Source organism: Anabrus simplex, chromosome 4, assembly GCF_040414725.1.
Source record: "Anabrus simplex isolate iqAnaSimp1 chromosome 4, ASM4041472v1, whole genome shotgun sequence".
Lineage (NCBI taxonomy): Eukaryota > Metazoa > Arthropoda > Insecta > Orthoptera > Tettigoniidae > Anabrus > Anabrus simplex.
Genome location: NC_090268.1, coordinates 201,669,744 through 201,796,194, shown reverse-complemented (window position 1 = coordinate 201,796,194; position 126,451 = coordinate 201,669,744). Strand labels below are relative to the sequence as shown.

At 41.6% G+C, this 126,451-nt stretch overlaps 1 protein-coding gene across 6 annotated transcripts; it reads left to right on the top strand.

Moving 5' to 3' along the window:
- The first annotated feature begins 41,199 nt into the window (after window positions 1–41,199).
- On the top strand, window positions 41,200–126,212 carry mEFTs (elongation factor Ts, mitochondrial). Of its 6 annotated transcripts, none has more exons than XM_067145314.2 (5): window positions 41,200–41,332; window positions 67,075–67,230; window positions 78,397–78,645; window positions 120,017–120,305; window positions 125,932–126,212. In XM_067145314.2, the coding sequence occupies exons 2-5, from the start codon at window positions 67,075–67,077 to the stop codon at window positions 126,165–126,167; spliced, it is 930 nt and encodes a 309-aa protein (XP_067001415.2). In that variant the 5' UTR covers window positions 41,200–41,332; the 3' UTR covers window positions 126,168–126,212. The 6 variants fall into 6 exon arrangements, with proteins under 6 accessions (XP_067001415.2, XP_067001416.2, XP_067001413.2 ...); XM_067145315.2 differs by lacking the exon at window positions 41,200–41,332 and adding an exon at window positions 42,887–42,973; XM_067145312.2 differs by lacking the exon at window positions 41,200–41,332 and adding an exon at window positions 43,459–43,602.
- The last annotated feature ends 239 nt before the right edge of the window (window positions 126,213–126,451 follow it).

The window sequence follows — 126,451 nt, the reverse complement described above, 5'->3', positions numbered from 1 at the left end:
ACTTGTATTTAAGTAATAACCCTCAATAAATGGAAACAATCGATTTAAGGCCTAGCCTAAAACTATTCTCTTCGCAAATGTTGTATGCGAAGTCGTCAAAAGTAAAAAAAAAAAAAATAACTATGATACATTGTGTAATTATACAACTGTGCATGTGTGAATTGATGAGTTCAGGATACCATGATTGATTGTCATTCGGGCTAACCTGTATACGTATTACTCAATTATGATCTTATATTTTCCTTTTCCAATTAATTCTCTAATTAAAGTTGAGTTTTAATAAACTATAATTTATCACTTATTTGGATTCTGACTCAAAGTAGTGTTAGTTTAAGCTTGTACTGATTTAGGTGAATAACATTTTCAGTTCAGGGCAGAGTTATTCGCCCTTCCTGGTCGCGGTTCACGTGTAGTATCCTCTTCTATCCTCGTCGTTGTCTACGTATTTATGTCAGATTGAGGGTGGGTGTGGCTCAAGCTTCAAAATGAACAAGAAATACGGGTTTGGTTGGAAATTAATTACCAGAATTTATGATTGGCCAGATTCAAAACTGACGGAAAGAAAAAGAATTGTCAACCCAAAAATAAATGAACATAGATTCAGTTATGGAAAACCTAGAAATACGAAACTTCTTTAAGTTATAAGCTCTTCCAACTTACACCAGAGTGCATGATCATAGTTTTTGGTAGTGTCATCTGTGGAAAAATGTCCAAACTTCTTGATGTATAGCAAAACAAAACAAGAAGAAATTCAATCAGTTTAGAAAGCTTCACCATAACACAATTACTTAATATTTCAGTAGTGACATCTTCTGATTATAGTTCTAAGTCCATGTAGTATCAGCTCACCTTTTGATCGATAGAGGAGTTTATTAAGGCGCTTATTTTGAATTTGCGGCGTAGAGGTGTACCTCCCGGTACACTTACTATCGAGCATTTTTCAGAATATCTCGATCATCGACAACTTCCGTTTCAATCTGATAATCAGGCCCTATCCTGGTTACTGAATAATACCCCTAAAATAGGCAGAACCGGACGATGGGTGCTCCGCCTCTCTCGTTTTAAGTTTTCTATTAAATTTGTCTCTGGTTATCAAAACTCAATTGCTGATGCTCCTTCTCGTCTTTCTGACTAACTCTCGTCTTTAACCTTGGATCAACTTCCCTCTTATGAAGTGAAAACTATTTCCTCTCATTGATTTTCCATTATCATTTGATTCCTGTTATCAACATCAACCTACTGATTCTTATTGTAAAGACATTAAGACTTCTCTTTCTGCCGCTAACTATGATGGACCTTTTCGTATCCATAATGATTTGCTGGTTTATAAGCCAACTCCTCAATCTATCCCTGTAGTTGTCGTTCCTTCCCTTTTACGCTATATGCGGTTCCAGTATTATCACGGGTCTCCTGCTGGGGGCACTTTGGGCGTGTCAAAAATTATTCTCGGTTGGCATCTCAATATTTTTGGTCCAATATGCGCAGGGATGTCTTTGATTGGGTCAAATCTTGTGCATTATGCCAGAAGCACAAACCACCAAACACATTGTGTTTTGGTTCTCATTCTTCCACCCCTTCTACTAATCCTGCGGAGAGATATTACTAGACCTGGATTTTAAGGCAAATGCCTATTCCTAACGAAATAACATGATTTTTTTTAAATACGTTGACGTTTCATGATAAATCTCTTACATTAATAGAGTTTTCTAGTGCCCTAAAATGCCTATTTGGACCTTTAGAGCCTATTTTACTATTTTAGTGCCTAATGTGGCGTTACAATTAATAAATGAAATCTGTCGGTGTACGTCTTCGTATTCCTGTATAATATATCTGGACCTTTGGTATATGTTGTTGGGCCACTGGCACGGCACATTTGACACTCCTAGGTTGGTAACATAGTGCATTCAACTGCCTGATAAGTGTACGTTAACGCTATCTATCCGCGCGCTGTGGAACTTGTGGAGAGTTTGAACGCTGTTAGACAGATAGCGCCTGACTCTCTGCTTGCTGATGCTTATGGGCTGTGTCTACGACATTTCACCCAGTCAATACTCGCTAACTCATGTAAACACAGTAGTATAAATGAAAAACGTCAGTTCAATAATTGATGCTTGAGCTTGCAAGTAGAAAAAACAAAACACTGATCTACACTATATCACATAATAACCCTAGTTTGCTAGAGCAGACTGTTCTCATACGGGAAACTTCCAATCTTGCAATCACACTTCTTCTAAAGCTTCACCCACACGAATAATCCAAAATAGCACTCTCAAGTAATACACTAATGATATGAGGAATCACTCAAATGGAACCTTCAAAAGCATGAGCAATTCTCACCCTATATTACAGACAGAATTATAACACGATATTGGCTTCATCTACAAACAAATTTAGCACTCTAATAATCTCGACTGTAGGATTACAGAGCAAACAAGAAACACTGGTTGGAAAAACCTGCTTGAGTCGCTTGAGATTAGTCATAAGGTTTTTACGGGGGTTAGTATATAAAGAACATTCAAATAAAATGTGGTTGGAGTCGCCATTACTAATATTTGTACCACACAAACAGTTTGTATCCTGCGTTAAATGGAAACGTGATCTATATTGTGGTGTAAGGGCATGATTAAACCGTAACCGAATGATGTTAATAATATGTCGTCTAGAATATGATCCTCGGATAAACCAAGGTTTAACTAAAAGTGTTGGTTGTAAATGATAATAGAAGTTACCTTTGACTTGTGCAGTCTGTCTCCAGTAATTCTGCCATTCTTGACGCCCATCCTGTCGGATAACAACTACATAATCAGAAGCAGGAACAATATTGTTAGTATTCGGAACAGGAAGACGAGAAGCTTGTTTTGCAAGACAATCTACTTTTTCATTGCCCTCGATACCCACATGACCTGGTACCCATACTAAAGTTATGTAAATACCGACGTTGTCAAGCATATAAAGGAGACTCTTGACATTGTACACTGACTAACAGAGCAAATGCAACACCAAGAAGGAGTGGTCAGAACATTATGCCAACTGCAGGGTAGACTGACATCACTGAGGTATGCTCATGATGTGAAATGCGCCGCTGTGCTGCGCACGTAGCGAACGATAAATGGGACACGGCGTTGGCGAATGGCCCACTTCGTACCGTGATTTCTCAGCCGACAGTCATTGTAGAACGTGTTGTCGTGTGCCACAGGACACGTGTACAGCTAAGAATGCCAGGCCGCCGTCAACGGAGGCATTTCCAGCAGACAGACGACTTTACGAGGGGTATGGTGATCGGGCTGAGAAGGGCAGGTTGGTCGCTTCGACATATCGCAGCCGATACCCATAGGGATGTGTCCACGGTACAGCGCCTGTGGCGAAGATGGTTGGCGCAGGGACATGTGGCACGTGCGAGGGGTCCAGGCGCAGCCCGAGTGACGTCAGCACGCGAGGATCGGCGCATCCGCCACCAAGCGGTGGCAGCCCCGCACGCCACGTCAACCGCCATTCTTCAGCATGTGCAAGACACCCTGGCTGTTCCAATATCGACCAGAACAATTTCCCGTCGATTGGTTGAAGGAGGCCTGCACTCCCGGCGTCCGCTCAGAAGACTACCATTGACTCCACAGCATAGACGTGCACGCCTGGCATGGTGCCGGGCTAGAGCGACTTGGATGAGGGAATGGCGGAACGTCGTGTTCTCCGATGAGTCACGCTTCTGTTCTGTCAGTGATAGTCACCGCAGACGCGTGTGGCGTCGGCGTGGAGAAAGGTCAAATCCGGCCGTAACTGTGACGCCCTACCGCTAGACAACGCGGCATCATGGTTTGGGGCGCTATTGCGTATGATTCCACGTCACCTCTAGTGCGTATTCAAGGCACGTTAAATGCCCACCGCTACGTGCAGCATGTGCTGCGGCCGGTGGCACTCCCGTACCTTCAGGGGCTGCCCAATGCTCTGTTTCAGCAGGATAATGCCCGCCCATACACTGCTCGCATCTCCCAACAGGCTCTACGAGGTGTACAGATGCTTCCGTGGCCAGCGTACTCTCCGGATCTCTCACCAATCGAACACGTGTGGGATCTCATTGGACGCCGTTTGCAAAGTCTGCCCCAGCCTCGTACGGACGACCAACTGTGGCAAATGGTTGACAGAGAATGGAGAACCATCCCCCAGGACACCATCCGCACTCTTATTGACTCTGTACCTCGACGTGTTTCTGCGTGCATCGCCGCTCGCGGTGGTCCTACATCCTACTGAATCGATGCCGTGCGCATTGTGTAACCTGCATATCGGTTTGAAATAAACATCAATTATTCGTCCGTGCCGTCTCTGTTTTTTCCCCAACTTTCATCCCTTTCGAATCACTCCTCCTTGGTGTTGCATTTGCTCTGTCAGTCAGTGTATACATACCAATTATAGGATAACTCATACGAAACCAAAGATTGTAATGCACTCAGCGAATCCGTATAGATTGCAACTCGCGTATATCCCTGTCGCTGAACAAAAAATAAAGCTTGCTGTATAGCGAATAACTCCGCCGTAAAAATCGAACAGTCACTAGGCAAACCATATTGTTCTTTAACATTTAGAGAAGGTATATAATAAGCGGACCCAACTCCATTAATGTTCTTTGCCCCATCTGTAAAAATGTTGATTGATTGATGATTGTTGATTAAAGGGGCCTAACATCTAGGTCATCGGCCCCTAATGGTACGAAATGAGACGAAATGGAATTACATATTAAAAAACTAAAATTCTCCACTGACCAGAATTCAAAAACGTGAGAACGAAGAATGAATGGATGGACATGAATTTAAAACAATCAGTGGTTGCGACCCGCAATGTCTCACATTCACATAAACAGACGTGACAATATCGTATTACTGACCAAGGGACTACTGCTATAGCATAACATGGAATCGATTATGCGTGCAGTCAAAAGGAGGTCCTAAATCGCAGTTATCCGCCCCTCATTACGGTACTGATCGCTATCAAAATAGAACCATGGTATTTGTTCTGTTGCGGTACTAATCAAAAGTACCAGAGACTTGCGGCATTCCACACATTATTGTACTACTCAGAGCTTATGAAATTCGACATAATACAGACCTATGCTTTTCTCACTTTGCGGCGCCATTTACAGGCAACGCAAACCTATGGTGTTCATCACATAAGAGTACTAACCACAGGGACCTCTCCCTATCCCGTGGTGTTCCTCATATAGTGGGTACTAATCATAGGCAAGGCAGAACCATGGTAGCTATCATCCCATAGTCCTGCTCATATGGTGGTACTAATCACAGGTACTGCAAAAGCCGACCGCGCGGTGCTCCTGTGTGCTACTGATCACAAACCAATTTCGTACCTAATGTAGTGGTATTACGCACAAGTAAAAGCAACCCTTGGTGTTCTCCGCGTGGTGGTACTAATCACAAGTAATTTCATGGTTCTAATACAATCAACCCTTGGTCGCCCCTTTTAGTCGCCTCTCACGACAGGCAGGGGATACCGTGGGTGTATTATTCGTCAGCCTCCCCCACCCACAGGGGGGTGTGTTTGGTCCGCGAGAGGTATTTTATTTCCCTCAAGTCCGCCGGCAAGCCGGTTAGGACCCCGCTATCCGCCACCTGGGACACACCACGTGGGAGTATCACCTCTCCCCCTGCTACGCCTGCGTAGCAGGTTCGTGGGATATGCTATGTGACTGATATTTTTCGTCAGGGATGTCTTTGTGATTGATTCGGGCGACGCGTTTTGCATTTATCATTTTCTGCTATGCCTTCGGTGTTGTGAACCTTCCACTAATAATGGTCCTCAGAAAATTAATTTATTTTAAATGTAGATATCAGGTAAAATGATATATTTAGGTTTATTTAAGGAGCTTCTTTATCAGTTAGGTCGCGTGGGTTAGTATTTCATTCTAGAATATTTTAATGTTTTCGTAGATTTGAAACTATTTGATGATGATGATGCTTGTTGGTTAAAGGGGCCTAACATCGCAGGTCATCGGCCCCTAATAGAACGAGATAAACGACATGAGAGATGTTAAAAGTTTAAAAACATATCCACTGACTAGAGTTTAAAAAAATTATGATGGAGAAAAATGAGGGTGAGATTAAAACAATCAGTGGATCTAATACGCAATACCTTATTTTATAATAAAAGAAGAGAATATACAGGAAAACTAACGAATAAGGCATTGCCTGGTAGTACACAATTTACGTGAGACGTTAAAATGACACATTAAAATACGCAACACAAACTAAAATGAAGTCAATGGGATAAAAGCGCAAGTGACACAAAACACACTAGGACAAAGGACAGCATCACACACGATAAAACAGTCCACTATCCCTCATAAAGCGGACGACGAGGTCTGCTGACTGCTCGTCATCACGCAAGATAAGGGAGATTGTGCTGATGATGATGCTTGTTGTTTTAAGGGGCCTAACATCGAAGGTCATCGGCCCCTAATGGTACGAAATGAAAGAACAAAAAATTCAAAGGCATCCACTGACCAAAATAAAAATAAAATGTCATGAAGAATGAATGAATGGATGGACAGGAACCCAACAAAACACAAAATAAACAAACAAAACCCAGTGGAGCGGACTCAATGCAAATAGAAAATAACATTAATTCCGACCAAGGAACCACTTACAAAGCACAATGATGCTTGGTGTCTAAAGGGGGTGCAAAATCCACGTCTAAGGCCCCACAGAATGGTACATGTCGCGAGTAAAATAGAACCATGGTATGTGTCATGTTGGGGTAGTAATCAGAAGTAGCGAAGACTCACGATGTTCCACAAAAGATGGTACTACTCACAAGTATTGCAATACGTACAAGCAACGCAGACCTATGGTGTTTCGCACACAATGGCACCACTTACAGCCAACGCAAACCGATGAGTTTCCTCACCTAGGGTACTAGTCACGGGTGCCGGTCCCAAGGGCCCCGTGGTGTTCCGCACATAGTGAGTACTAATCACAGGCAACGCAGACCCACGGTGTCGCTCATATAGTGGTACAACTCACAGGCTACGCCCAGACCCGCGGTGTCGCCCACATGGGTACAACGCACGGGTACTGGAATCCACCAGGCCAGGCTTTTTACTGCAACGAACCACAAACATATTTAGTACCATATTAGTGATACTACTCGCAAGTACATGCAACCCATGGTGTTCCCCGCATGATGGTACGAATCAAAAGTAGTTTCATGGTTCTAATTCATTCATCCCTTGGTCGCCCCTTTTAGTCGCCTCGCACGACAGGAAGGGGATACCGTGGGTGTATTATTCGTCAGCCTCCCCCACCCACAGGGGGTGTGCGTTTGGTCCGCGAGAGGTATTTTATTTCCCTCAAGTCCGCCGGCAAGCCGGTTAGGACCCCCCTATCCGCCACCTGGGACGCGCCACGTGGGAGTATCACCTCTCCCCCTGCTACGCCTGCGTAGCAGGTTCGTGGAAGGGAGATTGTACTCGGAAAGTTAAGACTACGGCGCAGATCGACCAGGTCCACACACTCCGTAAGGATGTGCACCACGGTAAGATGGTCGCCGCAGGTACACACCGGAGGGGGTTCTCCTTTCAAAAGATGCGAGTGAGTCAAGATACCGTGGCCGATCCGAAGACGACATAATACCACGGCTTCCCTCCGCGAAGCCCGAAGGGAAGTCCTCCATACCTTCGTTGTTCCTTTTATCGCTCTCAGCTTATTGGGAAGTGCAATGGACTGCCACTCCATCTCCCAATGGGACATAACAAGATGTCGCAGCTGGGAGCGAATATCACTTGCTGGAACCTTGAAAGGCAACGGGGTCAGTGTAACTGCCTCCTTTGCAGCCTGATCTACTAACTCGTTTCCCTCTGTGCCCATGTGGCTTGGGAGCCACAGAAACGTGATTCTGGTGATAGCATCCCAACACCCGGCCAGCAGGTCCTGGATCCGCTGCACCAGAGGGTGCCGAGGGAAACAGGTATCTATAGACTGGAGTGAACTCAAGGAGTCAGTACACAGAAGGAAGTGTCGGCGCTCATTGTACAGTGGGTACCGCAGAGCTTCACAGATAGCAAAGAGCTCTGCTGTGTACACACTACAGGTTGCCGGAAGAGCAAAAAGGAACCTACCATTGTCAACAACGAACGCACAGCCCACCTTCGTATCTGTCCTTGAACCATCCGTGTAGACGACGACTGAACCTGGATAGCGGCCCACAACGGACCGAAAGAGACTCCGATTAATCGAAGGGCACGTGTTTTCCTTTGGGCCAGTGTGCAGATCCAGGATTATTTCAGGTCGTCGTACGTCCCACGGAGGTACCCCACTTGGTTGTCTGACAAGGCAAGGAACCGAAGGTACGTCAAACAATGCGAAAATGCTATCCAAGCGCATCCCAACCGGCCGCGTCGCTCGAGGACGAGCAGCGTACAGCAAACGGTTGCCATTGTTGAACACGCAAGGATAGCTTGGATGAAGTGGCATCTGTCGCAATTTTGCAGCATACGAGAAAAGCATCTGCTGGCGCCTCAGGTGTAAAGGCGGCACACCAGACTCAGCGAGCAGGATAGCGATGGGGCTTGTACGAAAATCTCCCGTCGCCAACCTAACCCCGCTGTGGTGGATACTGTTCAGCTTCGCAAGAACGCTTGGTCTTGCGGAGCCATATGCTGCACTGCCGTAGTCTAACCGGGATAAAATGTGTGCCCGATAGAATCGCAGGAGCACCGTGCGGTCACCCCCCCCCCAAGAAGTGCTGCTAAGAAACTTCAGGATATTAAGCTTCCTAGTGCATTGCACTTTTAACTGCCGCACGTGTGGCTCCCACGATGATGGGGGTGAAGGGTACGTTGACGACAAAAGTGGTCAACGGAAGTCTTTGCGGCAGAAAACCGAAAGCCATGTTCTAAGGTCCACTGCTCCACCATCCTAATAGCTTGTTGTAATTGCGACAGCCATATTACGCGAGCTATAGTGCAGAACAAAATCGTCCACATATAGCGACGGTATAACTGCTGGACCAGCAGCAGCAACAATACCATTGATGGCAATCGCGAACAGAGTGACATTAAGGACCGATCCCTGTGGGACTCCATATTCTTGTACGTGGTATTGCGAATATGTCCTCCCTACTCGGACACGGAATAGACGGAGAGACAAGAAATTCGCAATAAACGCCAGCAAGTTACCTCGGAATCTCCATTGATGCAGGGCTGAAAGGAAACCATATCGCCATGTGGTGTCATAAGCCTCCTCTAAGTCAAAGAAAACAGCTACCAAGTGCTGTTTGCGGAGAAACGCATGCTGGATAGAGCTCTCCAGGCGTACCAAGTGGTCAGTGGTGGATCGAGCGGCTCGAAATCCACATTGGTACTCGGACAAGAGTCCTTGTTTCTCCAGACACCAGACGAGTCGGCGATTTAACATCCTCTCAAACAACTTACACAGGCAGTTTGTAAGGCAAATCGGTCTGTAACTTCCTGCATACTTAGGATCTTTGTCAGGCTTGAGGACAGGAATGACTATGCACTCTCGCCACTGAGACGGAAAATCACCCTCCATCCAGATTCGGTTGAACACACGAAGGAGATATAGTAAACTATCATCACTAAGGTGTTTCAACATCTGGTTATGGATGCTGTCCGGTCCAGGAGATGTGTCCTTGCAAAGCGCTAGGACGCTGCGGAGTTCCCACTCCGTAAAGGGCACGTTGTAGTCCTCTGAAGCTTGAGAGGCAAAACTAAGGTGAGAACGTTCCGCCTCCAGCTTCAGAGCGAGGAAATGAGGTTGGTAATTCCCGGAGCCTGATACATCCGCGAAATGAATAGCGAGATGGTCAGCAGTCAGGAGGGGTTCAGTGACGATGTTGTCTGCAATGGAAATTCCCGGTACAGAAGACGATCCTTGGATACCCGAAATACGTCGAAGCTTAGTCCACACTTGAGATGATGGAGTATGTGACGTCATAGACGACACATATCTCTTCCACGAAGCCTTCTTACTTTGGCGAATAAGAACTCGCGCCTTGATGATGATGATGCTTGTTGTTTTAAGGGGCCTAACATCGAAGGTCATCGGCCCCTAATGGAACGTGATGGACGACATGATACATGATATTTAAAATTTTAAAACGTATCCACTAACCAGAGTTAAAAATATGGTGATGAAAAAATGAGTATGAGATTGATGATGATGATTATGCTTGTTGTTTAAAGGGGCCTAACATCGAAGGTCATCGGCCCCTAATGGAACGAGATGGACGAAATGACATATGATAGTTAAAATTTAAAACGTAGCCACTAATTAGAGTTTAAAAAAATGCGATGAAGAATGAGTATGAGTTTAAAACAGCAGTGGATCTAATTCGCAATGCCTTATTTCTAATAAAATACGAGAAAATACAGAGAGAAAAGGAATAAGGCATTGCCTGGTGGTGCACATATAGATACTTCATTTACGTTAGACGTTAAAATAAGACATTAAAATGCGCAACACAAACTAAAATGAAGTCAATGAGATAAAAGCGCAACTGACATAAACAACACAAGGACAAAGGACATCATCACACACGATAAAACAGACCGCTATCCCTCATAAAGCGGATGACGAGGTCTGCTGACTGCTCGTCATCTCGCAAGATAAGGGAGATTGTACTCGGAAGGTTAAGACTACGGCGCAGATCGACCAGGTCCATACACTCCGTAAGGATGTGTACCACGGTAAGATGGTCGCCGCAGGTACACACCGGAGGGGGTTCTCCTTTCAGTAGATGGGAGTGTGTCAAGATACCGTGGACGATCCGAAGGCGACATAATATCACGGCTTCCCTCCGCGAAGCCCGAAGGGAAGTCCTCCATACCTTCGTTGTTCCTTTTATCGCTCTCAGCTTATTGGGAAGTGGAATGGCCTGCCACTCCATCTCCCAATGAGACATGACCAGATGTCTCAGCTGAGAGCGAATATCACTTGCTGGAACCTTGAAAGGCAACGGGGGCAGTGTAATTGCCTCCTTGGCAGCCCGATCTGCTAACTCGTTTCCCTCGATGCCCATGAGGCTTGGGAGCCACAGAAAAGTAATTCTGGTGCCGGCATCCGAACACCCGGCCAGCAGGTCCTGGATCCGCTGCACCAGAGTGTGCCGAGGGAAACAGGGATCAATAGACTAGAGTGAACTCAAGGAGTCAGTATACACAAGAAAGTGGCGGCGTTCATTGTACAGTGCGTACCGCAAAGCTCTACAGCGAGCATAGAGCTCTGCTGTGTACACACTACAGGTTTTCGGGAGAGCGAAAAGAAACCTATTATTGTCGACAAAGAACGCACAGCCCACCCTCGTGTCCGTCCTTGAACCATCCGTGTAGACGACGACTCAGCCTGGATAGCGGCCAACGACGGACAAGAAGAGCCTCCGATAATTCGAAGGGTCCGTGTTCTCCTTCGGGCCAGTGTGTAGGTCCAGAATTATTTCAGGTCACCGTACTACCCACGGAGGTACCCCACTTGGTTGTCTGAAAAGGCAAGGAACCGAAGGTACGTCAAACAATCTGTAACTGCTATCTAAACGTATTCCAACCGGCCGCGTTGCTCGGGGACGAGCGGCGTACAGCAAACGGGTGCCATTGTTGAACACGCAGGGATAGCTCGGATGAAGTGGCATCTGTCGCAAATTAGCAGCATAGGTAAGAAACAGTTGCTGTCGGCTCAGGTGTAAAGGCGGCACACCAGACTCAGCGAGCAGGCTAGCTATGGGGCTCGTACGAAAGACTCCCGTCGCCAACCGAACCTCGCTGTGGTGAATGCTGTTTAGCTTCGCAAGAACGCTTGGTCTTGCTGAGCCATATGCTGCACTGCCGTAGTCTAGGCGAGATAAAATATGTGCCCTATAGAATCGTAGGAGCACCGCGCGGTCAGCCCCCCAAGAAGTGCTGCTAAGAAACTTCAGGATATTAAGCTTCTTAGCACATTGCACTTTCAACTGCCGCACATGTGGCTCCCACGATAATTTATTATCGAAATGGAGCCCAAGGAATCGGTAAGTGTCAACTACAGGTATAGCTACATTTCCTAAATAAAGTTCAAGAGGAGGGTGAAGAGAACGTTGGCGACAAAAGTGGACAACACAGGCCTTTGTGGTGGAAAAACGAAAGCCAAGTTCTAAGGTCCACTGCTCTACCCTCCTAATAGCTTGCTGTAACTGTCGCTCTGCGACTGCTATAGTGCAGAGCAAAATCATCCACATATAGGGACGGTATTACGGCTGGACCAGCAGCAGCGACAATACCGTTTATGGCAATCGCGAACAGAGTGACACTAAGAACCGATCCCTGTGGGACTCCATTTTCTTGAACGTGGTATTGCGAATATGTCCTCCCTACTCGGACACGAAATAGACGGAGGGACAAAAAATTCGCAATAAATACCGGCAAGTTACCTCGGAATCTCCATTGATGCAGGACTGAAAGGATGTCTTATCGCCAGGTGGTGTCGTAGGCCTTCTCCAAGTCAAAGAAGACAGCTACCAAGTGCTGTTTGTGGAGAAACGCATCCTGGATAGAGCTCCCCAGGCGTACCAAGTGGTCTGTGGTGGATCGGGCGGCTCGAAATCCACATTGGTACTCTGACAAGAGTCCTTGTTTCTCCAGACACCACACGAGTCTGCGATTTACCATCCTCTCAAATAGCTTACACAGACAATTTGTAAGACAAACAGATCTGTAACTTCCTGCATACTTAGGATCTTTGTCAGGCTTGAGGACAGGGATGACTATGCCCTCTCGCCACTGAGACGGAAAATCACCCTCCGTCCAGATCCGGTTGACACACGAAGGTGATATAGTAAACTATCATCACTAAGGTGTCTCAACATCTGGTTATGGATGTTGTCCGGTCCAGGAGACGTGTCCTTGCAAAGCGCTAAGGCGCTGCGGAATTCCCACTCCGTAAAGGGCACGTTGTAGTCCTCTGAAGCTTGGGTGGCAAAACTAAGGTGATGACGGTCTGCCTCCCGCTTCAGAGGGAGGAAATCAGGATAGTAATTCCCGGAGCCAGAGACATCCGCTAAATGACTAGCGAGATGGTTAGCAATCGCGAGGGGATCAGTGGCGACACTGAGTGCAATGGAAATTCCCGGTACAGCAGATGATCCTTGAATACCCGAAATTCGATGGTGATGATGATGATGCTTGTTGTTTTAAGGGCCTAACATCGAAGGTCATCGGCCCCTAATGGAAGGAAATGAATGACATGAAACATGAAGTTAAAATTTTAAAAGGTATCCACTGACTAGAGTTAAAACAGGTTGGTGATGAAGAAAAATGAGGGTGAGATTAAAACAGTCAGTGGATCTAATACGCAATGCCTTATGTTCTATTAAAATAAGAGAAAGTACAGGAAATCGAAGGAATAAGGCATTGCCCAGTAGTACAGATATTAACACATAATTTACGTTAGGGGTTAAAATAACACATTAAAATGCGCAACACAAACTAAAATGAAGTCAATGAGATAAAAGCGCAACTAACATAAATAACACTAGGACAAAGGACAACATCACACACGATAAAACAGACCGCTATCCCTCATAAAGCGGATGACGAGGTCTGCTGACTGCTCGTCATCGCGCAAGATAAGGGAGATTGTACTCGGACGGTTAAGGCTACGGCGCAGATCGACCACGTCCACACAGTCCGTAAGGATGCGTACCACGGTAAGATGGTCGCCGCAGGTACACACCGGAGGGGGTTCTCCTTTCAGTAGATGGGAGTGCGTCAAGATACCGTGGCCGATCCGAAGGCGACATAATACCACGGCTTCCCTCCGCGAAGCCCGAAGGGAAGTCCTCCATACCTTCGTTGTTCCTTTTATCGCTCTCAGCTTATTGGGAAGTGGGATTGCCTGCCACTCCATCTCCCAATGAGACATAAACAGATGTCTCAGCTGAGAGCGAATATCACTTGCTGGAACCTTGAAAGGCAACGGGGGCAGTGTAACTGCCTCCTTGGCAGCCTGATCTGCTAACTCGTTTCCCTCTATACCCATGTGGCTGGGGAGCCACAGAAACGTAATTCTGGTGCCGGCATCCGAACACCCGGCCAGCAGATCCTGGATCCGCTGCACCAGAGGGTGCTAGGGAAAAAGGTATCAATAGACTGGAGCGAGCTCAAGGAGTCAGTACACACGAGAAAGTGTCGGCGTTCATTGTACAGTGCGTACCGCAGAGCTGCACATATAGCATAAAGCTCCGCTGTGTACACACTACAGGTTTCCGGGAGAATAAAAAGAAACCGATCATTTCCGACAACGAACGCACAGCCCACCTTCGTATCTGTCCTTGAACCATCCGTGTAAACGACGACTGAACCTGGATAGCGGCCAACAACGGACCGGAAGAGCCTCCGATAAATCGAAGGGTCCGTGTTTTCCTTTGGGCCAGTGTGCAGATCCAGGATTATTTCAGGTCGTCGTACGACCCACGGAGGTACCCCACTTGGTTGTCTGACAAGGCAAGGAATCGAAGGTACGTCAAACAATTCATAACTGCTATCCAAGCGTATCCAAACCGGCCGCGTCGCACGAGGATGAGCAACGTACAACAAACGGTTGCCATTGTTGAACACGCAGGGATAGCTCGGATGAAGTGGCATCTGTCGCAAATTTGCAGCATACGTAAGTAAGAGTTGCTGGCGCCTCAGGAGTAAAGGCGGCACACCAGACTCAGCGAGCAGGCTAGCGATGGGGCTAGTACGAAAAGCTCCCGTCGCCAACCTAACCCCGCTGTGGTGGATACTGTTCAGCTTCGCAAGAACGCTTGGTCTTGCGGAGCCATATGCTGCACTGCCGTAGTCTAACCGGGATAAAATGTGTGCCCGATAGAATCGCAGGAGCACCACGCGGTCAGCTCCCCAATTAGTGCTGCTAAGAAACTTCAAGACGTTAAGCCTCTTGGTGCATTGCACTTTTAGCTCCCGCACGTGTGGCTCCCACGATAATTTACTGTCAAAAAAGAGCCCAAGAAATCGGTAGGTGTCAACAACTGGAAGAACGACATTTTTTCCTAGATAAAGCTCAGGATGAGGGTGAAGAGTACGTTGACGAAAAAAGTGTACAACGGAGGTCTTTGCGGCAGAAAACCGAAAGCCATGTCCTAAGGTCCACTTCTCCAGCCTCCTAATAACTTGCTGTAATTGTCGCTCTGCGACTGCCATACTGCACGACCTATAGTGCAGAGCAAAATCGTCCACATATAGGGACGGTATTACTGCTGGACCAGCAGCAGCGACAATACCGTTGATGGCAATCGCGAACAGAGTGACACTATGGACCGATCCCTGTGGGACTCCATTTTCCTGAACGTGATATTGCGAATATGTCCTCCCTACTCGGACACGGAATAGACGGAGGGACAAAAAATTCGCAACAAATACCGGCAAGTTACCTCGGAATCTCCATTGATGCAGGACTGAAAGGATACCATATCGCCATGTGGTGTCGCAGGCCTTCTCTAAATCAAAGAAAACAGCTACCAAGTGCTGTTTACGGAGAAACGCATCCTGGATAGAGCTCTTCAGGCGGACCAAGTGGTCAGTGTTGGATCGAGCGGCTCGAAAACCACACTGGTATTCGGATAAGAGTCCTTGTTTCTCCAGACACCACACAAGTCGGCGATTTACCATCCTCTAAAATAGCTTACACAGGCAGTTGGTAAGACAAATCGGCCTGTAACTTCCTGCATACTTAGGATCTTTGTCAGGCTTGAGGACAGGAAGGACTATGCCCTCTCGCCACTGAGACGGAAAAACACCCTCCAACCAGATACGGTTGAACACACGAAGGAGAATGAGTAGACTATCATCACTAAGGTGTTTCAACATCTGGTTGTGGATGTTGTCCGGTCCAGGAGACGTGTCCTTGCAAAGGGCACGTTATAGTCCTCTGAAGCTTGAGAGGCAAAACTACGGTGATGACGTTCTGCCTCTCGCTTCACAGCGAGGAATTCAGGATGGTAATTCCCGGAGCCAGATACATCCGCGAAATGACTGGCTAGATGGTCAGCAATCAGGAGGGATTCAGTGACAATATTGCCTGCAATGGAAATTCCCGGTACAGAAGATGATCCATGGATACCCGAAATACGTCGAAGCTTAGTCCACAAGTGAGATGATGTAGTATGTGACGTCATAGACAACACATATCTCTCCCATGAAGCCTTCTTACTTTGACGAATAAGAACTCCCGCCTTAGCGCGGAGTTTCTTGAATGTTATCAAGTTGGCCGCAGTAGGCTGTCGACGGCAACGTTTGTGAGCGCGACGGCGTTCTTTGATAGCTGCTGCTAATTCTTCGTTCCACCAAGGAACGAGCTTTCGGCGAGGAGTCCCCGAGTAGAACGGAATGGACTCCGCAGCAGCAGCAAGAATAACTCGGGTGATATAAGTTATTTCCTCGCCGACGGTCTGCCTGATATCATCGTTAAAGGCAGCTAACGATGAGTACTTTGGCCAATCAGCATGTTTCAAAATCCATCGAGGGGGAGCCTCGACGGATTTGTGGTTCATCAAAGTAAGAATAATGGGAAAATGGTCACTGTCACAGAGATCATCGTGTGTATGCCACCGAAACAGTGGAACCAACGTTCGGCTGCATAGACTTAGGTCGATGCGAGAATACGTGCCATAACGTTCACTAAAGTGAGTTGGTTCCCCTGTGTTCAAAATACATAAATCCAGCTCTGTTGCTAATGTTTCCAGCTCTCTTCCCCGGGGGCAAGGCGCCTCAGAGCCCCACATGGGGTGATGGGCGTTATAATCCCCCAATAAAAGGAAGGGAGGTGGAAGCTGATCTATGAGATAAACGACATCAGTTATATTAAGATGCTGGCCTGGTGGAAAATAAACATTACACACTGTTGCTATGACAGGTAGTGAAACGCGAACAGCTACAGCCTCGAGCGGGGTTCTTAATGGAACCTCTTCGCTGTAGATATCAGAACGGACAAAAATGCCAACACCACCGGCAGCCCGGTGAGCATAGTATCGTTCTGTAGAGTATAGCCTAAAATTTCTCAAGACCGTACGATGACCAGGTCTCCTGAATACAGACTATACTCGCTGCGTACTCACTAATGAGCTGACGTAACTCAGCAAGATGCCTGTCATAACCATTACAATTCCACTGTAACAGTGCCATAGTGTGGACGATATAAATAGTGTTAGGTTATGAGCGATAAAATGCTCACAAACCCAAAGACTATCAACATCTACATCCGTAGATGTAGTGGACAGCGCGACATCCATCTCGTCGTCAACAGACGGCGGGGATGCCGCCCAGAACTTCGACGTTTTTCGGGGGCGAAGGGGTCCCCTACGAGAGCGCGCAGGTTTGTGAGCAGGAGTACCTCCCGGCGCAGACTCATACCCCTCAGGTGGGGGGCCTGACATCTCCATCGCAGGGGAAGTCCGAGAGCGCTCAGGACGGGCACTCTTCTTCCCCTTCTTTTTTCTAGTTTAGACGGGCTGGGAGATGGTTTCTCAGCCCTGGTCGGCGACGCCGCCTCCGCCGGCTGGGGCACGACTTTCGTCGACCTCCCAGGGTGGGGAGACTTAGTCTTCCCCCCGTGCTGTGCCTGCTGGGAACTGCCAGCCTGCACAGACTTCTGGTTGGTCGAAGGTGGGGTGGTCCCCCCATTCGAGCTTTTACTCTTTGCGACGTCGCTGGGAGCAGCAACAGTCGCCTTGGGCGCAGCGATCAGCACAGGTGACGATGTTGAAAATGACGAATATGGAAGACTCTGAGCTATCATGCTGTAGTCGAGTGTACGGGCAGGTGTATTCGTGGAATTAAACTTACGGCGCGCTTCCTGGTAGGAAAGACCATCCACGGTCTTGATCTCCTGGATCTTCTTCTCACTCAGGTATGTCGCACAGTTCCGATCCCGAGGAGAATGAAAACCGGAGCAGTTAGTGCACTTGTACGGAGTTGTGCACTCCTCTGCGCCGTGAGCTACTCGTCCACATGTACGACATACAGCCTGATTCGAACAGCGAGAGACCTTATGTCCGAATCGCTGGCATTGATAGCATCGCATAGGAGGCGGGATGTACGGCCTCACATCGCAACGATAAGTTGTTACCTTGACTATCTCTGGTAACACTGACAACTTGAAAGAGACAATGAAGGCACCAGTGGCAACGTCTTCACCGTTGACCTTGCGCGTAATGCGCCAGACGTGTGTCACGCCACGGTTCTTCATGTCTTCCATCAACTCGTCGTCAGTGTTCAAAATAAGGTCGCGGTGAGAGATAACTCCGCGAACCAGGTTCAAGGACTTATGCTCCTCCACTTTGACGGGGATTTCGTCAAAGTGGTCGCACTTAAGCAGCTGATCGGCTTGCAGTGCTGTACGTGTCTTCATAAGCAAACTACCGTACCGTTGCGCATTTTCTTAAGGTCCTCAAGTTCGCCGTAAACGCCTTCGATGTGTCGGCTAAAAAGGATCGACTTCACCAGCTTAAAATCGTGCCCATCGGTTCTGGTAGTGGCCAGAAACCTAGGGAAGCTCGATCCCATTCCTTCACGCTGCTAATGTGTCCAGGGAGTTGAATCTCTCAGGGAAGCAAAAGTTAAAGACTTAGGTAGGGGACCATCTTGAGAGAGCCGCCGTTGTTTGGAAGCCATGCCGGAAAAACTTCCTCCCCGAATGCCATCCACTCCGATCAGGGGTCTCTCTAGCCGAACAAAGCAGCGAAGGCAATACCCACCTGGTCATAGCAGGTACTGCCCTGGGTCCGATGTTGGACGATGCCTAATACGGGATGACTGTGGCAAAGAGCACTAGGACTCCCTTCCTCCAGTCACCGGCAATAGCATGTACCGCAGAGCGTGTACAGAGCACTAAATTTAGAGAAAAAAGAAAAAATAATTAATAATGTACCGGGTGGTACACCTCCACGCCGCTAATTCAAACTTTGCGCCAGTTGAAACTCCTCTACTGGAGGAAGTCTGAACTTTATCTACTCTGTTAATTCTCAAGTTTCTCAGAAGATGTCCCTACTTGTAAATTTTGAAGTTTCTGAACTGGGTCGTTTTCGATGTATTTTTGTTTTGCCTGTAGTAAGAAGTGTGGACATTCTCTTCCAGATGGCACTACTGAAGGACTACAATTATGCACCCTAGTGCGAAGTGAAAGAACTGTGTTTTTGGAGAAATTTTGAATTCATAAGTTTGTTTTTTGTTAAATTTCTTTCAGTTATTGTTTAAGTTGGCAATATTAACCCTTTCTTTCCGCCAGTTTTGAATTCGACCAATAAGGAATTTCTGTAATTAATTTTCCACCAATAATGTGTTTCTTCTTCATCTAGTGTAGGGGTTTTCGTTGTTAGCCAATAAAATGTTGTGGGCGGGTGTTCTCATTCCTGAAACGCCTCGAACTTTCCACGAGGGTATATAAACTGCTGATTTTCGGGTCTCCGCGCCACTTCAGTAACATCTATCAGTGTGTAAAGTACGTAGCAGGGGGCAAGAAGCGCCTCTTTCTTCGGGCAGCAGTTCAACCACCAGGTAATGGCCGTTTAATAACTTCTTTTCTTGCTAGCTCAGCAGTTTAACTCTCGGGGCAGGTCCGAAGCCTTTTACCATGTAACTTTCCTCTAAAATGTAAAGACACTTGGTATCAATTCTATCCTTTTAAACTACATATTGGGATAGAGAGTGCTTAACCCTCTCGAGCTCCCACTCATATTGCGTTGAGGTGAACTTATTTTCACAACCGTTTCTTCCTTAACGTAATGTAAATTGTCTCCTTCTATAAGTCACCTCTTTAGTATGGGATTAGCCCTTGCATTAGAGGCCTAGCGCCAAGTAGGTTTTAAATAAAGTGTAGTAGGAGTGCAAGAACGCCTCCTCTCAAGTTGGTATTTTAGAGGCCATGTAATTGACCTGTTTCTTTACTTAATAGGCCTCAGTAGGTTGGGTATTTTTACCCCTGTTTTCATGTACTTGGAGGACAGCTTGAAAGTGGAGTTTGGTGTGGCCTTTGATAGGCTTTAACTTAAGAGCGGGTTGCTCTTTCTTTAAATTTGTTTCTGCGTGCCTCGAGGAGGCTTTACTGTGTAGTTGGGAGCAAGTGCTCCTGGGTATGATTAGGGTTTTCTGCCCCTTTGTCGAACCTTGTATTTGGGTAAAGTTGGGCTAATTGCTCAAGAATTGTGAGTCCGGGGCTCGAAGCCCAAATTCTGTAAAAACTGTAATTGTACATTCTTAAATTGTTGATATTCCACTGTTTCTTTTATCCTTCTTATTTCTTGATCTTGATAAGTAAATATAACCTTGTTAAATTTTATCTTAACTTTAATTTCGTATTTTGAGACCTGTTCACCCCCGCACCTTCTTTCACCTCTGCACATCCACAAAACTCGGTAACAAGTGGTAGCAGAGCGTGGATGAATGGGTCTCCATTTAGCCCATTTTGACGGCTAAGCATTGCTTTGCTTTCGAACTCTAACAATTTTCTCAGTTGCTGGAATTTTCTATTTTTCCTTTTTCAAAATTGTTCTATCATCATGTCCGGCCCTCGCGATTTTCTTCATCCTTTCTATTTGCGTAAAGAGGAATTAATTTATGAATTATCTCTCAGAAACGTTCAATCTGGAGGCACGGTTGCAGTCGACTCCAATAAGCTAAAAGATTCCCTTGATTTACCTATTACCATCCCGACTTTGGGAGAAAAAGTGATTGACGATGCTCTCTCCACGATCAATGACAATACTACTGAGCTAGCATCTGTAGTTAGTTTTTTTGAAGTAAGGGATCCATTTCCTAATCAACTCAAAAGAGTACAGGCTAGGTTGTACCACATTTATAATAGGGTATGTGATCTATTGTCTCTGAAGTTAAATGACGTTCAGGGTAAGGAAGCTAGCGCCCTTGCCGAAAACTTGTCCCAAATGTCTAGTAAAGTTAGTCAGTTGTTATCTGGACCTGCCATCCCTAAAGTCGAGCAACCTATGGTAGTAAATATTGTTAGTGGGGAGGATTCCTCGAAAGAGGAAGGAAGTAGTACTGAGGCGAAACCCAACGTACATCTGCCCCATCAGAAAATATGTCAGATCGTCGCAAGTCCATTCCACCCTTTGTGTTAAATAATGCTCCTTCCGAATCTGCTTCTCCGCCACTTAGGCCCCTTCCTACTACGTCTCCGGGTTTCAGCAGTTTGCCGCATCCATTAGCAATGTTGCTTAGAGATATCTCTAAGTTTTCGGTTAACTCTACCAGTGACGTAATTGCATTTTTACGGTTTTTAGTTGAGTTTCAGGACCATGCTCTTGTTTTTCTCTTTCTCCGTGTCAAATTTTACAGATAATTTATCCCTATGCAATTGGTGTTCTCTCGGACAAAATTGTTAGAGCAATAGCGGAACAGTCATCCATTGAAGACTTTCATACTCACCTTCTTGCAAATTTCATTCCTGCTCGTGCGAGGTCATCCCTGATTCAGAAGTACTATTATCGTGTACAACGGTTGGATGAAAATTTGGCAGATTTCATCCAAGATATTAAGTTCTATACCAGGGTGTTTGCTCTTCATTTTCCTGAAGATCAGATTGTACAGGCTATTGTAGAAGGTATTTCACCACCTTACCGATCATACTTGTGTTTTGCGTCGCGTCCGCAAACTTTCGCTAAGCTAGAAGCTATGGCTGTATCGGCTGAAGGAGTTAGATACGCCGATTCCTTGCGTGCTGCGAAAGAACCCCCTCCTTCTTGTAGTAATCCTCGGCCTCCACCTCGCCGACCAGTCACACCCCGTAAATGTTATGCTTGCGGGTCGCCTGAACATCTTCGGAACAAGTGCCCATCAATCAAGTCTTGTGGGACAAGGAATGGAGCAGGGTCATCTCAAGGCTGTTTTAAATGCGGCGCGTTCTCCCATATTGCTAAGAACTGCCCTAATACCAACAGCACCCCCTCTTGCTCAACTTCGGGTGCAACTTCCAACAACAATCAAAAGTGACTAGTGGCTTCGGCTGAGTCGACTAATCCATCTTCCCAAGGCTCAGCCCCTGGTAAACAGGTCGAAAATTCAGGGAAAATTCAGTCTTCAAATTTATCTTTTCAATGCCCCAAAGAATGTCTTAGGATTGCGGCAGACTCCCCCGCACCCGTACCTTTTCTCAAAATTGAGTTAAATAATGAACCTGTAACAGCTCTTTTAGATTCAGGCAGTGTTTGTTCAATTATTTCGACTCAATGGTATTCGAAATTGAAATCTATTTGTAAACTTCCTGACTATTGCTCATCTCCTGTTCAATATGTTTCGGCTAATTCTTCTCCATTAGAAATTTTAGGTTCCTTAAAAGCCAAAATTCGTATTTTTAAATTTACTTGGAAAGTTAAATTGTTTGTGGCCAAGCACTTGTCTTGCCCCATAATATTGGGAGCTGACTTCATTTCTCACACCGGTCTAGTGCTCGACCATCTGAGTAAGTCATGCTCATTCAAATTTGCTTCCAATTGTATAATCCCCTTATTGAAATGTAATTCTGCATCATGTTCATCTATTTCGCCTACCCAGGATGAGATGTTGTTAGACCTTAGACATCTACCTGAGGAGCAGGCTGATAGTATTCGTAAGTTGTGTCAGTCGTTTCCAGAGGTGTTCTCTGATACTCTTGGTGTTACTGACCTTATTGAATACAAAATTGAGGTCACGGATTCGATTCCTGTCCGTTTTCCACCATATAGGCTATCTCCACCTAAAATGAAGGCTCTGAAAGAAATCATTGATCAAATGTTAAAGGATGGTATTATTCGGCCCTCTAAGTCAGCGTATTCTTCACCTATTTTTCTAGTCCCGAAACCCCAAGGTGGCTTCAAGCCTGTCATTGATTATAGGACTCTCAATCGGAAGGTTGTGTTACAATCTGTGCCCCTTCCTGACCTTCATTCTTGTTTTTCATGGTTTCGTAAAGCTAAATTCTTCACCATCTTGGATTTGAATCAGGCCTATAATCAAATTCCCCTAGCTGAAGAGTCTAAACACCTTACAGCGTTTGCCACGGATTGGAATTTGTATGAATACAACCGCGTGACTTTCGTGCTCCCAACGGGAGCAGTTGTACTCACTAGACTGCTAGATAGGGTCTTCTCCAACATCAAATTCGAGTTCTTGTATCACTATCTTGATGATATCGTCGTATTTTCGGAGACTTTTGAAGAACATCTAGATCATCTGCGAGAAGTTCTCAATCGCCTTCGTAAGGCTGGGTTAACTGTGAACTTGTCCAAGGTCGCCTTCGCTAAACCTTCAACGTCATTCCTAGGGCATATTGTCTCGCCCGATGGTGTTGCGGTTGATCATTCTAGAACACAGGCCATCCGTGATTTTAAACCTCCCAAGGACATCAAAGGGATCGCCAGGTTCATTGGTATGGTGAATTTCCTCAGGAAGTTTATCCCTAAGTTCGCTAATAGAGCGGCGCCCTTGAACCTTCTCCGTAGGAAAGGCATCAAATTTGAGTGCGGACCGTCTCAACAAGCCGCTTTTGAAGATCTTAAATTAGCTCTGTGTAATGCCCCTGTTCTGGCTATGCCCGATTTCTCCAAAAAATTCATCGTCCAAACCGACGCGTCGTCGTCGGCGGTAGCTGCAGTCCTTCTTCAAGAGACTGAACTAGGGAGGCGACCCATCGCCTATGCCTCTAAGACTCTATCGGCTCAAGAAGCCAAGTATTCCATCTATGAGCTCGAAGGTTTGGCAGTCTTATTTGCCTTAGAAAAGTTCCGTCTCTATCTGGAACATGTCAAATTCGACTTGGAGACGGATAATCAAGCCCTAAGCTGGGTCTTAGGTAGGCCGCGTCGTACTGGTCGTATAGCCCGGTGGGCTATCCGAATTTCGGCATTCCAATTTGACGTTAGGCATATCAGAGGTACTGAAAATGTTGTTTCAGACGGACTCAGCCGTATGTTTTCCAACGACGTCGCGACCCAGGAACCGGTCGATAGTTCATCACCTCCCGCGTCCATACTATCTGAGGTAAATGCCATCTTAACAGATGCTCCCATGCTCTTTAGGGATATTGAGAAATACCAACGTGAAGATCCGACGCTGGCTCCGATAATGGAAACCCTTTCTTCTGGTGAACACGTCGTCCCTTATGTACTGAGGAATGGAGTTTTATATTGCCCTTCGAGGCATGATAAGATGATGAAAGTTGTCGTTCTAGCTGTTCTTGTACCTATGATCTTCAAGTACTATCATGAGACCCCATTAGGGGGGCATCTAGGCATCTTTAAAACTCGTGAAAATATTCGTGAAAGGTTCATCTGGAAGGGTATGGACGGTGAAATTCGTGAACTAGTAAAGGCTTGTAAATCCTGCTTGCTTAGTAAACCCACCATGTCTACCAAGGTAGGCCTTTTGTCATTCTCATCAAGCGTCGCGCCCAATGGAACGCCTGTATATTGATTATGTAGGACCCTTCCTCCAGTCAAAGGGAAATGCCAACAAGTTCATCTTTGTATGTGTAGATGGTTTTACAAGATTTTCCTGGTTATTTCCAACTAAGCTGGCTACCGCTCAGTCCACCATTACTTGTTTACATTCAATCTTTGCTTCTTTTGGTCCGTGTCAATATATTGTGTCTGACAATGGCAAGGCTTTCACATCTTATCTATTTCGTAAATTCTGTTTTGATCTGTCCATATCTCATGTGACTACTTCTGCTTATTATCCCCAACCATCTCTTGCTGAAAGAGTTAATCGTAATCTCAGGTCGGCCCTTATTGCCTATCATCATGAAGATCATTCTAGGTGGGACACGTCCCTGCATTGGTTAGCTTTTGCTTTGAACTCGGCTGTTCATGAATCACATAAATTTACTCCAACTTCGCTGATGTTCAAGTTTGTTCCCAACACGCCGCTCTCTAACCTCTGGTCTCTGAGTGACATTCTACCTGAGACAATAGATCCAGATAACATTAAAGATCTTTGGAAGAAGGCTAAAGCCAATCTAAAAGTGTCTCATGGAAAGGTTAGGGAAAGATATGATTGTGGACGGAGACCCACCAATTTGAAGGTAGGCGACCAGGTGATGGTCAAGAATTTTGTTCCCGCGGGCAAGCTTGCCCCCAGATTTAATGGGCCGTGTACTATTCTCGATTTCATTACACCCGTTACTTTATTGCTAAGCAATCCAGCCACCGAGAGGTGAAACCGGCGTAATTTCTGTGCTAACTTGCTTCATATAATTTTGAAAGAAATATGAAGGTTATATTTTTGTTTGAGGGGTTTCACTTTTAAGGCCTTCTGCACTTGGAATCTGTTTCCCTGTATGTAAGCATTTTTGTAAACCTTCCCCGATCAGTTAAACTGCCATCCTGTCCTTCCCATGGCCATTACCACGCTCCCGTCTCCTGCTCAACAACACACAGTGGCTTTTAAATGAAATAAATATTTCTACGCCGCTGGCCCCTCAGTTCCACCACAATGAATGTACCCTAAAATCATTCTGGTCCAACAAAATTCTGCCGCCGAGCTTTAATGTTTCAGTGCTCCCGCAGCAGCGCGGCGCCGTACCGCCACTGAGGTGGGGTAAGGGCCCGCCCCTCTCCAGTGAGGCCAACCAGTGTACGGCGAGCCGGAGTCGTCCTCCCGGCCAAGGCTGATGTGCGGCGCACAACCTGCAACTCGCCCGCGACCTGTATGTTCGCCCCGGGCGCGGCGTGCTTCAACTCCACTACTCCTCTCATAGTGCGGGCGAGCGGTATCTCAGGGTACTTGAGGGGTCCGAGCGGCCTCCTCTGGACACAAGCAGCAGCGGCCGGTCTGGCCGTCTAACTTAATCAACCTTGAATATATGTTTAATCAGCTACATGGACATTTAATATCAACATTACTACTATTTTTGAATTCAACGACAATATCTGGTGGACTTAGAAAATTTTTCTCGACTTTCAAGAATTAAAGGTTTTTCCTTCTGAATTCAACTTCTACAAGCACAAAGACATTACATCAATAGTAACCAAAGAATTTTGAAACTGGACCCAGTCATTTTAAGAAAACTTGTTGGTAAATACTTCCGCAATTAACTTCTATATCAACATCATAACTAAGACCTTATTTTGAAACAAAAGTATATGTTCTTCTGTGTTACCCCTTGGAGCAACTTTGGGGGGGGGGGGGGGCTGAACCGGGTGGTACACCTCCACGCCGCTAATTCAAACTTTGCGCCAGTTGAAACTCCTCTACTGGAGGAAGTCTGAACTTTATCTACTGTGTTAATTCTCAAGTTTCTCAGAAGATGTCCCTACTTGTAAATTTTGAAGTTTCTGAACTGGGTCGTTTTCGATGTATTTTTGTTTTGCCTGTAGTAAGAAGTGTGGACATTCTCTTCCAGATGGCACTACTGAAGGACTACAATTATGCACCCTAGTGCGAAGTGAAAGAACTGTGTTTTTGGAGAAATTTTGAATTCACAAGTTTGTTCTGTGTTAAATTTCTTTCAGTTATTGTTTAAGTTGGCAATATTAACCCTTTCTTTCCGCCAGTTTTGAATTCGACCAATAAGGAATTTCTGTAATTAATTTTCCACCAATAATGTGTTTCTTCTTCATCTAGTGTAGGGGTTTTCGTTGTTAGCCAATAAAATGATTGTGGGCGGATGTTCTCATTCCTGAAACGCCTCGAACTTTCCACGAGGGTATATAAACTGCTGATTTTCGGGTCTCCGCGCCACTTCAGTAACATCTATCAGTGTGTAAAGTACGTAGCAGGGGGCGGGAAGCGCCTCTTTCTTCGGGCAGCAGTTCAACCACCAGGTAATGGCCGTTTGATAACTTCTTTTCTTGCTAGCTCAGCAGTTTAACTCTCGGGGCAGGTCCGAAGCCTTTTACCATGTAACTTTCCTCTAAAATGTAAAGACACTTGGTATCAATTCTATCCTTTTAAACTACATATTGGGATAGAGAGTGCTTAACCCTCTCGAGCTCCCACTCATATTGCGTTGAGGTGAACTTTTCACAACCGTTTCTTCCTTAACGTAATGTAAATTGTCTCCTTCTATAAGTCACCTCTTTAGTATGGGATTAGCCCTTGCATTAGAGGCCTAGCGCCAAGTAGGTTTTAAATAAAGTGTAGTAGGAGTGCAAGAACGCCTCCTCTCAAGTTGGTATTTTAGAGGCCATGTAATTGACCTGTTTCTTAATAGGCCTCAGTAGGTTGGGTATTTTTACCCCTGTTTTCATGTACTTGGAGGACAGCTTGAAAGTGGAGTTTGGTGTGGCCTTTGATAGGCTTTAACTTAAGAGCGGGTTGCTCTTTCTTTAAATTTGTTTCTGCGTGCCTCGAGGAGGCTTTACTGTGTAGTTGGGAGCAAGTGCTCCTGGGCATGATTAGGGTTTTCTGCCCCTTTGTCGAACCTTGTATTTGGGTAAAGTTGGGCTAATTGCTCAAGAATTGTGAGTCCGGGGCTCGAAGCCCAAATTCTGTAAAAACTGTAATTGTACATTCTTAAATTGTTGATATTCCACTGTTTCTTTTATCCTTCTTATTTCTTGATCTTGATAAGTAAATATAACCTTGTTAAATTTTATCTTAACTTTAATTTCGTATTTTGAGACCTGTTCACCCCCGCACCTTCTTTCACCTCTGCACATCCACAAAACTCGGTAACAAATAATAATATGTCCTGGCATTCGGCAGCGCGGACACCTGTGTTGTCAGGCGGATACTACTGCCAAGGTACATGGCGCTCCCACCCGCAAGAGTCCTGGGTTGTTAATTGCGGGCTTTTGGGCGTAATCACACACGTAAGAGGCCCATCTCCGGGCAGCACGCACACCAAAATTTTGAAATGGTCTACATCTGACCCTCGGAAAAATAATAAATAAAGAGGGGACCATGGCCATATGACCCTATAAGTCGCCTTCTACGGCAGGCAGGGATTACCTGTGAATGTATTCAAGCCCTCCCATCCTCAGTAGGTGGTGGTGGTGATTATTGTTTTATGAAGAAGTACAACTAGGCAACCATCCTCTATATAACACTAATCAGACGGAACAATGGAAGGGATCCGACACTTCGAAAAATGAAGATATCGGCCAAAGGAAGACACGGGCCACGAAGGGCGTGAAAATGAAAGACTCCCTAGCCCTCGCAAACCTAATAGCGTCGGGGTCGGAAAAGAACAAGAGTTGACCAAGAGAGGTCGGATAGCACAGATGAAAGTGAGGAGCCTGGCACAAGTAAGTGGAAGTAATGCCAGGACTCAGCTAAGGGTCCCGTGGTTGCCAACCCACGCTCCGAAGTTCAGAGTCCATGGGGCCCCTGGTAGTCGCCTCTCACGACAGGCAGGGGATACCGTGGGTGTTATTCTACCGCCCCCACCCACAGGGGGACGCAAAACCTAATAGCGTCGGGATCGGAAAAGAGCAAGAGTTGACCAAGTGAGGTCGGATAGGAAAATTGAAAGTGAGGAGCTTGGCACAAGTTGAAGCAATGCCAGGACTCAACTAAGGGCCCCGTGATCGCCAACCCACTCTCCAATGCTCAGAGACCCTGGGGCCCCTTTTGGTCGCCTCTTACGACAGGCAGGGGATACCGTGTGTGTTATTCTACCTTCCTACTCACAGGGGGCCATCCACAGGAGGTCCAACACGTTATACTAAATTGCAATCCTTATCCGCGCCTAGGTCGCCCCTTTTAGTTGACTCATACGACAGGCAGGGGATACCGCAGGTGTATTCTACATGTGCGTCCCCCACCCGCAGGGGGTAGTATGTTTGGTCCGCGGGAGGTATTTTAGATGATGATGATGATGATTGTTGTTTAAAGGGGCCTAACATCGAGGTCATCGGCCCCTCATGGTACGAAATAAGAAGAGGTATTTTATTTCCGGTGGTGGTGGTGATTATTGTTTTAAGAGGAAGTACAACTAGGCAACCATCCTCTATATAACACTAATCAGAGAGAAAATATGGAAGGGGTCCGACACTTCGAAAAATGGAGATATCGGCCAAAGGAAGACAAGGGCCACGAAGGGCATGAAAATGAAAGACTCCCTAGCCCTCGCAAACCTAATAGCGTCGGGGTCGGAAAAGAACAAGTTGACCAAGATAGGTCGGAAAGGATAGATGAAAGTGAGGAGCCTGGCACTAACTAGTAAGTGGAAGCAATGTCAGGACTCAGCTAAGGGCCCCGTGGTCGCCAACCCACGCTCCAAAGTTCAGAGCCCCTGGGGCCCCTTTTAGTCGCCTCTTACGACAGGCAGGGGATACCGTGGGTGTTATTCTACCGCCCCCACCCACAGGGGGGAGGCAGGGGATACCACAGGTGTATTCTACATATGCGTCCCCCACCCGCAGGGGGTTGTAATGATGGTGAGGAGTGACATTTTAACAGCAGTAAACTGCTATTTCAGATATGATGTATCAGCTGAAGGTGATATATATAGATAGATTAAAACTAGTCTTGTGATACATTTGTAGAACATAAACACATATATTTATCATTATACACAGTACTGAATAAGTGGAAACATCCAACCTTTATATTTGTGAATAAGTAGAAGACCATCTATAAACGTAGAGTGCCCTTCTATAGAAACATGTACAACCTTGAATGTATGACTGGGTGCTCGTGGAACGATACCAAGCCTTTTTGCAAAGACATGCAGATGCTAGGCATCCCTAATAATACCATAAAAGACATTGCAATCTCAGCAGTTAAGGGATGTCGCAATTTTACAAAATTGCTTATTTGGTACAACCAATGTGTTTTTGTCCTTAATCTCTTCTACTATTTTCCTATCTTTCATCGGCAATTGTGGAACGATATTTTGTGCCTTTGCTACACTTTGTCCCTGTGGCAGCATTGATAATTTTCACTAAGGTAATAGGAAAAAATACTTTGAACTGCTCTCCTGTAAATTTGAATTTTTTTAGAATACTTATTTTATTATCTCTGCACACATTATTGATAGACATGAAATTTTGCACACTGTTTAATGTGCCATTATCTTAAAAACAGACTACAATCATAAATGTAACTCTCTATTTGTAAAAAAAAAAAAAAAAAGAATAGGCCATGAAATACTCCAACAAAATCTATGAAAATTTTATTAACAATACCATAACTTTTATTATCATTTAGACTTTCACGGCCCGTGTAACTATTCATGAGTTCTATTTTTGGGCTTATGCCGTGTAAATAAGTGTGTTGAGTGTGTTTTATAATTATTTACACGGCATAAGCCCAAAAATAGAACTCATGAATACCATAACTTTTCCTACAAAAGGTTTTTTTAAATTTTTTTAATGTCGCAACGACACAGATATGTCTTATGGAGCCGATGGGATAGGAAAGGGCTAGAAGTAGGAAGGAAATGACCATGGCCTTAATTAGGGTACAGAATGGTGTGAAAATGAGAAACCACGGAAAACCATCTTCAGGGTTGCCGACAGTGGGGTTCGAACCCACTAACTTAAGACTGCAAGCTGATAGCTGTGTGACCCAAGCCGCGTGACCACTTCTCGGTACAATTATTTTTACCGGATATTGTGATTGTAGTCTACTTTGCAGCTAGGTGACATCGAAACACACATTTTATATCACTAATTTTGAGAGACAAATTTCCAGATGACACCCAGTCAGAAGGCATGTTTACGTCAAAATTAACCAAATTAACCTCATATAGTGGGTACTAATCACAGGCAAGCCAGAACCATGGTGTTGCTCACCCATGATGTCGCTCCTAAAGTGGTACTAATCACAGGTACTGTAAAAGCCGGCAATGCACTCTTACTACTAATCACAAACCTATTTGGTACCGAACATAGCGGTACTACGCGCAAGTAAAAGCGACCCATGGTGTTCCTCGCGTGGTAGTAATAATCACTAGTTTCATGGATCTAATACAATCAACCCAAGGTCGCCCCTTTTAGTCCCCTCTTACAACAGGCAGGCGATACCTTGGGAGTATTCTTCGTCTGCGTCCCCCACCCACAGGGTGTTGTGTGTTTGGTCCGCGAGAGGTATTTTATTTCCCTCAAGTCTACCGGCAAGCCGGTTAGGACCCTCCTATTCACCACCTGGGACGCGCCACGTGGGAGTATCACCTCTCCCCCTGCTACGCCAGCATAGTAGGTTCGTGGTGATTAGTGCTGGCACCTAGTAAACATCGTTGTAAGCCTCTGGTATGCAAGTCCTCACTGTGAGGAGGAGGAGGATAATGAAGCTGTAAGATGGAACATTCAGACTCTAAAAGGGAAGAACGGATAAGTTTGGAGTACTGTTCCTTAAAAATGAATTGGGAGAGCCTCTGCTCGAGACCTGGTCAAACGCTTCCCTGGACCTGCAGGACAAGCAAAAACAGCTTACTCTACTAGAATCAGGTCTCTTCTTGCACCGCTTTCAGTTTATGGTACTGTGTCTTCGGTCTGATGACAGGAGAACTCCAACGAAAGACGAGAATCTGATAAGTATGCACCAATCAAGAGATATCTGGGAGATTTTTATTAGTAATTCAAAAGCACCGTATACTCCCTTTGAATACTGTACCATAGACGAGCAGCAGCTCACCTTCAGAGGAAACTGCCCATTCCATGTTTGTACTGCATGAAAGCCAGGGAAATATGGAATAAAATAGACATGAAGGAATGATTCAAAAACTTTTGGTATGGTCAATGCAATTCCATATGTAGGGTAAGTACCAATAGAGAGAAAAGAAAGTGTTCCTTCTTACTATGTGAGGAAACTGTCTGAACCAAATCACAGAATGGGAAGGATTGATTGATTGATGATTGTTGTTTAAAGGGGCCTAACATCTAGGTCATCGGCCGCTAATGGTACGAAATGAGACGAAATGAAATGACATATTAAAAGTCTAAAATTCTCCACTGACCAGAATTCAAAAATGTGACAACGAAGAATGAATGGATGGACATGAATTTAAAACAATCAGTGGTTGCGACCCGCAATGTCGCACAGGCACATAAACGGACGTGACAATATCGTATTACTGACCAAGGGATTACTGCTATAGCATAACACTGAATCGATTATGCGTGCAGTCAAAAGGGGGTCCTAAATCGAAGTTATCGGCCCCTCATAACGGTACTGATCGCTATCAAAATAGAACCATGGTAGCTGTCCTGTTACGGTACTAATCAAAAGTAGCAGAGACTTGCGGCATTCCACACATTATTGTACTACTCAAAGCTTATGAAATTCGACATTTAATACAGACCTATGTTTTCCCACTTTGCGACGCCATTTACAGGCAACGCAAACCTATGGTGTTCATCACAGAAGAGTACTAACCACAGGGACCTCTCCCTATCCCGTGGTGTTCCTCATATAGTGGGTACTAATCATAGGCAAGGCAGAACCATGGTAGCTATCATCCCAAGGTCCTGCTCATATGGTGGTACTATTCACAGGTACTGCAAAAGCCGACCGCGCGGTGCTCCTGTGTGCTACTAATCACAAACCAATTTCGTACTTAATGTAGTGGTACTACGCACAAGTAAAAGCAACCCTTGGTGTTCCCCGCGTGATGGCACGATTCAAAAGCAGTTTCATGGTTCCAATTTAAACATCCCTTGGTCGCCCCTTTTAGTCGCCTCTCACGACAGGCAGGGGATACCGTGGGTGTATTATTCGTCAGCCTCCCCCACCCACAGGGGGTGTGTGTTTAGTCCGCGAGAGGTATTTTATTTCCCTCAAGTCCGCCGGCAAGCCGGTTAGGACCCCCCTATCCGCCACCTGGGACGCGCCACGTGGGAGTATCACCTCTCCCCCTGCTACGCCTGCGTAGCAGGTTCGTGGAGAATGGGAAGGAATATAAGCATGGATAATTGGTTTCCATCCATTGTTTTGTGGTAGAAACACAGGGTGAACACGCTCCATTGATTAGAACATTCGACATTTCGACAATCTAAATGTGCTGATTTCAATGTGAATCCCTGTTTATGTATGACAACTAAACTGACCTGTAGTATCCTTTACACCAAAAAAGGAAGATCTTGTCTCGTCAACAATCCACAATTCGGACACCCTTGACAGTGTCATGGAAAAACCTTAAATGATAATGGACTACAACAATACAAAAGGAGGAACAGATACATTCAACTGCTGGTAGAAATTCCAGTACAGCCCGAGAGACAAGATGATGGCCTCTGAGAGTACTATTTGGGATGCTTCATCAGACAAGTATGATTGGTATGGTACTCCTTATTCTTGCAAACCTACAATTGAAAATGCCTCAACAAAACTTCACATACGAACTAGCATGGGGTCTCATCGAGCCCCACCTCCAAACTGGACTGAAAAATGCAGCATTTAGAAGAACTTTAACAGTCGCACTCCAAAGGCTTACTAGGAATTGAACCCGAGATCACAACCACAGAAAAGGCTTTTCAGGAAACAGAGATGTTCATTCTGCAAGAGAAGTAAAGAGAGAAAAACTAAATTGACCTGCCATTCCTGCAAGAGACCAATGTGTGATAAACACCGTGCACAGGTCTATGACGAATGTGCAACACTGCCCCGTGCAGGAATGTGTGTGTGAAAAAGGGACAAGATCAAAGTGCTGTGTAATTAATTTACAATAATCACACACAGTGCAGTGATGAATTTTATTTACCAGGTGTATGCATAGGTTTTTCTGGTTTCACAAAAAGATAACACCAGCGAACAGGACGCAGTGTATGAATTTGACACATAGGTCAGTTTGCTCGCCTGACATGGAGCGACCAACACGCACAAGTTGAATCCGCCAAACACTAGCGTCTGTGTTGTATCGTTCAGTGATCATGTCGATGTTTGTCCCTGAAAAAGAACATTTGCGACACGCATTGCTTTTCTTATTTAAGCATAAGAAAAAGGCTGTGGAATGTCATTGTTTGTTGGTAGAAACATATGATGAACATGCTCCATCGAACTGAACATGTGAGACATGGTTTCGACAATTTAAACGTGGCAATTTCAATGTGAAAGACAGTGCGCGCTCTGGTAGACCACGAAAGTGCGAAGACAAGCAATTGCAGGCGTTACTGGATGATCACCCAACTCAAACTCAACTGCAATTGGCACAAGCATCAAATGTGTCGCAAGAAACAATCAGCAGACGTTTACGAACAATGGGGAAGATCAGCAAACTCGATAAGTGGGTCATGCACAATTTTAATGAATGGCAAATAGAAAATCGCAAAGCCCCTTGTGAAATGCTGCTTGAACGCCACAAAAGAAAATAATTTCTGTATCGAATTGTGACGGGTGACGAAAAATGGATTTATTTTGAAAACCCAAAGCGGAGAAAATTGTGGCTGTCACCTGGCAGAGCCGGTCCTTCAACACCAAGGCCAAATTGCTTTGGGAAGAAGACCATGCTTTGTGTCTGGTGGGAACAGAGCGGTATAGTGTATTATGAACTCTTGAAACCCGGCAAAACCATTAATGCACAACGTTAGCGCCAACAAATGATTAATTTAAATCATGCATTGATTGAAAGATGACAGGAATGGGCCAGAAGACATGGCAAAATGATTTTGTTACACAACAATGCGCCGTCTCACACAGCAAAACCAGTGGGACATCTTAAAATCTCTTGAATGGGACATCCTTCCACACCCGCCATACTCCCCCGACCTGGTGCCATCTATCACCTCTTCGCATCGATGGGGCAGGCGCTCGCAGAGCAGCACTTCTGCAATTTCGAGGAAGTTGGAAAATTGCTTGACGGATGGTTTGCCGGAAGAAACAAGCAGTTTTTCTGGCATGGTATCCATAAGTTACCTGAAAGATGGGCAAAGTGTGTAGAAAGTCAATGGCCAATATTTTGAATAAACAAAAAATGAATTTCCCTTGAAAATTATGTGTTTTCTTTACCACAAAAACTGGCAAAAACTTATAAGCATATACCTGGAACCACAGGCAACAAACACCAAAGAAGCTGCACTGAAGGCCATAGCTTCTGGGACTTCCATACGGAAGGCTTCATTACCATTTAGTATGATCAAGGACAGGCTCAACACTGGGCACTGTAATGTACTTTGAATGGGCACCATGAGCATTTTCACAAAAGAACAAGAAGCTAATATTGAAAATAATGTTCTTCTGGTGAAATATTTTGGAATGACATTCAACTTGAAAGGAAACTACACTGGTCAAAACAAAAAGGGGATCAGTTGAGATGGTTTTGAGGTATTGTCATTGGCAGAATGAACTGAAATGGTTCGACGTCTTTCTGTTGGTTTTACGGAGTGGAGACAACAACAATACGGTAACCGAGATAGTGGTAATAACAGAAAGTTGCTGCAGAGGGGGTTGGTGTTGACATGTGTTTACCAAATGAAATACACAAGCAGTTGGGTTCAGATAGTGTACTGAGCAGGTAGTGCAATGCAACAACGTGGCTTACCCGAAGCTATGGCATGGAGAGCCATAGGAAGGTTGGAAGTGGGGCAGACACAGATGGGAGGTGACTGCAGCTACTGTAGTGTCCCAAAGTGTAATTTCCAAGACCTGGATGCAATTTCAGACAACAGGAACTGTTAAAAGAAGGCAAGGCCAAAGCCATCCACAGGTAACAACAGCAAGAGATGACCGTTATCTCCAGTTAACAGCCCGTCGAGTCAGGAGGCTGAATGCAACTTAGCTGCAACGCACCCTCCAGTCAACAACAGGACTCGCAACATCAACAAAAACAGTCCGAAATCGCCTTCGGGAATGTGGCCCCTATACACGGAGGCCTATGGTATGTGTCCCATTAAAACCACAACACCGTTTAGCCCGCAGAAACTGGGCAGAGGAACATCAGGATTGGAGTTGTAACAAATGGCGCCGGGTTCTGTTCACAGATAAGTCAAGATTTTGTGTTCAGCCAGACAATCGTCATTCCCTCATCTGGAGAGAACGTGGAACTCGGAACAATCGTGCTTATGTGCAGGAAACATCACCATATTATGGTGGTGGACAAAAGGTGTGGGCAGACTCAGTACTGGCGGACGTAAGGACCTTTATGTCGTTCAGAATGGCGCTTTGACTGCTCAGAGGTATAAAGACGAGATCCTTCAACCTTTCGTTGTGACCTATGCTTGTGCCATAGAAGATGGTTTCCTTCTGGTAGACGATAACACTCATCCCCATAAAGCTGCACAACATGCTTGAAGCTGAGGGAATTGAACGAATGATGATGATGCTTGTTGTTTAAAGGAGCCTAACATCGAGGTCATCGGCCCCTAATGATATGAAATGACATGACAACAAAAAGTTCAAAAAATCCACTGACCAAATTAAAAAAAGGTAGGCCTAATGGAAAATGAATGGATGGACATGAACCAAAAAAAAAACAGTGGATCCGACTCAAAAAAGGTCATAAATAATAGTATTATTGACCAAAGGACCACTTATAAAGCACAGTCCTTAATCAAGGATGCTTGATTTCTAAAGGGGTCCAAATTCCAGGTCTAAGGCCCCACAGAATGGTACATGTCACGAAGAAGTAGAAACATGGTATTTGTCATGTTGGGGTACTAATCAAAAGTAGCGAAGACTCACGGTGTTCCACACAAGACGGTACTACTCACAAGTATTATACTTCGTATAGGTAACGCAAACCTATGGTGTTTCTCACACAATGGTGCCACTCATAGCCAACGCAAACCATTCACGTTCCTCACCTAGGTGTACTTACCACAGGGAATCGCACTATCCCGTGGTGTTCCTCTCATAGTGGATACTAATCACAGGCAACGCAGACCCACGGTGTCGCTCATATAGTGGTACAACTCACAGGCAATGCCCAGACATGCGGTGTTGCTCACATGGATATGACGCACAGGTACTGGAAATCCACAGGAGAACCCCCTCTTGTTGCTACTAATCACAAACCTATTTCGTACCTAATATAGTGATACTACTCGCAAGAACAGGCAACCCATGGTGTTCCCCACGTGATGGTAACGAAACAAAAGTAGTTCCATGGTTCTAATTCAATCATTCCTTGGTCGCCCCTTTTAGTCGCCTCTCATGACTGGCAGGGGATACCGTGGGTGTATTTTTCATCTGCGTCCCCCACCCACAGGGGGTAAAGAGAGAGAAAAAAGAAGAAAGAAGGGATCCCTCACTTCGAAAAATGAAGTAACAGATGAAGAAAGGCAAGGGCCACTAAGGGCATGAAAATGAAAGACTCCCTAGGCCTCGAATGCTCTAATACCGTCGGGGTCGGAAAAGAACAATGAGTTGACCAAAGAGGTCGGATAGGATAGTTGAAAGTGAGGAGCCTGGCACAAGTAAGTGGAAGCAATGCCAATACTCAGCTAAGGGCCCCGTGGTCGCCAATCCACACTCCCAAGTTGAGAGCCCCTTGGGCCCCTGTTAGTCGCCTCTTACGACAGGTAGGGGATACCGCGGGTGTATTCTACATATGCGTCCCCCACCCGCAGGGGGTAGTGTGTATGGTCCGCGAGAGGTATTTTATTTCCTTCAAGTCCGCTGGCAAGCCGGTTAGGACCCCCCTATCCGCCACCTGGGACGCGCCACGTGGGAGTATCACCTCTCCCCCTGCTACGCCAGCGCAGTAGGTTCGTGGTTGAACGAATGAAATGGCCAGCTTGTTCACTGGACTTAAACCCAATTGAGCATGTCTGGGATGCACTTGGTAGAAGCATTGCAGCCAGACCAGCACCTCCCACAATGGTTGCAGAGCTGGATATTGCACTTATGGAAGAATGGCCAAATATACCTCAAGAGCTGATTGATAACCTCATACCGTCCATGACATGCAGGTGTGCAACTGTACTGCCCATCCGAGGCGATCACGCACCATATTAGAGGGCAACGAGAATGACTTTTTCACTATTATGGTAGCCCCCATGGTGCCTCGCTCTCAGTAAACGCCATGTAAACCTCGAGTAAAGAGTTGAGACGGCAAAATATTGTACTGTATCACACACAAATTACAACTGCAACCAATATCTGAATAAAATACGTTATCATATGCATATTGTGTGATATCTCACCTGATTCCCGTAATTGTTTTGAGCAGTTTATAATTTGAGGTGGTGGTGGTGGTGATTATTGTTTTAAGAGGAAGTACAACTAGGCAACCATCCTCTATATAACACTAATCAGAGGGAAAAAATGGAAGGTGCCCGACACTTCGAAAAATGAAGGTATCGGCCAAAGGAAGACAAGGGCCGCGAAGGGCATGAAAATGAAAGACTCCCTAGCCCTCACAAACCTAATAGCGTCGGGGTCAGAAAAGAACAAGAGTTGACTAAGAGAGGTCGGATAGGATAGATGAAAGTGAGGAGCCTGGCACAAGTAAGTGGAAGCAATGCCAGGACTCAGCTAAGGGCCCCGTGGTCGCCAACCCACGCCTCAAACTTTAGAGCCCCTGAGGCCCCTTTTAGTCAGGCAGGCAGGGGATACTGTGGGTGTTATTCTACCGCCCCCACCCACAGGGGGGTTTATAATTTGAATATGTTGAAAGAAATTCCATCGTAAACAATTTTTCACGAGACAAAAGACAAGCTAGAAAAGTCTGGCTACAACTAGCCTTAAGTTATGCAAACCAGAAGCAACAAGCTTGAATAGGTTGTTGGCCTTCTAAAAGGAAGTAAACTTAGTGCAACTTTTCTATTCAACTTTTAAAATGTTGATGATTGAATTCAACTTCCTTGCCACTAAAATATACAATGTGGATGCAACAGGAATTTCTACTGTGCAAAGCCCTTCTTGAATAATTGCCCCAAATGGAATGAAACAGGTCAGAGCTCGTAATCAGTGAAAAATGCCTGGACCTTCAAGTGTAACATAAGAATAAACGTCAGCAGTTATTTCACCTGTTCCTGGACCTTCAAACTAGTCTAAATGACAGAAATTGAGTGGAGTAATGAAACAATACTCGTAGGTTTCTAACAGCTACTCCAAGAAAGGAAAATTGGAGTAGTTACAGAAGTGAAAATCTGAAAATGCCTTGAAAATTCAGAGGAAAAGTAATGGGCCTATTGTGTTAAGAAATCACGTTAAACTTGAAGGGGGAGTTGTCTGATAGCAGCAGAGCTGCTGTGTGAGGATGACGACAATACGATCCAATGGCGGATGAAAGACGACCTGGAATACAAAATTTGCTCTGTTTGTGGAGAATTTTGTAGAAATGAGATGTGGTTCCGCTGGGTTACATGTGGAAAGCGGTCCCATAAAGAATGCAGTGGTGTAGACACCCCAAAAAACTAGAGATTTCACCAGTCTTCCTAAAATTTATTTTAAGTTTGAACGGAACTGCCATACCATGGTGCGTATTACCACTCAATCCGCAAAATTATACTTGTGACATATTTGTTTAAGTAAAAATACTTTTTCAAAATACAATGTAACTATGTTAGTTCCAACATCAATGGAACGCAATTTGGACAGCAAACAGAAAGGGACAAAGAGAAAGGGGAACTTCTCCATTTAACTGAATGAACTTACAAGCACTAATTCAAGCACCAATGTTTCCGCATTGACAGTTAATAATCAGAAGCTGCCCACACGAGTTTCAAGGTCAATTTCACGGAATACGAGAAGTTCTTAGAAAAACAAGTAAATTTTTTGTATTATCAAGAACAGCTCCACAAATACATGTGAATTTTAATGATGTGGTGGTGGTAGTGATTATTGTTCTAAGAGGAAGTACAACTAGGCAACCATCCTCTATATAACACTGATCAGAAAGAAAAAATGGACAGGATCCGACACTTCGAAAAATGAAGGTATCGGCCAAAGGAAGACAAGGGCCACGAAGGGCATGAAAATGAAAGAATCCCTAGGTCTCCATACGTAATACCGCCGGGGTCTGAAAAGAACAAGAGTTGACCAAGGGAGGTCGGATAGAATAGATGAAAGTGAGGAGCCTGGCATAAGTGGAAGCAATGTCAGGACTCAGCTCAGGGCCACGTGGTCGCCAACCCACGCTGAGAGCCCCTGGGGCCCCTATTTGTCGCCTCTTACGACGGCAGGGGGTACTCTGGGTGTTGTTATACTGCCCCACCCACAGAGGGAAGGTTTGATACATACCCACACTCCCAAATCTAGAGCCCTTTAGTTGCTTCTCGCGACAGGCCAAGAATACCATGGATGTATTCTACTAACAACACCCACGAGAGAAGAGGACTTGACCCAGACTACTGCTTTCAAATGTCCAGGACCTGCTTACAAGTAGATGGTGACGACTGGTGAAGTGCAATCACTACTAGATGCACAAGAAAGCTGTCACTTGGGTGGTCTGCAATTGGAAAATTCCTCTTTACTATAAGAGAAAATGTAATGAACCGGAACCAGTAATCCAGTCAAACACCTCCATAGCCGAGTACCAGCTAAGTATTAAAAACACCAAGCACCAGCTACATCTTAAGTAGATTTGAATGATTCGCTGGTCATATAGCTTCATTTTCCTTAATCAAATCAACAATGATGTTGTCTGGCGCCCGTTTGAAAAATCGCATGAAACTTGTCTTTGATTTGGATGCTACAAACACGTCTCGCAAGCTCTGCAACTGTATTATACCTGTACAGTATATTATACATAACAATCTCTACTTCTCCTTCTTGATCGTTTTAGGATATTAATAACAATGCCTACAACTACTGTTTGTCACTATTCCTTCTTCTTTAAAATAATATAATAAATGAATTCATATCGGTAAACAGAAATATTTCGCACCCATCTCGTGAAAGATAGATTAGAGAGCCAACATGGCGGCTCGAACTTCACCACGGCCTACGTGATACATCGCTCACTGGTGCGCAGCGTAATCTAGTTAGCCGTGGACCAAAGAGGATAGAATAGGACCTAACAATTTACTTCATTCTATTCTGATCATGTATTTTATATATGACCGGATACGATTCTCCCCGATAGCGAATATCTTTAACGTCAGAAGAAACTTACCGTACCTTAGCTGAGTTTCTCTCTCCTTAATTAAAAAAAAATCAGATACATGCATGTAAAGGACCAGGTTTAGGTCCTGGGGACATGCAGATCTATATGTGAAACTATATGTCAACGAAGGCGCCAACTGAAATATACGACCTTTGAAGTGGTCCGGTGGGATTATAACACGGCTGATTTCAAGCGGCGCACGACATTAAGCTGACGACACACGGAGCGGTTTTTGCCGAGTCAGCGCATGTCTCTATTGTATCAGATGGGATAAAACGGACACAGCGGTGCTCGTCGACAGGCGGCAGATTTGCCGATTCGGCCTGTCGTTTGCTAGCGGCGCAGCGAGCGTTTGGAAGACTGCGCGATCTAGCGCCATAGATTGAACGCATACATTCAGCTAAATTTACGCGGCATCTTTGGTAAATATCAATTCATACTTTATTATTAGGTTGCTTCTCGCTATGTCAGTTTTTGGCGCGGTACGTCAGCTATGTTTTTTTCTGTATTGTGGTCTGAAAATTGTTGTTTGCCTTGGCTCATCTAACGTCGCGCTCGTGTGTTTTCTCACTGTCGACACAAACTGCCCTGTGTATCAGTCAAAGGCGGTGGCCGACTCGGCAAAAACCGCTCCGGCGCTCCGTGTGTCATCACTCATAAGCCTTAGCCCCTGACGGGCGTACTACGGCTTCATCGCCGAACACTTACGGAGCAAGCCGAAGATTTCCGAACGGCGTAATCTGGCTTTGAATTGAGATACAAACCACTGCCGAAGAGGATCGAGACGGCGGTGGATAGAATAGTTCAATTCAGATCTGTTAGTTCGTTCTCAATCTCAACTACCGGTACCCAAAGAATGAAGCCAGTGAACCAGAGTATTAATACGCTGTTCGGTAATCTTCGGCGTGCTTCGTAGTACGCCCGTCAGGGGCTTAACGTCGAGTGTGTCGCAGTAGCTAGCCCCATTACGTCAAACAAAGCTACTACTACATTAACCCCCCCCCCCCAACACACACACACACACACACCACAAATATATACTTCGCGGTTTTCTTGTTATCACCGAATGTGGTAGCCCTATGGCCACACATGATGCGAGCTCTATTGGAGACAATATGATCACAGCCGTCCAATAACAAACAAACAAGAACAATGGCGGCCGCATTTCCCAGCTTTACTTCGTGGGTCCATGGCAACGTTGAATGAATGATCACTCCTCTCTGCCATACTTGTGTGCCAGGCCCCTAATTTTCTATCCTATCTGAGCCCCGTTGGTCAACTCTTGTTCTGGGCAGTCTTTCATTTTCACGCTCTTCGTGGCCCTTATCTTTCTTTTGCCGATACCTTCATTTTCGAAGTGTCGGACCTCTTCCATTTTCCCCCTGATAGGTGCTGATAAAGGATGGTTGCCCATTTGTACTTTCTCTTAACACAATAATCATCGCCACCATTCTCCTCTCTTTACTTCAAGTACGGTACCGGTATCGTAAAATGTATTTTTTGCAAATAATTTCAGACGTGCGGGTGGGTACCTAGCAAAGCGCCACAGAAAAATCAATCAATGTTTAGGATACTCTCGATACGGGACGAAAGAAAAAATAAAGTAAAAAATGGGAAGTTATTGGCCTTGTGATTGGCGCGAGGGGGACTATACCTAAGGAGACGCTGAACTTCCTGAAAATAAACAAAATCTCAGACACTATTATCCAGACCATAGCGAATTCAGCGTTAAAAAATTAATTGGCGATTGTAAGACACCACTTGTAGGTACTCCCTAACTTGAAGATGCATGTATTGGATTTTCTTTCTCAAATAAAATCTGAAATAGACAATCTGCCTGATGGTGACAATAGTAAGCTCTGCTTAATCCAAACATCGTATATATATATATATATAAAGAAAGTTCATATGAATTGATTAGGAGGCCGATCTTTTGATTCTCTAATTGGGGCGGCTATCAGGTAGATTATATCTCTCCGGGAATGCTCCAACTGACAGACCTGAAATTTCAGCAGGCGAATAACTTCAGCGCATAAAGCCATTATGCTGGTTTTATTATTTAAGTACGTAAAGGTACAGAATGGGAACTGTAGCCCAGATTCTGAATGATATTTCTACTATTAACTTGAAACAAGCGAGTGTATACAACTCAATCAGAAGTATAATCTTTCACTTTAACGTCCAAACCGTTTTATGTACTAGTTCTACGATTAACATGTTAAACATTTGCCGAAATTCATATGAAAGTACATACCGCATGAAAATTATTTCCTGCTCGAGATCTCTTCGCAGTTCTTTGTTAGCAATATAACCAATGAAATATCCAACATTGTTTACACTGGTGTCCATGGCAATTGATTCTGGGAACAAATCTTACCTATTTGCTCACGGGCCCTCTTTGATAATAAATATTGTGAGATTCATTTTTTCCACTTACTTTGGAAAGTTTCTAAATACGATGATGATCAATTAACCCAATAGCCGGCAATGCTGACCCCTTGCTTGATTTCTATTAGAAATCAAAATATCTGCAGGAATAGCACGGGAGCCCTTTGTTTTATTACGTGAAGGGAATTTTACGCTGTTCGCGCTTCAACTGAAGTGATCAGCTGTTCTTTCAGGTTGATCAGTTGTAGGTCGTAATACATTGAGTTCAATAATTTATTCCTCGAAGAAGTAAAATACAATTTCGGTGAGTGGTTAGCTGTTAATGAAGTACTGTAATTCCTGACCCGTCATTTTCTAAGGTTTAGGAGATTGCTTTCCGAAATAGGAGGTTATGTTTGTGATTTTTAATTCTTTATGCACGCAAAGAATAGGACGTGGTGATCAGTCCTTAACAATAATGTCGCTTCAATATAGTAACATAGTAGAGTATGCTTTAAAAAAAAGAGAGAGAGATAGGGTAAGTGATTACCGGTACTGATTATGATTCAATGTCAGTAATAATTCCGTGTAGCTATTTGTAGCCGAGTGCAACCGTTGTAAGGCAGACCCTCTGATGAGGGTGGGGGGCATCTGCCATGTGTAGGTAACTGCGTGTTATTGTGGTGGAGGATATTGTTATGTGTGGTATGCGAGTTGCAGGGATGTTGGGGACAGCACAAACACCCAGCCCCTGAGCCTTTGGAATTAACCAATGAAGGTTATAATCCCCGAACGCGGGGAGCGGCGCACCAAAGGTCAGCATGCTAACCACTTAGCCATGGAGCTGGATTTAATGTCAATGATAGGTGGTGACATGCCAGTTTTATTCATTCCTATGTTGGAAGTTGGGAGTAAATCAGTCTTATTAGATTAAGGAAACTAATAGTGAACCTAAATCGTTAGGCTTGCGTGAATTACGGTACGGGATTTGTTTAGATTCACATATTTATTTACTGAATTGCTTACAGCGGAGAGTTGGCGTGGAATGACATTAGTAGACGAATAAGTTTGAATGGTGTTTATAAAAGTAGGAAAGATCACAATATGAAGATAAAGTTGGAATTCAACTGTACTCTTTGGAAATGCTGTTTTTACTTTTTTTCACAACCTTTACGTTGCTTGTTGTTAGGTTTTACAAAATAAATTTAATGTCGTATGTTATTACTGGAGCTATTTTGGCTCTAAATTGCTTTAGCACTGTTTTAATAGAGAAAATTTTGTAAACATTTCATGTAACTTGTGGCTCTTACCATTGCTTACTCTTTCTTTGATGTGTGCTGTGAAACTAAATGCTTGTTCCTCCAATGTGATCCCCAGGTATTTAAATTTAACTCTGTTGGATGTCCATCCAAGTATATGACACACCTTGCTGCCTGTCTACCTCCTCTCTTAAAGGTCATTATCACTCGTTTGTTCCCAGTGACGTGCGGCGAACACATTCGTTTTCCCAGCTCTGCCAAAAAAAAAATTTACAGCCCCACCACTCTCTCTAAAGCTAAAATTACTATTTTATAAACTCGCTCGTTATCTAAACGGAAATATGACACGCAAACAGATCAGCCAATGAACTGAAGAAATGAAATTATAACTCACTTGAATAAGAATATTTTCCACCACATACTCGCATATATTCCCAAATTGGTTTTCACAGCAGTGACGGCACCACCATAACTTAAGCTACAGCAAATTTTTTTAAAAAAATTTACTTACAGATTCACCCACTGACGCTACGTAATAGTAACTTACAGTCGTGGTTTTCACAGAAATGAGCAAAATTTAGCAGGTATTTTACTGTTGCCGGAGTTTTATAGTTTCAATCGCTTACTGTGTGTGGGTACAGTTACGACAAATGAGAGAAAATGTTCCTCACGATGTATACTGCTGTTATATACATGAAGAATGCCACAGAACTTGTGAAAACTTCACCTATAATCCGAGAGGAATGCAACAAAAATTCACAATATACCACCATTACAGGAAAACCCACTCGTAGAGAGCAACCAAATACAAAATTGTTTATACTTCGCGCTTGGCTCTATGTTCATGCTTGGCAAACTAATTATTTTTCCACGTCTATCAAAAAACTTCCTCTACACGTGCCATCAATGAATTGCTTCTGAAAACTTCATAACTCTTGAAATCTAAAAATGAAATAAATACTTCTATTACAATTGATTTCATTAGCAAGACTAGGTGCAAGTGACTATACTATTTTTTTCTTGTAGCCTCTGGGGTGTGGCGCTGAACACTTCGAGTGTTAGTTATTATAACTAACGTGTACCCAAGCTAGCTGCTTCCCTGCCGTAAGATGCTGTGAATCTCAAGCGAGGCCAACAGCTGTCACCCCGCCACTCGAAGAAAAGGAGGCTTAAAGCGCATATGTCAACCAAGTGACTTGAATTTTGCTGGAGTAGCTCACTTTCACGCAGGCAAAGGAACCCAGCTCGCTGGAGAGACCTGGACTGGTTTTGCGCCGGCAAAGAAACTGCGGTAGAGCGAATGGGTTATCGAGACAGCTTTACTTGCCTTGACTTAGCTGTTTGCAGTTTTTTAAACTTGGTACCCGAGAAACGTCTTTTGTGGCTAACCTTCATTTTTCAAAGTGATGGACCCCTTCAATTTTTTCTCTCTGATTAGATTTAATAGAGGATTGTTGCCCAGTAGTACTTCCTCTGGAAACAATCACCACCACCACCACGTATCAGAATTAATATTGTTAATGTGAATGGGGTCGTATGCCAATAACTGTCTGAAATGGGCTATCCAAGTGCCATGAGAATATTTTGTGGGAATGTTGACTTGTTTGGCTTTAGCACCTTACATAGCTTCTCCCTAGTTCCATGGTACATCACTGCAGTAATGGTAGCGTTGCATATTTTCCTTATGATGTGGAAGGTTACAGTATAGGTGTATGAACATACACAGTAGCCTACTTGTCATGATTTTTAATTTCATATGACTTCATGATTCTGAGTTCGTAATGCTAGTTGTTATTTGAATTGTTTATTTTTAGCTTAGAAAGGCTGCTTTTTGGATGTACTACCACAAAAGACCAATCCATACTGGGAATCTGCATGACCCTTTCTATTTTATTCCTCTGATTTGTGTTAAATAGAGGACGGTTGCCCAGTTTTATTTTCTTTTAAAACAATAATCACCACCTGAAGTACCAATTTTATCAGACCTGATGCACGATTTAATTTACATATTAAAAACGCTATCCTTGATCATTTTATACAAATGCTATTAATATATACTTCTTGGTTCAGTACCCTATTTTGCTCTTGCTGTACTTCTTTGATGTTACAATGCAGTTTGATACTGTGTTATTAGGCAAGGATTTATGGACTGTTTATTTTAGTTTTCACCGGGGAGTTGGCTGTGCGGTTAGGGGCGCGCACCTGTGAGCTCGCATCCGGGAGATAATGGGTTTGAACCCCAGCCTCGGCAGCCCTGAAGATGGTTTTCCGTGTTTCCCATTCCTGTACCTTATTTAACGCCATGGCCGCTTCCTTCAAACTTCTAGGCCTTTCCTCTCCAATCATCGCCATAAGACCAATCTCTATCGGTGCGACATAAAGCCAATTGTTAAAAAAAAAATTAGTTTTTTGAGGCACCCCCCTGTGGGTGGGGGAGGTAGAACAACACCCACGGTATCCCCTGCCTGTCGTAAGAGGTGACTAAAAGGGACCCCAAGGGCCCTCAACTTAGGAGTGTGAGTTGGCGACCATGAGTCCCCTAGCTGAGTCTTGGCATTGCTTCCACTTACTTGTGCCAGGGTCCTCACCTTCATCTATCCTATCCGACCTCCTTTGGTCAAATCTTGTTCTTTTCCCGACTCCAAGGCCTAGGGAGTCTTTCATTTTCACACATTTTATGGCCCTTGCCTTCCTTTGGCCAATACCTTCATATTTTGAAGTGTCCGATTCCTTCCATTTTACTCTCTGATTAGTGTTATATAGAGGATGATTTGCCTAGTTGTACTTCCTCTTAAAACAATAATCACCAGGCGAGTTGGCCGTGCGGTTAGAGGCGCGCGGCTGTGAGCTTGCATCCGGGAGATAGTGGATTTGAATCCCACTGTTGGCAGCCCTGATTTGGTTTTCCATGGTTTCCCATTTTCACACGTGGCAAATGCTGGGGCTGTACCTTGATTAAGGCCATGGCCGTTTCCTTCCAACTCCTAGGCCTTTCCTACCCCATCGTCGCCATAAGACCTATCTGTATCTGTGTGATGTAAAGCCACTAGCAAAAAAAGAATAAATAATCACCACAGTTACGGGATTTCCGTGGTTTATAGTGTGTAAGAAGAGGCTGGAGTGAATGAACAGACAAGGAATTAACTAGAGCATAACTTAACACAACAAATTTTTAAATATCATTTCTTTCCTTTTTTTTTTTTTTTTTTTTTTCTAATTTAAAATTGACAAATAGAAAGTCTGAAAGAACCATAACAATTTGAGCTCGTCAGCTCCAACAATAATGACTTAAAGTCCTAAAAATCAGGTAAAAATCTTGAGAGAATTACAAATAGTAATTTCCTCAGAAAAGAGCTGGATTGCTCTTGGCAGGTACAAAATTTTATAAGAGCCGGAAAGGTCCAGGAAAATACCCTTTGTAGGAGTCTGCACTCCAACTATATATCATCGTCGAGCCTCTCAGAGGCATCATTTTATAATTGCGCACTTCCAACCTATCGGTTGCTCTTAATTAAAGCATTTACAAAACGTAACCTCGAGGTGGGCTTGTCTTTTGCTCAACAGTTTATAACTTTCTATCCCTCAAGGGAACTCACACCAGACTCAATTCTACACACCACAATAGATTTACAGTGGCATTTTTGCCCATACTAAATGGCCTTAATGACAAAAGTAAAGGTTGGTTGTAACTGGCCGTAGACAATATGCAAAGGGGGCGACCACGAACCTAGTACGCTGGCGTAGCGGGGGAGAGGTGATACTCCCACGTGGCGCGTCCCAGGTGACGGATAGAGGGTCCTAACCGGCTTGCTGGCGGACTTGAGGGAAATAAAATACCTCTCGCGGACCAAACACACCACCTCCTGTGGGTGGGGAACGCACATGTAGAATATACCCGCGGTATCCCCTGCCTGTTGTAAGAGGCGACTAAAAGGGGCCAAAGGGGTTCTCAGCTTGGGAGGGTAGATTGGCGACCACGGGGCCCTTAGCTGATTCTTGGCATTGCTACCACTTACTTGTGCCAGGCTCCTCAATTTAGTCTATCCTATCCGACCTCTCTTGGTCGACTCTTGTTCTTTCCAACCCCAACGGTATTAGAGCATTCAAGGCCTAGGGGGTCATGCCCTTCGTGGCCCTTGCCTTTCTTCGTCTGTTACTTCGTTTTTCGAAGTGACGGACCCCTTCTTTCTTCTTCTTTTTTCTCTCTCTTTACCCCCTGTGGGTGGGGGACGCAGACAAAAAATACACCCTCGGAATCCTCTGCCCGTCGTGAGAGGCGACGAAAGGGGCGACCAAGGGATGATTGAATTAGAACCATGAAACTATTTTTGATTCGTACCATCACATGGGGAACACCATAGGTTGCCTGTACTTGCGTGTAGTACCACTATATTAGGTACTAAATAGGTTTGTGATTAGTAGCAGCAAGAGGGGGTTCTCCTGTGGGTTTACAGTACCCGTGCGTCGTACCCATGTGAGCAACACCGCAGGTCTGGGCGTTGCCTGTGAGTTGTATCACTATATGAGCGACACCGTGGGTCTGTGTTACCTGTGATCAGTACCCCCTATGTGAGGAACACCATGGCATAGTATGAGTCCCTGTGGTTAGTACACCTAGGTGAGGAAACTTATCGGTTTACGTTGGCTATGAGTGGCGCCATTGTGTGAGAAACACCATAGGTTTGCGTTACCTGTACGAAGTACAATACTTGTGAGTAGTACCATTTTGTGTGGAACACCATGAGTCTTCGCTACTTTTGATTAGTACCCCATCATGACAAATACCATGGTTCTACTTTACTCGCGACATGTACCATTCTGTGGGGCCTTAGACATGGATTTTGCACCCCTTTAGATATCAAGCATCATTGTGCTTTATGAGTGGTCCCTTGGTCAGTAATCAATTATGTATGATCTTTGTTTGAGTCTGATCCACTGTATTTTGTTTGTTTGTTTCCTTTATTTTTTATTTTTATTTTTGTTCGGTTCATGTCAATCATTCATTCTTCGTGACATTATTATTATTATTTTTTTTTTGGTGTAGATGAATTTGACATTTTTGTTCTTTCATTTCGTACCATTAGGGGCCGATGACCTCGATGTTAGACCCCTTTAAACAACAAGCATCATCATCATCAAACTTTAGTCACCCCCATATGAAGTTGAATGGGAATCAACAGAGGGTAATCACTCTTTGTTCTCTTACATTACAGAATTCCCAGTAGGGAATAGAACAGAGTCCTCAGACTGGCCGAAAATACTACATTTAAACCACCTGATTTATTGCATGTAATAAATTTCATATTAGAGCCCGTATTGTCCAAGTATCAATTTGTGAAAATTTAATTTTATAATTCCACCTTTACAACACTGTAATTGTCTTTATTGAAAAGACTACATTAGACTATATTCATGATACATGTTTCGTCCTCGTATGGGACATCTTCAGTCACATACACAAACATTGAAAATAAGGTGAAGACACGTTAAAATAAGATAATGAAAAGTCTTTAAATCTTGTGATGCGGTGTGTTGGTATCTTGTCAATCTTGAATCTTAAAATGGTGCAGCATGAACATGATATGAACCATGAAGGCCAGTTAAAACACAGATTAAAATGTTGTTATATGCGTAGAATTGCCCAATTATAAAACATGAGTGGCTATACAAATAAAATTATATGCACACTGTACGTAAAATAGTGTGATGATAATGCCACATTAAAATGGCTTCCGTGATTAGACGAAGAAGGTGGAGTTATGTTGATGACGCAAGTTGAACTTGATTATGTGTTGACAGTATGGGCCTAAAAAAAGAAAAAATTTGAGTGAACTGAAGAAAAATTCAATTGAAATGTAAACTGAATGCCCATCTGGTCACTCACCTCCTTGCCCGTCCTGCATTGACCACTCTACACTAAAAGTGTTAAAGCAAACTGAGTGACGTCCTTGAAGGCTGTTCAGGACTGACTAGGAGGGGTGGTTGAGGGAAGTTCGATGTAAGGGGAGAGGTGTAAGGTCATGCATTACTCATGCGCCTTCATGTAAAGAATTTAATGGTTATCTCCTCGAAAAGTATATTTCCTCCGATATTTCATTCAGATTATAAATTGGGTTGCTTTTTTTATCAATATTTATAAAAGTGTTCTCCAAAATATTCAGTAGATTCCCTTTCCTACTTAATTGGAGAATTTGAAGGTCTTGTTATATATCTGTGAATGTATGATTGGTATTGACCGTATGAGAACCGAATGCCATGAATCGGGTGACATATTAACATGTTCCTTATACCTTATGTTATAATTGTGGCCTGTCTCTCCGATATAACTGGTGGAACATTGCTGGCCCTTTCATTTGTAAACTCCTGATATCTGAAATTTGCTATTGCCGTTATTGATAGTGTGCTGATTATAGAAAAGATGAGCGTTGTTGTTGGTTGTCTTGAAAGAAACTTTTGTGTTCTCCAAAATATTCAATAGATTCCCTTTCCTACTTAATTGGAGAATTTGAAGGTCTTGTTTTATATCTGTGAATGTATGATTGGTATTGACCGTATGAGAACCGAATGCCATGAATCGGCCGTAGTTTGACATATTAACATGTTCCTTATACCTTATGTTATAATTGTGGCCTGTCTCTCCGATATAACTGGTGGAACATTGCTGGCCCTTTCATTTGTAAACTCCTGATATCTGAAATTTCCTATTACCGTTATTGATAGTGTGCTGATTATAGAAAAGATGAGCGTTGTTGTTGGTTGTCTTGAAAGAAACTTTCATATTAAGTTTCTTGAAAACATTCATGATTTCGTAGATTTTACTGTGACTGTAGGTGAAAAGGGAGAAACTTTCTTCTTTCTTTTTAGTATCCTTGGTTAATGTCGAAAATGATTTCTTCTTGATTTTGCTAATAATTTTGTCCACAAATTGCCTGTTCAACCCGTTACCTTTAGTTATAATATAAATAGTACCCAATTCATTTTTACGATCTACTTCTGACATGGGTATGTTATGAGCCTTGTAAATCATACTGTAAAACTTTGAACCTACTGCGCTGGCGTAGCAGGGGGGAGAAGAGATACTCCCACGTGACACGTCCCAGGTGGCGGATAGGAGGGTCCTAACCGGCTTGCAGGCGGACTTGAGTTAAATAAAATACCTCTCACGGACCAAACACACTAACCCCTGCGGGTGGGGGACGCACATGTAGAATACACCCGTGGTACCCCTGCCTGTCATATGAGTTGACTAAAAGGGGCGACTTAGGCGCGGACATGGATTGCGGTTTGGTATAATGTGTTGGACCTCCTGCGGATGGGAGGGGTTGAATACATTCACAGGTAATCCCTGCCTGTCGTAGAAGGCGACTTAAAGGGTCATGTGGCCATGGTCCCCTCTTTATTTTATTATTATTATTCCCAGGGTCAGATGTAGACCATTTCAAAATTGATGAAGTGCGTGCTGCTGGGAGATGGGCCTCTTCCGTGTGTGATTACGCTCAAAAGCTCGCAAATGACCACCCAGGAATCTTGCAGGTGGGAGCGCCATGTACCTGGGCAGTAGTATCCGCCTGACAACACAGGTTTCCACACAGCCGAATGCCAGAAGGACATATTATTATTAATTATTTATTCTTTTTTTCTCTATATTTAGTGCTCTGTACACATTATGGGGTACATGCCATCGCGGGTGACTGGAGGAAGGGAGTCCTAGTGCTCATTGCCTCAGTCATCCCGAATTAGGCATCGTCCAACATCGGACCCCGGGAAGTACCTGCTATGACCGGATGGGTATTGCCTTGGCTGCTTGGTTTGCCTACAGAGACTCCTGATCGAAGTGGGTGGCATTCGGGGAGGAAGTTTTCGGGCATGGCTTCCAAACGAAGTCGCCCCTCTCAAGGTGGTCCCCCACCGAAGTCCTTAACTTTTGGTTCCCTGAGAAGTTCAACTCCCTGGGAACATACACAGCGTGAAGGAATGGGATCCTGCTTCTCTAGGTTTCTGATCGCTACCAGAACCGATGGGCATATTTTTAAGCTGGTAAAGTCGATCCTTTTTAATAGACACATTGAAGGCGTCTATGTCGAACTTGAGGACCTCAAGAAAATTAGCAACGGTAGTTTGCTTTTGAAGACTGGTGCAGCACTGCAAGCTGATCAGTTGCTTAAGTGCGACCACTTTGGTGACATTCCTGTCAAAGTGGAGGAGCATAACTGGTTGAATCTGGTTCGAGGAGTCATCTTTCACCTCGACCTTATTTTGAACACTGATGACGAGTTGATGGAAGATATGAAGAACCATGGTGTGACACTTGTCCGGCGCATTATGTACAAGGTCAACGATGAAGACGTTGCCACTGGTGCCTTCATTGTCTCTTTCAAGTTGTCAGGGTTACCAGAGAAAGTCAAGGTAACAACTTATCATTGCGATGTGAGACTGTACAAACTGCCTCCTCTGCGATGCTATCAATGCCAGCGATTCGGACATATGATATCTCGTTGTTCGAATCAGTCTGTATGTGGTACGTGTGGATGAGTAGCTCATGGCGCGGAGGAGTGCACAACTCTGTACAAGTGCACTAACTGCTCCGGTTTTCATTCTCCTCGGGATCGGAACTGTCCGACATATCTGAGTGAGAAGAAGATCCAGGAGATCAAGACCCTGTATGGTCCTTCCTACCAGGAAGTGTGCCGTAAGTTTAATTCCATGAATACATCTACCCGTACACTTGACTATAGCATGATAGTTCAGAGTATTCCAGGTTCGTCATTTACAACATCATCGGCTGCACTGATCGCTGCGCCCAAGGCAACTCTTGCTCCTCAGAGCAACGTCGCAAAGAGTAAAAGCTTGAAGGTTGGGACAAGTTGATGGAAGACATGAAGAACCGTGGCGTGACACACGTCCGGCGCATTACGCGCAACGTCAACGATGAAGACGTTGCCACTGGTGCTTTCATTGTCTCTTTCAAGTTGTCAATGTTACCAGAGAAAGTCAAAGTAACAACTTATCGTTGCAATGTGATGCCGTACATCCCGCAGCCAGCACAGCAAGGGAGGAATGCTAAGTCTCTCCCCCCTTAAGATGTCGGTGAAAGCCGTGCCCCATCCGTCGGAGGTGGGATCGTGGATCAGGGCTTTGAATCCATCTCCGAGCCTGTCTAAACCATAAAAGAAGGCAGCAAAGAAGAGCGCCCTTGCTGAGCGCTCTCGCACTTCCCCTATGAAGGAGAAGTCATGCCCCCCAACTAGAGGGTATGAGCCTGCGCCAGGAGGTACTCCTGCTCCAAAACCTGCGCGCTCTCCTCGTAGGGGAACTGCCTGCCCCCGAAAAGCGTCAAAGTTCTGGGCGGCATCCCCGCCGTCTGTTGATGATGGGATGTATGTCGCGCTGTCATCTACATCTACGGATGTTGATAGAGTTTAGGCTTGCGAGCATTTTGTCACTCATACAATAACCCTCCTTTTATAGACCACACTATGGCACTGTTACAGAGGAATTGTAACGGTTATGACAGGCACCTTTCCGAGTTATGTCAGCTCATTAGTGAGTACGCAGCGAGTATAGTCTGTATTCAGGAGACCAACTTCAAACCTGTTCATCATACGGTCTTGAGAAATTTCAGACTATACTCGACAGAACAATATTATGCCCACCGGGCGTCTGGTGGCGAGGGCATTTTTGTCCGTTCTGATACTTGTAGCGAAGAGGTTCCTCTAAGGACCCCACTGGAAGCAGTTGCGGTGCGGGTACCTCTGCCTGTCATAGCAACAGTGTGTAATGTTTATTTTCCACCAGGCCAGCCTCTTAACATAAATGATGTCACTGATCTTATAGATCAGCTTCCACCTCCTTTCATCTTGTTGGGCGATTTTAATGCCCATCACCCCACGTGGGGCTCTGAGATGCCTTGCCCCAGGACACGAGAGCTGGAAAGATTAGTAACAGAGCTGGATTTATGTATTTTAAACACGGGGGAACTAACTCACTTAAGTGTACATTACGGCGATATTCTCGCATAGACGTAAGTCTATGCAGCTGAACGTTGGTTCCGCTGTTTCGGTGGAATACACACGATGATCTCTGTGGCAGTGACCATTTTCCCATCATCCTTACTTTGTTGAAACGTAAATCCGTCAAGGCTCCCCCTCGATGGATTCTTAAACATGTTGATTGGCCAAAGTACACATCACTAGCTGTCTTTAACGACGATAACAGTCGGACCATCGGCGAGAAAATAACTTACATCACCCAAGTCATTCTTAAGCTGCTGAGGAGTCCATTCCCTGCTCCTTAGGGACTCCTTGTCTAAAACTAATTCCTTGGTGGAACGAGGCAATAGCAGCAGCTATCAAAGACCGCCGTCGAGCTCATAAATGTTACCATAGGCAGCCTACTGTGCCCAACCTGATAACATTAAAACAACTCCACGCTAAGGCGCGAGTCCTTATCCGCCAAAGTAAGAAAGCTTCGTGGGAGAGATATGTATCGTCTATGACATCACAAACGCCATCATCTCAAGTGTGGACTAAACTTCGGCGTATTTCAGGTATCCATGGATCATCTTCGGTACCGGGAATTTCCATTGCAGGCAATATCGTCACTGAACCACTCTTGATTTCTAACCACCTAGCTCGCCATTTCGCGGAGGCAGAACGTCATCACCTCAGTTTTGCCACTCAGGCTTCAGAGGACTATAACGTACCCTGTGGGAATTCCACACCGCATTAGCGTTTTGCAAGGACACGTCTCCAGTACCAGACAACATCCATAACCAGATGTTGAAGCACTTTAGTGAGGACAGCCTTCTATATCTCCTTCGTGTGTTAAACCGAATCTGGATGGACAGTGATTTTCCGTCTCAGTGGCGAGAGGACATCGTCATTCCTGTCCTCAAGCCTGACAAAGATCCTAAATATGCAGGAAGTTAAGAACCTATTTGTCTTACAAGCTGCCTGTGAAAGCTATTTGAGACGATGGTAAATCGTCGACTTGTGTGGTGTCTGGAGAAACAAGGACTCTTGTGGTTTTGGAGCTGCTTGATCCACCACTGACCACTTGGTATGCCTGGAGAGCTCTATCCAGGATGCGTTTCTCCGCAAACAGCATTTGGTAGCTGTTTTCTTTGACTTAATAAAAGCCTACGAAACCACATGGCGATATGGTATCGTTTCAGTCCTGCATCAGTGGAGATTCCGAGGTAACTTGCTGGTATTGATTGCAAAATTTTTGTCCCTTCGTCTATTCCGTGTCCGAATAGGGAGGACATATTCGCAATACCACATTCAAGAAAATGGAGTGCCACAGGGATCGGTTCTTAGTGTCACTCTGTTCGCGATTGCCATATATCGTATTGTTGCTGCTGCTGGTTCAGCAGTAATACCGTCGCTATATGTGGACAATTGTGCTCTGCACTATAGCTCGCGCAGCATGGTTGTCACAGAGTGACAATTCCAGCAAGCTATTAGGAGAGTGGAGCAGTGGACCTTGCTGTACGCTGCTTGTCCTCGAGCAACACGGCCGGTTGGAATATGCTTGGGTAGCAGTTACAGATTGTTTCACTACCTTCGGTTTCTTGCCTTGTCAGTATGGTGACCTGAAATAATCCCGGTGCTGCACACTGGCCCGAAGGAAAATACAGACCCTTCGATTTATCGGATGCTCTTCCTGTCCGTTGTTTGCCTATATCCAGGTTCACTCGTCATCTACATGGATGATTCAGGGACAGAAACAAAGGTGGTCTGTGCTTTCGTTTCAACAATGATAGGTTTCTTTTTGCTCTCCTGGAAACCTGTAGTTTGTACACAGCAGAGCTCTATACTATCTGTGAAGCTCTGCGGTACTCGGTGTCCAATGAGCGCCGAAACTTTCTTCTGTGTACTGACTCCTTGAGTTTGCTGCAGTCTATTGATACTTGTTTTCCTCGGCACCCTCTGATGCAGCGGGTCCAGGACCTGCTGGCCAGTTTTTCTTATGCCGGCAACAGAATCACGTTTATGTGGCTCCCAAGCCATGTGGGTGTAGAGGGAAATCAATTAGCAGATCAGGATGGCAAGGAGGCAGTTACACTGCCCCCGTTGCCTTTTAAGGTTCCAGCAAGTGATATTCGCACTCAGCTGAGACATCTGATTATGGCTTTGGTTTTGCCATAGTCTTTACCTGCCGGGTACCATCTCCGTTATCCTGTGAAATGACGAGCAGTCAGCAGACCTTGTCATCCGCTTTATGAATGATAGTGGTCTGTTTTATCATGTCTAATGATGTCCTTTGTCCTAGTGTATTTGTGTCAATTGTGCTTTTATCCCATTTAGTTTGTGTTGCGTATTTTAATGTGTTATTTTAACTTGTATTGTAAATTATGTATATATATTTGCACTACCAGGCAGTGCCTTATTCCTTCTTTTTCTTTTTGTATTTTCTCTTATTTTATTAGAAAATAAGGCATTGCAAATTAGATTCACTGATTGTTTTAATCTCATACTCATTTTCTCATCACCATTTCTTTTAACTCTTGTCAGTGGATGCCTTTTATAATTTTAAATATCATATATTATGTCGTCCATCTCGTTCCATTATGTACAATGTACCTTCGATGTAAGGCCCCTTAAAACAATCATCATCATCATCATACTGTAAAAGGAAGCCCTCTTATGTGTTATCGGGTGTATGGAATTTTGTCTAATTACGTTCACTGTTTGAGTGGGTTTCCTGAATATTTTATACCTAAGTTTATTAGAGTCATTAATAATTGTAATATCAAGATAATTTAACGCTTTATTATTTTCACTTTTGAAAGAAAATTTAATCTGTGAATCCATTATTTAATTGTTCTATTACCTCCTCTCCATTAGTAATGCTGTGATCAGTTATTGTAATCTTGTCATCTATGTATCTCAACCCGCATGTTATTCCTTTAATGTTGTTGATTTTATTATTTTCAAGAAACTCCATGTAAATTTCCACCATAATTCCCTATGGGAAGACCTTCCTGTTATATATCTGACCATTAAAGGTGAAGTATTTATTAGCGGTGACGAACTCCAAGATATTAATAAAATCGGCTACCTCTTGCCTACTTAAATTAAGTTAATGTATTTGAGTAGGTTGTTCTTTACAAGATTTGTCGTTTTAGATACTGAAATATTTGGGAACATATTTTTGACATCAAATGAATACATCTTCTGGTCCGATTGCATGTTTAAATCTTTAGTATGATAACAAAATTCTTTGAAATTCTTAATAGACTTGTTATCCTCAAATCTATAATGTTTATTTTTTTAAATTGTGCATACATCTAGACGTCTTGTATGTAGGGCTATTTTTGAAATTGATGATGGGTCTTATAGGTATATTCTCTTTATGCACCTTCGGTAGTGCCTTGGCCATCAGGATACCCAGGTTCATATCAATAAATTTTTGAGATTCCCTTTTATTGAGGATGAAAGAAGACCGTTTTCCTAGTCAGTTCTCAACGGCCTTCGAGGACGTCGCTCAGTTAGCATTAATACTTGAGGTAGAGTGGTCGACGCAGGACGGGCAAGGAGTTGAGTAACCATTTCATTTTAATTTTTTCTTTGTTAGGCCCAATATTGTCAACAAACAATCAAGTTAACTTGCGTCATCAACATAACTCCACCTTCTTCGTCTAATCAAGGAAGCCATTTTAATGTGGCATTATCATCACACTATTTTACGTACAGTGTGCATATAATTTTATTTGTATAGCCACTCGTGTTTTATAATTGGGCAATTCTACGCATATAACAACAATTTAATCTGTGTTTTAACTGGACTTCATGGTTCATATCATGTTCATGCTGCGCCATTTTAAGATTCAAGATTGACAAGGCGCCAACACGCCGCGTCACAAGTTTTAAAGACTTTTCATTATTTTAATGTGTCCTCACCTTATTTTCAATGTTTGTATATGTTTGTATATGTGACTGAGGATGTCCCATAAGAGGACAAAACATGTATCACGAATATAGTCTAATGTAGTCTTTTCAATAAAGACAATTACAGTATTGTAAAAGTGGAATTATAAATTTAAATTTTCACACCAGATTTAAAAATGACTGGAAACAGGCTGTGGATTTTCATTTAGAAGTTTACTTGAAGTAAAGAGGTTGAAACCTTCACCTCAAGCTATCTGCAGGAGCTATCACATGTTTATGTAAATTCTGCCATTACCTTGAGTTGCTGGGTCTTCCGAACGTCGCCCGCGTCCCCTGCCCCTTTAGTACACACCGCACTTAAATAGCTGGAGCAGTGAAGAAGACAGTATTGCCCTAAAGTGCCCAGCTTTTATAGTTTAACTGGCCGGACAAGGTGTACCCCCGGTACAACCACCACCACCACCACCACCACCACTTTCAGAGGCATACAACAGTTTAAATGAATAAAGCTTGTTCTCAATATGATTTGTATTTATTGGTTGGATTGACAGGAGAATTGTGAATGTTGTGTAAGTTACATGTGGAGGATAGAAGGCTTAGAGGAAGAGGTCATTGTTTACAATATATCTGTGATTAGGTCCACAAAGTATTGAAAAAGGAAAACGCAAAGCAAATAATTCAGAAGTAATGAGTCCTTGTCATGACCATTCAGTTTGTATAGCAACTTCAGTTTCGTAGGGCAGAACAGCTGCTCTTAAGTAATTTAAAGATATATGGAACAAAAATACACAAATCATATATGTACAGAAACATGTTACCATAGCAAAAAGTACATGGAAGAAAAGATTCTGGTGTGACTTTGAAGTCTCTATCATAAATTGGCATCTAGTGACTGCAGCCCAGTTAGAACTGAGGGAGTCTCATCATTGAGATTTTGGAAAGATCCATGGTAGACCTTCTTCCTCTGTGGGTAGTCCTTCACAAGGTGTTCAACAGTCTGTTCCTAAGCTCCATAGTATTTACCCCCTGTGGGTGGATATAGTAGAATAATATCCACGGTATTCCCTGTCTATCCTGAGAAGCGAATGAAAGGGACCTCAGGGGCGTGAGTTAGTGATATCCGGGCCCTTAGCTGAGTCCTGGCTTTGCTTCCTCTTTCTTGTTCCAGGCTCTTCACTTTCATCTATCCTATCTGACCCTGGAGGCATTAGGTTTCAGAATCCTATGGAGTCTCATTTCCGTGCCTATTGTAGCTCTTGTCTTTCTTTGGATGATACCTTCATTCTTTGAAGTTTTTGGACCCCTTCCCTCTTTTCTCCTCTTATTAGCATTATAAGAGGATGGTTGCCCAATCAAAAATCACCACCACAACCTTAAAACAACAATCACTACTACCACTATCAGAAGTCATCTGCCTTCTTACATCTTGAAACAACCTCTCTCTGTTAAAATCCCCCTGTGGGTGGGGGCGGTAGAGTAACACCCATGGTAGCCCTTGTTGGTGGGGGATGTAGATGAATATGCCCACGGTATCTCCTGCTTGAGATAAGAGGTGACTAAAAGGAGCCCCAGGGGCTCTGAACTTTGGAGTATGGCTTGGCAACCATGGGGCTCTTAGCTGGGTCCTGACATTGCTTCCACTTACTTGTGCCTGGCTGCTCTCTTTCATCCATCCTATCCAACCTCCCTTGGTCAACTCTTGTTCTTGTTCTTTTCCGACCCTGGCTGTATTAGAGCTTTCGAGGCTAGGGAGTCTTTCATTTTCATGCCCTTCATGGCTCTTGTCTTCCTTTTGCCTGCATTTTTCGAAGTGACAGATCCTTTTTTTTTTTTTCTTTACTCCTTTGGGTAGGGGGGCGCTGAAGAATATACCCACGGTATCCCCTGCCTGTTGTAAGAGGCAACGAAAAGGGGCTCCAGGTGTTGTTAACTTCGGAGCATGGGTTGGCGACCATAGGGCCCTTCGCTGAGTCCTGGCATTGCTTCCACGTATGCCCCTCACTTTCATATATCCTATCCAACATCTTGTGGTGAATTCTTGTTCTTTCCGACCTCGACAGTATTAGGTTAGTGAGACCTTGGGAGTCTTTCATTTTCACGCTTTCCATGGTCCTAGACTTTCTTTGGCCGATAATTTCATGTTTTCGAAGTGTTGGATCCCTTCTATTTTTTTGTCTCTGTTTAGTGTTTTATAGAGAATGAGTGCCTAGTTGTGCTCCTCTACATACAATAATCACCACCACTTAGACTACGGCAGTGCAGCATATGAATCAGCAAGGCAAAGCTTTCTTACGGGACTGAATAGCATCTACCACATTGGAGTTTGGTTGCCAGTGGGAGCATTCCATACAAGCTTGATTGGCCTGCTTGCCTCTACACCTGAGGCGACAACAAATATTATTGTCCTATGCTGCACATTTACAATAGATTCACTTTACCCAAGCTCTCCATGCATATTCGAAATGCAAACCATCGCCTGTATGCTGCTTATCCACAAGCAACGCAGCCGGTTGGTAGCATTTACAGATCGTTTGTATGTACCTTCAGTTCCTTGTCTTGTTAGACGATCAAGGAATGTACCTTTGTGGTTAATATGGCGACCTGAAATAATCCTGGACCTGCACACCACCCCAAAGGAGAACACTGACCCTTCCATTTTTCGGAGACTCTTCCTGTCTGTTGTTAGCCTGTATTCAGATTCTGTAGTTATTTACACAGATGGTTCGAGGGCAAAAGCGAAAGTAGGCTGTCCGTTCATTGTCAATAATAACAGGTTTCTTTTTCTCTGTACCGGAAATCCATAGTGTGTACACAACAGAGTTCTGTGCTATCTTTGAAGCTCTGCGGTACGTGCTCTCCAACGAATGCCAGCATTTTTTGCTTTGTACGGACTCTTTGAGCTCACTACAATCTATTGATGTATGTTTCCCTCAGCATCCTCCGGTGCAGTAAATCCAGAACCTGCTGGCTGCGTTTTGGAGTGCTAGCACCAGAATCACGTTTTTGGGACTTCCAAGCCACATGGGTGTAGCAGGGAACAGGTTAGCTATTAGGGCTGCCAAGGAGGCGGTCACATTTCCCTCATTGCCTTACAAGGTTCCAGTCAGTGATATTCATTCTTATCTGAGATATTTGGTTATATCGTATTGGGAGATGGAGTGGCAGTTCACCCTTGTTCCAAATGAGTTGAGAACAATAACAAGAAGAGCAGAGTATGGAAGACTTCCCTTCGGGTTTCTCGGAGAGAAGTAGTGGTATTATGTCGTCTTTGGATCCGGCATTTTCTTGCAGCAGTCATCTGACCGTGGTACACATCCTTACAGAGTGCGTTGACCTGGCCAATCTGCGTCGTAGTCTAAACTTTCCGAGTACCATCTCCCTCATCCTGTGAGATGACGAGCAGTCAGCAGACCTCATCATGCGGTTTAGGGGGGATAGTGCCTTGTTATATCATGGATAAAAGTGAGTTTTCTATTATCTCAGTGTTCTCCCCAGAAATTTTCGTCAGCTGGGTGGCAGGAAGCAGAAGCCGGGCGGGGAATACTTCGTTAAAAAAATGTGATAAAATTTCAATTTATTCCTCTCAGGGCAATAACAATAATATTAGTAGGTAAACATTAACTGCAAAACTGAACTATTTTAGCGTTATTATCACAAACAAGACATAACAGAGTATTCTGAATTTTTAGTGTTCTACTGCTCTTTCATAATCATATAACACCAGGGCTTACCACTCTGTTGCTATGGAGTGCCATACGGGTTTGTGATGTCATGCACATTCGAGTGCTCGCATGCGATTCCAAGCTAATCCAGACACCGCTTGCGCACGACATAACGTGATAGTCAAGGTAAACATTTAAACTCTGATGTAATTGATGCAATTATGCCAACAGTAATGAAAATTTATCATTTAAATGAACAGTTTTATGGTATTTGCTTTTTAATTTGGAACACCTAATGATTCAAATATGCATTGAAAATGAAAACCTACAACCTGTTTTCCAGTCCTTGACCGGGTGAGGGATGTAATGAATGAACCAGATATAGACTATTATTACAATGGGGTCGCCACTCCCAAGGTGATTATTAATGACTGATAGATGATAATGGAGAGTATTGCTGGAATGAAAGATGACGGGGAAAACCAGAGTACCCAGAGAAAAACCTGTCCCGCCTCTGCTTTGTCCAGCACAAATGTCACATGGAGTGACCAGGATTTGAACCACGGTATCCAACAGTGAGAGGCCAATGCGCTGCCGTCTGAGCCTCGGAGGCTCTTCAAATATGTATTAATATTATGTAATTAGCACATATCTAGGCTATGTTAGCCGGGCAGTCTGTAAACACGGCAGGGCAGTACACCCATTAAAAAGTTCCTAGAGAGAACACTGTATCTGTTTTTAATTTTAACTATGTTCTACTCTTTTTTGTTTTTATGTGTTTTTTAACTTTAAATTTGAATGAATTATATTTCACTTCAAGGTAGTGCCCTGTTCTGTATTAATCAAACAACCGTTGATGGCAAGCAGCCAGTATGGTAAGACAGTCTGGAGAGAGAATGGGTATGTACCATTCGTAACGGAAATAGACCTATTCTATAAAGCGAAGCCAGCCGAGGAACTTGCCCCTTGTAGTTGACAGGCCAGTGTGGAGTACGAATCGCTTGCGTAAAACCTTGAGACAAAGTGCCTATAATACAGTGTCTTAAACAAAGTGATAATAGACTTTTTATTAGGATATATACTAGCTCGCACGAGCGTGTACTGTGGGTAGATGATAGCTGAACTAGATCAAGTTCATCATGTTAGTGTGGTTCATGGAAAATTATCTGCCTAATGAACTTGTGACTGGTTTTCATACCGTAATAGGCTCTACTTGTGACAGGACTAATATCATAAGTAGGTGATTAGCTAAACGATCTCGCCTAGGTAGCAACACTGTGCACATATACGTACAAGGCAGTTCAACGTCCGCAGTTCTACAACAAGCCCCGGATGGTGGCCTGAGGCAATGGCGGAGAATATTAGATGATTTAAACTGCAATTTTTAAGCATGATGTATAGTTGTAGACTCGTTTCAGGCCCTTTTTCCTTTTTAATCATCTAAATATTTAATTGTGTAAGTTCAATGCCTTAAGCATGTTCATTTCAAGTGTATTTTAATTAATTTTGACGATACACTCCAGCCGTGTGTTTTATTAGATTTGCTTAAGGTGGTATGAGGTTAACATTACTTTAGTGGTTGTTATGTGTTTCTTATGTAGTTCCTTTAAGCGCCATTTTGGGTGCTAGGGTTATGGATGTCATTGTCTTCAGTTAGATCCGGAGGTAAGGTCACATCTAGAGTTTCGAACGGGGAACCCTGTATCAAATACCATCTAGTTAATGTCAGGATGTGCATGAGTTGCATGGAGCATGTTTTTCAGCTTGGAGCGAGACCATTGAGATATTTCCGCCGTTGTGATGAAGAAGAAACTTTTAGAATTATATGCAACAGGCTGATCCGTAGCCGAGGGTGAGATGCGAATCGAGAGAGGGTAGATGCAAGACCAGAATGGGCCCAGATATATATGTGTGTGTACTACCACCATGAGGTACTAGTGGAATTAGCTGTTTGAAGGCTTAGTTGACAGGCCGAGAGTGAGCCGAGATATTAATGAAATTTGCCAAGATAAGGCTTAGATAATGGGCCAAGAGCGAGCCAAGATTCAAACCTGTATATTCGAGACGCGAGAAGCGCTAATGAGTGTAGTGTGAAGTACGGGTTACTCTGAGCTCTGACGTGGCGTTTCATGTGACGGAAATTTTGGAAGTCAAAGAGGGCTTATTTGTGTTGCTTTATTGTCAATGTGGTAGATGAATCTAGTTCTGTAAGCCATAAGGATAAATGTTGCAAGGAAATCAGGTAGTTTCATGATGGCGGCCCGAGGCGTGGTAAATGAATGGGCATATGCACAGTACCATTATGTTTTTGACCGAGGCAAGGGAAGTTTGTCTGCATTTAAAGTTCCATTTCATTGCTCACCCATTTTCACTGCTCAGGTGATACTGCCAAGCCTAGTCAGCCAACACCTGCCATATGTGCAGGTTACAGCTGGTGATGTCCCGAGTTCAAGGCCACTATATCAGACGACGACATGGGATTACGGCACGAGCTGGATTTTTGGTTGTGAGGCTCCATCCTCTCCAGTTTATCTGGGCGGATCCCATGATATTAAATTCAGTGTTCTTTTGGGGGATATGTTCCAGTCCCAAGACAGTTTTTGATATATATTTACCAACTAGATTGGATTTGTTAAACTAGGCCAAGATGTGCAAGTCTATAATTGTATGTCAGTTGCAATAATGATGTAATTTGAGGTTTCATGCTGTACCGGCAATTTACCCAGTAGCTATTTGGAAAGAAGTGGTGGGCCTTAGGAGCTGGAGTGGAAGGCACAATAAGTTAAAAATGCCCAAAATTCTTTTGATGAAAGGGACCTCTTGCTTTACTTCGTAACAATATTCGTTAATAAGAACAAGAAAGATACGACAAGCGTTTGCATGGTAATACAATTTGACAAGTTCTCTTAGATAACCAACCGACTAACATAGTAATACATAACAGAAGGGTCCAGCCCTCATAAATTAAAGCCTTCATAATTCACAATATTCAACTCGAAGGGTTTCCTAACTGCTCGATAACAAGATCGAACCCAATAATTCTAGAAAAATCTGGCATTAACCATCCAGTCTAAACCACTTCATATTACAAGAAGGTAAGAATAAGCCCCGGGCTAAACACAGCAAATGTAATAAGGAAAAGCTAAGGCTTCCCAAGACACTCTAACACCATTCATACTTTGACAGAATAATCATATAAGAAGCGTATAGTCTTCTACCAAGGTTAATTATAAGCTTTCGGAAGTTAATATACAAGTACAATATGAGATCATTTTAACCATGTTTACTTTAATTTGTCCTGCGGTTCAATAAGGACGAATGAAATATAAGTCCAAGCAGGCAAAGATACATAAAGCTTGAACTAAACAAGGCTTGGCTTACATCGAACCCGGGCCTCAGCCCTTAAAATCTTTACCCTCAGAGGGACTTCACTTGTACAAGGAATATTTACACATAGTGAATTAAAATATTTGAACTACCTCAAGCCCTTCTTAACAAGTGCTTTGCACAGGGGAAACGTAAGGGTCTCGCTTTCTTACCCCCACACCCGAGATTGCCTAGTTCGAGCCGCTGTGGGAGCAGCCCGCAATGTGCAGTGTTCTGCTCGTGACCACAAAGTGACAGCGAGCACAATAGCTGTCCTGCTGCCCGAGAGGGGACAGGGTGACGTGTTAAACAACTCCTCTTTGATTGGACAGCCACAAGGGGCGAGGGGCTAGGCAGACGGGCATGGAGGCAAGAGAGGGAGGGCAAGGCGAACACTCCAGAGCTGGGAGATATTCCCAATTACTCTGGAGCCATGCGGGACAAGAAAAAAATAATTACTTTATTATGGTAAGGGAAGATTAGAAGTCAGTTAAAACATACATTGAAATACATACAATTCAGATAGATAGTAGACAAACACAGCTTGCAAGCATAAAAGGAAATCGGCCAGGCCACATAAACAGAAAACGGGGGAGGAGAAGTTTTCCGCCGGCACACATGCCACCCATAGATTTAACTCGTGTGTACACTCCGCAAAAATACAATGATACCACCGTATCTCCAGTCATGACGATTTTATTTTTGGGTTCGAGACACGTGTTTCGACTCACACTTGTGACGTCGAATTTTTGTGTATAATTTTCTAAATATGATGTCATATTTTGTTATCTTGCACAGTTATCACGCTATCTCATGCGATATTGACAATAAATTGGTTCCACCCTTTATTTCCATGACTTCCTATTTGGAAAATATGTATTCTAGAACCTGTCCTATTGATTAGTTAATTTTAGATAGACTTTGCGACCCATTTTCACCCAAACACATCTCGCAGCTTCTCTGCTGAGCTAGGCCAAAATTTAAGAGGACAGGGTAAGGTATAGTAGATACATACATACAGACAGACAGACAGACAGAAATGATGGAAAATTAAAAAGTGCATTTCCTTATTACTGTGGACACGACCGATACAGAAATGCCATTCTTTTTAAATTCTGAGCAATGTACAGACAAAAATCTTATTGTGTATAAGTATATATATATATCAATTGCCTACTTGTACTTCCTCTTAAAAACCACCACCACAACCACCACCACCACCTGTTACGTTCCCTTTTGATGCGTTTGTGACATTTTTGGCTTAATAAAATAATTTTTGTAATTTTTTTCAATTTTTTCAAATGTCCTCATGGAATAAATATTTATTTTAATTTTCATCTCCATGTAATTGTACAGAGAGGATGATTACCCAGGTGTACTTCCTCTTAAAACAAAAATCACCATCACCCACCACCACATCACTTGAGCTCTATTGGTGTCATATGTACTTCTCTTGCCACATCAAAGACTTCCTTTGAGGCAAAAACTTCAACTTCTCATGAGACTATTTGCAGTTGAAATGCAAATCATTGAATTATTGTTTATTGAAATGTTATTTTCTAACTTGAACTTTACAACAGATTAATTTCAATGAAAAATATGTTTTTATTCTTTGTAGATGCTGTGCCATCAGATACTACGGCATTTCCATGCTGCATATCCATGCTGGAATTCGTCTAGCAAGACACTCTTAGCTAAATTAAGGAAGAAGACTGGATATACATTTGCTAATTGCAAGAAAGCATTAGAACTTCATGAATACAATTTGGAAAAGGTATGGAAATAAATGTTCTAGAGTGATGCTTCTAAAAGACTGTTCATGTTGAAAATGTTTGATTTTAAAATAGGAATTTTAAAATTTATACCTTACCTTCACAGCATTAAATGCTGGAATGATAGTCTTTTGGAATTATAGTGTGAGGAACAAAAGAAACTACTAGATAAATGTGACAGTTTTGAGAAGACCATGCTTCACTTTCTGAGGAGAAACCACTTGCACCTGTTCTAATAACATCATATTATAAACTCATCTATTATTTGCATTACCCATGGTTCCACCTGCATTGAAGTTATAATTTAGATTTTCATATTCTAAGTAACAGTTGTGAACAATCCAAACCTCCAAACAACCTCCCTGTACTGTTTCATCTCTGCCCCGGTCACTATATCAATTAGCGTGTCCAGGTCTATAGTCAGGGAACATTACTTTTTACAGAATCTGCACTTTCAGCAGATGGGGCAGCGTGTTCTCTTTTAACGGTTTCAAGTCCACATTTCCCTTCACCTTCTGCTTCAAACTTTCTCTTACAAAGTGAAAAATATAATGGTTATTGGACTTGGACAGTTAACCCTTTCAGACCGTGTACGCACAATTGTGCAGGTTCGTATTTTATTTATGTCCGAGCTTATTTGACGTTTTCATGGCACTAGACCGGACTTCAGTGCTTGTGAGGGACACGTAGCATGTACTTCAGTTGTTTTTATTTAGCACCTGACCCCCATGGGGCAGGAAGAAGAGTTTAACAATACAGTTCATCGGCAAGATAGCGGGAAGCAGTAATGCCTAAAGTAAGTATTTATTTTTTGCATTCATATTAATCTAGAAGCTTTACAGAATATCAGAATATAATCAGTGAAGTGTGTGTAAATTGTTTAGCAAATGTAAATTGTGAACTTACAACATCGTACGTAATACCATGAGGTTTTGAATGTCGATACGCACAATTGTGCGGGCTAGGTTTCCCTACAGGCAATGCTTGCAGGAGTGCTGGGTGCTGCCACCAAAAGGACTGTGAAATCAGAACTCAGAAATGTAATGTATAAGATTTTAATTGTTTAAAATCGTTCCACACTGTAAAATAGAACATTTGATCATGTACATGTGTATATTCACACGTACTGAACTAAATTTTTTTATTTTTTGTAAGTAGTGAATTAAGTCCTGACACGCACAATTGTGTGGGTTCTGTTTTTCAGATGATAGTTCATATTTTGTAAAATAAACTGTAGAAACATGTACAGTTGAAGTCCGTTATAGCGAGAATTCATAACGGCGATAAATTCACTCGCTGTAGCAGATTGTCGTTATATTAGATTTTTTGTAAAAATTGGGAATTTATGGCAATCCGTTTATTAAAAACTTGCATTTTCGTGGATAATATCCACACTACGGCTTACTTGTGTGTTGTTTTTTCGAAATCCGATACTGCGTGAAAGTGTGTGTTTAATTTCATTCTGAAAAAGAAATATATATCACCGTATTTCTCCGAAACCAAGAATTGTCCAATTTCTTTGCAATAATTTAAGAAAAGGCTAGGAAAACAACAGATAGGGCATCTGCCACCTGGGCAACTGCCCTAAATGCAGATCAGTAGTGATTGATGATTGTGATTGACCACCACTTTTTCCTATAAAAAATTTAAATAGGCTTAAAAAGTTCTTTGTAAAACCATATGAATGTCTTTCTTACACGTATGCATTTTTAGACTATTTGTAGACGTCGAACATTGGCTTTAGTTATGCCGTATTTTTTTGCGGCTTTATTTCAGCGGGTTTAATAACTATTAACTTAAAATTGGCATCATAATATCGAAGGGAAGTCGAAAATTTGCCGACAAACACATTCCACGTGTGTCTACAATACGACAGTCCATCACGAAAATATTCTTGCTTACTATAAAACTGTTACTTTCACTCAGCGTCAGATATAACTGGCTGCTGCTACATGCACATCTTGCTTGCCAGATTCGGCCCACTTCAGCGGCTAGCGATGTATAGGTCTTAATCGCGGACTTTGAAAGTCAACGAATGAGTTTATTGCACCGTGGTATGGCAATTCCACCCTTGTATTTTTGTGCACATGCCTCACAATTTCATCTTCGACTTCTTTAAAGCATCCTCGTTGCGGGCCACTGAATGCATTTTTTTGTGCAGAATGCATTTTAAAGCTATCCTTGTCTTCACGGTAACGCCGAATATTGACTTCAGTTAGGCCTACGCCGTATTTTCTTGTGGCTGCACAATTATTACACATTTCGGAGTGTTTAATAGCCATTAACTTAAAATTGGCATCATAACATCGATGAGAACCCGTTGAATATTTGCCGGCAATACCTGTTCCACGTATCTTTACGACGATCCATCATGAAAATATTCCTGCTGTCTATAAAACTTAATTTTACTAAGCATCAGGTACAGCAGACGCGTAATAACTCTGCTATTGAGTAGCCGTGGCCTTTCTAAGAATTCGAAGGCTCGCATGTTTTGATGCCATTCTGCAGATTTGAGAAACGTTTTTGTAGAGGACAATAGAATGTCATTCTCTTCTCACTATTTCCCGAGATTTAGTGACGTTACACATAGGCACTGTACAACGAGTTATGTGTGCGTGCGTGCGCGTGTGCGCGTGGGGGTGAAAAGAAATCGCGTGGTTACTGCGGTAGTTGCCAGTGGTGTTCATTACTATCAGGCCGCGAATGCTGAACGACGCTTGATTTTTCGCATGAGATTCTGAGAGAAAAAAAAAAACGTAGTCTTGGATTCGGAGAAATACGGTATCACTCCAGAGGCTTCTGTGGCAGACATTCAGTTTTCTTCTTCAAACGGCGTCACCTAACCTAACCCTATATGTATCGTGAAAACATATTTGAAACACATGTAGAGAAATGATAACCTCCTCGCTAAAAGTTGACATGGGAATAGCTTTCCGAAATTTAACTAGACGCGAGAAAATATAAACTATCCTCTGAAATCAGTGATGACCGGGCGAGTTGGCCGTGCGCGTAGAGGCGCGCGGCTGTGAGCTTGCATCCGGGAGATAGTAGGTTCGAATCCCACTATCGGCAGCCCTGAAGATGGTTTTCCGTGGTTTCCCATTTTCACACCAGGCAAATGCTGGGGCTGTACCTTAATTAAGGCGACGGCCGCTTCCTTCCAACTCCTAGGCCTTTCCTATCCCATCGTCGCCATAAGACCTATCTGTGTCGATGCGACGTAAAGCCCCTAGCAAAAAAAAAAAAAAAAAAAAAGAAATCAGTGATGTACCCTGCCATATCTTGAGGTGTATCACATTCTTACTTAATTTCAGTATACAGTATGCCATTAAAAAATTAAGAGATCGTTTACTTCAGCCTTTATTTTTAACGAGTTAACAACTGCTTGATTTATTAGTTTCATTATTTCCCATATTGATAGTTATCATATATCATAGAAGAGAAAAGAAAGGATCCACCTAATCAATACAAGTTTATTGTAAGTTCCTATATTACAGTACCAGTTTCAACTCCTTTTATAAAGTCATCTTCAGCTGTACATTACCTTTACATTAGTCAAAATTGGTATTGTGCCTTGCTAAGTAAAAAGAGGGATGTAACAAGCGTTATAGGCATATTTCAAAGTAAAAGTAAAAGCCGGCTATGTTTATATCTAATATAAAGTGTGTCTGAGGGCCTAAAAACCATGTTGATCAACTCATTTTAAAAGATACAGATACATAAACACATTAAAATATTCACAGTACATATTAAAATACACATTTCATGCTAAAGTCCATGTGATGAATAGGAACACATTCTTGAAATGAATGTTCCATACTAACACAAGCACGGACATTTCCTCTCATGTTGGATAATTAAGTAAACAAACAAACGCAAGATGTCAAATTCTTTGTTTGTTAATGTCATAATCTTAGTCCGTTGTCTAGACTTCTGATATATCTGTCTGGCTTAATGTTCCAGTTAATGGATACAAATAATAATTTTCACTCTAAACCACCCTAGCTCTACTGCGTTGACATGAAAGCACCCAGGTCCACATGCTTGAAATGTTCCTAGAACATTAAAAAGTGCAATATTCTGCCAAATTGTTAGAGAATATCGGAATATTTGAATCATCATCACGTAATTTATTGCATTCAACACGCCTTTAAAACCGAAGGCACTGACATGCCAAAAGTCAAGTGATAGCAGTATTTAAAGGTGCCACTGTACTGTGATGTCTTGGAAGTGCCCAGACCTGCGCCTGTAGTGAATCTACTAAAAGCAGATTCAATACTTGGATCCCTTTCCGAAAGGAAAACATAGATCCCTTTCTGAAAGGAAAACATTGTTTATTAAAGGATTAATGACCGAGCTCGATAGCTGCAGTCGCTTAAGTGCGGCCAGTATCCAGTATTCGGGAGATAGTAGGTTCGAACCCCACTGTCGGCAACCCTGAAAATGGTTTTCTGTGGTTTCCTATTTTCACTCCAGGCAAATGCTGGGGCTGTACCTTAATTAAGGCCACGGCCGCTTCCTTCCCACTCCTAGCCCTTTCATGTCCCATCGTCACCATAAGACCTGTCTCTGTGTCGGTGCGACATAAAGCAACTAGCAAAAAAAAGGGGATTAATGGGTTACCTGTATACTTTTGGATTGTTTCCTTGTGTGTATGAGAATTACTTTAGTGTTTTTATGGAAAAACTATTTAAGCATAAATTTTCCACCATCCTTGAGCATCATTTGAAGAAACATCTGATTTTCCTACCAGTTTGTCCCATTGCACTAAGCAAAAACCCGAAAGACTATCTTACAAGTTTATACTGTACTGATGGATTCTGATTATTTTTTAAAAATTGCTGCTCATAATTTCAAGAAGGCCTTTGGTGTGGTGGTGGTGGTGGTGGTGGTGGTGGTGGTGGTGGTGGTGGTGGCGGTGGTTGTATATACATGTATATACATCAGTTCATTCCTCATCATCACGTTTTGAATTCTGGTCAGTGGATGAATTTTGTACTTTTAAATTGTCATCGCATTTCGTCTCATTTCATACCATGATGACTTCGATGTTAGGCCCCTCTAAACAACAAGCATCATCATCATCATCATCAGTACTCTCTTATCATCATGGATTGCACATTTCGGTGTCCCTAAATTCATCAACACCGACAGAGGATGACAGTTCGATTGCCAGCTGTTCACTCACCTTACAAGAGCTTTGAGAATACATCGCTTAAAAACTGCTGCTTACCATCCTGCTTCCAATGGGAAAGTCGAACGCTGGCATCACAGTCTCAGGGCTGCCTTAAGAGCTAGCCCCTAAGCAACTTATCTACCCCACAAACCTACTTCGCTGGCGTAGCAGGGGGAGAGGTGATACTCCCACGTGGCGCGTCCCAGGTGGCAGATAGGGGGGGTCCTAACCAACTTGCCGGCGGACTTGAGGGAGGTTAAATACATCTCGTGGACCAAACACACAACCCCCTGTGGATGGAGGATGCAGACGAAGAATACACCCACGGTATCCGCTGCCTGTCGTGAGAGACAACTAAAAGGGGTGACCAAGGGATGATTGAATTAGAAGCATGAAACTACTTGTGATTAGTACCACCACGCGGGGGACATCATGAGTCGCTTTTATTTGCACGTAGTACCACTATGTTAGGTACGAAATAGGTTTGTGATTAGTAGCCGGCTTGTACAGTACCTGTGATTGGTACCACTATATGAGCGACACCGGGGTTCTGGCTTGCCTATGATTAGTACCCACTATATCAATCAATCAATCAATCAATCAATCAGTCACTACTGATCTGCATTTAGGGCAGTCACCCAGGTGGCAGATTCCCTATCTGATGTTTTCCTAGCCTTTTCTTAAATGATTGCAAAGAAATTGGAAATTTATTGAACATCTCCCTTGGTAAGTTATTTCAATCCCCTTCCTATAAACGAATATTTGCCCCAATTTGTCCTCTTGAATTCCAACTTTATCTTCATATTGTGATCTTTCCTACTTTAAAAGACACCATCCGAACTTATTCGTCTACTGATGTCCTCCCACGCCATCTCTCCACCGACAGTACGGAACATACCACTTATTAAATAACACTTGTATGTTTTAATATTCATCCACCTATTCAATACAATACATTTTTAAAACATCTTTTGGACATTGTTCTTATTAAAATTGTTGACATGAAATTAGTATATTAAATGGTACTTATTTTGCCCATCAGTAGTGGGCATCATCAGCCATATTTTCCACCTTAGAATAGATCAGGTACCTGATTGGAAATAATCTATGAATGTTGTTTAAAACTATGTCGTATAAAATATATTGGAGATTGTTAAGCAACTATTACAATATAAAATGTAGTATGTTGTTATTTGACAATATTTGTGATAATATTGGAGTCTAAAACATGGCAGTTGTTTGAGGATTATGACATAATAAAAGATATTACAATGAAGATAAAAAAATCAGAAAATACATTCCATTTAGTTGTCAAATGGCGTACTGTTAAAAAAATTTATGGAAAGTTAAGGAATGGTAATGGTCGTTGGTTCTTGCAGTTAATAAATGTTGATTTTCATTTATTTGCTTATAGATTTTGAAGAGTTGTTTTAAGGCCTGGTTCCTTTTGAGATGATATTAGTTGGAAATGTTGGTGCCGTAGGCTATATTGAAGTCTTTGTAGGCGTCATTAGACTATCTTCTTTGATGTGGTAAGAGTTTGTGATGTTGTTGTTGAGCGTGTTGTGCTAAGCGTGTTAGTTAGAAGGGAGCGTTGTTGTCATTCGGTGATTAGGCCAAGGTATGATGAGTTCTGTAATTAAAGAGTTAGTTTGAAAATTTAATGAATTACCATAATTGGAATTAAGGGGCCGAATAGTGGAAGTTAAATGAAAAGTGTTGACACTTACCCCTTCGACCGTTGAGAGTTTTAGAGTAACTGGCAGTCGCCGAGCTCTTACTACGCGTGTTGTATTTGTGAAGTCTTGGTGGAGGGGGTTAAACTTGAGAAGGCGTGGCTGAGGGTCCATTCGCTGTGCGTGGGCAGGAGTTGTCGGCAGTGGAAGGAGGGGAGGGGGCTGGTGTGATAAGGGCAATACAACAGTTTTAATGAATAAACAAGACTACATAAAAAAAACAGAAGAGTTTTTCTCCGATAAAACCTACACATTAATCAATAAAGATCCCATAGTATAAACACAACGCAATCTAAAAACACTCCTCAAAAATTCAACATTCCTACTGAATGAACAAGACTACCAGGGTCTGTTTAGCCCTCTGAGGAACTCTCTCGTCCCATACTATGTTCTGTACTTGGTGGAAGAAGTTAGATCATTTTTGCACCCTGTTCAACACTTTGTTCTTGGCACTTACGTCATTTGATATTGTACTCCCTAGATATTTAAAGGTATTTACACATTCAGTCTTTGCTGCCGTAAGGGTGAGGTTACAAGGTGTATTTGTCCTGCTAACTTTCATTACTACTGTTTTGCTCTTGCTCACAGTTAACTTTTATTCTTTAAACTTTAAACTATATTCTTTAAACTATATCCTCAGTTTAAAGAATATATGCAACAAATACATCTTAAATAAATAGAACTAATTTCCTAAAATAATTACCAATTTTAAACTAAACCTAGAGATGTTTATGTACACCTACTGTATTTACAACACCTTAAATAAATAAAAACGAATCCCCTTAAATAATTGCCTTAATTAAACTAAATCTAGAGACATTTAGATACACATGTATTTATATATTTTTCAGGAAGGACCTCATATTCTTGAGGTCATTAGGACATGTCTAATTTTAGGTGGGGGTGAGTGAAAAAGGTCCACTGATTCATCTGCCTCATTCAGTGATTTTAGTGCTCTCAGCAGCCATGAGTTTGCCCGAGCCACAGTTCTCTCTTTAGGGAGATGGAAAATATACCTTTGCCTAGTATTGCAGCGAGGAACATCTAATTGAATCAACTCCATAATGTTGAACAATCCACTCTGTTCGTGAGACACTTATAAAGAAAGAGGACATTGGCACATTTACGGCGTAAGTGCAATGTCCTCATACTCATAGTCTCGCAAAAAGACTCGTATCGGATGGAGAGGGAGAAATACCCAAACATTTGTAGCTGGTCCATTTCATAAACCTTATTTGGACTCTTTCCCAAGTTTTGTAGCAAATACTGCTGAGAAAGTAGCCTTACCTCGCAACATTATTCTAACAATGGCCTGTTTGAAGTGCAAAACAAAGTTATCAGAGTTCTAGGAGAAACAAATTCTGTCATGTCTCCGACATGGCGCATTCCACTGTCCATGTACAGAAGGACGAACAGTTCGAATGAGGGTCGAACTGTGACCTCTCAGTACGAGAGATATAACAAAAGGAATAATAAATTTAAGGAAAGGAAGCCCAATCACAAGTCCTACAACAGTGTCATAGTGAGACGCGTGATCAGTGAGAGTACCTAGTGTTCCGTGTGATTAAAAAAAGTATATGAGAATAATTTAATACATATATGAAAAACCTTAAAGGCAATGCAGTTTATGAAGGCTTGGAACAAGCCAGGACATGGCGATATATTAGGACACATTGTAGGATGTTTGTGCCAGCCTTATCACTGGTATGTAAATATTCTAGGGTCAGTAGCTGGGAACTTCAAAGACGCATGTAGGCAGTGGAAATATCCATGTTCTCTATGTTTCTAGAAAACGCCCATGGTAACATCTTTCCTTGGTGAAGGAAACGCCAGCCAATGAGGAGGGGTCAACTCAGAATCACAAGCAGGGCAAAGTCGATCACCAAATAGTAGGTTCCGGAAAATATGAAGGAGGTGCAGAGGGCGAAATCAAGGCAGTCAATCGGCAGTCAGGAGTCAGTCAGTCAGTCCGAGAGGTTGGTCTAGAGAATTTAAGGGAGACAGTTCAAGGGAGGACCGAGAGAGGTCAATCTCAGAACTTCACGAGAATAGGCTCGAGAGAAGAAGGGACTTGTCAGACTTAGCACGGGAAGTTGGTTAAGGGAAACCATGGATAGAGAAAAACAATTCAAGTAGCAGAAGAAGTAGAAAAGTAAGAGTCCAAGTGTATTGGGAATTTGGACTATTAACAAGACAAGTGAATTGTGGCTCTAGTAAAGTATCTTTCAGAGCCTCTTGAAGGAAGTTATCGCAGTTGTTCAGAGGGAAGAACTACAGAGGACTACTAAGTCTTGGTAACCACGCGATTAGTCTGACTGTAACCCTAGAGTTCTGTATGAGCAGGTGAAGACAGTCTACTACAGGTAAGAGTAACGTAGTGCAGGAAAGTGATCCGAAGGACAGAGTCAGAGTTTAAAGGAACTGCATTCCCTGGATGACGGTTAGTGAGGTGTGAAGTGCTGAAACGCTTGAGTGCCAATGCAATCAAGAGGAATGAAGAAAGAGAAAAAGGAAGATACTGCAGGAAGAACATCCCTCTCGGAAGATAAGTATTTACTGAAACAGACAATGTGAGGAACAAAGGGAACCAAAGACTTCTTATATAGCTTCGGAGTGTTGTATGGTTAGGAAGTTCCCTTATTTAGAAGAGAGTCCATTTGATTGTAATTGTACATATCTGCTATATATATAAATATATATATGTTGTGTAAATCTTCTTGGGAAATTTAATATAACTTAGCTCGGCAGAAGGCCATCTGACTGGTGTCATTATTGTATCATATAGATGTATTCTGAACCCCTCCCAGTCTCCAGCATGTATCATCCTTAGGATACGACAATTCGGAGCAGGTGTTTTTTTTTTTTTTTTTTTCCCCTCAGTAAGGCAAGTAATTTAAAGCTTTTCTTAGAAATCCTATCTAAAACAAGCTAAAACAACATATTAAAATATTGGTCAAAAAGTCCAAATATAAACGTATCGAGGTCCTAAAATGACATATTTTAATACATATACATTGAATTTTTTATACAGGCAATATAAAATACCTCAGAAACAAATCTTTAAACTGCATCAGCTTTATAAATTCTTACTAACCATACTGGACACACCGAGACCGAAGGTAATTAAAAACGCAGTTTTCACAGTAATATCATCTTGAAGATCTAACATCACTGGAATGCCTTTGAGTTATGTAAGTATATATATTATCTTCTTTAAGAAATAAAATGTCCAGCATTCAAATAAACTAATAAATATAAACAGGTTGCCTATGTCTTGACCGATACAGAATCAGATAAAATATTACCGTGGAATGTACAAAAATAGTTTGTTCATAAAATAATTATTCCTTTAATTGGAATATTTTATATTTTTACAATTCCAACAAAGTCGTGCAGACTGAAACTTGTTTCCAATATATGAATTTATATCTTAATATCTTAAGAAGTACTGAATGTGGAAATGTAAAACATTCAAGTTAAAGGAATACCGGTAATTATTTTATTAGTTAAAGTCAATAAGAAACAAACTTGATATTCATCAACTGTAGTATTCATGCATCAGATTCATATCTGAGAAAAGAAAGGAAGAAAAGAATAAATGAATAAATAAATAAATAAATATATAAATCATCATCATCATCTTCCTTCCAAGTATTGGGCCATGTGACCCGTTACGGTCTTGCATTTTACTTTTTGCAAGACTTGAAAGCAGTCAAATGTCCTTCCGACGGGTTGCTAGCCTGAAGGAATAAATATATAAATAAATACATTAATTATTAATTAATTACAAAAATGTTGCAAACTTTGGGTTTTTTTTTGTAAGAAATTTTGTCTGACAATAGTGTAAGTCAGTACAGATCAGATCATGAAGTTTGTCACATGTACTCTTCCATTGACAGTGTTCCCGATAGTTTTGCCTAAGTACTTAAAGTGATTTTCTAGTGTGATGTTACCATGTTTGATTGCAAGTGATCCCGAGTTTAGGTTCTTGGAGTCCATGTACTGCATTTTCTCATAAGAGATTTGGACACCGGTTTTGATGGCAATCTCATTAACCTTCTCAATGGTTTGTTTGGCTTCTTTGGAAGTCTGGATAATTATTGCTAGAATGTTATTGTTGGCATATTGTGTATTGTTTGTTTATACTGTTTCTTTATGGATAAAATCATCTGGTTTGAAGTACTGTATATACAAAAAAGGTTATGCAAACTTCCATGTATACTTTTGTCATTTTAAATTCCTCATTTGTTCTTCAGGCTGAAAAATGGCTCAATGATCAAGCACAGGCCATGGGTTGGTCCAAAGCTGAGAAACTCGAGGGCCGGTCTACATCTCAGGGTTTGGTTGGCGTAGCTATTCAACACAACACTGCAGCTCTAGTCGAAGTCAACTGCGAAACTGATTTTGTGGCTCGTAATGAAATCTTTCAGAAGATAGTTGAGTCTACTGCTTTAGCATGCCTTCAGTATACCAGGACACAAAGTGTACGAAGACCTCTGTTGAAGGTAAAAATGCTTGTATTAGTTGCCTAATAACATTTAAAGAGAAGCAGTCTTCATACGAAAGACTGTTATTTTGTGCTGTATGATTTTCTTTATTGCAAGTTTATAACAAAATTAATGTTACAAAATCTACTCTTTATGTGTAAGCTATCATTTTGTTTACAACTTCATCTTATGGGACATCATTCTTAACAATTTTTCACGTATACCTGATATCATCATGATACAAAGTACTTTCAGTTCTTTTCCAATCTAATAGTTTTTTATAGCTTTTGATATCTTTATTCTTTGCCTGACAGTTGAAGGATTTATTTCCAAAGTGAGGGGAGCCTCCATGGTTCAGACGACAGCACGCTGGCCTCTCACCACTGGGTTCCATAGTTTAAATCCTGGTCACTCCATGTGAGATTTGTGCTGGACAAAGTGGAGGCAGGACAGGTTTTTCTCCAGGTACTCTGGTTTTCCCTGTCATCTTTCATTCCAGTAACTCACTTGAATATAATTTCATTTCATTTGTCAGTCATTCATACCTGCCAAATTTCCCGATTTTCGACAGTTTTTCCCACCTCCCGATTATTCTGTTATTTTTCCCGATTTTAGCTTATTTTTTGGTGAACTTCATTTTTTTTTTCCGTTCTCGCCATTTCAGCTTTTTACACCAGTGGCTCGAAGTCCTTCGCTCATTGGCTGCTTTCAAATGAAATATTGACATTTATTAATATGAGAAATGCGTGCGAATGTTTATTGAAAGCTGTATATTACGACGTTATATTGATTGTCAATCTCTCATTCTCGTGTGCTGTGTTCATGATCATTCACGTTGTGGCTTCTCCAACCATTACTCTTATACCTTCATATCTTCCACACAATATAAATAACATTTGTTTGAGCGCCAGTTGCTTTTTTAAGAAAAACAACAAAATTCGGTAGAGCATACCTCTTATATCAATTATCTCAAGGCGTGAGGTGATAAACTCACATATCTGGCAATATACAGGGATATGGATCAGGAAAATATTAATTACTGTTGCATTTCCACAATTGAGGATTGTACATGGAACTGGAATCACTTATTACAATTAAAATAAAACTGAGTTTATGACTATAATTTACGTCACAATGAACAATCATTGACGTCTTTTAATTTAACAAAAGAAATATATCGTGAGATTTGCGGTACTAATAAAAGGAAAATTTAATCTAAACAAAAAAAAGCTATTGGCATGAACTTGAAGTGAGATGTGATATCGCCGCTGATTACATTCTTCTTCATGTTATGAATGCATAACATGTCTGATGCTTTAATTACCTGATGTCGGCATACACCGCTGTTGAACTTGAAATTCTTGGGAAAACCTCTGAGCTGAAGTCGGGAGCCGTCTGCTGTTATCTTCTTATATAACAAGGAGTTGGCCTACATACCATGTACGCGTGTAGAGAGCTCCAATGTAATTACGTCCACTCAATATATTATAAGAAATTGGAAAATATTATTGAAACATCTTGTGAAGTCCATCCTCACAAGAAGATGATGTATCTTTATCTGCATAGTACCCGTCTCTGCTCGGATACAACCACCACTTGTAGACCTCCTCGATGATTACAAGACCCCTTGAAAACACAACTCTTAGCTCTGACCATCACACTAAGACCACTTCTTCCATTTGATACATCTGACTGTTTCATATGATCTGCACAATATGATCTGAATAATATGAACTGAATGATATGATCTGAATACCTCTCCGCACCGTCGCCTCGACTTATATAACCTCGCGATGACGACTCATCTCCCTACTCACTGTTCATCCCTTCCACTTCCACATACAGTAGCTGGCGAATACTGACACTTGGTCGCAATCACGTGCTCACGCACTGCTGTCATCAGTCATGTGTCGTCTAAGCGTACCCAAGCGGATTGAGAATGACTATGCTGAATGCGTCACCGGGAAATCTACTTGCACAGTTAAACATAGCCTCGATTGCAAAATACTATGCCAGCTCATCTAGCCAGAGTTACAAGCCACAGCATGACAATATGAAACCAACAAATCTCACTTACTACAATACAGAATAAATACAAACAAATTTCACTTAACCTATGATTAAATACAATAATATACGTGATACCTAATTATTACAGTCTAAATGATGAGAAACAGAATATATAAAATCTAATGAATCGGGTTGTTAATAATAATAATAATAATAATAATAATAATAATAATAATAATTGTACCGGGCGGTACACCTCCACTCCGCTAATTTAAAATGTGCGCCAGTTGAAACTCCTCTGCTGGAGGAAGTCTGAACTTTATCTACGCTATTAATTCTCTACTTTCTCAGAAGATGTCACCACGTGGAAAATTTTGAGTTTTTGAACTGTGTCATTTTTGATGTGTTTTTGTTTGGCTTGAAGTAAGAAGTGTGAACTTTCTCTTCTAGAGGACACTACTGAAGATCAACAATAGTGCAACCTAGTGCGGAGTCAAAGAACTATTTTTTTGGAGAAAATTTAATTTCAAGAGTTTGTTCTTTGTTAAATTTCCTTATGTCATTGTTTAAGTTGGCAATATTTACCCCTTTCTTCCCCTTGTTATGAATGTATCCAATCCCGAAATTCTTCTATTAATTTCTGACCAATCTGGTGTATCTTCCCCCAACTTGTATCGGTTGCGGGGTCCTACCCAATAAAAAGTTTGTGGGAGGGTGTTTTCATTCCCCTAACGCCTAGAACCTTCCGCGAGAGGATATAAACTGCTGATTTTAGGGTCTCCGGGCCACTTCTGTCCCATCTTTCAGTGTGTTAAGTACATAGCAGGGGGCGGGAAGCGCCTCTTTCTTCGGCAGCGGTCAACAACAAGGTAATGGCCGATTAATAACTTCTTTCTTTGCTAGCTCAGCAGTTTAACTTTCGGGGCGGGTTCTAAGCGTTCAACTATGCAACCTTTTCCTAAAATGTAACTACTCTTTTCATATATTCTCTTTTAAAACGACATATCGGGATAGAGAGTGCTTAACCCTCTCGAGCTCCCACTCACATCGTCTTGAGGTGAACTTATTTTTCTCAACCAATTCTTCCGTAATGTAATGTAAATTGCTATTAAGTCACCTCTGTAGTATGGGATTAGCCCTTGTAGTAACGGCCTAGTGCCAAGTAGCAAAGTGTATTAGGAGTGCAAGTTCGCCTCCTCTCAAATTGTATTTTAGAGGTCATGCATTAACCTTCTTGTCATTTAACAGACCTCAGTAGGTTGGGTATTTTACCCCTGTGTATATGTCCTTTGAGGACAGCTTAAAGGTGGAGTTCGGAGTGGCCTATGATAGGCTTGTATTTTAGGGGGAAGTTGCCCTTTCTTGAAAATTGTGTTTCTGCCTCAAGGAGGCTTTTGGGTGTAATTGGAAGCAAATGTTTCTGGCATGTTTGGGGGTTTTCGGCCCCTTTGTTGTATGGTGTTCATTGTAAGGTTGGGCTCATTGCTCAAGAATTATGTTTCTGACTTTTGAATCCCCAAATGGGGTACCTATGTAAATGTATTTTTCAATCGTGTTTCGGCTACTAAGTACCTGTTCTATTTGTTGTTACCTAATTTTGAAAAGAAAATATAACCTTGTTAAATTTTAAAAATTAATTTCACTTTAGTAGCTTGAGACCTATTCACCACCCAGCACCTTCTTTCATGCATAACTACCACAAAAACACGGTAACAAGTGGTAGCAGAGCGTGGTTGAATGGGGCTCAATTTAGCCCCTTTTGACGGCTACACATTGTTTTGATCCGAACTCTAACCATTTTCTCAGTTGCTGGAATTTTTTGACTTTTTCAAAATTGTTCTGTCATCATGCCAGGCCCTCGCGATGTTCTCCATCTTAATTATTTGCGCAAAGAGGAGTTGATCTATGAATTAACTATCAGAAATGTGCAATCTGGAGGCACGGTTGCAGTAGACACTAACAAGCTTAGAGAGTCCCTAGATTTGCCCATTTCCATCCCCAATTTGGGAGAGAAAGAAATTGATGACTCTCTTTCCACGATCGTCGAGAATATTACTGGGCTAGCTTCTGTAGTTAGTTTTTTTGATGAAAATGATCCGTCTCCTAATCAAATTAAGCGTGTGCAAGGCAGGCTATATCATTTTTCGAATAGGGTTAACGATCTGTTGTCTCTAAAACTGAATGACGTTCAGAGGAAGGAAGCTAGTACGCTCCTGGAAAATATTTCCGAATTATCTAGTAAGGTCACTCTATTGTTGACTGGGGAAGTTCCTCCCAAATCTGATCAACCCACCATAGTGAATGCAGGTAGTGAGGAAGCGCCTCCCAAGGGAGAAGTTAATAGGATAACCGTTGCTGCTCAAACTATCCCTGCCCCATTGGACAACGAATCTGAACGTCGTGCATCATTGAGTAACATCCGTTCTGAATTAACTTCCTTGCCATTGAAACCTTTACCTACTATGTCACCCGGGTTTAGCAGCTTGCCTCATCCATTGGCAATGTTGCTCAGAGGTATCTCTAAGTTTTCGGTTAATACCACCAGTGAAGTAATTTCATTTTTAAGATTTCTGGTTGAATTTCAGGATCATGCCCTCGTGTTTTCTCTTTCTCCATGTCAAATTTTGCAAATCATCTATCCTTATGCTATTGGTATTCTCTCAGATAAAATCGTAAGAGCCATTGCCGAGCAATCATCTATTGAGGATTTCCATGCCCATTTGCTAGCTAATTTCATCCTGGCTAGGGCCAGGTCCTCCCTTATTCAGAAGTACTATTATCGTGTACAGCGCTTGGATGAAAACTTGGCTGATTTCATACAGGACATTAAGTTTTACACTAGGGTGTTTGCCCTTCATTTTCCTGAAGATCAGATTGTACAGGCTATTGTCGAGGGAATTTCACCTCCCTATAGGTCATATTTGTGTTTCGCGGCGTGCCCGCAAAGTTTCTCTGAACTTGAAGCATTGGCCGTCTCAGCGGAAGGAGTTAGATACGCCGATTCCTTGCGTGTCGCGAAAGAACCCCCGCCTTCCTTTAGTAACACTCGGCCTCCGCCTCGCCGACCAGTCAATCCCCGTAAATGTTACGCTTGCGGGTCGCCTGACCATCTGCGCAATAAATGTCCATTGGTCAAAAGTAGTAGGGCAAATAATGGAGCTGGTTCAGCACAAGACTGTTTTAAATGTGGGGCCTTCTCACATATCGCCAAGAATTGCCCAAACTCAAATAGCACCCCCTCCTGCTCAACTTCTGGTGCAAATTCCACCTATGCCAATAATAAAAAGTGACTAGGGCCTTCGGCTGAGTCGTATAATCCACCTTCCCGAGACTCAGCCCCTAGTAAACAGGTTGTAAATGCAGAGAACGATCAGCCTTCAAATTCATCTTTTGAATGCCCTAAAGAATGTCTTAGGATTGCGGCGGATACCCCCGCACCGGTTCCTTTTCTTAAGATTGAGTTAAATAACGAGCCTATAACAGCTCTCTTAGATTCAGGAAGTGTTTGTTCGATTATTTCGGCTGAATGGTATTCTAAATTGAAAACGGTTTGTAAACTTCCTGACTATGTCTCTTCTCCTGTTCAATACGTATCGGCTAATTCATCCCCATTAGAAATTCTAGGTTCCTTACTGGTCAAAATTCGTATTTTTAAGTTTACATGGAAAGTTAAATTGTTTGTGGCCAAGCAATTGTCTTGCCCCATTATATTGGGAGCTGACTTTATTTCTCACACTGGTCTTGTGCTCGATCTCCAGTCTTGGTCGTGCACATTCAAATTTGCTTCTAATTGTAAAATCCCACTATTAAAGTGTAATTCTGTGTCATGTTCTTCTATTTCGCCTACCCAGGATGAGATGTTGTTAGACCTTAGACATCTACCTGAGGAGCAGGCTGATAGTATTCGCAAACTGTGTCAGTCGTTTCCCGAGGTGTTCTCTGATACTCTTGGTGTTACTGACCTTATTGAATACAAAATTGAGGTCACGGATTCGATTCCGGTCCGTTTTCCACCTTATAGGCTATCTCCACCTAAAATGAAGGCTCTAAAAGAAATCATCGATCAGATGTTGAAGGACGGTATTATTAGGCCCTCTAAGTCAGCGTATTCTTCGCCTATTTTTTTGGTCCCGAAACCCCAAGGAGGCTTCAGGCCTGTCATTGATTACAGGGCTCTCAATCGGAAGGTGGTGTTACAATCTGTGCCCCTTCCCGACCTTCATTCTTGTTTTTCATGGTTTCGTAAGGCCAAGTTCTTTACTATCTTGGACTTGAATCAGGCCTATAATCAAATTCCCCTTGCCGAAGAGTCTAAACATCTTACAGCGTTTGCCATGGACTGGAATTTATACGAATACAACCGCGTGCCTTTCGGGCTCCCCACCGGAGCAGCTGTACTCACTAGGCTACTAGATAGGGTCTTCTCCGACATCAAATTTGAGTACTTATGTCACTACTTGGATGATGTCGTCGTATTTTCAGAGACTTTTGAAGAACATCTAGATCATCTGCGAGAGGTTCTCGATCGCCTTCGTAAGGCTGGGTTAACTGTTAAGTTGTCCAAGGTTGCCTTCGCTAAGCCCTCTATGTCCTTCCTAGGGCATATTGTGTCACCTGATGGTGTAGCAGTCGATCATTCTAGAACACAGGCCATCCGTGATTTCAAACCTCCCAAGGACATTAAAGGTATCGCCAGGTTCATTGGTATGGTGAATTTCTTCAAGAAGTTTATTCCTAACTTCGCTAATAGAGCGGCGCCCTTAAACCTTCTTCGTAGGAAAGGCATCAAATTCGAGTGGGGACCTTCTCAACAAGCCGCTTTTGAAGACCTTAAATTAGCTCTTTGTAATGCCCCTGTACTTGCTATGCCTGATTTCTCGAAGAAATTCATCGTCCAAACCGACGCGACGTCGTCAGCGGTAGCTGCAGTCCTTCTTCAAGAGACTGAACTAGGGAGGCGCCCCATCGCCTATGCGTCTAGGACATTGTCGGCTCAAGAAGCCAAGTATTCCATCTATGAGCTCGAAGGTTTGGCAGTCTTATTCGCCTTAGAGAAGTTCCGTCTCTATCTGGAACATGTTAAATTCGACCTGGAGACAGATAATCAAGCCCTAAGCTGGGTCTTAGGTAGGCCGCGTCGTACTGGTCGTATAGCCCGCTGGGCCATCCGTATTTCTGCCTTCCAGTTTGATGTTAGACATATCAGAGGTACCGAAAATATTGTCGCTGATGGACTCAGCCGTATGTTTTCAAACGACGTCGAGACCCAAGAACCGGTCGACAGTTTATCACCTCCCGAGTCCATACTATCTGATGTTAATGCCATCCTAACAGATGCTCCCATGCTCTTTAGGGATATCGAGAAATACCAACGTGAAGATCCGACGCTGGCTCCGATAATGGAAACCCTTTCTTCTGGGGAACATGTTGTCCCTTATGTTCTGAGGAATGGTGTTCTATGTTGCCCTTCGAGGCATGATAAGATGATGAAGGTTGTTGTTCCAGCGGTTCTTGTACCTATGATCTTCAAGTATTATCATGAGACCCCATTAGGAGGGCATCTTGGTATCTTTAAAACTCGTGAAAAGATTCGTGAAATGTTCATCTGGAAAGGTATGGACGGTGAAATCCGGGAACTTGTAAAAGCTTGTAAATCGTGTTTGCTCAGTAAACCCACCATGTCCACCAAGGTAGGCCTTTTGTCTTCGCATCAAGCGTCGCGCCCCATGGAACGCCTGTACATTGATTATGTAGGACCCTTCCCCCAGTCAAAGGGTAATGCTAACAAGTTCATCTTTGTATGTGTAGATGGTTTTACCAGATTTTCTTGGTTATTTCCGACTAAGCTGGCTACCGCTCAGTCTACCATTACTTGCCTAAATTCTATTTTTGCTTCTTTTGGTCCGTGCCAATATATTGTATCTGATAATGCTAAGGCTTTTACATCTAATTTATTTCGTAAATTCTGTTTTGACTTATCCATCTCTCATGTAACTACTTCTGCGTATTACCCTCAACCATCTCTGGCTGAACGGGTTAATCGTAATCTCAGGTCCGCACTGATTGCCTATCATCATGATGATCATTCCAGGTGGGACACGTCCCTGCATTGGTTAGCTTTTGCTTTGAATTCGGCGGTTCATGAATCACATAAATTCACTCCAGCTTCTTTGATGTTCAAGTTTGTTCCCAACTCGCCGCTCTCTAACCTCTGGTCTCTGAGTGACATTCTACCCGAGACAATAGATCCGGATAATATTAAAGATCTTTGGAAGAAGGCTAAAGCCAATCTTAAGGTATCTCATGAAAAGGTTAGGGAAAAGTATGATCGTGGACGGAGACCCACCACTTTGAAGGTAGGTGACCAGGTGATGGTCAAGAATTTTGTTCCCGCCGGCAAGCTTGCCCCCAGATTTCATGGGCCTTGTATCATTCTCGATTTTCTTACGCTAGTTACGTTGTTAGTAAGCAATCCAGCCACCGAGAGGATATTTAGGGTTCACCTGTCACAGGTGAAACCAGTGTAAATTTTGTGTCAACTTGCTTCATATAATTTGAAAGGAATATGAAGGTTATATTTTTTTTTTCTGAGTTCAACTTTTAAGGCTTTCTGCCCCTTCTATAATATTTTGCCTTATATGTAAGCCTCTTGTAAAACCTTCCCCGATCCGTTAAACTGCCATTCTGTCCTTGCCTCGGCCATTACCACGCTCCCGTCTCCTGCTTCAATACACACTGTGGCTTGATTTGAGTAAATGCCATGGATATCTGCACGCCGCTGACCCCTCATCCTCCTCACCAAGCCTGTGCCCTCAAAACAATGATGATGGTCCAACAATATTCTGCCGCCTAGCTTTAATGTTTCAGTGCCCCCGCAGCCGCGCGGCGCCGTGCAGCAACTGGGTCCGAGGACGGGCCCCCTCGGCCCCAGCGAGGACGACGTGTGCACGGCGAGCCGGAGCTCTCCTCCCGGCCAAGGCTGATGTGCGGCGCACGACCTGCTACTTGCCCGCAGCCTGTATATGTTCACCGCGGGCGCGGCGTGCTTCAACACCTCTGCTCCCCTCATAGTGCGGGCGAGCGGTATCTCAGGGTACTTGAGGGGTCCGAGCGGCCTCCTTTGGACGCAAGCCGCAACGGCCGGTCTGGCCATCCCACTTCATCAACATCAACTACATGGACAGTTACGATAAGCAATGACTACACTTGGGAATTCAACAGCAATATTTGGTGGACATTGCAAAAATTTTCATCACTTTTAAGTATTAAAAGTTTATCTTCAGAACTCAACTTCTACAAACATAAAGACTGTACTTCACCTGCAACAACAAATGTTGAAACTGAATCAAACCAAATTAAGAAAACCTTATAAATTTTTTTGGCAATTAATCTCCATATCTACATCAAAACTTGGACCTTATTTTCAAACAATTTCATGTGTCACCCCGGGAGGAACTTTTGGGGGGGGGAGGTCTGTACCGGGCGGTACACCTCCACTCCGCTAATTTAAAATGTGCGCCAGTTGAAACTCCTCTGCTGGAGGAAGTCTGAACTTTATCTACGCTATTAATTCTCTACTTTCTCAGAAGATGTCACCACGTGGAAAATTTTGAGTTTTTGAACTGTGTCATTTTTGATGTGTTTTTGTTTGGCTTGAAGTAAGAAGTGTGAACTTTCTCTTCTAGAGGACACTACTGAAGATCAACAATAGTGCAACCTAGTGCGGAGTCAAAGAACTATTTTTTTGGAGAAAATTTAATTTCAAGAGTTTGTTCTTTGTTAAATTTCCTTATGTCATTGTTTAAGTTGGCAATATTTACCCCTTTCTTCCCCTTGTTATGAATGTATCCAATCCCGAAATTCTTCTATTAATTTCTGACCAATCTGGTGTATCTTCCCCCAACTTGTATCGGTTGCGGGGTCCTACCCAATAAAAAGTTTGTGGGAGGGTGTTTTCATTCCCCTAACGCCTAGAACCTTCCGCGAGAGGATATAAACTGCTGATTTTAGGGTCTCCGGGCCACTTCTGTCCCATCTTTCAGTGTGTTAAGTACATAGCAGGGGGCGGGAAGCGCCTCTTTCTTCGGCAGCGGTCAACAACAAGGTAATGGCCGATTAATAACTTCTTTCTTTGCTAGCTCAGCAGTTTAACTTTCGGGGCGGGTTCTAAGCGTTCAACTATGTAACCTTTTCCTAAAATGTAACTACTCTTTTCATATATTCTCTTTTAAAACGACATATCGGGATAGAGAGTGCTTAACCCTCTCGAGCTCCCACTCACATCGTCTTGAGGTGAACTTATTTTTCTCAACCAATTCTTCCGTAATGTAATGTAAATTGCTATTAAGTCACCTCTGTAGTATGGGATTAGCCCTTGTAGTAACGGCCTAGTGCCAAGTAGGTCTTAAGCAAAGTGTATTAGGAGTGCAAGTTCGCCTCCTCTCAAATTGTATTTTAGAGGTCATGCATTAACCTTCTTGTCATTTAACAGACCTCAGTAGGTTGGGTATTTTACCCCTGTGTATATGTTCTTTGAGGACAGCTTAAAGGTGGAGTTCGGAGTGGCCTATGATAGGCTTGTATTTTAGGGGGAAGTTGCCCTTTCTTGAAAATTGTGTTTCTGCCTCAAGGAGGCTTTTGGGTGTAATTGGAAGCAAATGTTTCTGGCATGTTTGGGGGTTTTCGGCCCCTTTGTTGTATGGTGTTCATTGTAAGGTTGGGCTCATTGCTCAAGAATTATGTTTCTGACTTTTGAATCCCCAAATGGGGTACCTATGTAAATGTATTTTTCAATCGTGTTTCGGCTACTAAGTACCTGTTCTATTTGTTGTTACCTAATTTTGAAAAGAAAATATAACCTTGTTAAATTTTAAAAATTAATTTCACTTTAGTAGCTTGAGACCTATTCACCACCCAGCACCTTCTTTCATGCATAACTACCACAAAAACACGGTAACAATAATAATAATAATAATAAATACTGAATGGAATCTGTAACCCTGTTGTACGGTTACAGAACGCCTCCCTCATGAAATAATCGATTAAATGAATCGATTGATTCATGAAATATATACATAATCACCTGAAATCGAGTACACCATAGATACATGTATAAAAATGCCCTTTACAAATTGGGTACATAGTATCATCCATCTGGATGTTCGGTGTTACACATATAAAACATTCATCACTTATCATTTTCACTTTGATTATACAGTATTATTTACATACAGATTACATTTCTTTCTCACTTCTGTCGTTTCAAACGTTCATTTAGTGTTCAAAAGTAATTCTCGAAGACATTTCATTATATACACTGTCTCCAAGCACTGGAGTTTATTTCACTGCCGTGCTTCACTTAATATTGCAACACACGCTAATTTCACTGAAGTCCTGTTCGCAATGACAGCTTCATAAAACATGGTGAATTAACATAATAATGAAAATTAATCAACAAACTCACATGATATATTTCTTAAGATTTCTTATATTGTATGTGCCTTATATTGTCATTTATATTGTCTTCTAATGAATAAGCACATTTCCCAATCCGTTTCACTACAGTGAAGTATCCCTGATATAACAAGAAAAACTTAGAAAATTGACCAGCTTCTACTGATGACGGGAGTGGCACTCTGAGTAAAACCTTGTCACCAAGTTCAAATTCATCCAATATAGTCTTACAAAAATTATCATGCACAATCTTACCGTTTTATCCTTCTTAGGTATAATAACAAGTGGATTCAATTTAGGACTACATGATGGTTCGATTATATTATAATCTAGCATAATGTCAATCTGCCCTTCAACAGCGCTAGCGTATTTTAACAGAATGGGATATTTCGGTCCTACAAAAGTTGAGTCATCAAGAACATTAAATTTGTGTTCGTAAAGATGTGTTCTACCAGGCCGGTCACTAAAAACATCACTATGTGATATCAATAATTCACACAATTCGTCCCTCTGACTCTCCGCTAAATTACATTTCTCCACTGTCTCATACAATTCATCTCTAGAATCTTTCTGTATAGACACATGGCAGACATCAATATTTTTCCTAATATTAGGAATTTCACAAGGCCCTTCTATACTAGAACACACTTTATTCGCACTAATTTCTGACAAAACATCATATGATAAACTGACTTCCCTGCTACTCTTTCCCCAAATAAGATTGACATTACACAGATCAAAATTTAATTTAGCCTTGTGACACGTTAACCAGTCAGTACCTAAAATAACGGCATAAACTAAATTAGGCACCACTAAGCATGGTTGGAAAATACATTCTCCACTTATGTTAATGGGGACAGCTATTTGTTTATTCACTCTTTGAGACTTGTTTCCAACAGCTGTTACGATGAACGTATTCCTCACTGGAATTTCCGCTACCTCATACTTCTCTCTCAAAACTTCCTCACCGGGCGAGTTGGCCGTGCGCGTAGAGGCGCGCGGCTGTGAGCTTGCATCCGGGAGATAGTAGGTTCGAATCCCACTATCGGCAGCCCTGAAGATGGTTTTCCGTGGTTTCCCATTTTCACACCAGGCAAATGCTGGGGCTGTACCTTAATTAAGGCCACGGCCGCTTCCTTCCAACTCCCAGGCCTTTCCCTTCCCATCGTCGCCATAAGACCTATCTGTGTCGGTGCGACGTAAAGCCCCTAGCAAAAAAAAAAAAAAAACTTCCTCATACAGCTTGGAATTTACACATGACTTCTCACTACCAGAGTCCAACAAAATCTTAACTTTTCTGCCCCATATCAGCAGTTCAATCGTCGGTGTAACAGTAACACTACTTAAATTATCCTCATTACATAATATAAGATCACTTAACAAATCTTGCCTTATATCTAAATTTAAATTACACTTATAAAATTTATTGTCTACGATTAAGTCGTCACTTAAAACATTTGAATTATTGCTACTTAGGTCACAATCATGTTCACTTACAACTATAGGCTGATCGACATTAACATACTTATCTACCTTATACGTGAACTCACCATTTACGGACTGTCTCAGTGACCTGTTTATACAGTCCGTTGCGCGTTTAAAGTACTTGGTTCGGTTACGACTTGTTGGTTACACACCTCAGTCGGCCTCCCCTGTTGCCTATTTCCTCTAGCGTCATTATTATTATTATTATTATGGCCTGGATTCTCCCGCCTCCCAGCTTCTGGTTGATTACCATAATCACGCCTCCACGTCCTGAAATATTCCGAACTATTTTGATAATTTCTCTCCCTGTGGAAATTATTATTAGGTCTCTCCTGATATTCTCTTCTATAGTTACGATTATTCATAGGCCTATCCTGATTATTAGATTGGTTTCCCCTTCCTTCTACATTCCTATTTAGTGTCCTACTATTATTCAAGCTACTACCTAAAGCATCAAAACTTTCCAACAAAATCTCCATTTCCTTAATAGTCTCCACTCTTTGCATACAAACAGCTTCTCTTATTCTATCGGGATAGTGCTTAGCCATAAGTCTAACTATATCAGCCTCAGGTCCAATACATTCTAAATTTCTCCACACCAAAACATGAGCCAAAAAGTATTCAGTCATTCTAACACCCTCGTTAGAATCATACTTGCCAAACATTACTCTCTCTCTCTCTCTACTCCGAACACCTTCACTCCAAAATTTAGCCATGAATTTCTCCTTAAATTCAGTTAGACTAGACATTGAGCTTTTATATACTTGAAACCAAGACTTAGTCTCTCCTATGAAACCATTAGATAAGATCTCCAATACAGTTTCCCAGCTAATAATATTGTCTCTTAATTGAACAGCAAATTTCTTCTCTACTACTCTCAAAAATTCCATCGGGTTAAATTCTTTCCCAGAAAACTTAGGTATATCATGATCTCTAGTGATTAAACCATTATTTACAATTATTTCACGTACATTTCTACTATCACGCACTTCTTTCTGGAGTACTCTCTGGCAACTCAGAAATTTTTCTTCCAATGTTTCCTCAGACTTTTCTTGAATTTTTCTTAATTTCTCCTGTAATTTTTCTTCCGATTCTCTCACCTTCTGTGATAATGATTTTTGTTCACTCTCTAGATCACGTACTTCTCCAAGTTTTCTTTCCACATGTTCTACCCTACTAATACATTTCCTAGTTTCTTGCCCCACTGTATTGGTTATCTTTTCAAACCTTTCTTCTACTAACTCATTGATTTCTCCTTTATTAGACTCGATCTTGGCGCCTAATTCATCAATCTGTTTGATGCATGTCTCACTAATTTGCTCTATTTCCGCATGGAGATTGCTCCGACCCAATTCCATCTCAGCTCTGATGTCACTACACTCCCTATTTACCTTACTTTCTAAATTATTAATTTGCTTACTTATTTCTAACACCTTATGATCTATCTTATTACTAACATCATCAATCTTCTTATTAATACTATTTATGGCATTACTCTGAGCTTCAATTTTTTCACTAATGACCGCTTCAATTTTCTCACTCATAATATTATTCTGAGATTCAATTTTCTCACTAATGACCGTTTCAATTTTCTCACTCATAGCATTATTCTGCTCAGTCATTTTGGACATCAGCAAATTAAATAAACCCAGGTCAATCACCCCTTTACTTCGATCTTGCGTGACAGCGTTTTCCTCAGTTTCTACTATTTTCTGACTTTCAGCAGGTCCCACCTTAGTCACCAACTTCCTATTTATGTTACCACCTTGGATTTCCTTGGACACAATAACCTCAGCCTCATCACCTGACTGCATATTGCTATCCTTGTCCATCTTCGGTTTCCTACTAATGTTTCGCGATCTCAAAGCTATTTCCCCTTGCACTTCCTCTGACATTACCCCTTAAATACAAACTTCAACAAAATGACCTTCCTAACATTACTCGGTGAATTTAACATGTGCGTACTCATTAAAAGAACTGATCCATGTATATTGCCATTCAGAAACACTTTTTCTGAACCTTACGAGTCCCACGTTGCTGGTGACACGTTGTGGCTTCTCCAACCATTACTCTTATACCTTCATATCTTCCACACAATATAAATAACATTTGTTTGAGCGCCAGTTGCTTTTTTAAGAAAAACAACAAAATTCGGTAGAGCATACCTCTTATATCAATTATCTCAAGGCGTGAGGTGATAAACTCACATATCTGGCAATATACAGGGATATGGATCAGGAAAATATTAAATTACTGTTGCATTTCCACAACTGAGGATTGTACATGGAACTGGAATCACTTATTATAATTAAAATAAAACTGAGTTTATGACTATAATTTACGTCACAATGAACAATCATTGACGTCTTTTAATTTAACAAAAGAAATATATCGTGAGATTTGCGGTACTAATAAAAGGAAAATTTAATCTAAACAAAAAAAGCTATTGGCATGAACTTGAAGTGAGATGTGATATCGCCGCTGATTACATTCTTCTTCATGTTATGAATGCATAACATGTCTGATGCTTTAATTACCTGATGTCGGCATACACCGCTGTTGAACTTGAAATTCTTGGGAAAACCTCTGAGCTGAAGTCGGGAGCCATCTGCTGTTATCTTCTTATATAACAAGGAGTTGGCCTACATACCATGTACGCGTGTAGGGAGCTCCAATGTAATTACGTCCACTCAGTATATTATAAGAAATTGGAAAATATTATTGAAACATCTTGTGAAGTCCATCCTCACAAGAAGATGATGTTTCTTTATCTGCATAGTACCCGTCTCTGCTCGGATACAACCACCACTTGTAGACCTCCTCGATGATTACAAGACCTCTTGAAAACACAACTCTTAGCTCTGACCATCACACTAAGACCACTTCTTCCATTTGATACATCTGACTGTTTCATATGATCTGCACAATATGATCTGAATAATATGAACTGAATGATATGAACTGAATGATATGATCTGAATACCTCTCCGCACCGTCGCCTCGACTTATATAACCTCGCGATGACGACTCATCTCCCTACTCACTGTTCATCCCTTCCACTTCCACGTACAGTAGCTGGCGAATACTGACACTTGGTCGCAATCACGTGCTCACGCACTGATGTCATCAGTCATGTGTCGTCTAAGCGTACCCAAGCGGATTGAGAATGACTATGCTGAATGCGTCACCGGGAAATCTACTTGGACAGTTAAACATAGCCTCGATTGCAAAATACTATGCCAGCTCATCTAGCCAGAGTTACAAGCCACAGCATGACAATATGAAACCAACAAATCTCACTTACTACAATACAGAATAAATACAAACAAATTTCACTTAACCTATGATTAAATAAATATACGTGATACCTAATTATTACAGTCTAAATGATTAGAAACAGAATATATAAAATCTAACGAATCGGGTTAATAATAATAATAATAATAATAATAATAATAATAATAAATACTGAGTGGAATCTGTAACCCTGTTGTACGGGTACAACGTGAGTCTAGTCATTTCTAGAGACTAGTCGGTAGATTTGAAGTCTTTTTTTTTTCTTTCAGAATTTCAAAGATAGTGACTAGTGAATTTTCTAGAGATTTTAGGAGCCATTTAGGGAATTCTGACAAATTTTAATTGATTACTTGATAAAATAGCATTGCGCTTCGCATACTTTGTATGCAATATATTAATCTATGCATTTGCTAAGTAATGGCATCTTAAGTGCATGACTAATTCACACGTGTGGAGCATGAGTTCATATTATTTTCGGAAGGCTTATTAGAGACCGATCATCTCACTCACATACTCCTGTGAGGGAATATAGTTGTGTAATATTTTAGCAACAACATAATATAATGCAACAACTAAGGCAACAGCTATTTTAGACTTTGTGTCACAAAAGTACATTATCATACTTCAATATTTTAATGTGAACATGTAATATAATATTTTATTGAAATCAACACGCTACTCTAGTTAATTAGTATATTTTACTGATAGCTCATTGCTATAACATTCACGAATATAAACAAAGCTGCCCTAAAATATGACTATACATTTGTAAAATGGAGCTTATTTCAACTGAATAGGCAAAACGCCTATGGTAAACATTTACACTCAATAAGCTTAAAGATGAATTCATTCCGCTACAATTGCATGTGTATATTAAGATATAAGCTTGTTACTTTGTCACAATTTCAGTTATGATGTAATGTTTTTAAATTTTTTTTAGCAAGAGTATAAAATTTTAAATAATATTGTTAAACAATAGAGTATGTCATAAAGATCTTTATGAGGCATAAGGTGAAAATGCAAATAAGGTTCTAATGTAGCTGAGGATGACCTTGTTAAGAGGTCGAAACCGGTCCTAGACATGTGATAATCTGCATTACATGTAAATAAAAAGTATTTATCAGGTGGAACTTTCTTTTCCTTTTATCACAATTGTAGCCTCGTGTAGTAACAGTCCGGGTTTGAGACAGTAAGTGTTGTTATATAAACCATACTACTCCTGTATTGCACAAAACATGTAGAGTAAGCAGTTCTGACCAATTGTAACTCCTGATTTCTCCTGATTTTTGGTTTTGTAAAGTTGGTAGGTATGGTCATTAATCATTGCCCCAGAGGAGTGCGACAGGCTTCGGCAGCCAAAACAGTTCCTGTCCTCGCCGCTAGATGGGGCTTCATTCATTCCATTCCTGACCCAGTTTCATGACTGGAAACAGGCTGTGGATTTATTTATTTATTTATTTATTTATTTATTTATTTATTTATTTATTTATTTATTTATTTATTTATTTATTTATTTATTTATTTATTTATTTATTTAGTTAACTATGTTCAGAAAAGAGCACTATAATTTATTACATTAGAATTAAAAATAGAAATATAATTTCATGGCTGATCTGCTCCTCTATTCCTCCATTTTCTGAAGATATAAAGGAATATTAGGCTATATGCCATCCTATAGTGTACTCCTGTCAATAGCACCACGAGGTCTATTCAAGGCTTTGATGCAAGTGTAATGGATTAGAATAACTTGGAAACAGTTCTCTGAACCCATGGGTAGTTAGTGAAAATATTGAGCTTGATTAGTAGGTGTTGTTGTTGCTGTTGTTATTATTATTATTATTATTATTATTATTATTATTATTATTATTATTATTATTATTATTATTATTATTATTGAAATAACTTAGCACTGTCTACTGCCACATACATCCATACATATATCTTAATTATAGATTGTTAAGCCTTTCAGTATTCATTCTGCAAGCCTCTGTGAATTCACTACACACCTCCACAATCCTGTATCTGCAGCTAGTTCAGGGGCCTCATTTAGTTCTATACCTCTTATCTTTAAATCATTAGAAACTGACTCTAACCATAGTCATCTTTGTCTCCACCCTTCACAACCTTGTCTATTATTCTCATACATAACCTAACCTCCACCATTCACCACAAATGACCCCACCACTGAAGCTGGTATAAGTATACAGCTTCATACATAGAGTTCCCGTCACTAAAAGCCATACACTATATGATTCCTAACTTAGCCTTTCTCTGAGAACTGCCCTGCCATTGTTCCTGTTACGGAGATATCCGTGGTAGTTAGAGGTGAAAGAAGGTGCGGGCTGGAATAGGTCTCAACTACAGAATTAAAGTTAATTTAAAACTTTAACAAAGGTTATATTTTCTTTTCAAAATCAACAATTAACAGAGTATAACAGGTACCAAGTAGCAGATCAACGAATTAACAATTTACAGTTTGTTACAAGATTTGGGCTTCGAGCCCCAAGTCTAATTTCTGAGCTCACAGCTCACAACCACAATTGCTAAAGGGCAGAAAACCCCTAAGTACAAGGAGCACTTGCTCCTAATTACAATGTTAAGGAAAAGAGCAGACCCACTCTCAATTTTACAAGCCTATCAAAGGCTACAACAAACTTCCTTTCTATCTGCCCTTAAGGCACACAAGGAAATAGGGGTAATTAATACCCAACCTACAGGGCCTTCGCATGAAGAAAACAAAACAGGTTAAGAAAATGGCCCAAAATACAAAATGAATGGAGGCACTTGCACTCCTACACCAAGTTTTGTCTAAAACCTATGTGGCGCTAGGCCGATCATACAGGGGCTAATCCCGAGCTAGGGAGGTGATACGTATGAGAAAACTGTACTATATTAAAGAAGAGAAGAACGGTTATGAAAACATAGTCACCTCTTTTTTCAAAAATGAAGGGGAGTTCGAGAGGGTGAAGCACTCTCTATCCCCGCTTTACAGATTTGTAATTTATAGATAGACAGAAAAGAATTTACATTTTAAAAAGGTAGGTTACATACAAAAGGTTTCGAACCCTCCCTGAGAGTTAAACTGCTGAGCTAGCAAGAAATGAAGATGTTAACAGGCCATTACCTTGTAGATGAACTGCTGCTTGAAGAAAGAGGCGCTTCCCGCCCCCTGCTACATATTCACACACTAAGAGAGATGTTACTGAAGTGGCACCGAGACAAGAAAATCAGCAGTTTATATACCCTCGTGGAACATTCGAGACCTTTCAGGAATGAGTAGACACACCCCGTCAATTTTATTGGGTCGCTAAAAGTTACACATCAACATCGAGAAAGAAAGACACTATTGGTCAGAAATTAATTACAAAAATTAGTTATTGGTTAAATTCAAAACAGGCGGAAAGAAAGGATAACTGTTGCCAACCCCCAAACCACAGAACAAAATTTAGTAAAAACAAAACTTATGAATGCTAAATTTCTTCAAGAAAGTTCATTCCTTTACACCAGAGTGCGTTATCAAGGTTTTGGTAGAGACATCTGTTAGAGAATGTCCAAACTTCTTGATACGGAGCAAACAAACACAAATCAAAATAGACACAGTTCAGAACACTTCAGAATTACCAAATTTACAGTAGTGACATCTTCCGAGAAACCGTTGAGTTAATACAGTTTGTTAAAGTTCAGGCTTTCTCCTGTAGAGAAGTTTCAACTGGCGCAATATTTGAATTTGCGGCGTGGAGGTGTACCGCCCGGTACAGTTCCCATCCATTTTTACCAGCAGTCATTCTCTCTGCTTTCATGTTGGTTACTTCTAAGTTATGAATAAGTATTTCTGAAATCACCCAGCTTTCTCTCCCATACAACAAAGTTGATCTGTAAACACACAGGTATGAAGATAGTTTCAATCAATCAATATCAATCAATACTGATCTGCATTTATGGCAGTCGCCCAGGTGGCAGATTCTCTTTCTGTTGTTTTCCTAGCCTTTTCCTAAATGATTTCAAAGAAATTGGAAATTTATTGAACGTCTCCCTTGGTAAGTTATTCCAATCCCTAACTCCCCTTCCTATAAATGAATATTTGCCCCAATTTGTCCTCTTGAATTCCAACTTTATCTTCATATTGTGATCTTTCCTACTTTTATAAACGCCACTCAAACTTATTCGTCTACTAATGTCATTCCATGCCATCTCTCCGCTGACAGCTCGGAACATACCACTTATTACAAGTGATGAAAATCATTTTTCGTCCGTATTGAAAGTTTCATAAACTGTATATAGGATAATATCTTATGTTTATTTCCACCTATTCAATACAATATAAGATGTTGGCATTTATGTTGAAACATTTTTCAGATGAGACATGTTTCGCCTCCTACTGTGAGGCATCTTCAGTCATTATCAAAAAACCTTATTATTTTACCAGGCATCTGGTTAAAGATATTCTAAAATGTGTTTGACGATTATAAGAGAGATAAGATTTACATTTGTTATAAACATGTTCATGAAATAACTAAAAAACTAATATAGTGATAAAAACATATGTAGTTCTTTGTTGAATAGGACTTCGTTTGATTGTACTATAGTAAAAAAGGGTGGCTTGAAGCCGTTGTCATTAATAGATGTCTAATACATAGTGGAAGGCATAAAATATCAGTTCTATGAGAATATACATTACATTCAAATGATACTAAAAACTGGTGGATTCATAGGTAGTACATATAAAATGTTCAATGAAATAACTAAAGATCCAATATATTGTAAAACACATATGTAGTTCTTTGTTGAATAGGACGTCGTATGATTGTGCGGCTTGAAGCCGTAGTCATTAATAGATGTCTAATACAAAGTAGAAGGCATATGAAATCAGTTCAATGAGAATATATAATACAATCAAATGATACATAAAAACTGGCAGATTCATAAGCAGTACATTTAAAAATGGAGGCGTCATGTGACTATAAATGACAGTTGTTGGCTTAAAGCCGTAGTCAATGTTTGAAGTATAGGTCAAATAACTGCTAATATATGGTAAAAAGATATAAGTCAAAATATAAAGCTTAGTATAAAAATATGAAGGAAAAACATTCCAATTGCTTGACAAAAGTTACTTGACGTTAGCGTGCATTTGTCCGTGATATTTATTGGTCAACAGTTCATAGGTTATTTTAGATTTATTCGGCAAGATTGCGTTGACAAGAAGTTCACCATACGATGTCCTATTCAACAAAGAACTACATATGTTTTTATCACTATATTAGTTTCTTAGTTATTTCATGAACATGTTTATAACAAATGTAAATCTTATCTCTCTTATAATCATCAAACACATTTTAGAATATATTTAACCAGATGCCTGGTAAAATAATAAGGTTTTTTGATAATGACTGAAGATGCCTCACAGTAGGAGGCAAAACATGTCTCATCTGAAAAATGTTTCAACATAAATGCCAACATCTTATATTGTATTGAATAGGTGGAAATAAACATAAGATATTATCCTATATACAGTTTACATACCACTTAGTCGAGCAGCTCTTCTTCTTTCTCTCAGTTCCTCCCAACCCAAACTTTGCAACATTTTTGTAACGCTACTCTTTTGTCGGAAATCACCCAGAACAAATCGAGCTGCTTTTCTTTGGATTTTTTCCAGTTCTTGAATCAGGTAATCCTGGTGAGGGTCCCATACACTGGAACCATACTCTAGTTGGGGTCTTACCAGAGACTTATATGCCCTCTCCTTTACATCCTTACTACAACCCCTAAACACCCTCATAACCATGTGCAGAGATCTGTACCCATAATCCCATTTATGTGATTATCCCAATGAAGATCTTTCCTTATATTAACACCTAGATACTTACAATGATCCCCAAAAGGAACTTTCACCCCATCAACGCAGTAATTAAAACTGAGAGAACTTTTCCTATTTGTGAAACTCACAACCAGACTTTTAACCCCGTTTATCAACATACCATTGCCTGCTGTCCATCTCACAACATTTTCGAGGTCACGCTGCAGTTGTTCACAATCTTGTAACTTATTTATTACTCTATAGAGAATAACATCATCCCGTTGTTGGCCGCTATCCAGGTTCAGTCGTCGTTTATACGGATGGTTCAAGGACAGATACGAAGGTAGGCTGTGCGTTCGTTGTCGGAAATGATCGGTTTCTTTTTGCTCTCCCGGAAACCTGTAGTGTGTACACAGCAGAGCTTTATGCTATCTGTGGAGCTCTGCGGTACTCACTGTACAATGAGCGCCGACACTTTCTTGTGTGTACTGACTCCTTCATTTCGCTCCAGTCTATTGATACCTGTTTCCCTCGGCACCCTCTGGTGCAGCGGATCCAGGTCCTGCTGGCCGGGTGTTTGGATGCCGGCACCAGAATCACGTTTCTGTGGCTCCCCAGCCACATGGGCATAGAGGGAAACGAGTTAGCAGATCAGGCTGCCAAGGAGGCAGTTACACTGACCCCGTTGCCTTTCAAGGTTCCAGCAAGTGATATTCGCTCTCAGCTGAGACATCTGGTCATGTCTCATTGGGAGATGGAGTGGCAGGCCATTCCACTTCCCAATAAGCTGAGAGCGATAAAAGGAACAACGAAGGTATGGAGGACTTCCCTTGGGGCTTCGTGGAGGGAAGCCATGGTATTATGTCGCCTTCGGATCGGCCACGGTATCTTGACGCATCTACTGAAAGGAGAACCTCCTCCGGTGTGTACCTGCAGCGACCATCTTACCGTGGTACACATCCTTACGGAGTGTGTGGACCTGGTCGATCTGCGCCGTAGTCTTAACCTTCCGAGTAAAATCCCCCTTATCTTGCGAGATGACGAGCAGTCAGCAGACCTCGTCATCCGCTTTATGAGGGATAGTGGTCTGTTTTATCGTGTGTAATGTTGTGTTTTGTGCTAGTGTCTTTGTGTCAATTGCGCTTTTATCCTATTGACTTGATTTTAGTTTGTGTTGCGCATTTTAATGTGTTATTTTACCGTCTAACGTAAATTATGTATACACAACAACCCAACAAGTGGACAGCAAACTACAAGCCGCAGAAATGAAGTTCCTACGAACTATGGTACAGAAGACAAAAAGGGACAGGGTAAGGAATGAAAGAATAAGGGAGCAAGCTGGTGTGTACCCATCCCTGAATAAAAAGTGACAAGGGCCCGTTTGAAATGGTTTGGCCATGTCAAACGAATGGGCGATGGAAGGACAGCAAAACAATGGCTACACACAGTCGTGGCCGGAAAACGACCTAGGAAGAGGTGGCTGGACCAAGTGAAAGAGGACATAGGAACAAGAGGAATCAGCTGGGATGTCTTGAGAGAAGAGTGGTACATGGACAGACAGAAGTGGAGAGTGCTCGTAAACCACACCCGGGCAACTGGAGTGGAAAACTGATGATGATGATGATGATGATGATGACATTTGTACTACCAGGCAATGCCTTACTCCTTTGTCTCCTATATTTTCTCTTATTTTATCCCAAAATAAGGCATTGCGAATTAGATCCACTGATTGTTTTAATCTCATACTCATTTTTCATCACTTTTTTTTAAACTCTTGTCAGTGGATATGTTTTAAAATTTTAACTGTCACATATCATGTCGTCCATCTCGTTTTATTAGGGGCCGATGACCTTCAATGTTAGGCCCCTTTAAACAACAAGCATCATCATCATCGAGGTTAGGTTATGTATGAGAATAATAGACAAGGTTGTGAGGGGTGGAGACAAAGATGACTATGGTTAGAGTTAGTTTCTAATGATTCAAAGATAAGAGGTATAGAACTAAATGAGCCAAAATGTTTCATGCGGGAGCTGACTTCTTCCGTACAGAATACTGTCGATCGCAACTGTGAGCTCATCGCAAAGCTTTGCTGTACCTTAATTCAATATCACTTATTATAGTAGCAAATTGGGAGAATACATATCTAAATACAGCAGAGCTTGAAAGTATAATAAAACAAAAATTAATATCCTGAAAAGTAGTAGAGATAATCATTGGCTCTTAGGTTCTACAAGTGGAGAAACTCGAAATGTTCCTTTGCATGCCTAATACACTGCGGTATGTGCATCATTGGTGGTGCGACGGACACCGAATTTGTATTAGACTCCCCCTCCCCCTTCAGCATACTTGGTGTTGTGGCCTGATATCGAAAGACATTGCCATTTTCCCGAAGGCCATTTCCTGATTGATATACAGGTGGGGAACATACTCTCTTTCACAGTTGATACTCCAGCCAAAAATGACATTGTACAAGCCTAACGGACCGCTGGTGAGACACATACTATGTTGATCTGCCTAGTGTTCAAAGAAGAAAGACAGATAGGACACATCTTACACTCCAGCTGTATGTTGAGATTTTTACTTAAGTAAAAATTCACACATTAAATGCAGCATTCGTACAGCCATTGCAAATGCTACATCTGCAGTGCAACAAAACACATAAGGAGGGGTGGAATACAGTTTCTACGTCTGTTGCGCCATTAATGGTACGCATATTGAGATGTATTAGACATGTGAGAAACCCATTTTGAATTTCTCATTTGAAACTTTATTTCTTTCCTTGTTTTTGGTTTCCGTTCAGATTTGAAACTTTGTTAAACAATAACAAATAACAATAGGATAAAGGTTAGCTCGCGAGCTCAGGAAACAATATTAGAAAAGCCTAGAACAATCAGACAACAACAATTTAACAAAATGAGCTTGTAGCTCCAAGTTACAAATTTTACAAAAGCTCCACTGCTCCCTTCAATAACTCCTCTGGGAAACTCGGTTCCTAAAATTTACTACATTAAAAGAGCATCTTTGCTCCACACAATTTCTTTCTAGGAGACTCGTCATCATCATCATCAGTGTCCCACTCCAGTCGCTCGGAGTTGGTAAAGTGGTAAAGTTGGTAGGTATGGTCATTAATCATTGCCCCAGAGGAGTGCGACAAGCTTCGGCAGCCAGCACAGTTCCTATCCTCGCCGTTAGATGGGGGCTTCATTCATTCCATTCCTGACCTGGTTTTATGACTGGAAACAGGCTGTGGAAACAGCCCGCTGACAGGACGACACCCAAAGTGCATCCGGCTGTTAAGCTGTTCAAAAACCAAAGATGCGGACAAGATAGTAAGATCCAAGCAGTAAAAATGAAATTTTTAAGAACATCGCTTAAAAAGACAAGAAATAGAATTTGTGACTTGTGTTTCCAAGAAGGATGGACAAAAATATAACTCCTTTCTGTCCTTCCACTTTTCCTGCTCCCTTACTTCTGCCACATCCAATCCAGCATCTCTAATGTCCTTCCATATCTGACCTATCCACCTTCTTTTCGGTCTTCCAGCTGGTTTCCTTCCCTTAACTTCTCTTTCCAATTCCCTTCTTGCTACCCGTTCCTTTCCCATTCTTTTTACATGTCCAAACCATCTCAGTCTTGTTTTCTGTATCTTCTGTACTAACGGTTCTATATTTAGATCTTCTCTGATTTTAATATTTTGAATTCTGTCACCCCAAAACAGGCAACATTAATGAAAAGAACACATTTAAATCAATAATAATGTTACGAAACAACAGTAATTACCATCGCAAGTTTCGGCGACACGCTGCTAGATACCAAAACAAACAGGATTACCAACATGACAACTAGTGAAAGATGTGGGAAAATGGGCTGGGATCCCTAAGAGGATGGAGTATTACTTGACGTTGTAGGGAAAGAAACGTTAAAGCGGTTACCCTTCAGTCCACATTTACTTACAAATTAAAAGATGGCATGACATGAGAACAGAAAAAAAGAGAATTAAAACTGTACCGGGAGGTACGCCTCTACGCCGCACATTTAAATCTTGCGCCTAATAGAACTCCTCTACTGCAGGAACAGTGAACTTGAAACCAGACCAACTTATAAATTTACTCTGAAGATGGCACCACTAAAATTTGATGTAATTTTGTTATTGTGAAGTTTCCAGTACTGTGTGAATTTCTACTCGTTTTGTTTGCCCTTTATCAAGAAGTTTGGACTTTCTTCAACAGATGTCACTGCTCATAAACTATGATCATGCACCCTGGTGCGAAGTTGAAGAACCTTGATTTGAAGAAATTTTGTATTCGTAAGTTTTTTTTAACTAAATTTCGTTTATTCATTTTTTGGTTGGCAATATTTATCTTTTCTTTCCGCCAGTTTTGAATTTAGCCAATCACGAATTTCTGTAATTAATTTTCTGCCTATCACAGACTTCTTCCTCGATTTTGAGTGTGACTTTTAAATTCTCCAATAAAGTGAGAGGGTGTGGCTGGTTTATTCATGAAAGGTCTCGAACTTTCTCCGAGGGTTTATAAACTGCGGATTTTCACGGTTCTTGGCTATTTGATCATCATCTAACTTAGTGTGTGTGTCAAGCAGGAGGCGGGAGGCGCCTCTTTCATCAGGCAGCAGTTCTTCAGCAAGGTAATGACCAATTAACATCTTTTTTCTTGCTAGCTCTGCAGTTTAACCCGAGGGAGAGGTCCGAAACCTTAACTATGTAACCTACTTTTCTGTAAATGTAACTTCTGCCGGCCTTTGTAATAACTTCATAAAACTTAAACTGCAAATCGGGCATAGAGAGTGATGTACCCTCTCAAGCTCCCCTTCATATTGGTTTGACGTGACTACGTTTTGTAACCGGTTTTCTTCCTTTCCGTAATGTCTTAAATTTTCTTTCGTATATGAGTCACCTCCTTAGTTTGGGAATAACCCTTGTTTCATCGGCCTAGTGCCCTTTAGGTTTTAAGGATGCATATTTAGGAGTGGAAGTACTCGTCTCCATTCAATTTGTGTTTCAGGCCGTTTACTTAACCTGTTTCTTTCCACAACAGCCCAATAAGTTGGGTACCAAATACCCCTGTATAATCATTTTTCCTATTGTAAGTTGTGCCTTCAAAGGCCAGAATTTGTAATTTAATGCTGCCTTGAATAGGCTTGGAAAACTGAGAGCCTGTTAGCTCTTTTTCAAAGTTTTTGTAAGATTAATGAATGCCTCTGGGAGGCTTGATATTGTGAGTTGGGAGCATGCGCTCCTTGTATTGAGGGATTTCTGCCCTTGTGTAAATTTGTACAGTTGTAAATTCGAATTAAGAGCTCACAAAAATTGTAAAACTAGGGGCTGCCAAGTGTGTTAAAGTTCCAAAATCTTGGATTTTTCCTAAGTCTTGTACATGAACTGTCATTGTTATCTCACTAAGTGAAAGGTTGTTCAAGTTTTGTTGTTGTGTTTTTTTTTTTTTTTTTTTTTTAAATATAGCCTTCAGTTTGAATTTTAAATTTTGTTCTGGACATTGTAGTTAGACCCATTCACCCCGGCACCTTCTTTCACCTCTGCTGGTCCACGGGTAACCCCGTAACAAAAACAAAGGTAACATTGGCAATAAAGGTGCAACAAAGAATAATTTTTTTTTTTTTTTTTTTTTTTGCTAAGGGCTTTACGTCGCACCGACACAGGTAGGTCTTATGGCGACGATGGGATAGGAAAGGCCTAGGAATTCGAAGGAAGCGGCCGTGGCCTTAATTAAGGTACAGCCCCAGCATTTGCCTGGTGTGAAAATGGGAAACCACGGAAAACCATCTTCAGGGCTGCCGATAGTGGGATTCGAACCTACTATCTCCCGGATGCAAGCTCACAGCCGCGCGCCTCTACGCGCACGGCCAACTCGCCCGGTAAGAATAATATAAATGAGCCACAAGGTTCGCAGCCATGGCTTTCAGAATGCACAAAAATAACATTACAGGAATCTGTGCTGCCGCACATAAAATACCAAAACATTTCTACTCTACTTTTCTTTAAAAACATATTTAACCTGAAAACACAATAATCTTCACACAACTGCATGATGAAACGTAACCAGCGGCATTCTAATTACAGACGGTAATCTTTTAAGGTTACATTGAAAAAAAAAAAATGGAATCAACTTTACAATTTGATTTACAACGAAAATAAAAAAAAAAAAAAAATTTAAAACTTAATGCAGAGGCCCTTGGAGTTGCTGCCTTTCCTAAAATGCTTCAGTGAAGGACGCATAGCTCCGACAGGCGTGCATTAAATCGAAACGGAATTATGGGCGGCATTCCCGTAAGAAAATTAGTTTTACATGTAAACAACCAAATATGTTAATCAAAGAAAAGGGAATTACCTCCGAAATCAAAAGGGTATGCCTAGCTGCAGAGCTAAGGCATTACAGGAAAGGTGGCTAAAGCCAAGGTCTAAGGTAAACTCTGGATCTAAAAGGTAATTTACATATTAATTTAAAATTCGAGATGATAAAACGTACTTACCCTGAGGTGACTAGAGCCCGCTGACGGGACGACACCCAAAGTGCGTCCGGCTGTTAAGCTGTACAAAAACCAAAGACGTGGACAAGAGCCCTGCTCCCAATAAGTAGCCAAAGGTCGGAAATTGGGAAACTCGCAAAAGCCAATCACGGAAGCTCGCTACAATTCAGACATAAATTTGCACCAATTACCACGGTTGTTAATCCAACCAATTAAAATAGTTCTTATTATGACCAACAAGAACTACATTTTTTATAATTAAGTCTTTCACAAGGTCTCGAACATTTCTATTGTGACCCAAAAGTTTTCATCAGCGGAAACCGCACATGCGGTATAGGCTGCCTCAAAAATAAAGACCCTTTAAGTTTTTCAAACACATCTCAAAATTACAATACAATTTAGTTCAGTAATTCTTCTTTAGAGTTCATGAATCTTTTCCAGTCCAAATTAAAATTTTACATTCTTCCTAGATCGAACCTTCTTGATGTCCCTGAATTACTTTTTTTTTTAAACATATTACAATAAATTTTAGAACACAAATAAATTTCTCTGTCCTTCTTGAAAACACACGTCACAAATTCTATCTCTTCTTGTCATTTTAAGTAATGTTCTTAAAAATTTCATTTCTACTGCTTGGATCTTACTATCTTGTCTCTTATTAGTTACCAGCGTTTCTAGTCTGTATGTTATAATTGGTATGAAATACTGTTTATATAATGTTAATTTTGTTCTCTTGGGTACTATGTCATCGCATAAAAGCTCTCTGAATTGATGATAAAATGTTGTACCTTTACTTAGTCTTATTAATTTCAGGGTTGATTTCATTACTTCCATGAATAAAACTGTTCTACATTCTGTAACCATTTTCTGTCTATGTTCACTTGGCTTCTCTCTTCTCTTTTCCACAGTGCATGACCACAGTTTTCATTTTACTAATTACCATCCCAAACTCCTTCAGATTTTCATTCCAAATGTCCAGTCTCCTTTGTACTTCCTTTTCTTTCTTTCCCCAAATCACCACATAATCTGCAAATACCAAAGCATTCACTTCATCACTACTGATACTCCGTTTTACACGTCGTATGATTTCATCCATCAATTTAATAAACAATAATGACTACAGTGCACTTCCTTGCTTGAGACCTTTTTTTATTTTTATTTTATAAAATGTTTCAGTCACCACTCCTCACCTGTACACTGCTTTTACTCTCATGATACAACATTTTTATCTTGTTAATTAATGATTTTGGTACATTCCTTTTCAGTAGCCATTCCCATACATGTTTTCTCTTAACTGTATCATAAGCTTTTTCCAAATCCAAAAATATGAAGATCATTTCCTTGTTGCTTTCCAGATGTTTACTCCATTATAATTCGCACTGTAAATATTAAGTCTATTGTTGATCTATTCGGTCTAAAGTGATATTGTTCTTCCTCTAACTGTGTTTCTATTATATCCCTCAGTCTTTTGTCTAGGACTTTCTCCATTATTTTTAGCCCATGTGATAGAGTTATACCTCTACAATTTTCACATTTCTTCCTATTTCTCCACGAACCTGCTACGAAGGCGTAGCAGGGGGAGAGGTGATACTCCCACGTGGCGCGTCCCAGGTGGCGGATAGGGGGGTCCTAACCGGCTTGCCGGCGGACTTGAGGGAAATAAAATACCTCTCACGGTCCAAACACACTACCCCCTGCGGGTGGGGGACGCACATGTAGAATACACCCGCGGTGCCCCCCTGCCTGTCGTATGAGTCGACAAAAAGGGGCGACCTAGGTGCGGACATGGATTGCGGTTTGGTATAATGTGTTGGACCTCCTGTGGATGGGAGGGGTCAAGTACATTCACAGGAAATCCCTGCCTGTCATAGAAGGCGACTTAAAGGGTCATGTGGCCATGGTCCCCTCTTTATTTTTTATTATTTTTCTGAGGGTCAGATGTAGACCATTCCAAATTTTGATGTGCGTGCTGCCCGGAGGTGGCCCTCTTACGTGTGCGATTACGCCCAAAAGCCCGCAACTGTCCACCCAGGACCATTGCGTGGTGGGAGCGCCATGTACCTTGGCAGTAGTATCCGCCTGACAACACAGGTCCCCGCACAGCCGAATGCCAGAAGGGCATATTATTATTAATTTTTTTTTTTCTTTATATTTAGTGCTCTGTACACGCTATGGGGTACATGCTATTGTGGGTGACTGGAGGAAGGGCGATATGGTATCCTTTCAGTCCTGCATCAATGGAGATTCCGAGGTAACTTGCCGGTATTTATTGCGAATTTTTTGTCCTTCCGTCTATTCCGTGTCCGAGTAGGGAGGACATATTCGCAATATCACGTTCAAGAAAATGGAGTCCCACAGGGATCGGTCCTTAGTGTCACTCTGTTCGCGATTGCCATAAACGGTATTGTCGCTGCTGCTGGTCCAGCAGTATTACCGTCACTATATGTGGACGATTTTGCTCTGCACTATAGGTCGTGCAGTATGGCAGTCGCAGAGCGACAATTACAGCAAGCTATTAGGAGGATGGAGAAGTGGACCTTACAACATGGCTTTCGGTTTTCTGCCGCAAAGACCTCCGTTGTCCACTTTTGTCGTCACTGTACTCTTCACCCACATCCTGAGCTTTATTTAGGCAATGTCGTTCTTCCAGTTGTTGACACTTACCGATTCCTTGGGCTCCTTTTTGACAGTAAATTATCGTGGGAGCCACACGTGTGGGAGCTCAAAGTGCAATGCACCAAGAGACTTAACCTCTTGAAGTTTCTTAGCAGCACTAATTGGGGAGCTGACCGCGTGGTGCTCCTCCGATTTTACCGGGCACACATTTTATCCAGGTTAGACTACGGCAGTGCAGCATATGGCTCAGCAAGGCCAAGCGTGCTTGGGATGCTGAACAGCATCCACCACAGCGGGGTTAGGTTGGCGACGGGAGCTTTCCGTACAAGCCCCATTGCCAGCCTGCTTGCTGAGTCTGGTGTGGCGCCTTTACATCTGAGGCGCCAGCAAATGCTTCTTTCGTATGCTGCAAATTTGCGACAGATGCCACTTCATCCAAGCTATCCTTGCGTGTTCAACAATGGCAACCGTTTGCTGTACGCTGCTTGTCCTCGAGCAACGCGGCCGGTTGGAATACGCTTGGATAGCAGTTACCGATTGTTTGACGTACCTTCGGTTCCTTGCCTTGTCAGACTACCAAGTGGGGTACCTCCGTGGGTAGTACGCCGACCTGAAATAATCCTGGATCTGCACACTGGCCCGAAAGAAAACATGGACCCTTCGATTTATTGGAGGCTCTTCCTGTCCGTTGTTGGCCGCTATTCAGGTTCAGTCGTCGTCTATACGGATGGTTCGAGGACAGACACGAAGGTGGGCGGTGCGTTCGTTGTCGACAATGATAGGTTTCTTTTTGCTCTCCCGGAAACCTGTAGTGTGTACACAGCAAAGCTCTATGCTATTCGCGAAGCTCTGCGGTACGCACTGTACAATGAGCGCCGACACTTTCTCGTGTGTACTGACTCCTTGAGTTTGCTCCAGTCTATTGATACTTGTTTCCCTCGGCACCCTCTGGTGCAGCGGATCCAGGACCTGCTGGCCGGGTGTTCGGATGCCGGCACCAGAATCACGTTTCTGTGGCTTCCAAACCACATGGGCATAGAGGGAAATGAATTAGCAGGTAAGGCTGCCAAGGAGGCAGGTACACTGCCGCCGTTGCCTTTCAAGGTTCCAGCCAGTGATATTCGCTCTCATCTGAGACATCTGGTTATGTCCTATTGGGAGATGGAGTGGCAGGCCATTCCACTTCCCAATAAGCTGCAAGCGATAAAAGGAACAACGAAGGTTTGGAGGACTTCCCTTCGGGCTTCGCGGAGGGAAGCAGTGGTATTATGTCGTCTTCGGATCGGCCATGGTATCCTGACTCACTCGCATCTTTTGAAAGGGGAACCACCTCCGATGTGTACCTGCGGCGAGCACCTTACCGTGGTACACATCCTTACGGAGTGTGTGGACCTGGTCGATTTGCGCCGTAGTCTTAATCTTCCGAGTACAATCTCCCTTATCTTGCAAGATGCCGAGCAGTCAGCAGACCTCGTCATCCGCTTTATGAGGGATAGTGGTCTGTTTCATCATGTGTGATGATGTCCTTTGTCCTAGTGTTTTTTGTGTCAATAGCGCTTTTATCCCATTGACTTCATTTTAGTTTGTGTTGCGCATTTTAATGTGTTCTTTTAATGTCTAATGTTATGTACGTATATATATCTGTCCCAGCAAGCAATGCCTTATTCCTTTTGTCTCCTGTATTTTCTCTTATTTTATTACAAAATAAGGCATTGCAAATCAGATGCACTGATTGTTTTAATCTCATGCTCATTTTCCATTCCCATTTTTTAAACTCTAGTCAGTGGATATGTTTTAAAATTTTAACTGTCATGTATCCTGTCGTCCATCTCGTTCCATTAGGGGCCGATGACCTTCGCTGTTAGGCCCCTTAAAACAACAAGCATCATCATCATCATCATCATCTTCCTATTTCCTTTTCTGAACAGTGGTACAATGCTTCCTTGTTGCCAATTTTCAGGTATCCTTTCATCCTTCCATATGGCATTGAGGGCTCTGTATAGCCACTGTAGTCTAATGCTTCCTGCTGCCTTAATATCGATTTTCTTATCTCCTTCTTCCTCCGAGCAGCCATCTTCATTATAAAGTTTTTCAAAATACTTTGCCATCACCTTCTGAAGACCCTTTTCGTCATGTACTATGGATCAATTTTCTCTCTCAAATGCCTTGATTTTTCCTGATTTATTCATTTTGATTTTATTATTCTGTATAATAGTTTCTGATTTCCTTTTTGTTATCCATTTCTTTCCTCACCTTGTTCCTTTCTTTTATTTCTTTTTTATTTTGCCTTTCCACCACCGTGTCTCCTTCCCCTTAACCATTGCTTTTGTTTTCCTGCATACCACAATTGCTGCTTCCACAAATGTCTTGTCTTAAATTGTCCCACTCTTCTTCTTCACTTTGTATTTCCGTGTTAGGCAACTTCCTTTTTATACAATTTTGGAATGCCATTCTTTTATCCTCCTCCTCCAATTCCCAAATACTGATCTTTGGTTTCTTCTTCAATACAATTTTAGGGAATTTTACTTGTTTTAATTCCACAGTTAATAATCTATGATCACCTTCCATACTTTCACTGACATATTTTCCCCTTTCTCGGCTGTTATTATAAAATTGACGAGTGTTCCATACTGTCCATCCGCACTATATCGGCTGATCTTATCGCTATTCCTCTTCATAAACCATGTGTTCTTTATCATCAGGTTATTTCTGGTACAAAAGTACAACAGTTTCTCGCCATCTTCATTTGTAATGTTACAAGTGTTATTATTTTTTTATATCCACCTATTCAATACAAAGAGATCTTTTTAGATATTATATATTATTATAAAATGTTAAGGGACATGTTTCGCCCATATTAAGGGCATCATCAGCCTCAAACTCAAACCTGTATGGTGAAAAATCAGGATCCTGATTGCTCTTACAAGTCATAAAAAGAGGATATTATTGTAGGTGTCTGTCCCAACATACAAATTATTAGAATGTCCTTGGGTAAAATTGCAGTATCAAGCTGCATGTCAAAAGTTGACACGATTATACTTTCCGGAGCGTTGAAACAGCTCAGTCTTTATAATGAAACAGAAATGTGCCTCCTTGAATACTCCTGTTAGAGGATAAGAAAAAGCAAAGATGATAAACTGTTACAGATGCCAATTGCCCATGTTGTGATAAGATAACAGCCCCCTTAAGTGGCTGTTCAGCTGCCTATAGTCTATTTAACTGGCTGAAGGAGTGAAAATCGAATGCGTTATGATAAGATAACAGTTTTCCTTAACCTCTTAACTGGGCATGACGTATATATTCGTACGCTGAATGTTACAGGGTAATGGGCATGACGAATATATACGTACTCGTCTTTTATCGCGAATATCTCCTGGGTATGACGAGCTACTTTGCCGCGTCGTGTATTATCGTCTCAATTGAGGTTTTTCCTGCACTATGGCAGCAAATACCACATATCACGCTTCTTGAAGCTTGTTGGTTTTTATTTTGCAACTGTACGGTGTTACTTGTCCACAGTAGGCCAAATATGGCAGCATCTAGTTCAAGGCGTAAGTTCGAAACGCTCGAAGGAAACGAGATTATTCAACACTTAGAGAACGATTGTGACGATTTATGTTCTCAGAATTCCAAAGATGAGTGGCTTGATACAGATGATGATGATGAGTCTGATAGTGAAAGTGGTTCAGAGAATGAGAATGAAGAACAAGATAAACAATATGACGTATTGGATGAAGACCAAGTGCTAGACATGTTTCAACCTTTCCCGCCGCGTGGTGTTTCAGGTCAGAAATTCGTATTTTCTGGTGCTAGTGGTGTAAATTTGGACTTCGACGATGAATCCAATGTGTTGGAATATTTTGATCAGTTCATAGAAAATGACATGTTTCAACTTATTGCCGAACAGACCCATTTTTATGCTAAACAGTTTTTAGAAGCCTATCCGAACTTGAAACTACGGTCACGAGCAAGAGATTGCGTGGATACAAATCTAACCCAGATAAAATCTTTAAATGGACTTCTAATTCTGCAGGGGATAGTTCATAAGCCAGAAAACAGTATGTACTTCTCCAAACAGGAAAGTATCGCAACCCCTTACTTTTTGAAAACTATCTCTGAGACAAATCACTGCAGTTCTAGTGAGGTAAATGACGTAACTGGCCGAGAAGTTAATGTAAAATCTTTCACAATGTCACTAGCATGATGTGTAATTCGTAAATATTCCTTTCTTTTTTTGTTTTAATTTTAGGTGCTAACATATGGACATATGAACAAAACACTCAAATTTCAAATAGGTAAATGACCTTTTAGTTAATGAAAAGTGGTTCAGAATGTCACATGCATGATATGATATTTATAAATACCCTTTGCTTTTATTTGTTTCAACTTTCGGCTGTAAAATATGGGCCAAACTCTCAAATTCCAACCAGGTAAATGACCTTGCAGTTAATGTAAAAAAGGTTAAAAGTTTCTCTGACATTAAAATTTATTAATTAAAATGCTTTTATTTTACTTTTTGTACCACAGGTGAATGATATGACTAACTTTTCTGCCTATCCTGCTGTGTAACAACAATCTGCTAAAAAAAATACACAGGGCAGGTTACACCAAGCACATCAATAATACCCAATTAAGAGGTTAAGTAATTGTGGGAGCAAGGAAAAAGCATTGGGTTGTTTATAGATGTATTTATCTTGTTTGAAGGAGCGAAAGTCTGCGAGAACAGAGAAGAATGTATAAGAATGTCCAAGAACAAAACTACAAAGAGGGAGCATCTGCACCTACTCAATATCTTTTAAAGAGATTAGTACCAAGAAAACTAATCACACACCATAATATTTTGATGTTCATCATCCAACATTCTTAATCATATGAACTTAAAAGAAAAACAATATACATAGTTGAATATTCTAGAATGCTTGGTACAAACATGCCTGTGAACGTACAAAATTAATATAATTCCAAAGCGCACCGCAAGAATACTGTGAACATTTTATCATATTTTAATGTATTATTTGATAAGTTTTATTACATCCATATCATAGAATGTTCCAGAATGCTTAGTATAAACATACCAATGAATGTATACAACGGTTCACCAATATGAACTGAACTTCAAAGTGTACCTGAAGAATGCCATAAACATTTTACGTGTTGAAATTGTATTTCACCAAATTATCTACTACTCACGAACAGTACATTAGAATTTTATGTAACATATACATGTCATAGAATATTGTCGCTTGTTTTTAAACCAGAAGACACATCATATCATTGTATATTTTATATATTGTGAATTTAAATATTATCACTCACATCATGTAACATTCTTCATTAGATTTAGTAATATTTTAAAATTATATGTTAAGTTAACTTTAGATCTCATGATCAGCTGAGGATGACCTCTGTGAAGGTCAAAACCGGTACTGCTTAGTAACAAGATATAATAAAGTATTGATTAGGTGGACGGTACCCATTCTTTGTGATTGTAAATACCAAGTATCAATACGGACATGAAACTGATAGATTACAATAGAAACGCTGGTAACTAATAAGAGATAAGATAGTAAGATCCAAGCAGTAGAAATGAAATTTTTAAGAACATCGGTTGAAAAGACAAGAAGAAATAGAATTCAAAATATTAAAATCTGAGAAGAGCTAAATATAGAACTGTTTGTCAGAAAGCAAGACTGAGATGGTTCGGACATGTAAAAAGAATGGGAAAGGAACAGGTAGCAAGAAGGGAATTTGAAAGAGAAATTAAGGGAAAGAGACCAGTTGGAAGACCGAGAAGAAGGTGGATGGATCAGATTTGGAAGGACATTAGAGAAGCTGGATTGGATGGAGCGGGAAAAGTGGAAGGACAGAAAGGAATGGAGGAGGCTTGTTAACCACACCCGGGCGACTGGAGTGGGACATTGATGATGATGATGATGATGATGATGACTTCAACCTTCAGCTAATTCTTTCAAATGCCATGTAAGAGAGAGAACTTCGGCAGCCATCAGAAGCATTTAGGATATTTTGGATCCCACGAGACTATCCTTACGCACGGCCATGAGTTTATTCTATGCTAAAGTATTCCAGTTCTAACATACTCATCTGGAACTCCTCTGGGAGCACCTAACAGTATCTGATCTCTGAGCCATTGAAAATATCAAAGCTAGATTTCTGAAAAGAACACTGGGGATCTCCAAGACATCACCCTCAAAATTGGCTTACATACTAGCCTCCGAGACAGTTTTACTGGAAGATCTACGAATCACAATGCAGCTTCCATCTACAAAACAGGAACAAGAGCTTCTTCAAATTAGACAGAAGAAACAAGAGGACATCGGCCTGGAATTTTACTTGGCAGATGCCATGCTCAACTGTAGCTGGTCTGGACCAAACATGTATGCAGAGTGTTCTAAATAGGTCGGTAATGCATGGTTTTTATCATAAGCTATGTATTCGGCACGGCTATCATGACCTGTCTGAGTAGTGCATTTGTAAGTTGTGTGAAGGCCTTTGTGAGTGCTACCATTTCAACAAATGCACTGAACGAAGAAAATCCCTTATGGACTACTGTAAAACGTAAATTTTTGTTAGTGGTGTGATGCTTACTTATAATAGTTTAATGTACTTTATGATCCAAGGAGAGGAAATCAAAACCTTGAGATTTGCCGATGATATTGTTATTTTATCTGAGACTGCAGAAGATCTTGAGAAGCTGCTGAATGGTATGAACGAAGTCTTGGGTAAAGAGTACAAGATGAAAATAAATAAGTCCAAAACAAAAGTAATAGAGTGCAGTCGAACGAAGGCAGGTGATGCAGGAAATATTAAATTAGGAAATGAAGTCTTAAAAGAAGTAGATGAATATTGTTACTTGGGTAGTAAAATAAATAACGATGGCAGAAGTAAGGAGGACATAAAATGCAGATTAACACAAGCAAGGAAGAGCTTTCTTAAGAAAAGAAATTTGCTCACTTCAAACATTGATATACGAATTAGATGTTTTTAAAGACTTTCGTGTGGAGCGTGGCATTGTATGGAAGTGAAATATGGACGATAACTAGCTCAGAAAGAAAAAGAATAGAAGCTTTTGAAATGTGGTGTTACAGAAGAATGCTGAAGGTGAGATGGATAGATCAAATCACAAATGAAGAGATACTAAATCGAATTGGCAAGAGGAGATCGATTTGGCTAAATTTGACAAGAAGAAGAGATAGAATGATAGGACACATCTTAAGACACCCAGGACTTGTTCAGTTGATTTTTGAAGGAAGTGTAAGTGGTAAGAATGGTAGGGGTAGACCAAGGTATGAATATGACAAGCAGATCAGAGCAGATGTAGGATGCAGTAGTTACGTAGGAATGAAAAGGTTAGCACAGGATAGGGTGGCATGGAGAACTGCATCAAACCAGTCTATGGACTGATGACTCAAACAACAACATGATGATGATGATGATGATGCTTGTTGTTTAAAGGGGCCTAACATCGAAGGTTCTCGGCCCCAATTGTACTTTATTAATGGACATTTGGCTGCAATAAAGTTATTTTTAAAGTCATGACTTCTTCAGGAAAACATACCTAAAACATTATACGAACTCGCCCATTATCTCCAGTAGAGTATTGAGGAATTTTTTTTGTAAATATGTTTCCATTTGTATTAAGATGTCTTTCATTTCAGAAGGTTGTGAAAGTTTTAATCTTACTTAATGTCCTTATTGTTACTCCTTTTGTTTAGAAGATACTTGTTACAGCTACTTTTCTGGCAGAAAGTTCACTTTTCATACTCATAGTAAAAATCAGCCCATCAGTGTCTGGTTCAATATTACTGTGATTTTTAATGTAATACCTTGCTTCAGCTATCTCTGGATTATTCAACATCTTGCATCCAGGTAAGAATCTTCTTTGCCATGCTACGTGTGATTTTAGTCTTATTACATGGGAGATTGCAAGTAGTCCAACAATTACCAATTTTTGACAGAAAAATAGCAAACATTTACTCCATGAAATGAAAATCCACAGCCTGTTTCCTGTCAGTTGACCAGGTCAGGAATGGAATGAATGAAGCCCCTACTTAGCAGTGAGGATAGGAATTATGCCAGCTGCACTTCTCTGGGGCAATTATTAATGACTGACAGATGAAATGAAATTATATTAGAGAGGGTTGCTGGAATAAAAGATGACCAGGAGAATAGGACTACCTGGAGATAAACCTCTGCTGCCTCCACTTTGTCCAGCACAAATCTCATATGGAGTGACCGGGATTTGAACCACAGAACCCAGTGTTGTGAGGCTGGCACACTGACACATGAGTCACAGAGGCTGTGAACATTTACTCCATACTTTTCCAAATTCATTGTTAAACCTTTTCTGGTACCTCTTCTATTTTAAACAGTTTTCTTTCAGTTTGCTGGCCAAATTTACTTTCACATGTACATTTTGCTGCCAGAGAGGGTCTTCTTTCTTGCATCTTAAATAAAAACACATCTGCCCTCTGGCAGATGGTTGTGAAAGTTTTAATTACCTTGTCCTTGTGTGTTACTTCTCTCTTCAGAAAACACCTGCTACAGCTGCTTCTCTGGGAGAAAGATCACTTTACCCACAGTAAGAATCAGATAGTGTTAATAGTTTGTTAAAAATTCTTCAAAACTTTGTAAGAACAATAAAGATTATGCATAAGTCTCAGTGGAACTTCAGCCACTGTGGGTGGGGGATGAAGGTGCCCCAGGGGCTCTCAACTTGGGAAGTGTGGGTTGACAACCACGGGGCCCGTAGCTGAGTCGTGGCATTACTTCCCCTTGTGCCAGGCTCCTTACTTTAATCTATCCTGTCTGACCTCCCTTGGTCAACTCTTGTTCCTTTCCAAAACCAATGGTATTAGAGCATTTGAGGCCTATGGAGTCTTCCATTTTCATGCCCTTCGTGGCCCTTGTATTTCTTTGTCCAGTACTTCAAATTTCGAAGAATCAGTTCCATCTTTTTTTTTTTTTTTTTTCCTCTCTCTCTACACCCCCTATGGGTGAGGGATGCTGGCAAAGATTACTCCCACAGTATCTCGTGCCTTTTATAAGAGCAACTAAAAGGGGTTACCGAGAGATGATGACATTAGAACCATGAGATTACTTGTGATTAGTACCATCATGTGCGGAACACCATGGGTCAACATTACTTGTGACTAGTACCACCTTGCAAGGAAAGCCGTGGGTCTACGTTATATAGGAATAGTACCATTATGTGAGGAACACTACAGGTCTGGGTGTTGCTTGTGATAAGTATAATCATGTACATTCCACTGGTCGGTTCCACAGTGTTCAGAATTTGTCTGTGTTACCTATGAGTAGTACCACTTCATGAGAAACACCATGGGTCTATGTTGCCTGTGATTGGTACTACTATGTGAGAAAAACCACAGGCTGACTGGTGCCCATAATTAGTACCACTATGTGATGAAAACCATAGGTCTGCATTGCCTGAGATTGATACCATAACGTGTGATACACTGTGGGTCTACATTGCCTATGATTAGTACCATTATGTAAGCAACATCATGAGTATACGTGGCCTGCGATTAGTTCCACTAAGTGAGGAACACCTCAGGAATACCAGCACCCGTGATTAGTCCCACTATGTGGGGAACACCATGGGCCTGCATTGCTTAAGAGTAGTGCCCTTATATGCGAAACACCCTGGGTTTGTGTTGACTGTGAGTGGTGCCATTGTGTGTGACATACCATGGGTCTACATTACCTATGATTAGTACCACCATGCAAGAAACACCATGATTCTATGTTACCTGCGATTAGTACCACTGTAGGAGGAATATCATGGTTCTGCTTTACTAGTAATTAGTACCATTATGAGGGGCCAATGGCCTCAGTTTTGGACCCCTCTAGATAATAAGCATCATCCCAGATAATTAAGGCATTGTGAATTAGATCCACTGATTTTGTTTCACGATCTTTTTTTCATTGCCATTCATTTTAGATTAGTCAGTGGATACATTTTGAAGTTTTCATTTTCATTTTGTTCATCTCGTACCATTAAGGGCCAATGATCCTGCAGTTAGGCCCCTTTAAACAACAAACATCATCATCTTTAATAACATTTGCAGTAATACAATGGAACAACATCTCAACTTCACAATAAGTTATCAATGTCAAATTGTTCTTTCAAATTTCTTGTGTAATTTTCATCTTGCATAATATTTGTGATCTTTTATTTTACTTTTGTCCTAGTTGAACTTATCTTCAGATGACTTGAGAGGTTTGATTGGTGAAGGTGGAAAGAGTCTGGCCGAAAACTTGGCCCTAGCAATTGGGACGGTAGGAGAAAACCTTGCCCTACGTAGGGCAACATGTTACTTGGCTGATGACAACACTCTTCTCTCTGGCTATGCCCATCCAGAACCGACTGCCCACTCTGGTGTATTACTAGGCAAGTACGGTGCTGTTGTAGCATTCAAAGCAACTGGAGCACCTGGGAATATTAAGGATGCAGGTCAACAACTCTCCCAGCATATAGTTGGTAAGTGATTCACTTTTTTTTTCCTACAGTTCAAATCTGTAAGAAATACCACACTTCTTCTATACCGTTATATGTTTTTAGTTAATTTACAACTATAAGGTTTTTCAGTCTTTCAATACTTATTTATGAATAAGTAAATTTAGAAACTAATTGAAAAGAAAACATGACAACAGAATTATACCTGAAAAAGAAAGAGCTTAATTGAAAATGGAATGACATGTTTCTTCATGAAGGAACATCATCAGATTGTCCATTAAGTTGAAAGAAGATATATGATGTTTCAACCTTTCAATACTATTAAAATACGAAATGTAAGTTTACATTCCTACTTACAGTAGGCCTAATTAATTGGTACTGGTTTCGACCAGTATTCTTGGTCATCATCAGCCAATCACAAATAAGTATAAAAGACCATGCACAGGTAAATAAAATGTGAAGTTTAAATACTTCCATCATTTGCCTTTAGGGAGCACTGTGTGTTGAAATTTTAGCCAATCTTAAATAAATATAAAAGATAATGCACAGCTAAACAAAATATGAAGTTTAAATAATTCTGTCAGATGCTGTTTATGAAGCACTATAACACTTTAGGGAGCACTCTCTGTTGAAAATTCAGTGTTATTGAGAAGTCTAGAATCAAATACGTATTTTTCAGTTGCAGTTCATGAGGCACTGTATAATTTTAGGGATCAGCACTGCGTGTTGATAGTTCTGAAAATCATTTAGAAGTCGTGGATCAAATAAATATAGTATGGAGCAAATTCTTGAAGAGTAGCAAGATATATGTGCCGATCGGCACTGTGCTTCCAAACTTTTGTGGAAATCCGATGAAAAAATTTAAAAAGTTCAAGTATCATGCCTTTAAATGCTGATATGATTTATTTATTTATTTATTTATTTATTTATTTATTTATTTATTTATTTATTTATTTATTTATTTATTTATTTATTTATCAGAAGTACAAAGTAAACAAGACCAAAAATTGGCCACGACAAGCGCATTTGGAGTTGCCCTCATTAGGTCTTTAATGGTACAAGTGACTGGAGAAGAAGGACACAGTAGAAGATGATCGTTGGTCTGCTTAGTACCACACTTGCAGTAAACTGTCTCCACAGGAAGGCCCTTATTTCTGTATGTTGGTCTTGCATCTCTTGGTACTAGAGCGTAATCGATTGAGAGCCTTCCATGTTGTCCACTTTTCATAAATGCTGATATGAGTGAAATAGTACTATATAGTTGTATATTATTTGTCGAAAGAAATATATCCAAGTTAAAGAAATCCGTGTGTTGGATTCTTGAAGTTATTGAAACATACGACATAGAAAAAACAATTGAGAAGAGAAAAAAATACTAAAAAGCGCAAAATTGGAACAGTTGAGGAGTGTAATGACATAGCGTGTTATATCTTGAAGGTAAGAGTTAAGGTCGATATTAGAATAGTGTAATGTATAAATTTGAAAGTTAGAGTGGTCTAAATAATTAGAGATGTGTGGTAGTTGTGGTGTGGTAGTTTAAGGTGGATTAGTGGATCAGGTGGATGGATTATAGGAAGTGGAAAATGTCAGTAGGAACTATATAAGGCCTGGAATATTGAATTTGGGTTTGTAAATTTTGCATTTTTGAAAAAGTAGGAATGTAAACTTACATTTCTTATTTTAATAGTATTGAAAGGTTGAACCATCATATATCTTCTTTGAACTTAATAGTGAACCCACTTCAGTACGGAACGCTATGAAATTCTTATATCTTAATCATCAGATTCTATCAATCACATTGGAAATTATTTAGAAATGTTTAAACATTTATGTTTAAATACTCAAAATACTCAAAATTTGGAACGTACCTTAATGAAGTCTTCCAACAGTGCTTCCTCATTCCTTGTTAGTCCAGCATAGAAGTTACTTGGCATTCTACTTTTAATTAAGTCGTTTCTTGTGTAGGTAGTTTCTGAATTATTTCAAGTAAAATACAAATGAGGCAGAGTTTGTGCTCTGTTTTTGCAACACACCCAAAATATATTTAGCCTTCCTTGGCACCCCATTTCTACTGCAAATTTAAACAACACAGTAAAATTACTAGGGGGCTTCTTTGTCTACAACAGAATTACAGTAAAGCTTCATTTATATGTTTTTCACTTGTCTTGTCAGACGACCAAGCAATGTACCTCCGTGGATACTATAACGACATGAAATAATGCTGCATCTGCACAGCGGCCCAAAAGAGAATGCAGACCCTCTCCTTTTATCGGATGCTCTTCCTTTCCATTGTTGGCTGGTATCCTGTTTCAGTAGTTGTGCACACGGATTGTTCGAGGGCATAAGCGAAGGTAGGCTGTGCATTCGTTGTCGATAATAACAGGTTTTATTTTTTTTCACTTCTGGAAAACTGTATTATGTACACAGCAGAGCTTTATGCTACCCTTGAATCTCTGCAGTATGTGCTATCTGATGATTGCTGGCACTGTCTGCTGTGTACCGACTCCTTGAGCTCGCTACAATCCATTGGTGTATGTTTCCCTCGGCACCCTCTGGTGCAACGGATCCCAGACCTGCTTGCCGGGTGTTGGAGTGCTAGCATCAGAATCACATTCTTGTGGCTCCTACCTGATAGGGCTGCCAAGGAGTCAGTCTAATTTCCCTGTTGCCTTACAACGCCACCCCTCTTCCAGATAAGCTTAGAACAATAAAAGGAACTACGAAGGTATGGAAGATCTCTCTTCGGGTTTCTCAGAAAGAAGCAGTGGTATTATGTCCTCTTCAGGTCGGCCATGGTATAGCAATGCACTCCTAATTCCTGAACGGAAAAGTCTCCCTGGTGTGTGCATGCAACGGTCATCTTACCACATCCTTACGGAGTGTAGGGACCTGGCCAATCTGCTCCATAGTCTAAAACTTCTGATTACCATCCTTCATCCTATGAGATGACAAGCAGTCGGCAAACCTCATTATCCATTTTATGAGGAATAGTGGCCTGTTATAACGTGTATGAAAGTGAGTTTTCTATCGGCTTTTAATTTTTACTTTATTGTTAACTACGTTTTCTTCTATTGACTCTGTTTTAGATTGTTGTTATGTATTTTAAAATATTTTTAAACTTTTAATCTGAATGATATATATGATTGCTCTTCATGGCAATGCCTTCTACCTAATCTATTTCTTCTATCATTTTATCAGAAAATAAGGTGTTCAGAGGATTCCATGGTTCAGGGGTGTAAGAAGGTGCTGAGGTGAATGGTTGGACAGGGAAATGACCAGAGCATTTTGTAAAGCACTAAATTTTAAAATTTTATTTCTTTACATTTTTTTAAATTTTAAAATTAGGTATTTTGATAATCTGAATAAACAACAACAAATAACAGTTAAATGGAATGACAATGGACTATCAGTCTAAAAATCAGGTACAATAGTGAAAAATTGTTGACACAATAATTTATAAGAGTTGAGCAATATACTGTAGCTCAGAACAGGTACACTTTTACAAGAGCATGTTTGCTCCATTCATTTGCTTTCTAGGAGACAGAGCTCCAAAAGTTCCTACAGTCCAGCCTCTCAGAGGCACAAGCTTCTTACAAACTTACACCAGATAAACTTCAAATTCTGTGTTTACAGTCACTTCTACTCAACAGTCATTTACACATTTCAATGTTTGTAAACCTTAAGGTTTGGAAGAATTTTTTTTATGTGCTAATGTTGTTAACACTTCTACGGTTTCCCTCTTCTTTACGTAATTACACTGTAAACGGGGCCATGAACAAAAGGCTAGGAGGCGAAACACTTTCACTCCTTTTAGAGAAACACTTAAAATCCTAAGTGGTCGTATGGCCCGAAGTTGCAGAGGCTATGCCTATACAAAGGGGTGACTAGATGCGAAATATTAAGTACCAAAGCAGAGTGAAGAATTTAGAGGTTTTGAAAATCTTAGTCACCCCATACCAAGTTGAATGGGAATTATCGGAGTGTGAACACTCTTTACTCCCTGAATTTACATACTTCCCAGCAGGGAGTAGAATAGAGTCCTCAAACTTGTCAAAAATTGACATTTAAACAATGACTTAGAATTTTACATTAAGAAAAGAAGTTTGAAACCTTTCCCTCAAGTTATCTGCCTGGAGCTATCACATGTTAAGAAATTTCTGCCATTACCTTGAGTAGTTGGGCCTTCCGATGATGGCAGGGAGCCTGCGCCTCCATATTATGCCACACACACACACACACACACACACACTAGACCGGCGCGATGAAGCCATATGGCCCTAAAGCGCCCAGCTTTTATAGCATCTCAGGGGGCAAAGTTCCAGAACTCTTCTTGAGATGGGCAGAATGCTGGTACACACTCCCAATTTTAATTGGCTAGAGAACTATACACACAATTCCTGATTGGTTGTTAACGTAAAGAAGAGGGAAGCCGTAGAAGTGTTTAACAACATTAGCACCTTAAAAAAATTCTACCAAAACTTAAGATTTACAAACATTGAAAATTCCCTTAAAAATTAATTGTCCGCAATCCGGCCAGAGGGAGCACATAGGCTGATAGTAGAGACATCTAAAGGTTAAAAGTCCAAGTATCTTGATTAGTTCTGGATTCACTACACAGATGGCCTTCTAGAAGGCACACAGTTCAATGGGACGGAGAAGGTGTACCCCCGGTACATAAGGCATTGCAAATTAGATCCACTGATTATTTTAAATTCATGATCATTTGTTTTAAATTCTAGTTAGTGGATACATTTTCAAATTAATACTATGATTACATTTCGTTCCACCTCATACCATTAGGGGCCTATGACCTAGTTGTTAGGCCTTTTAAACAACAAGCATCATCATCATCATCATCATCGTACGTTTTTCAGGAGCCTGAACAAACAGAAAAGAAAAAGGTCTACATGTGTAACTGAAGGTGTGCCTACAGCATATAGAGAAAAATACACAAGGGTGTATTGCATTGAAAATTATAATTTAGGGGTAATATTAAATTTGTAGTATGCATTGTAAACATTCTGTATTAAACTGCGCAGAAAAAAAATCAGTTAATTCAGATTGTTTGTCATTGTCTGCTGCCCTCAAATCATGAGAACTTTTTTATTTTATTTTATATTTTTATTATTTCATCACACACATTATGATGCGTCACATAACATTTGATAGGTTCTAGGGCAGTAACAATCTAAGTAAAATATACAGAAAAGTTCGATGGCTGACCGTCCTCGTCGTAATCATTATCATCTCCTCACCCAACTCCTGCCGAGTGCCTTCAGCCAGGCAAGGGCCCCTTACAAGATACCACCAATAGGGCCAGCTGGACCAATGTTTTTTAAAGAGACGTTGGTCCTCCACAACTCACCACTTTATACTGGCTTGTGACCGGACTTCCAAACAGTGGGGCCAAGTTGGTGGGGTTATGGATGTTAAACAAATATCATACACGGGCTGATAATGTTTTGTTCCCTAAAACGACAACCACTGCTGTCCATCATTATAATCTTCTTGAAGGTTTTTTTTTTTTCTTCCAGTATTGTATTTCTCTGTAGCAGAAATGTCTTACGATTAAGTCGATGATTGCTGTAATAATTTCATTGAATGTATTAGTTTCAACCCTGTTATTGAACCTGTTACTTATTTTCTTCAGGAATGAATCCTTTGAAGATTGGTAGTCCTGGTGAAGACATTCCAAATAGCAATCCTGATGAAGAATCCTGTCTGATCCATCAAGATTTCCTGCTGGATCCTACACTGAGAGTGGGAGACTGGCTTGGTGATACAGGCATCTCTGTGCTAGACTTCACTCGATTTCAGTGTGGAGAACAAGTAGATGTTCCTGTAGAAAAAAATTATGTTGAAGTTGCTGCTGAGGTTGGAGCATAAACTGTAAAAATGATAATAAACTTAATAAACTTAGTTGTACTTATTCATCATTCTCTGATATATTACTTTAAAATTTAATCAGAAATTTAATATGCACCTGAGATTCAAGTTTAGAGTCACCCCTAGGCAGTACTAAAATTGCCCCCCGTCCCCCCACTTCAAGAAAAATTATTATGGTTTCTGTAACAATAGAATAACAAACATTAAATGAAAATTTTTATGTACTGTATTTTATTATCTGACTTTACTTTCTCCCAGCTATCACCTACCAAGAAATTAAGGTC

Coding starts and splice junctions, on each gene's coding strand:
- mEFTs (XM_067145311.2), top strand. CDS start 43,690: ATGTTTGTGATTTTTAATTCTTTATGCACGCAAAGAATAGGACGTGGT. Junction 43,816..67,074: donor AAAAAAGAGAGAGAGATAGG/GTAAGTGATTAC, acceptor TATTCTTTGTAG/ATGCTGTGCCATCAGATACT. Junction 67,231..78,396: donor ATGAATACAATTTGGAAAAG/GTATGGAAATAA, acceptor TTTGTTCTTCAG/GCTGAAAAATGGCTCAATGA.